The sequence below is a fragment of the Dysidea avara genome, chromosome 7 (assembly GCF_963678975.1).
Source record: "Dysidea avara chromosome 7, odDysAvar1.4, whole genome shotgun sequence".
NCBI classification, from domain to species: domain Eukaryota; kingdom Metazoa; phylum Porifera; class Demospongiae; order Dictyoceratida; family Dysideidae; genus Dysidea; species Dysidea avara.
Genome location: NC_089278.1, coordinates 29,658,203 through 29,802,381, shown reverse-complemented (window position 1 = coordinate 29,802,381; position 144,179 = coordinate 29,658,203). Strand labels below are relative to the sequence as shown.

Genomic DNA, 144,179 nt, shown 5'->3' with positions numbered 1-144,179 from the left:
ATTTCTGATTTTATCAGTAAATGTACAAATTATATATATATAATACATATATTTATTACAGAACTGTCCATGGTGGTTTCTGTGTAACTGAACACTCTTCAAGGCAACTTCTTCTAGCTGATCTCTCTACAGGGTGATTTGTTTGTAGCTGAACTATCAACAAGGTAACTTCTTCTAGCTGTTCTCTCTACAGGGTGATTTATTTGTAGCTGGATTCTGTACAGGTGATTTTTTTGCTGCTGAGCTCTTTACAAAATGGTTTCTTTGTAGCTGAACTCTCTACAAGGTAACTTCTTTTAACTGATCTCTCTACAGGGAGATTTGTTTGTAGCCGAACTCTCTACAGGTGATTTGTTTGCAGCTGAACTATCTAGATGATGGTTTCTTTGTAGCTGAACTCTCTACAAGGTAATTTCTTCTAGCTGAACTCTCTACATGGTGGTTTCTTTGTAGCTGAACTCTCTACAAGATAACTTCTTCTAACTGATCTTTCTACAGGGCAATTTGTTTGTGGCAGAATTTTCTACAGGGTGATTTCTTTGCAGCTGAACTCTCTACATGGTGGTTTCTTTTTACTGTAGCTGAACTCTCTACAAGGTAATTTCTTCTAGCTGATCTCTCTACAGGGAGATTTGATTGTAGCTGAACTCTCTACAGGTGATTTGTTTGCAGCTGAACTATCTAGATGATGGTTTCTTTGTAGCTGAACTCTCTACAAGGTAATTTCTTCTAGCTGAACTCTCTACATGGTGATTTCTTTGTAGCTGAACTCTCTACAAGATAACTTTTTTAAACTGATTTTTCTACAGGGCAATTTGTTTGTGGCAGAATTTTCTACAGGGTGATTTCTTTGCAGCTGAATTCTCTACATGGTGGTTTCTTTTTACTGTAGCTGAACTCTCTACAAGGTAATTTCTTCTAGCTGATCTCTCTACAGGGTGATTTGTTTGTAGCTGAATTCTATACAGGTGATTTGTTTGCAGCTGAGCTCTTTACAGAATGGTTTCTTTGTAGCTGAACTCTCTACAGGGAGATTTGTTTGCAGGTGAACTCTCTTCATGATGGTTTCTTTGTAGCTGAACTCTCTACAAGGTGACTTCTTCTAGCTGATCTTTCTACAGGGTGATTTGTTTGTAGCTGATCTTTCTACAGGGTGATTTGTTTGCATCTGAACTCTCTATATGGTGGTTTCTTTGTAGCTGAACTCTCTACAAGGTGACTTCTTCTAGCTGATCTCTCTACAGGGTGATTTGTTTGTAGCTGAACTCTCTTCATGATGGTTTCTTTGTAGCTGAACTCTCTACAAGGTAACTTCTTCTAACTGAACTCTCTACAGGGAGATTTGTTTGCAGCTGAACTCTCTTCATGATGGCTTCTTTGTAGCTGAACTCTCTACAAGGTAACTTCTTCTAGCTGATCTCTCTACAGGGAGATTTGTTTGTAGCTGAACTCTCTACAGGTGATTTGTTTGCAGCTGAACTATCTAGATGATGGTTTCTTTGTAGCTGAACTCTCTACAAGGTAATTTCTTCTAGCTGATCTCTCTACAGGGTGATTTGTTTGTAGCTGAATTCTATAAAGGTGATTTGTTTGCAGCTGAGCTCTTTACAGAATGGTTTCTTTGTAGCTGAACTCTCTACAAGGTGACTTCTTCTAACTGAACTCTCTACAGGGAGATTTGTTTGCAGCTGAACTCTCTTCATGATGGTTTCTTTGTAGCTGAACTCTCTACAAGGTGACTTCTTCTAGCTGATCTTTCTACAGGGTGATTTGTTTGTAGCTGATTTTTTTACAGGGTGATTTCTTTGCAGCTGAATTCTCTACATGGTGGTTTCTTTTTACTGTAGCTGAACTCTCTACAAGGTAATTTCTTCTAGCTGATCTCTCTACAGGGTGATTTGTTTGTAGCTGAATTCTATAAAGGTGATTTGTTTGCAGCTGAGCTCTTTACAGAATGGTTTCTTTGTAGCTGAACTCTCTACAAGGTAACTTCTTCTAACTGAACTCTCTACAGGGAGATTTGTTTGCAGGTGAACTCTCTTCATGATGGTTTCTTTGTAGCTGAACTCTCTACAAGGTGACTTCTTCTAGCTGATCTTTCTACAGGGTGATTTGTTTGTAGCTGATTTTTTTACAGGGTGATTTCTTTGCAGCTGAATTCTCTACATGGTGGTTTCTTTTTACTGTAGCTGAACTCTCTACAAGGTAATTTCTTCTAGCTGATCTCTCTACATGGTGATTTGTTTGTAGCTGAATTCTATACAGGTGATTTGTTTGCAGCTGAGCTCTTTACAGAATGGTTTCTTTGTAGCTGAACTCTCTACAAAGTAACTTCTTCTAACTGAACTCTCTACAGGGAGATTTGTTTGCAGCTGAACTCTCTTCATGATGGTTTCTTTGTAGCTGAACTCTCTACAAGGTGACTTCTTCTAGCTGATCTTTCTACAGGGTGATTTGTTTGTAGCTGATTTTTCTACAGGGTGATTTGTTTGCATCTGAACTCTCTATATGGTGGTTTCTTTGTAGCTGAACTCTCTACAAGGTGACTTCTTCTAGCTGATCTCTCTACAGGGTGATTTGTTTGTAGCTGAACTCTCTTCATGATGGTTTCTTTGTAGCTGAACTCTCTACAAGGTAACTTCTTCTAACTGAACTCTCTACAGGGAGATTTGTTTGCAGCTGAACTCTCTTCATGATGGTTTCTTTGTAGCTGAACTCTCTACAAGGTAACTTCTTCTAACTGATCTCTGTACAGGGAGATTTGTTTGTAGCTGAACTCTCTACAAGGTGATTTGTTTGCAGCTGAACTATCTAGATGATGGTTTCTTTGTAGCTGAACTCTCTACAAGGCAATTTCTTCTAGCTGATCTCTCTACAGGATGATTTGTTTGTAGCTGAATTCTATAAAGGTGATTTGTTTGCAGCTGAGCTCTTTACAGAATGGTTTCTTTGTAGCTGAACTCTCTACAAGGTAACTTCTTCTAACTGAACTCTCTAAAGGGAGATTTGTTTGCAGCTGAACTCTCTTCATGATGGTTTCTTTGTAGCTGAACTCTCTACAAGGTGACTTCTTCTAGCTGATCTTTCTACAGGGTGATTTGTTTGTAGCTGATTTTTCTACAGAGTGATTTGTTTGCATCTGAACTCTCTATATGGTGGTTTCTTTGTAGCTGAACTCTCTACAAGGTAACTTCTTCTAGCTGATCTCTCTACAGGGTGATTTGTTTGCAGCTGAGCTCTTTACAGAATGGTTTCTTTGTAGCTGAACTCTCTACAAGGTAACTTCTTCTAACTAAACTCTCTACAGGGAGATTTGTTTGCAGCTGAACTCTCTTCATGATGGTTTCTTCGTAGCTGAACTCTCTACAAGGTAACTTCTTCTAGCTGAACTCCCTACATGGTGGTTTCTTTGTAGCTGAACTCTCTACAAGGTGACTTCTTCTAGCTGATCTTTCTACAGGGTGATTTGTTTGTAGCTGAATTCTGTACAGGTGATTTGTTTGCAACTGAGCTCTGTACAGAATGGTTTCTTTGTAGCTAGAACTCTCTACAAGGTAGCTTCTTCTAGCTGATGTCTCCACAAGGTCACTAGTTTGTAGCTGAACTTTCTACATGGTGGTTTCTTTGTAACTGAACTCTCTACAAGGTAACTTCTTCTAGCTGATCTCTCTAGAGGGAGATTGGTTTGTAGCTGAACTCTCTACAGGTGATTTGTTTGTAGCTGAACTCTCCACATGATGGTTTCTTTGTAGCTGAACTCTCTACAAGGTGATTTGTTTGCAGCTGAACTCTCTACATTATGGTTTCTTTGTAGCTGAACTCTACAAGGTGATTTCTTCTAGCTGAATTATCTCTTTCTATAGTTGCATGAATTCCCTACAAGGTAACTTCTTCTAGCTGATCTCTCTACAGGGTGAATTGTTTGTGGCTGATCTCTCTACAGGGTGACTTGTTTGTAGCTGATCTCTATACAGGTTACTTGTTTCTAACTGATCTCTTGAATTCTCTTCGGGTGACTGCTCTATTAGGATGACTGCTCTATTAGGATGACTGCTCTATTAGAGTATCTCGATCTCGCACTTGCTACACCAAGCTGGATTTCGTGTTATAACTCCGTGGCTTTAAGTCTGATTCTTCTACACCATTGAAGAGCCTTTCTAAGATGATAACTCCATCTGTACAGCGATTTTCAAAGCATTACCCCAAGCGGTTTACCTGGTAGGCGTGGAAAGCAGTCGTTTTTTATTAGCTAATCTCGATTGCGTAATTGTTACACACTGTTGGTTTTTTCGTTGTATCTTCCTGGTTTTTAGCTCGATTTCTTTCAAACCACAATAGGGTTGAGGTTCAATAGTTAACCTATTCACCCACCGATTTTCAGCTTCTTCCCATACGCGGTTTACCCTGTAGGCGTGACAACATATTGGTGTTACTTTTCGTGAATAATCGCTCATAACTCTTTGCCTGTTTATCGTATTCCAGCCAAAGTTGGTACAGAGAAGCGCCTTTATACCCCCCTTCTGTGTGCCAACTTTCAAGGCGATCGGATATGGCGTTCGCGTTTTATAGCAATTTTTGTAAGTGTGCGAAAAGAGGAAGAAAAAAAAAACGAAGAAACTAAGCCAATTTTTGAAGTCGCATATCTCGGGAACACTTGAAGCGATGTCGTTCAAATTTAGAATGTGGAGTGCTGAAGGTGGAGGGAGTGTCCACAGCAAAAATCGTCTTGTTTCATCAAGGCAGCACAGAGCTACGGAGGTGCGAAAATTGCGTTTTCTTTCTTCCTGTCAATATACTCACGGGTGTTACGCGCCGGCTTCTTGGGCCGCACGACACACTACCGTGTGTCTTGATCAGCGGGCATGATAGTTATTTCTAAGTACCTAGCTCACACAAACATGTGTTAGGGCTGCTCCGCCATTTGCCGTAGGGGATAAAAGATGCCAAACTAGGCCGGATGGGAGTGTTGTGCTGTGATTTGTTCTTATCTATGTGTGAAAGGAAGTGGATTGAGTTTTTATACTTTCCAAAATATCTGGATCAAAGAAATAAATGGATTGAAGTGCTACATGTCAACAGAAAGGATTGGTAGCTAGCTACCCATGTAGTGAAGCATACGGTCATATGTAGCCAGTAAACATGCAGTCATTAATGGAGAAAAAGAGTAACTAACAACCAGTTTGCATCAAACTACGTCCTCTATCATCAAACGTGTTGACAGTACAATGAGAAAAAATGGAAGCTCGGCTAGTCGCAGATTTTCAAAAAAGAACAGGCTCCAGAAAATGAAGGATACTGGAACAGACCAAGATTCTGGCTGATAATTGAATAGCAAAAGGAAAAAGCAAAGGAGTGCAGAGTTTAGCAGAAGGAGCAAGAAAACTGGAAGAAAGAAGAACAGGTGGCAAAGATTAGAGGAGGAGAGCAAGAGACGTGAAGATGAGAGGGAGAGATTGTTAAGAGAAGAAGAAACAAGAGAAGGTGAACGAGCTAGAGTAAGAAAAATGTTGAGGTTAAATGAACTCAACAGATTATAACGAGCTGAAGAAATATTTAAATTAGACTACGATGAACTACTCCAGAAGTATAAGGCTATGAAAGAGCTTGAACTCCTGAGAACAAGAGAAGCCAAACTGAACATGAAGGTCAATTGGTTACAATCGGCTGACAGACAGAGTTTAGAAGACAACAATAAGCAGGTGAAGTTTTATACCGGGCTACCGTCTTTTGCAGTTTTGCTAGCTATATACCTGAATGCCATTTTTCTGGCTGTACCGTGTTTGATCGGCTCTTAATTACTTTGATGAAATTATGCTTAAATATTTCGCATCAAGATTTGGCATGACAAGGGCTCAAACTTGGTTGAACTATAGGAAGCATAACACATACAAATTTTTAATAGGCATCACTCAAAAGGCTGGGGCGGAAGGGTATCCGATGTACATTTGACTGAAAATTGTGCTCTGCTTTCAACATTGTTGCCTGGAGATGTCATCTTAGTGGATTGTGGCTTCACAATTGATCAGGCTGCACTGTGCAGATATCAAGATACATCCTTTACAAGATACATCCTTTACTAGGGGAAAAAAACAGTTAAGTTAGACTGATTTCCAGCTGTCTCGAGTTAGGATACATGTTGAGAGAGTTATTGGGCTGATGAGGCAAAAGTTTTCGATATTGCAATCAACTCTTTTTATTAATATGCTCAAAGGTGATGAAGGAGAACATATTTCCTATTGATAAAATAGGTGCGCTATGTATTGTTGTGACTCGGTAGTACACCTATCTTTTTATATAATGTACACTGTTAATATTTATGTTTAGTATGTGACATAATGTGCATTGTTGATAATTATTTATGTTATTGAAAGGTACATGTAAAATAATCAGTTTTCTTTGATTTCCTTGAGCTCCTTACCTTAGCTTGTGGCAGTCTGGACAATAATATTTTCCTTTTGGCCATCTTTTCCAATTATTTGTAAGCACGAAAATGAAACCATTTTATCACACAGTCTCTGCTATCACAGCAAATCATGTCATAATCTTCCCCTTTACTGCAATAGCAGTACCCTTGCTGGTCATTAGAATAGCATGGACATCATTGTTCCTAAAGCTAGCAGTGGCATCTCCCTCATCAACCTGAGAGTTAGTAGAATCTACTTCGCTTACATCAACGATTATTGAACTTGTACCATCTGCATCACTAATAGCTGTACTGCCTGACCAATGTAGTGGCATTATTGGTTCCTTCTAAACCACTTTCCCACTAATTCAGGCAATATGGCTAATTTAATAAATGGCTCGACATCACGTATAGTAGAGTCAATAAAATCAGAATCCAGTTCAACCTTCTGGTAAAATTATTTCATCTTCTTTCCTAGCTACATAATTGCAGTATTGTACATGACATAGTTTCATTTGCAGTTGGACTTGATAATAGTTCATGCATGTAATCTTCTTAAAGTGTTACTGTCATGTTCTGAGGAAAAGGAAGGATTATCAAGAATGGCCTCAGAGAATGCCTCATTTTTGCAAGAGAAAGGACACTTGATTTCTAAAACATGACACAATAGACTAGACCATCGGGTGAGGCACATGAATGGAAATTCTGGATCTAAAATAAGGCCACATTGTGTCACCATAAATTTTTCATGACAAGCTTGTGTATTTGTTTGTGTATGCTACCCTGGCAATATCTTCATGCTTGCACTCATACTGGCATGCAGAGGATGTAAACTTGGGATAGCATATAACTTTGATCAGAGAAACAGATGGTTGCTAGTGTGCAAGCCTTCATGCAACTTGGATACTGTTATCCTGCCTGCACTTTGGTCAAACCAAGCATGACATTTACTCTGATCTCTTGTATGCTCCTCCACCATGACTGCTTGGTTAATGTAAAAGATACAGGCCCATAAATATGCTCATATTTGGTCAAAAGGTCATTGTATGTCAGTTCTTGGCTCATGCAGGTCTGTTAAAGGTTTAGATAAAAAAAACCCGATTCTGTTTGTTGGACATACGAGTCATTATACTCTGCCATCAATCACAGCACAACTGCTTTTCCTAGCCCTTGAGATATTTCATTATGAAAGTGGCTAAATCAGAATCAGTAGACTTAGGAGTAGAAAACTTCTTACTTTTGTAGTGGGCTCTCCACAGCCTTCAGTGACAGCTTGCTTGCACTTATGCTTTGGTGTGGTGAAATCTATTTGCTGATTTCAGAAAAGGGGACACTTCAAAAAGTGACACTCTGTTTAGGTCATCATTATTATATTGGTTGTTTCCTGTCACCCAATGGAACAAAAATAATGTGGGCGGGCGGTGATTATTTATTATACACTCGATTCTTGATATTTCAGTTGCTGACTGCTCTATTAGAGTATCTCGATATTGAAGGCTGCCATGTTGCACGCAGGACTGTATCTTCCACCCTTCTGCTATGTTTCTAGGCACAGCTAATGCATTTACCTTAAAGCTTGATCAATCTGTGCCTTCTTCTATCATGAAACAGTGTATACAAGTGATCTATAAAGTATAATCAAATAATTAAATATGGTGCAACTACCTAAAAATTGATGCAGGTGGTGACGGGAAACAAGGAATTTAATGATGATGGCCTTAACTGAAACCCCATACCTTCAGGGTAAGGAAAAGCTTTGAGAATGTTTTACAAGTGCTGTAAACAAGAACTATGGATCTACTGACAGTGCAAACACTACAGGTATCACTCACCCATCCGTTTACACTGAACTCCTCTTGACTTTTAATAAGATTTTAGTTGCTCATGTGTATAAAGACTGGGCATCAGTTTGAGGTAGTTCTATGCATCTTCATACAGTACATCTGGACATTCATGCCCACTTAATAGCTAGCGTTTCAGTAGATGTTCCTCGCAACAAATCAGCTTCAGATATCGAGTAGCTAAACTTCTTGATCCTGGTTGCAAGTGCATCAGTTGGTGGTATGGAAGTGACTACCCCTTGGTGCTGTTAAACTGATACAGTACCCCTACAAATGGCAATGCGTGTCTTATATTTGTGAGAGCTAGGCGCTTAGAAATAATTACCACGTCTCCTGCATAAGCTCTATAGCAATACTAACAACAACCCGACTATGATAACAATACCTAACACAAATTATTTACCAACGCAAAATATATAATTCGCAATAATATATAGTTTATAAAATGAAACACTAAAATCATTAAATATACCAAATGATTTACTGAATACACCAAATAATTCATTGAACATATCAAATAATTCATTGCACATGCCAAATAATTCATTGCACATACTAAATAATTCATTGAACATATATTTTGAAACAGATGGCCTACCATACATTCACTGATGCATTAAATACTCTAATAGAGCAGTCAAGACACAATTTTACTTGGAGCATAATGGGACACAACTGGGCATAATAGGGGAAATTTTGGAGCATTGTTCAAAAGCATAACAGGACATTTCAAAAGCATAATAGGCTCGCTCAGGCCTAGTTTGTGAGTAGCCTCGCCCTCATCGTCCTCAAGTCTCTAATAGCATAGAAACCTTGTCGACCCATTCTAACTAATACTTAGAAATTACATCATACTGCACCATTACAACCCATTTGGGTACAATACCTGAACCTAAAACACAAATTACTTAATCTGCTTGTCCAGTGTTCACTACAAATTAATGCAGTGACTCATTCCCATATTGCACAACCTACCTGGACACAAGTTGTTGCATAGCGTAAATTATTACTCTCAGCTGCTTGTTTTCTTGTTCACTCTAGAAGTCAAATTTTTTAAAATTAAAATAAGGACAAACAGTTAGCTAATCTGTTAGTATATGAGAAAAAAAAGTGGGTAAAAAACCAGAAGCAAGCCTATGGCTGGCTTTGGGGCCATATGGAGCATAAAATCAACACAAAAACAACAAAGCTGTGAAAAAGGATGTGGCCTCCTTCACAAGCCTGGTAAGTTGTGAAATCAAAGGAAGCAACCAAGAAATAGCTGCAATGATGTTAATGCTAATAAACAAACATTCTTGGAGCTATTTCTTGGCAGCCACCTTTGATTTCACAACTTTGCTCACTCAGGCCTTTGAAAGCCACATCCTTTTTCACAGCTTGGCTGTTTTGTGTGGATATCACTTCGCTCAAGGGGTCAAGCACCACAGTACTTAATGATAAAGCTATGTACATAGAGATGCATAAGGAAAAACTTACAATTTATTTCGTCTGTAGTAATAAGCAATTAAAGTAATAACTCCACCAATAAAACCAATTATTCCACATATGGTCACCACAATTGGGAAGTAATCAAGAGAACTGTCGTCTATGGACAAGTAATTCTCACCACACACTGGAAAGCATCTTGAGTCACTTAAATGATCAAATCCAGGTGGGCAATTCTGATTTGGAGCCTTTGAGCATGTCAAATTCCCATCTCCAGAATAACTTGAAAAATTGACAACAGCTGTGTCACAAATGCTCTCCACTATCCTCCACTCAGAAGCACATTTGTTATCTCGAACTTCTTTACACTCTTCAGTCAGGTCTACTAAAAAACTATTACCATTACACAATAGAAGTGTTGCATTGCAGAAAAAAGAGAGTGTATTATCTGTCAAACACTGTGTAGAACTGTTCAAAAACGTTCCAATGAAATATACTAAGTGTAGGCCCAAAATTGTAGAATCAAATTCACAATCTTGATATTCTGTTTCATTTATTTCACAATCGCTTAATAACATAGTATTAGACATTTCTGTTTCCTGAATAGATACACATATATTAGCATAATATACTGGATTTCCACTAATCCAAATATCATTTTAAAAACCCTTCATATGTAATTTTGTATTACGGATGATAGTCAGCACTATACAGTGAATTTTGTATAAGTCTCTATAAAAACTATATGGTCAACCTGCAAAACACCACAGGCACTAGGAAGTTTAACCATTATGACATGCGCTGGATAGACATGCGCTGGATAGACATGCGCTGGATAGACATGCACTGGATAGACCTGTAATCTATATAACCCATGCGCAAACCCATTCACATGATCAAATTTGTCGGTAAAATTTAAGGCAACAAAAATTTTAAAGAAGGAAGATGAAGTTTCCCCACCCTCCCACCCATGAGTAAGAGTAATTATATTGGTAGATATGGTTAAAGTTACAAATCTCAACACATAATACAGATGTATGAACACCAGAGCTGTATATGTGTGCATGGTTTACAGTTATACAAAAGTGTTGGGTTTTTCTGTACACATGTAATAGTGCATGCAGGTATAGCATTGTACATGTATTATAAATACTAATTCCATACCTAATTCACTGCCCATACAAAACTCCCAATAACAGTAGTGAAATTTATCCCGTATTTTACTGGCAGCAGTGAAAAGTTGTAATTGCAATTTTATTGGCTAGAATTTATGTACTGTAGCTGTATTACATCAAGTAATGCAATCTGTGCCGGTTAGCAATGCTAGTTCAAAGGCTTTTAATATTCCAAAAGATTTCTTTTCTGACGAAATATCGCAGTTTTTTTAATGAGTGACTTAATTAGTACTGATGCTCAGAAGAACTTCTAAACATGGCACCTGAACTCGACACAAGCTCTAGTGTGTTCGCTTCAACAACAGAAAAGGAGATACAAGGTCTACTCAAGAAAAACAAGAATAGAACACCATAAAGTTAACAGCCATGTGGGTAAAGAAGTTCAAAAAGTGGAAGAAGGAAAAATGTATATCTGTAGATTTGCCAAACATTTCTGCGTTGATTTTGAATGTTGTTTTACAGCAGTATTTTGCACAATGAAAAGGGAGAAGAATACAAGCCTGACAGCTTAAGAACAATGCTTTCAGCAATGCACAGATAAAAGGTACTGGATACAATTACAACATTCTTACAACACCAGAATTTGCTAGTGCCAGGGAGGTACCTGTTGTAATAGAAAGGTTTTCACAGAGCAACTTTAATGACTGATTTCAAGCGGACTGACAAATTGTACAACATATGCTCTTTTATAGACTACAATTCTAGAAGTCTGGACCAGAATAAGAACAATAAACAACACAATAATTAGCTTTAGTCTAATTACACAATAATTAGTCAATTCAACAGTTAAAAGTCACTCCACAACAGTACTCAATGGAAAAGCTATTGCATTACGTGAAAGTGGAAAAGGAAGGCCGATTATGTGACTACTGAAGATGAACAAACCATGTGGAATAATGGTGTTCTTGGAAGCAGTACACCTCAAAGCTTAAATTATACTATGTTCTTTTTATTAAGCCAAAATTTTGGAACATGAGACTGTCAAGAGCATTACCAAATAAAAATCAAAGACCTAAAATTAATATATAACCCATATTCTGGAGAAGCTCTGTATCTTGAATGGGTGGAAGGCCCCACAAAAACAAGACAAGGAAGGTTAGTAAAACAGGAAAGATGTTCACCTCAGCGTATGTTTGCTATTGGAGGAGATAGGTGTCCAGTTGAGATACTTCAAAAGCTACTGAATAAGCAGCCGGAACAAATAAAATAAATAGCTTTATGAAGGACATGTCTAAACAGAGTGGACTTTCAAACAGTAACAAATCATAGTGTAAGAAAAACAATGATTCACAAATTACAGAAGGCAGGTTTCAGCAATAATAAAATTGCTTCAATCAGTGGTCACAAAAGTGAGTAGTCATTGAGATTACTCTGACATTGACATGAAGGATAATCGACAGATTAGTCATACTTTGAGCTACAACACAAGAAGTGACTGTCAGAAGCTTAGCAACCAAATACATTCTGATGCTGAATTTTGCTCAGTGCAATCCACATCACTTCCCTTATACAATTTTACAAATTGCACAGTACATATTACCAACAATCCAGCAATGCGTTTACCTTGGAAGAGGGCTAAGATTGGAGATACAAATTCTGAATGAATCTTATGTGAACAATATATATATTAATTGTATTACACTAGCTGGACTAGTATACATGTATAGTCAATGAACCTAATGTACAATAATGTTTATGCAATGAGTATGGTATTAACGTGGAATAGTATGTGTAGCAGTGAAATTTGGGGATAAATACCACTCTTGTTGTATTAGAAATGGTAAATTTCCAATACAACACTTGTGATATTTATCCCAAATTTCACTGCTACCCATGTTATTACTAGTACAAACATGGTAATATTGTGTACACACAGATGCACTCATTATATTGGCATATGTGTATAATCATTGTGATGCTCCAGATGTGTAAAATACTGTAAGCAGATGAATGTAACCATCTATACATAAGTGACACATAAGCATGATAAAAATGGTGAAGGTTGTGTATACATGTGGTGACATGTCATGCTACAACCGGTCCACCCAAAATCGGTCCCCCCAGACCAGTTGCAGCAACCACACTTGGTCCCCCCGGACTGCTTGCAGCACTGTAACTTGTCCCCCCTCGGACAACTTATGCCGCCACAGTTAGTCCCCCTCTACCACAAGTGGTCCCCCACTAGCTTTATCATAGAATCGATCATAGATCTTTGAGATTTGAGAATCCTATAGAGCTAGGCACAAAGTGCTCCACTGTGCCGTGGCCGACCTGGCTTCTTTTATGACCTTCCACTGACTGTGGCCTTACTAGTATGCATGCATGTTATACAAGATCGAGATACTCTAATCATAGATAATATACCTTAAGTATATATTATCTATGCTCTAATAGAGCAGTCGATCAATACTCTAATAGAACAGTCATCTAACATTTACAGTTGCATTGGTACATTTAGCCTAGCTGATAAGGATATCTTACAAATAAAATACATGCAATCTTATGTATACGGGTCATTCCATACCTAATCACATAGTGGTTTAATTTGTCATACATTAGTCCCAATAGTAGGAGTGTAATTAATCCCAAATCGTATGGCCTTGTTTCTGTAATTGCACTGTAAAGTAGCCAATAAAATAGCAGAATAACAGAAGCCTTTTAAGTGCAACAAGAAAATGATATAATGAATAGCCAATCAAATAAGCTGACAATAGAAGCCTTTTAAGTGCAACATATGTAGACATTTTGAGTAGCCAATCAGAATTGCTGACACGTGAAGCCTTTTAAGTGTAACAACAAATGATGTAATACAAAGAAGGATGATGCAATCACCTGGTAGAAGTTAATGGCCACATAGAACTGGATAGATGTGTACTACAAACCACGAAGGGTGGTTTTCCTCGTGCAATTTTGACTGTTACTCGTACAATTATTCCCTAATTGCACTCAAATGAATGCGATTACCTATACAAATCAACAAAAAAAAATCCGGATCCCTTTCGATTTTTGTTAAATTTGGCACAAAATGGCCATAACTTTGCTTGTAATTGACATAGGAACTTCTGGCTTAGAGTTTTGAAATCCTTATTAAATTCTCTTTCAGGTGATGTATAATGTTTTATAATTGCTCAAAGGTAAAGGTCACACCACAAAAATGTAGTGTTTTTCTTTGATCTTAATTTTCAAAAATATATTCTTTAATTAAATTTATTTTTGGTTTATATGTTGCTCTAATACCTATCATTCATCACTATGAGTTTAAAGTTGGGACCAATAGTAGATCATGAGTTATACGTAGGTGTTAATGTGTAGCCTTGAAATTACTGTTGTTTGTATGGTTCAAGTATGCAAAGATGCAATACCAATTGCAAGTAACTTTATATAATACTATGTCACAATCATTTTATACATTGTTGGTATGTAAGTAAAGTTAATTTGTTTATGTTTTGTAAGAAAACCCAGTAAAAGCTTATACATAAATACATGTACTCAAGTAATTTACCCCTTATCAAGCTTGTATATATTGTTTCTGATTATGACGCCAAGTCTATTATATAGTAGTGAAATATTGAACTTGTTGACATTTTCACTAGCTACAGTAACTGCTACTACTACTGTTAGCACTTAATGCTAATTGTTGATATGCAAGTACATATTTTGATACACAAATGTAGCTATAGTGGAAACTGTCTAAGCCAGTCAGGCCAATATTTTTTTGGCCTTAATATGCAGGTGGCTATTTATATAGTTTGATGTGTACAAATGTCTTACTATAGAACAATAGAAAGGTGGCCTTTCATTACAGGTGGCCAGTTCCACTGTAATTTACAAATAAAACATAATGTTGTGTAACTGCTTAACACAGGCATGAATGTTTCAACATTGTAATCTACTATAGAGCTTTTCTAACAAGTAGTAATGAATGACTGATGCAGTAGTAACAGTCTTTTCAACTTTTACCTTCAAAAATTCAATTGTGTACTGATATCAATGCATTAGATTTCATTTCATGTCAAAGTTACATGTGAATGATTGTAGAGACTGTCATGCAATATGCACCAGTTTCAGTCTCAACTTTTACTATAACACTCTGATTTAACTTTGAAGTTAATTGTCTTGACCCTTTCTTTAATCAATTGTTGATGTATTTCACTTAAAGCTATAGATACGCATCAGTGTGCAATTGCTGTAGTGAACCTTTGTACAATGTACTGTAATTTCTAAGGAACATTTCTATGATTCTATGATTCTCAATTATAGAATCAAATTATGAGCTATACATTGCTATTTTTATCATGATACAGTTGATGTATGGAGTTTAAGCCAGTTACCTTAGGGCCAAAATTTCTGGGTCTTAATGTGCAGGTAGCTGCTTAATACATTTGCATAAGTGTATAGCAACAATTTAAAATTGGCCATTATGGAGTGGTGGCCTTTCTAAACAGGTGGCCACTTTCCAATCTATTCCATCAAATTTTTGACAAGTAAGACAATACATAGAAGTGTACATTTTTCCAGCAAAGGCATTATTTATAGGTACAGACATATAAAGGTGGCCTTTATGTGGTCAGTAGTAGGCTTGCCCTTTCGAAGTATGATTCAAAATACAGTGGACCAACTTAAAATAGGGGCCAACTTAAAATAGAATATTTCTATTCTAATGCAACTATATGAAGCAGCTATCTAGGTATTATGAAGCTTGGATATCACTAAGACATGGCATTTCGATTCCATTTTACATGTATATATGTATGAATAACTGTGTCGTTTGCATCCATTATACACACGTATAAGATTGGAAACTATCATCATAATCTGTGGCTGAATATTATTATAAAGTAGGTAAAATTGAAATAATAGATTGGAATATACAGTAAATCCCTTATAAATATAGCTACCTCTATAATAAGACCACCTTGTTATAGTGGCCACCTCTATTTTATAGGATACTGAACTTATAGTAAAAACATATTCAGTAATTCCTTTATTAGGCAGCCTTATTATTGCTCCAACTTTCTTAGCTTTAAAAGTGGCTCTATTAGTATGGTTTCATTGTAGTGAGCCCTTGTCAATACAAACCCTAACCTATTTTAAAGCTTATAGAACTTTGCGTGGGCGAGATCAAAGGAAAAAGTGTACTTTAAATTTCATAAAGTACACTCTTTCAGCCGGCCAACTGTTTCATCGACCACAAAGAGTGCTTTATTGCACCGCAAAGAGTGCTTTATTCACAATAAAGCACTCTTTGCAGTGCAATAAAGCACTCTTTGTGGGCAATAAGCACAGTTGCCCACGTGCCTTAGTGTAGGCTAATAGCCTACGGGGCTCGCGCCAGTACAACTAATCACCCAAGCCGGTGAAGGCTGATAGCCTCGCCGCGCTGAGTGATCAATCACCCCCAGCAGATACGAATTCCACCACTGGATTGCTTTTATAGACATACCTAAATGCTTCGATGATGGGTGGGAGAAGGTAACGTTGCTGTTACGTTTGTTAATGTAAACGGACAAGTCCTGGAGATATCACGGAAATACTTCACCATGTGACTCACAATAGAATCGATTGGGGGTTGCGAGCAAAACCTGCCAAAAGACGCGATGAACATCTACTATGCCAAACTATGGTGAAATACGCGTGAGTTACTTTGTTAAACTAATTTTATGTGCGTTCAGGCTGCTAATAGTTCGTGCAACGCTTGTTAATTACGAGTCCTAGTGTATGGTGAAGCTACACGACTAGAAAGTTCCATAAATCATTTAAAGCATAGCCTTGCTCGTGCTATATGAAAAATAAAGTACGAGGCGCGCGGCCGACATGCTAATAAAGCACGAGGCGAACTTTAACATATACATAAAATGATTTTTGACATACTAATATAAGGTAACTTGCAATTGGTATTGGAAATTACACTGAAAATACCATACAAACAGCAGTGATTACAAGGCTACACATTAACACTAATAACTCATGATCAACTATTGGTCCCAACTTTAAACTCACAGTGATGAATGATAGGTATTAGAGCAACACGTAAACGAAAAATAAATTTAAGTAAAGAATACATATTTTTGAAAATTAAGATCAAAGGAAAAAGCTACAGTTTTGTGGTTTGACCTTTTCCTTTGAGCAATTGTAAAACATTATATATCACCTGAAAGCGAATTTAATACGGATTTCACAAATCTAAACCAAATGTTTCTACGTCAATCATAAGCAAAGTTATGGCCATTTTATCGAAGACATGTAAGCAAAATAAAATTTTCAATAGATCGAAACTTTGAGTGGTCATAACTTAAAGGGAGACTAATGAAATGAGCCAAATTTTTGTGTGAGAAAATTTCTTGAAAGGGTCCACGTTTGTGTCAAATTTCATGAAAATTGAAAGGGGTCCAGATTTTTTTTGTTGATTTGGTATAGAATGACCCATACCATTCTTTACGTCTATAATAATTATAGCTAAACTGCTCATGATTGTCACTTTAATGTCCTTATATGCAACTCTTGATCAATGTAGTCCACATAAAAAGCAGTACGATTTAAACCACTCTTAATCAAAATTTTTAGTCCTGTAAAAAGCTTTAGCTTCTGGGGGACACTGTAGCTAGCTAATACATACAGTTAAACTTGCAATGTAGCTTTATGCTGACAAGATAAATGACGTATAAACAAAACTTTAGCTGATACCATGCATTATTAGTAGCTAACTGTTAGTGTTCATAGTACTGAGGTTGATTGGCACAATCCACTGGCAGAGCAAGAGGCTACTGGAGGTTTATTGGCTGCATATAATGTACCCACATCCACGCATATACAGCTACAGTGCGATATGAAAAGTATAATGGCTTAATTCATATCACAAAAACACAATTAAAAGAGGTTTTTGAAAAAGCAATCCTATGCCGTTGACATCAGCCATGATTAAATTAGGAACTGGATTTCCCTACAAGTGTAGTAACACCTTCACTGATCTCATGCACAACACTATAAAATCCATGATGAGCTGATATTGTAGTCATAAAGTCACCAGGAAGGTCAGTACCATCTGAATCAATATGTGGCAGTTGTAAACTGGAACTGCAAAAGTGCAAATTAACAATAGTAATTTCACCTCCTATAATAAAAGTACCTGAGCTCTTTATAGCTACAGACCATATCCTTCACAGCCAATGCACAAGAAGAGGATGTCATCATTTTCAAGGATAAATGTTCATAAATACTTTCCGGCACCACTAGATTGTGGAACAGCCTGCATGCCTGATCAAATTATTAAATTAGAAAGCATATAAGATTTCAAAACTCTCTTAATGATTATGTAATCAATAAATAACTTAGTACTTAATTACTTACACTTAATAATATTATTTTATATTGCATGTATACTCTTTTAGAGTCCTGCAACTTTGAGTGGCCGTAATGGCAGTCTTTGCGATGAAATGTGTGTCAGTGCTTTTGTGAAATGTTGTTGTGAACATTTCCTATATAACCATGTGACACCCACGACCCAGTGTAAAATGATGAAAATATACAGTAACTTTAATAGCTGCATGGACATCAAGTAGAGCTTTCAGATTTGGCAATTATATCTAACTTGATTGGTAATCATTCCAACCTGCCGTAACATTGAGGGTGGTCTGGTCATAACACTGATGCTTTCACACATTCATGGATAAAACAGTGGATATTATAGAGAATCCACTAAATGCAAATTTTGCCAATGCTGGTATGAATCTCAACTACATGCAGGATTCAAGAAATGGAAAGCATGAAAGTACGTCACACTAACTCATTATCACAATAGTTTGAAATAGAAATAAAATAAAATTCCAATGCCACCTTTTTGTCCCAAAAATTTCTTGCACAACTCAATCAGCTTGTCTTTATCAGTGACCTCTACTGGCTCCACACACACAAGTCTGCTGACAGCTGCTAAGTAACATGACTGAGTATACAGTATAGTCTGCTGACAGCTGCTAAGTAACATGACTGAGTATACAGTATCTGCTGTAATTGTATGTCCTAAAATGTTAATCCTTACTGGTTGCCATAATTAGTTGTTCCAAGTGACTGAAAAGCACATCAAGTTAAATCAAAGTTAATAACAGGTTCTAAAATGGAGAATCTACATAGCTAACTGAACAAGATTTAATGATTTCTTCTTACGTATTTTCAACTAGCCTTAAGTTGTGTATGTTTATATATGCATTCTGCTTATGCTCATTTCCAGAAAGACATTTAGTAACTAGTTCCCAATCACTGTCCAAGCCACTATTGGTAGAACAGCTGTCTAACCCATACACTGTAAAAAATGAGCACAACAATATGCACACCATGTGCAAAAGTGTGTATATTGCACCATTTTTGGAGTGTCAGACACACTTCGACATACTTCGACTTCGAGTGTGTCAGACACACTTCGACTTCGAGTGTGTCTGACACATATACAGTATACTCCATGCAGCCTAAATCAGAGTATAGAGACTCAACTATGTTTTATTATAGAACTAAAGAAAGCTGGTCAATTATTCAGTTGGTGTGCCATGCCCTCTGGTAAGTGGAGATAGTAAATTGAGCATTACAAGTAACACCAAAGTGATGGATGTTCCTAGAAGCTTTATTTGTAGCCTCTTCCAGAGATGCATCTTAGTGCTACTAAATGTATTCTCAATGATTATGTTTCTGATTACAAAACTTGCCTTATTAAACTTAACCTACTACCATTAATGTACATTTATGATCAGTGTGACATTTTGCTTTCCATCAAATCACTTCAAATCCATCTGATTATTTCGATACCCAGAACTCCATCAAATTCTGCCATCATTCTACTACATGGGTCTTCTTCCTGTAACAAACTTGAACATGTTTTCACATTTATCTAATCAGCAAAGAAACTTCTACTTCAACAGACTTCCTCAAACTTTCAACAGCTTACCAGTAATTTACTTAACTCAACCTTTTGGTACCACTAACAGAGCTTATGACAAGGTCCGGACACTGGACAAAATCCGGTCAAATTGCATAGATGTCTGACCATATTGCAATTTGTCCAGACACTGTGTCCATCAAAGCACAAGGAAGGAGCCTAAGGGCTGAGCGGGCATGCATCAACAATAACAGTCACTTGGTTACCAGGAGATAGTATACATTCTTACAACCCAAGGGAGTGACCACAAATGTACCAATGCCAACCCTCTAGTGTACTGTAACCACATAACAGCTGCAGTAAGGCATGTGACATCTTACCACTATAATGTTCATTTGCTATGCTATAGTGGACATATTGGGCATTCATCTTCCACATGTCCAGTCAATTTTGGAAATGGTCCAGCCAATTCTGGTTTGCCAGGACATTGTGGCAGGACAACAGAGAAGTCTTATCATAAGCTCTACACTAAATTCAACTAACTAAATTCCTATACAACATTTTATGAGAAACTTCGATCCACCCATGGCCAACCAACATAGTTTTCATTTTACTTGTCTGCTCCAAACATCCCAAGCCACCCAATTTTGATACACTTATCAGCTAATTGTAATTAAATATAATAATAAGTACTTAATTTTAATGTTAAGGTAATGTATTATGGGGTCTGGTACTTACCAGATTACCTTTAGTGCAATTGTACACTAACTCACTTCTACTGTTGTAGCTACAACCATGTAGCTATACACCTGCAACATTGCACTGCAAAGCTTATAGTTGAATTGAATTATTATCCTGTCACACACTGCTGGCAACTGCATGTGGATGACTACATGACACTAAGACATGTCATAGTGATGACTGCCCTATTAGAGTATGTTTGTATTTTTGAAAGGGGGGACGAAAGGGACACGTGTCCACAACATGTTACACGGGAATGCGGCAATGTTCAATTAGAATTATGTTTAATAATAGGTCATGCATTACTCAAATTTCGCTTCATGACTCGTGTTTCGTGGAGGGCAGTGCGTTTTTTGATCAAGACGTTGAGCTAGTATGGACTGGGAAGCTGATAGTGGAGATTTCATTGGGGGGACCAGTTGCAGCAGGGCGGACCATCTGCAGCAACTTTACATGGTCTGGCCGGACTATTTGAGGCGCGGTAGTTGGTCCAGACGGACCACTTGTGGCGGGGGACCACCTGCAGCGTGACAGACACCTTAACTAATGCAGGTTACTTACATCAAGCAGGTTGTTGAAAGCTCTGAGTAGTAAAAAAGTGATACGAGGTCGGCTGACGTGTGGTTAAAAATCACAAAAATTTCAGGATTTCACTAGACTCAACAGCTATAGGTTTCCTCTGAATGCACAAGCAGTGACCTCTACTATTCTCCAAGTTAAAGTAAATGTTTTATGTTATCCTGTATGGCCCATGTTATTGCATGTACCATATGATTCTAGCCTCTCCCCTCCATCCTTTTAGCTATAAAAATAATGGGGGTAATAACAAACAGAAACACCATCTGCAGTATTGTCCAGGAAACATACTAACAAAATAGCTTTTTAAAAAAGTCTCCACAAGTATGTATGTTTACTGGTATGTAGTAGCTCTATGTAGATAATTTTCAGTCTAGACAATATTCAATAAGCAATGGCAAAAAAGACAATTTTATAATCCTCTTGTTTATTGTATCTATTCATCCCTCTCCTACATGGTAGTAGGAAGGCACTAAAGTGAATAAGTGTTGTTGGTGTGTATCCCTACTTGGTATAGTAGGTCTTTGTGCAGTGCTCTGGGTACATCGTCCCCATCCTTTCTGACATGACAGTAGGAAGATATGAAAGCACAGGTAACTACAAGAGTGGTTGTGTGGAGCCCCTACTTGGTATACAGTACAGCTCACGGGTAACGTCGCATGTACACGTATGACGCGCACTCAAGTGACCCGTGTGGATGCAGCAAGGCTACAGTAATGCTCCACGATAGCTAACTTTACTTGAGAGCGTCATGCAAGACCAGATAACAGGCCTCACCTATGGTCTTGGGAGGCGGCACTGGCTCAGTTCCACCAGCTGTGAAGTCTCCTATTGCAATGCCTGTGTTGTAGCTACCGAATACTTGGTAACTTAGCTACTGGCTTGACCTTGACTCTGTCACGGACTACAGTCATTGCTGTAGCTAGCAGTATAGCTACCGTAAACCTAGATGGATTGGTCGCCAAGTAATGCCACAGAACTCCAATTAGTACATTTTTCTAATTCGTATTTTCTTTATCTAGATAGTTAAAGGAATGGTCAACCGAAGTTTCAACTCTAGAAGCCAAGAAATTTTGAAGTTACAGTGCTACGAAGGGCCTACGAAGTGCTAACAGCAAAAAATCGATTTGTACAGTGACAATAAACTACAGACGTTTAATAAACGATCATAACATATGGATGCAGTCCTCTACCAAGATGCAACTTGCACCATCGAATTCTCCATGAACAAGCAAATCCATTGCTGGGTACGTTTTGTCTTCCAGGCATTTCCTACGTCCACGGGGGACTGGCGAAGGCAAACGAACATGAGAGAAAGCGATAGTGAACTGCTCGTCTAACGCAAGGCAGACTAACGCTAATATCTTCTGTCTCCTTGAGAGTACTGACACGAAACAAAGATTTTGGAACTCCTCTTGCTTTTGGGATCAGGATGCTGCCAAAGTTTTTGGTAGAGCTGTACCGATATGGAATTTTGGCATGTACCGATATCCGATATGGATACCACCAAAAGAAGCCGATAACCGATAGTCGATCCGATATTTGCATTACAAACAAAAGTCATAGTTAATCCGTTAATCCATGCAAAAGTGTGCAGTTACCTACTCTACAACAACATGTGGATATATTCATTGCTCACTCTATGCCTGCGGTAATAGTGGCTTGGGTTTCTATTGTGCAATCCAGACAATTAGGCACCCACAAACATTTTTATGCATACTCCCATGGAGCCTTGAACGGATATTTCTGCATTACTCCGCATTTTATTGGCTTGTGTGAAGGCTGGTACAGTAGGTTTTCTTGTGACTGTTTTTTATTACAAAGGTACTATATATAACTGCTTCATTTATTTAAGACTGATAAGCTTTCCACCAACAAACACTAGAATCGCGTGTATTTGTATGGCTTCTCGTAGCGTAGCGCTTGCTGTCCAGTGAACAATAAGTCACTGCTACTGAACAGCCACATGGATAACGTAAAAAACCAATATTATAATCCGTTTATGTACAAACTATTGCTGTATAAATATCGGTAGCGATATCGGTCCTCGTACTGTTCTGTACCGATGCCGATATTGGTAAAAATTGCCATATCGGTGGCCGATATTTTGGCCGATCCGATTATTGGTACAGCTCTAGTTTTTGGTGTTATCACTTTCTTTCATTGTGAAACAAGCGCTTTAGATTTTACGGATTTTCTTTCTTTTTCGTAAATATTCCACCCATTGCGTTCTGCGGGCCCAGGCGTGCGTTTATTGCAAGCATTCTACTGTATAATTAGCTAGCTAGGCTTGCACGAACATAATTATGGGACCGATCACAAATGTTTATGTGATTTAAGTGTTGTATGAAGTTACTAAACTCAGTAGCGAGTGTTCTCATGAGTGGCGAGTTTCTCGCGCAGCTAGTGCATATCCACGCGATATTCCACAGGTATTGTGCAGTACACTGCAAAAGAATGATCCCGCGAGAAGATGCGAGCATTACTCGCATGTGTATACTCGTGACGTTACCTTTGAGCTGTACTGTAGTAGGTGTTTCAGGTACATTGTCTTCTGTCCTCTCCTATGTGGTAGTAGGAAGGCTCTGCAGAGACAAATAAACTTGGTGCAGAGTTCCTTAATGGTAACGGGAGTTGTTCTGCAGTTGGTATATCGTCCGTTCCCCAATAGCAGGAATGAAACAGTATAATCAAGGTTCAATTAGGCAGCTGCATTCCCCTTAAGTTGGCCTATTTTTGGTATAAATGAAACATAAATCCCCAAAATAGCCCGTTTTGCACCTAAACATTATGTTACTTTCCTGCTGGGTAGGTAGTTTACCCCTGATTCAATAGGCCCCCTGCAGCTGGGAACCTCCTTGTACACCTACTAAACCACCACCCAATCACTGACTGGGCACTACCATCCTCCAGATTCTACCGTGTATCCAGGCACATGTGGTGGAGGAGGGCAAATCTAGGAGTAATAGTAATAATTTATGGAATTTTGGTTGATACATTGATAATCTATGGTAAATTTCCATTTCACGTACACGCCTTGGTGTACTATTATCATAGTACCTCTGGTGCTCATCACCCATACAATTTTTTTGCCCCATACATCACATAGTTTCTAATTTATGACTACTGTGACAAATGTTTCAAGACAATTAGGTTCACCTTAAATCACAAAATTGACCATAACTTTGTAGCTACCATGTTAATATCTTACAATAAAATTTTCGCTGAGTAAAGACTGTTGATTGACCTTTAAGTAATACATATACAGGATATTACCTCAATTAAAGTTTAAAGGTATACAATTGATTTCAAAAAAATGCCGTTTAAAATACTTTGTATTTTTTAGTTATTAATCCTGAAATGTAATCATTTTCTGTACAGGTGAACTTTGCTCTGAGGTGGTTTCCTTTCGGCGGACTGAAATACGCGTGTGGCAACTTTCCTCAGACTACCTTCCCCTTGAGGTTTTCAGGCGTTTAGCAACTGAAGAACAACGGTGCAGGCCTCGTACACTACCAGGAATAGCCTATCGCTTCAAGTTGAAAGGGGGCGCATCCCTTACATACGCTAACGAAAATGAAGAGCAGCTTTGAGGCTTTGTTGAGAGAATTTGTGGGAAAAAACACATTAGTCACACTATAAAACAGTTTAGAAGATACTTCTGTGCGTAATATGTTGGTAAAAGCGGTTTGTTTAACAAACGCTTCCTTAGCAGTGCATAGTAACGTAACTGAACAAATTACGAATATTTCATGATTTACGAAATACGAGAATTAGCTAATAATAGTATTGCACAACCCAAAACTAACCTATTGTAAAATAGTAATACATAGTTGGTTAATTCATAGTAGCATAATATTATACTGTCTACAGTTAATTCCAGATGAGTTAGCTAGCTGCATGGCGCCAGGTTTTTAGAAGTAGCACAACATCAACTTGTTTATTTTAAAAATTACTTAATGGAATTTTCTAGTGACTGACTGACTGAGTAAGTAACTGACTAGTGCCTTCAGACAAGCATAACTCAATAACGGCTAAAGTTACGGGCTGGATTTTTTCACTGTTCGATGTCGCTACGGCCTGAGAGATGCATTTTGGCATATCGCAGTACGTACAGTGCATTCTTCATGGACTTACCACTGTCCTACTTTGTGTGCCATCCATCTTTGCTGACAGTAAAAAGTGTCGAATTGGCGGTAGCACGTGATGGCTTCCCTTCGTAACAGAAATCATCCATAGTTTTCATAGTGACTATTGTGACTGCAGAGGTGCTTTTCGAACAGTTCTTGATCTGTATTGCTGTGTAACGGGTTGACAACAAAGCGTAATGAATACTTCAGTTTTCAGACAATAATTGATATAACTGGGGCACGTGGCACCATTTCTTTCTTTTGGTATGCGTGGATTGCAGAGGTGCTTTTCAAACAGCTCTTGATTCGAAATACTGTGTAACGGGTTGAACATAGCTGACAACAGATACTTCACTTCTCAGATGATAATTGATATAGATGGGGTACATGGCATCATTTCATATGCGGTATGCGTAGATTCACCAGTCATAATAATTATTTGCAAAAAAAGTTAACAAACAAGTACACTAAAAAAGTTTAGAATTTTCAACTAGAATGGGGACCATAGCACATCGATAAAAGTACTGAAACAAGCTGGAGTAGCGTACGATATTAAATCACAGTAAAACAAGTGTTATGCTCAAAATGCCGTAATAAAAATGCACAGTAGGGATATAACACTTCTTATTGTTTTACTGTGATTTAATATCGTACGCTACTCCAGCTAGTTTCAGTACTTTTTATCAATGTGCTATGGTCCCTACTCTAGTTGAAAATTCTAAGTTTTTCTGTGCACTTTAATATTAAATATGCTGTGGTATTCAGTGAATTTTGTTGCTATATGAGTGTACATTTTTAATAACCACTCCCAACTAGACAATGCCAGGTTATCTTATACAATGAGCTGTTCAAGTACATGCAGTGCACCTGTATTAGTGACCACCTGTATTGAATGACAAGACAAGTTATTGTGACGAGTTACCCCACTGTAGAGAGTTCAGCTACATTATAAGTTATCCAGTAGACAGTTCAACTATGTTATTATAAGTTTTCCTATAGGACGTTGAGCCAAATTACCAGTCACATAGGTTCAGCTATGTATCAAATCTCACTGCAGAGAGATCAGCTACATTACAAGTCACCCAGTAGAGAGTTCAGCTTCACCCTGTAGGAGAGTTCAGTTATGTCATTCACCCTATAGAGAGTTCAGCTGCAATACGAGTCACTCAGTAGAGATTTCAGCTACATTACAAGTCTCCCTGTAGAGCCTTTTGCTACATTACAAATCTCCTGGTATAGCTGGAATTCAGCTTGAACTCACCACTGGGTGACTTAATTGTAATGTTAACTGAACTCCTCTCTACAGGGAGACTTGTAATGCCTACTGGGTGCCTTGTAAACTGAATTCTATACTAGATTTATATATATTACAAGCCACCCAAAATAGGGTTCACTATGATTACAAACAAGTCACTCTGTAGTAGATCTGTGAAACAGGACAAAATGTTATAACCGTTTACTGGGCACATCATAACTACCGGTTATCCAGTTAACTGAACTTAAATGACTAATTTTTATGCTGGACTTAGCTTGTAAGCTTAAAATATATAGTGTAATAAGCAACAAAATTAATAAAGCTGAATCCTGTGATATCAATGTTGAAGTGTTACATTTTTGAGTGAAAATATTAGAGATCAGTTATCCAGTTTATGAGAAAAAGTAACTGGTAACTGAATTTATAAATATAACTGGTTGATTAATTGGTTAACTGGTTATGTTTCACAGCTCTATTCTGTAGACAGTTCCATAGGAGTCATATAACAAGCATTTTTTTAGTACTTGATAATATCAGGAGGTTATTGAGTCCAGAGATGATAAGCTTCCTGATACTGTTCCATCACAATTACTGTATAATTAACAACTAGTTAAATTCAAATCAAAAATAATTCTCTTTTCTCTTCTTCTTACAGTAAACAAGTAAAAGTCAATCTCCAAGCTGGCTTATGTCTGGTTTTAGGCATTTGCAAAAAAAGGGGCTATATCTATACCAAAAACAGCCTCATTGAGAAAAAAAAGTGGAACTGCCAAAATAGCTAGAGCGAAAAAAAAGTTGTGAAATCAAAGATGGCAACCAAGAAACAGCTGCTATGGTGTTAATGTAAATCATTTTACTGTTATGCAAGCAAAGGTGGCAGCCAGGAAATTGCTGTAATGATGCTAATGTCAATCATTATTCATGATTACTCGTCATTAAAAATGATTAACGTCTTATCACAATTGGCCGCCACTTTGATTTCACAACTTTTTTACCCTGGCTTTTTTGTGAGCCACACCCTTTTTCACAGAAAAGCTGTTTCTGATATACTGTAGGTATACATCCCAGTGAAGGCATACTTCAAAGAATTTATGGAGTTTAGTGCAGTAGTACTGTATAATAGAAATTTGAGCTTTCCTGGCCAAAAATATCATCCCAAAACAGCTTCACAATACCATCCTGGTGCATTGGCAGTATTGGTTAGTTATAACCAAACCCAAAACTGCCTTTAACATGACCCTAATTTGCTTCCAATAGATTGCTATGAATTGTATTCAATGAAATTTTCTACTGCCTTGCTCGATAATGGCTACAGCTACAAACTTGATTCTTTTTCACTGTTTGACATTACTTCAGCCTGACAGGTGCTTTTGCCATATTGCAGTACATGCAATGCACACATCATAGACTTACTCTTGCCTCTTTTGTGTTCCATTTCTTTTTGCTGACAGCCCAATGTGTTGATTCACGGTAGCACGAAGGATTCGTTATGTTTGTAAATGGGAATTGTCTGAATTTTCCATGGTGATTGCAAAGGTGCTTCTCCTACTGTCCTTCATTTGTAACACTGTGAAACAGGCTGAACACATAGCTGAAAATGAAGCATATGGCCACTTCACTTTCGAGTCAGTATATGATAGTTGGGGCAGATGTTCAGACAAAAAAAATTTTCTAGCACATCCTTTCTTTTGATGCAGTATGCACAGGTTTGCCAGTTATAATAATGTTACCAAAAAAAGTAAACAAACAAGTATACAGAAAAAATAAATAGGGATTTTAGAGATCATAGAGAAAAAAAGTAGGGAAACAAAGGAGGTTGCCTACACCTGTATCTGCAGCAAACAAAGCTATGTACAGTCCTATACACATGTGACAGTGGTACATGCAGAAAAGTACTTACATTGCATTTATTTCTAACCATACTTTCATATTCAATCGTAGTTAATTCCAAAGTAGGCCGATCTACATTGTACCAGACAATTGGAGTAACAAATAACAACAACATTATACAAATAATCACAGTGATAGTTGTTGCTAATCGCAACTTTAAAACAGTGGTGATGTTCTCAGGTGTAAAAACGTCAACTACAATACTTGCTAGAGAACCTCTATGCTGAGTATTCCCCGAAGTATCTATACTACTAGGTACTTGCAAGTAGTCAGTGTGTGATTCATTTCTCCCAGTACATCCTGAACTGGCTATATCACCATCACTATCTGCTTTATTGTCCATCTCCGTACTGTCCACCACAATCTTAACATCATTATCTATCTCTGAAGTATCAGTAGAGTATATCCCACTATCAACTGCTAGTGTACTCATGGCAAAGTGATCGAGGTTAGAAACTGCCAAACAAATAAACTATTATTCATGTGACCAGGCATGTGGGCACAAACTATACCTATATACTCACATAATTACAGAGCTGTGACCTGGACCAAGTACACAGTATATAACCTATAACTGATTTATTAACCAACAAATTGGCTTAATCCTTATTTTTTACATTTTTCAATGTAATTAACAGTCTTTTCATCAAATTAATCAATCAAACCTGCTGTTGGACATAAAATACTGGTTAAAAATGAGACAATAAACATCCTCCTCTGACTTTAGTGCACCCTTTATGACCAATTTTGTGGTCATGTGATCGAACCAACCAAGGGCAGAGTATGTATGACCAGTAAGGCCAGAGCCTCACCACTTTTTTTGCTGGAAATAAAAGAATATTTACCCCTACATTTGAATATCAAATCTACTACACTACATTTGTTAGGATGGGTATACATAAAACTGGACTGGTGTTTCAGAGGTGGAATGACACATAATATGCATGCACTTCTCATAAGTGCTCAGCTAAATGAACAAAGATATACTAATATTAGCAGAACTATTATATCATTAGAGCCTGCATCTCAATCTCGTTAAAACTGACCCCGTGCATTCTAGTGTAAAGGTAATGCAGTATATAGGCAGGCGCAAATCCAGACTTTCTAAAAGAGGTATTCCACTTTGGAACATGGTCATGATTCATTACCTTTAGTACAGCTCTACATAAAGCAGCAATATTTCATAGCAACAATTGCTCTTCAACAATGTGTTTCAATTATAAAATAGGTCTTTAGAAATTGCTGTTGTAGCATGTAAAACACCAACATGGTAGTTATTGACTTATTGTTAAAGGAACTTTTTGCAAATGAGGTAGTATAGTTTCAAATTATTTTGCAATAAAGAAAGGTAAAATTAGTGTTCTACCATCGTAAGCATTTGCAGTATGCATTTCTTTGACTAATAAACTGAATTAGGTTTACTGAATTTAAGAAAAATTATAGCTAAGGCTCTCACTTTGAACCCCTCTGGATCTGGCTATGTATGGGTATCTGTTTTGATTCAGAAAACTTAGACTGCCCAAATTAACGATTCCTTTCTCTACTCCTTGCAGAAACAATGGAAATGCTTATAGCACGAGTTCTGAATATAGCCCATCAGAACACGCTTGGTTCAATGACACTGGATACCCTGTTAGACATATTGTAGTACTAGCTATTTACCTGATTATCTACCATACAGTGTGGAGCTCCTTTATAAATTCAAATGATACAGACAGAGATTTGTAGTTTGTTTTTGTTAATTGCCACTCCCAGGTAAAAACAAACACAAAGCAATGGTCTTCTACATACTGTTTGCTCATTGGCAAACACACATATCCTGAAACCAGCTTGTTACACAACTTTTAGTTACCCACAGTCATGAATGTTGTTAAACACACCTGCTAATGAGATTGTTGAACAATCAAATAATGAATAAGCCATTCATAGTTTTGGTCAATGCTTGTCAGGCTTGCCTGATTTAAAATTTGATTGATGATGTTTAATTGTTACATAATTGAATAATCACTATGCTGTATAGCAGGAAAGTTTGGCAGGAGTAAACTTTGGCAAATTTCCATCATAGGATATTGGCACATTTTGGTGAATTTATTATTAGCTAATACAGATTTGCATTGGATAAACAATTAGTTTAGCAAAACACCACTCATTCACCTAGTTTGTAAAACTTTCTTTCTGCCAAACTTTCCTAGAGAAATTTCCTTTCCTTTTCTTGTCTGATGGATGAACTTTCCAATAACTCCTTTTGGGTGAGTGTTGAAACTTAGTCAGGTCATCTGGATTATCTAGTGTTGCTATGTACATAGAAAGTATAGTGTACGTGTATCTTATGTAGTTAGAATTTAGCGTAAATACTAGTTAAAACACCATCGTGTGTACAATAAGGTAACAAAAGCATGAGAGTGTAGACAAGAGACTAATATACGTAGCACAAGGCAAAGCAGCGTGCCATATTACAGACCAAGCCTGAGTGCATATTGTACAAGTATAGCAGTGTTTTAATTGGGTTAAAGTACTTTCGGGTTGTTTTTGCTTCGAGCATTCATTTTGTAGACTCAAACCCTATCAGTTTTCACCCATCAGACAATTGGTAAGTGTCATAGTAAAAGTGTTTGGTCTTAAAACAAACAGATAGTATCTTTTGACTATATACTTCTGACAATTTAAAATGTTACACACATGATCTGAATGGTCAGTGTGGTACCAGCTGTACTACTGCTGCTAGCTACCCAGAATGACTAACCATAATATTCTTTTGTAAACATTACTACTATATTATAACAGAGTTTTTTCTAGGATTGTGGTGGCTGTATTTCAAGAATTTAAAGCACAAACACATCAAACAATGAATTTTTTGGATGTGTATATAGTACTGGTATTCTCAAATTGTGATGGGAGAGTATAAACAGTGAATGGACTACTAGAATGGTGGAATACTGGAATGGTGATATGGGATTTTGTAAAGTTTAACATCAGTTTTTATATCTGAATAAGTACAACCCCCCCCCCCCCCCCTTAAAAGCAAATATTAAATAGGATTCCCCTTGAAGTCAGCTCTTTTAGCATAATTCGCCTCACTATATACAAAGTTTACCAATGTGATGTACTCTAAAGTCAGTTGCAAAAGCAGTTTATTGGGAATACCAAGAAGACTCCTGACTTAACCCTTGCTCCCAAATGATAAAAAAGTTAGCTAACTAGTTGACTACATGTATGCATTGTAAAAGTACATTCAATGTATAATGAAGTATTCATTTATTTGTTATCAACTTTACCAGTTATGCTATGGAGGGCAATCACAGAAGGCAGAGCTTGTACAAGGTGTTTACCACTAACCTATAGGAGCCTAAGTAAAAATCTTTGAGTAAAGTGAAACGGGACTATCTTGTAAGTGTTTACAATGAGCCTTTGCCACAATTATGTCAGAAACAAAAATTAAGCCAAAGTTTCAGTGTTGTGACAGTGCCACATTGCACACTGAACTGAACCTTCATTAAGACAGTTAGTTTCAGACAAGTAATAAAGCATTGAGTTATAAGTCATACAAGTGTTGTGGTGAGGAAAAGCATGCTAAAAGAGCTGACTTCAAGGGGAATACTATTTATTTGCTTACTTAAGGGAAGGAGTTGTACTTATTTAAATGCAAAAAAATGATATTGAACTTTAAAAATTTCCATTCCACCATTCCAGTATTCCACCATTCCAGTAGTCCATTCCACTGTTTATACACTCCCAATAGTGATGGCTACTTTGGCTACTACCAACCAGTACCCTGCTTTTAGCCCCTGAGTACTTAGCTACCCCCAAGTTTTGTTTTCAGATGCTCGAGCAACTATGCATGCAAAACTACACACAAGGCCACTAGCTAATCCATTGCAACAAGGAAAATAACAGTAAACAATGTATGACAATCCCTTGCCGTTGATTTCTTAACTCCTCGCACTACGTATCTAAGTGTGTATCACCAGAAGTGTCTACTTTCCCACCATTGCTAGTACACTTGGCTGTGCTGTGTATAGCCAGTCGGCACTACGTATGTATACTTGCAATGATGCAATAATGCTCAATAATCATGACTGTATTATAGTCATGATTACCACATTTACTTTAATTTTACCCACTGATTGCCAATCAGTGGTAATCCTTTTTGGTTTTGGCATTGATTCATGCCAAAACAGCCCCTTGATTGCTTGACTTCATTTTGATTCCGGTTGAAAATGTTTTATCAGCAACACAGAAGAAACCACCCCTTGACATCTGGTTAATGCTTTAATTATCCTATGGGCATATTGTAGCCAGTTAATAATAAATGAGAATTACTTTTGCTTGCCATAGAGAAAAGCATTGCTATGATAATGAAACTTCTCGGTCTTAGCTACCATTGACATGAAAGCAGTGCGTAACTCAGCATATCAAAACTACTCTGTACATTTTGTCAAATCACAACCAAAGCCTCAATGGTCAAATTTTTTTTTCACAGAATTCCAAGTTTTACCCTTAATTCTAAAGAATTAATCATTAAAAAGATGTAGTATCTACTTTATAATCCTTTTATTACCTCAGGATTGTCAAACAAGCTGATTAAAAAAACCTTGTCATTTCTTGTAATTCCCTTGCCCAATACAAAATACATGCTTTTTACAATATATTCAGAAAACACAAAAGTACAGGAATTAGCACCCATAATTTCTACAGCACATTATACAATGAAAGAAAGCCCATGAATTTCCCTATACAATGCCGCCCGTACTGGGGTTGTAACGTTACCTCAGTGTCACTTATTCATTGTTGATTACGGCATAATGCACACTCTCTATTGGAGAAACTGATTACGCGGGTGGACAAATCCCAAAAAGTACAGACTGTTACCCTCCACCAAATCCCCAAAACTTGGTATCATTGTATGCGTTGAAGCACGCTGATTAAGAATTCACCCGTATTGAGTGTTTAACTGGTAAATTTACAGAGAAGTACTCGAAAAGCCTTATTTTTCCAACATTTTTTTACGTACCTGATGATGCGTAATTCACCAGAACAAGGCTCTTTCTGCCCTTCCCGTTCATCTCAGAGCAAAATCTAATATACCACAGGACTCGCCTGCCATTAACAAATTCGATAAACCAAACAGTGTTTCCATATACTGAAGTATGCGGAAGTTATAGTGAAAAAAAAAGTGGTTTGTTTACGAGGTGTTGTAATTTTTACCGAAAATCGGGAAATGAGCAAAACCTTGCGGTATCCGGTAAATTTGACATTAGTTTTAATATGGTGTGAGTGGGGCGCATGACACGGTGTAGACACCACTATGTCATGCTCCCTACTCACACTACCAGAGAAGTATGCCATGAAACGTCTATGTTTTTTCCATGAAATGTTAAATCGCCCCTATGAAATGTACCATGAAAGTCAATTCATGGTATAGCATGGGTTGTTTCATGGGCCATGAAATGTGTCTCCAGATCAGATTTTCATGGTAAATTCATGGCATTGCAGAGATTTCATGGGTGCAGTATCCATGAAACGTTAAAATTCATGGGATAAACCATAGGTATTTTCATTGGTATTTCATGGTTATTTTCATGCACTGTATCTGGTAGTGTCAGTGTAGCTGCCACTGCGAGTATATGGCTATAGTCGCCAACACCTACGCAAAACCCTCAAAATTATGCACAAGAGTCAAAATAGTTGTAAATACAATAAAATAATGATAGCTATTTACAGTCAAGTTTTGCTTCTGCAGTCTCAGTACTGAGTTCGGATCTGCGTGACGCCGTGCGTGAGTGCTTAGCAGTTAATTAGCGCGATAGCACACTCAGCCTTTTGCCATCACGCTAACTGGTACGTTCTCACGCACGAGGTCACGCAGATTCGTACGTTGATGAAAACCTCAGTACTAGTACCCGGCCAGCACGATGACAAATTAAAACCACTTGAGTCAACATTAAGCCTCACATTAAGCACCCCCTTGAAACAGTACAAAAATCAATACAAATTATGTAGCACTTACCTGAACTGATTTTCTGTTCTCTTTCGGTTCACACGTTATTATCTAGATACGTAAATGGTAGTTATTATCAGATTCTATCTGGTTCGGGTGGGTTGCCTTTTTAGGTGGGGACTATTCTACGGAACGGAACGGAACGGAACGGAACGGAATGATGGACTAAACCACGGAACGGAACGCTTTCTCAAATTGAAGCTTGCAACTTACCATTGCCGAAACTTCCCTTATAAGTTAGCAGTGGCATCTCCAGTGGGTGATTAAACATAAGATAAAAAGAATTAACGGATCGATTGTGGGTTTTTGTTGGTTGTCATTAGTTACGAAGTATTATTGTGGGATGAGCTGTATCAGTGATGTTCATCCATACGGAAGGGAACTTTTTGGACTTTAGAAAACAGTCTGGGCCGGTCTTTCAAGTCATAAGTCAGTGTATAAATAAAGCAAGCAGGAAGATACTGGTAACAGGAAAGAGCCAGCTGAATTAAAACTTGAAGAATTTTGTGCAGTGTGTGAGGAGCAAATATTTTGGCAGACCGCAAGGAGGGTAGCTATATTCTGCAAACATCACTGAAGTGTATGCATGGAGTTATTTATATATTAACAGCTGGTGCAATGGACTAATGCCGTATTCAATAGTGAGCTGATTTTATCTGTTGCACAATTCAAGGATGTGTCTGACTGCTAGCCTTGAATCAGGCTAAATGCCAAAACTCCAAGATCAGCCAAATCTCTATTATAAGCCGCATGTGAAACCATGCCCGTAGCCACCAGGCAAACGTGATTTGGACCAGGATGTGTGTGTAATTTCAATGTATCTAGTCAGACCTGAAATGGAACACTCACATTAATTACATGCCACCTAAGAATCCTAGGATTTCTTAAGTGTAACATTTCACATGCTTCACTTCAAACAAAACAGGTTAAATTTGTTCGTCCATTTTCAAGTGATTCCCAGTCCAGCTGGTCCATGAAATTACAATGGGATCACATGTATTTGTTACAGTGCGGCTGTCCTGTGTTGGATCTACTCTAGAGTTGAGATTTTAAGGTAGACTCACTGCCAATGTACTGACACTAGTACTGTTGTAGCATGTTTAAGTGGAGGACAAATGAAATAGTAATGCTAGATTATTTATGTATACAAATTTTTCATAATTAAATTGATATCCCATTTTGATTTGTACTTCCACTTAGCAACATATTCAAGAACAAGAAGCTACCACACTTAATCTCCAACCACTGTCATTAATTAACCAAGATCTCACTAGTCTGTGATTCACCTTACTGTAGTGATTTTATTGATTCATCTGTATGTTTTCTTCATTTTCCTTTGAAGTTGTACCAAGAGTTCATAATAAGGTGGAGAGTGTCTAACTTGAATGCATTCACCAAACACCCTGCTTAAAGTAACACCTCGGCCTTATTTCAGAACAAAGACTTTACCTTCTTCAGCAACACTAATCAACAGTTTTCTATCCCCCAGTAAAGGTGTTGATTTGATGAAAGGTGAACTTTACGCAGGGTGTTTGTACAGGCCATACTGAGAGTTAGACACTCTCCCCCATACAAATCAGTATTACGAACTCTCGGTTGTACAGTATAGGTAAACAAAGATAACTTTCTCTCCCATCTTATTCTAGGATTTCTATTGACAAGGAAAATTCAATTATTTGTATACAGGCTCAAAATTGAGAAAATATAAAGAAAGTGAATTAATATTATACAGTCAGTTTGCTTTTGGATATTTAATGCCTCCAACCACAACAAAAATTCGATGAATCCATGCATCTCATCACTGGTCGTCTGAACATTCTGAAAGTGATACCTCACTCAATCAACCATATATTCTGTTTATTAGACTGAATAAAGTCATGATTACCTAAACAATCACTTAATTAATGTTTTATAATTATCCTATTCCATTTTTCCTGGAGGTTCCACTGATAAAATGCAATTTCAGCAATGATAGCAGCTTGGCAAGTTGATTCAGAAAGCATTCCATTCTGTAAAATAGACCCCATCCAGAATTCAACTCAGTACTCAGGCTGAGATATCTGACAATAGTCCACTACTCTGTAAATGAATCATTGATGTTCACACAATATAGCCTCCTTGAGGTATCTGAATGTTTGCTCCTCACACACTGCACAAAATTCCTTTAGATTCTGCTTAGACTGAGTTGATTCAGCTTGTCACCACTGGCACGATACTTTTTTCCTTTGTAGTGTAGCTATACACATACTGATTTATGCCGATTAGAAAGGCTGGGCCTCAGACTGTACATTCTAAAGTCAAGTAAGTAAAAATAACTCACATACTAGTAAAAAAAGTCATACATTAAGTTCCCTACTTGATATATCCGAAGATGAACACACTGAGTCAGCTATTCCCACAATTAGTACTTCGTTACTAATGACAACCAACAAGAACCCACAATCGATCCTTAAATTCGTTTTATCTTTCTTGGGGTACGTTTGATTACCTGCTGGAAGTGTCACTGATAACTTGTACAGCAATAGTAAGCTGCAAGCTTCAATCTGAGAAAGCATTCCGTTCCGCAATTTAGTCCATCATTCCGTTCCGTTCCGTTCCGTAGAATAGTCCCCACCGCCTTTTTAAGGCGTGGTCGTTTTACCGTAAATTTTCCACATACTTTCCGAGTTCGCTACGGCTAACACTACTAACTCGTTTATCCATGGTTTTCCTATGAACTCAAATTTAAGGGTTATTCATATTTATGACCCTATGAATACTTTCTGTTTCATAGACTATGAATTTTATGCACCCTATGAATTATATATGAATCATCCCATGAAAACACCATGACTTTAATATGAATTAGTATCCCATGACTCCCATATGAATTGACCATGAAACTACTACCATACTATGGATGAATATGTCATGAACACTCTATGAAGTGTACTATGAAATTTACATGAACGTCTCATGAATTTTACATGAATTAATTAATGAAATTTACATGAATATATTAATGAAATTTATATGAATTTAACAATGAAATTTTCATGAATATCTCATGAACTTATCAATGAAATTTACATGAACATCCTATGAGATACCATAAAAGTGTTCCAGATCTGATATCATGAAATAATGTCTATGCCGGACAGAAAATGCTATGTTAATCACAAAGCAGCAACTCCAAAACACCTACAAATTGAAGTTCAATGTAATTACAACTTATCATGAATTACAACAGTTGAAAGACATTATACCCATGTCCCATACTATGATAATGGACCACAGATCTGCCATTATGTATTGCTATTATGCACGTATCTTTATTTGAAAGATCTGGGATCACAGAGTAGCTAACAGCATATAAATATCTAAGTTTATTTGTACACATACTAAACAGTTTCTAACTTACACACCTTATACGTAAACAAAATGATGTGTAAATTCAAGACTGAAAACATTAAACACAGACGTACTGGTCCCATTTGTTAATACATATCTAAGTGTGCATGGGCAAAAAAGCAAAAAATAAATAAAACAGCTGAACACTCATCCAGGAGTACCTATAGCACCCACAAAAATAATTATTTGAGGGGCAGGTACCTGTAACCAGAGTAATGAATACAGCTAAGATGTGCTTAGTCTAGCATTTATCCAAAATTAAGCAGAGAAGAAGAGTACTACAGTATTAGCAATAAGCATTAAAATCCAACTCTGCTCCCAAAACGCTACTCAACAATTCATGACAGCGAACATTAGCCAGTTCCTCTACTTTAAAGATTATCAAACAAAATTTCTTGAGGGCACACAGGTGACTAAGTGAACATGCGTAGCTGATTAAGTTAACATGTCAGGTGACTAAGTAAGTTCATAAACTATAGGTTAATTTTAAAAAGATGCTGCAGTGACCACTGCACCAATACATCAAATAGATTTGAATGTGTATCGCTACTTTTTGCTATTGGAACCATCAAACACAGAATGGAACAATTTGTATTGATTCACCAAACACTCGACACTACTCAGGACATCATGTGTAATTAAATTGGTCTTTGATTCAGGAGTCAGAAGTATGGCAATACTGATAACTGAACACGTTTACTTTTCCAATTCTCTCCCTTGGTCTCACCGATGTTGCTGCACTAGCAACATGTAATAAAGCAATGTAGCACTTTCAAAGTGTTCTATGTAGCTCATTCGATCAGGTCTGTCCCATTCCTTAGTGGTAACCCTTGAAAGTTTGTAGCCTAGTGCATCTTAATAATATTTAAATAGGGTGCTAACTTAGTATTAGTAGACAACATTGCCGCCCTAGCAGTTAAGTAGCTGAAAACACTGATATAATGTAGCTATGCATGTTCAGTACCATACCATTTACATTCAGAAATGGACAAACACCTACTATAACTTCATGTACAACTTACTAGAGAAGGCAGGTGAAGGTTGCGACATGAGTGAAATGCCTAGCATCGCCTCCTTCACTCCAATTTAAGCTTCACCTTTCGCAAGGCTCCCATCTTTATAAACTGTATTAGCATTTCTCTTCCTTGTTTGCTAGTAGAACACTAATTGATAAACAAGCGTGGCTTGTTCCACACGCTAGTTCTTGTAACAAAACATCGCGCAATAATTAGCATTTCAGGTTAGTCTTGAGACAAACAGCCAGCAATTCCAGACAAAACAAAACCAGCCCCGAGAGTCAAATAGATTCCTTACTATAAACTACACGTTGTAAACTACTTCAATTACTCAACTAAAACTACTAGTACTTTCACCTTAACTTTCACTGTTGCTATGACTGACTGGTTAGGGGGCATCTCCAAACTGATTTTGGTATGCTTAACGTCATAATGACGTTAAGGGGGGAGGGGGGTTCAGCCCATGACGTTATTAATTTTTATTAAAGTAGTTATAGTGTAAACAGCTATAGAACAGAGAAAGTGACGTGATTAAACAGCTATACTGTTTGTAGACTATGTTTTTGGTAAAGAATATAACGTTTTGTGCTTCTATTGCCAATGCATTGTTTTCATAGTGTGACGTTAAGGAGGGGGGAGGGGGTCTGAAGTTAGCGTCATTATGACGTTAAGCGTACCAAAATCAGTTTGGAGATGCCCCCTTACTAAGCAGTACCGCGTGGTGTGCATCAATTAGAGTTACTAACAATTCATGTAGTTTTTGTAGACTGTACTCCACACAAGTTATATTCGTGATTATTTCATAGGTTGTACAGAATTTCATGGCATGGCAAATCATCAATGTGATGTAAATTATCTACTTGTGAAGTTCACGTGCATTTCATAGAGTGCCACCAAGAAGTGATAAAATTGTTTTCATAGGGTTTCCATGGCCATGTAGAATGGAAAATATTTTCATAGGTGACAAAGCAATTCATGCACTTTTCATAAGGAATGCAAGATCACTGATGTTTCCCTTGAGTGTAGAAATCCATTTGTATTTCATGGAGTAGCTATTGTAATAAATTCATGGGAATTTCCCAACACTATGAATATACCGTGAACCCTTTTCAGGGTAAATTCATGTGTAATTCATAAAATTCATAGATTATTCATGGTGGTTTCATGGCTAAAAAAGTTACTAGTGTAATGGAGAAAATGAACGTTTTGGTCAGTGTTTATTCTAGGGCTGTTAGGGGGAGAACCCCCCCCCCCCCTCCCCCTAAAATCTCAGACTCATCCTGTAAAGTTGTGAGTGACTACTACACTATACTTTGGTTAAGCTTGTTTTTAAAACGGCACACCAAAAATACTCTCAGATTCAATCTCAGAGTGGTTAAATATGTAAAATCTTCCCAGGTTAAAAATTATAGACACAACTTTAAAACGCTCTCAGATTCAGTATCAGATCAACTGATTTTTAAAAATCTGCTAAGATACATATACAACTAACAAAATTTTATGCATATAGTGATGGCTATTCGATATCCGAGAGCCCAAGTCTACCCAGTTTCTTCTATTACTAGCATGCTTAACTCTCAAAAGTGTCCTTAAATTCTTCTACTTTGAAATCACATGCACAGCTTACACAAATATCCTTCAGATTTAATCCCAGAAAGCCTGATCATACAATCTGCTGGCTTCACCCAATCACAAAAATCAAAATAAACACTCGTGACACTGCCTTAAATGACTAACGAGTGTTTGCATGGCAACTATTTCAAGTGTTTTACCAGCCTTCAGAACAGAAAGTATGTTATAGAGAAAGGTTCGAGGTATAACATATCCAGCGTGTAAGGTGAAGGCTGAACAAGAAGATGATTTTCTCTCAATTTAGGGTATTTGGAAAGCGACAAAACTCGTTGAAAACATTCTTTGTGAGACTTTGCTACTACTTAGAATGATAGACTGGATGATTTTAACTCACCTTAATGTCTTGTACCTTTGAAGAATCAAAAATGTTTGTCAAACTATTTTTACAAATGGGTTTTTTTGTTGACTTACCAACATTGGAATCATGCGCAAAACGGAGAGTCATGTTTGCTCGCGTTACACAAGGGACATGCCCTAAATAGGCAGCCCGTCTATATGTATGCATGGGCAATGAAAAGATGGAAAGTGAAGGGAGAATAGCTAATCTTTACTTAGAAGTACTAAGAGGGGTTCAAATTAGTGTTGTTCCAGTATCAGCTAGTTATTACAGTTCTAGTTCCAGTTGCAGAACCATAATCTTTAAAATTACAGTTCTAGTTCTAGTCCTGAACCACTAACATTTAGAATTACAGTTCCAGTTCTGGAACCATAATCTTTAGAATTATGGTTCTAGTTCCAGTTCTGGAACCACAATTTTTAGAATTACAGTTCTAGTTCCAGTTCAGGAGCCATGACATTTACTTGATATTCTAGAACAACACTTATTTTAACTTAAGTATTACCAAAAGCCCATAATGAAATATGGAGACTCACTATTAAGTTATATAAGCTAATATGCTACAGGTTTACTTGTTTCATATATGTAGCTAATACTGTATAGTATGTAGCTAATACTGTATAGTAGTTATCAGCATTATTACACTATCAACTATAACCCTAACACTCTATAGAGTGGTACTAAAAGACTTGTAGCTACATGTAATTATCAAACACTGAACCAGACATAACATGTGACTGAGCCAGCATTTTGCATTCTGTTCTAATATTATAGCCAATCAGTTGTTTCAAGCAGTGTTTTAGCACACTGATGTATACATGGTTGTAATACATACATCTTTTATGAAGTTATATACTACATTAAGTGCCTTTGTCTGCAGATAAATTCTGGTCTTATAAGAACGTAAAAAATCTCATTGGCAAAAGCTGTATGGTTATAACCAATTCCAGTTCCAGTACTTGATAAAATTTCTTTATAGTTCTAGTTCTAGTTCCAGTCTTGAAGAAAGTAAAATTATAGTTCTAGTTCCAGTTCCAGTCTTAAGAAAAGCAAAATTATTGTTCCAGTTCCAGTTCTAGTTCTAGAACTGGAACTGGAATAAAAAGGGCAGAAACTGGAATTATTTTAGTTCCAGTACTGAGAACTGGAACAACACTAGTTCAAATGATACTTTTGGAGTCAGACTTAATTAACCTAAAAATCGAAATATTCTAATAGAACAGTCAACTATACTCTAATAGAACATCCATCATAAATGTTTTTTTCAAAAAGTTGCCAGTGTTTTTTTGACTTGTGTGCACTGCTATTTTACCATTGCTCCAAACATCCGGCCATATTCTAATCACCTTCTGATAACAACTTCTGTCAAATGGTTTAATATTATAGTGGATATTTTCAGTTGTTGCTACGAACTTGATGCTTGGGTTGACATGCTTAAGTAAAACAGTTAATTTCTTAACATGTATACAGTTAACAAGGCTGTAGTGTCTGAGAACTGTTTGTTTTTGCTTTATCGGTACCAAAGTTCCATGCTGCATTTATCTGAATCTAGCATCAATTGAAGTTAATAAAATTTATTTAATGTCATACAGGGTTTGCACTCCCAAACCCCTTGAAACTCAACTTTATAAGCTCAAATGATACCGCAGCATTTATGCTGTCAAGTTATAAGGGGGTTAGTTGTAGGCCTGAGCCTATTATGCTTTTGAAATTACCTATTATGCTTTTGAGCATTGCTCCAGAATTTCCCCTATTATGCTCCAATTATGCCCAGTTGTGTTCCATTATGCTCCAAATATGCTCATATAAAATTGTGTCTTGACTGCTCTATTAGAGTACCAAATGCATCTGTGAATGTTCTATTAGAATATTTCATTATGCGGTGACTGTTCTATTAGAGTATATCGATCTTTAACTAATCTTTTTTTCACAACGTAGCTGCAAATCTGATTTTTACCATGTTTGCACACTATCCCATTCTGCATCATGCAAAATAGGCTGAGTTTCAGCTTCTCTGATAACCAATACGCAAAAATTTTGCCTATTATGCTGGCATTATGCTTTTGGCTACCTATTATGCCCCAAATTATGCTGGCATAATCGGCGCAGGCCTAGTTAGTTGTGGCCAAAAACTAGTTGTATATGTAAGTGACTTTGGACTCTGGATGTAAAAAATTAATATGGTGATGGGGCAATATAGTAGTAAAAAGTCAGATTGAAATAGCAACAGAACATGTACAGTCTGTGGCTATATATACTGCAAAGTTGAAGTAATTTTTGTATGTATTTTAAATCTCTACAATGACCTTAAGATCCAATCCTGTGTATTGTCTTCAACAATCCACTATTATGTATTGCCTTGTAATCCAGTAGCATTTAACGTGCAGTTCTGTTTTTCTAAAATTGCTTACAACTTGTATCCACAATCTTTCAGTACAATAGAGTATTTGGTTAAAAATAGCTTCCAGATACAATTACAATCTGGTGATAGCTATATTCCATAAATTTCCAGAGGAAGCATCACCCCAGAGTCCCCTAGCTGGAAAATTCTACGTATGCATACTCAACACACTGCATGGTGAGTATACTTGCCCTCTCAAGTCCTCTCTTCATTGTCACTGTTTGGACATTATAGTTTGACCCATGAGACTGTAAAACACACTTGCTATACCTTAAGCCAAGCAGTACACTAAATTTAGCGGCCTGGTTTACTGAAATTGTTTTCGTAAATGTGTGTGTGTGTGTGTGTTTGTGTGTGTGTATGTGTTTGTGTGTGTGTTTGTGTGTTTGTATGTGTGTGTGTGTTTGTGAATAAGAATTCACTGACTGTGCCTTTTCCCTGTAATTAATAATGTTGTGTGTATAGTGTGCTGGTGCACATGCATGTATGTAATAGTGTTTGTGAATATATGTATGCATGCACAGGAATAACGCACCTTGATTGCGGACAACGTACCAAGGGGATTAGACACCGCGTAGTGGGAGCAGACGGTTGAGATGCGGTTATCCGCGTAGGCGTACGCGGACTACTGTTAGTACCCCGTTTGGGACCACTTGTACGCGTCTCACCCGCGAAGAAATCCGTACGGTGCCATCAATAAACCGCCTAGTTCTCCGTCAGCACCTATCCGGCGTCCGCCAATGAGCCTAAAGGGTCACGCAGGATCCTACGCGCGGGCCGCTGTGTCCGATAATGAATTCAGTTTTTGTCACGTGAGAGCATAATTTAAAATGCATAAAATTCCACAATAAAAATAAAAATGTCTTGTTCATTCTTTTACACAACATTCTTAGCTCCATGCATTCCAACATTCCAGTTCTGTCAATAACAAAAGTAAGATGATGCAGCTACACACTACACATGTACCTTGAATAACTGTTCAAAGCAAAGCAAGTTCTACCTGAAGAAAAACATATATTACAGTGTATCACAAACTGCACATTACTATACACTAACCTAGCACATGCCAAAGTACCAGATGTGAACACTACTTGTGTGAATAGTTCTTTGTTGCAAACACGACAACACCTGGAAAAAGCCTATACATAATGGAAAGGAAATAGTTACGCACTATCAGCACGTACCATAGTCACGTGTTCATCAGCTACCATTGTTTACAAGTTGACTTTGACGTTAGCAGAAAGTGGAATATCCATTAGAAGTTTCTGGGTAAGGTAAAGAGTTTGTTTTGTGGTTGATGTCTGCCATCACGTGCCAGAGGGGTCATCATAGGGGTCATCATACTGCTACGATCAGCTTGCAACAATCTGGCTTCCAAAGACTGGCTTAATGCCATAGGATTCTGTTAACAGTCTCTGGTGTTTCAGTTATTGAGTACTTGACAGCTTATTGCAAGTAGTGGCAAGGAAATTCCATTGAGATGCTAATGCTGTAAAATATCTTGTAGGAAATCCTAAAAGATAAAGGCAAAATCATTTGATAGCACTGAACTACTGTTGGAAAGCTGGCTAGACAACTGGTACACAGAGAAACACATTAAATTATATCAAGCTATACTAAAACAAGTCTTACCATGAATTTGAATAGTAACTAAAATCCTTACGACAGCCAAACAGCCCATGGCACGATTGCATCCCAGCAACATAGCAGATATTGGGTTGAAATCATCCACTAAGGGCACGGTCCAATAAACTGCGACTACACTACAAAACAGCCATGGCTTACCAACCAAAACACAACTATACTTACCAAAGAGTACATACCATCACACAGCTTAGTGTTCTAACAGAAGAAAGCAGACTAGGACGGTAGTTCTCTCTACCCGGAATGTCTGTTATAATACATAAAACAGTTATTAAAAACAATACGTATTTCACCGTATCGATTGGCGAAAACAATCTGAGGTGTTTGACACGATGGTATCCTTCACATCTAGATCTGCTCAGTCAAGCGCCATTACGTCTCAGCTGCCAAGCACCCGAAAACCCCCCAAATTCCATGAAAGTATCGTCGCAATCATTGGTATTGAGTAGCGCCAATGTTGCGCCATGTTTAACCCTAGTTTTATTCAACAATCCGGCTGCGTTAGACTGCTTAGCGTCAGTATCCAATCACTTCCGTCAAAAAGAAACCGCACGTGATTTTGATGATCAAATATGGTTTGTTGTGCGCACGCCTCCACCAGTTAAAAGGTGCGCATCTGTTAAAATAATTCCAGAACAATCTTTAGACCTCGTGTGGTACCTATCATTCTGCTACTGTATTGTGTTCAAGTATTGGACGATAAACGGAAGAAACAACCGTCTCTTCGTTACCGACGTACTGAGCTAGCGGCTAACATGTAGCTATCCTCAGAGTGACTGACACATCCGACGAGATATCCTGTTAGATAGTATACTCTCCGTACCCTCACTAGAATAAAAAAAATGGTGAGCCGACCTGTATTTAAGTCTTTGGTGAACTCAAGAGGTGTAAACCTAACCCACATCGTAATTCCATATATGTATCTGTAAAGCAATGAAGAAAATAGGCCACTTCAAAGACGTTCTATGTTTGATAATCGCTGTCAATATACAAATTAACTTTGTACTCATGGTTTTTAGCTTTCAAGATATCTCATTTTATGTTATTACAATGCTCACAGTTTTATAAACTGCAAGCTTTAGCTCTGTACTCATGATTTTCAGCCATCAAGATGTCCCATCTTTTGTTGGCAAGTCCTGTCAAGATGTCCCATCTTTAGGCAGGAAAAATCAGTGAGCACGTAGCTGTTTATCAATATCAGTGTTATTACGGTGTTTTCAGTTTCAAAGCCGTACAAGCTTTGGCTGTGTACTCATAATTTTCAGCCATCAAGATGTCCCATCTTTTGTTGGCAAGTCTTGTCAAGATGTCCCATCTTTAGGCAGGAAAAATCAGTGGGTACGTAGCTGTTTATCAATATCAATGTTATTACAATGTTCGCAGTTGCAAAACGGTACAAGCTATAGCTCTGTACTCATGATTTTCAGCCATTGAGATGTCCCATCTTTTGTTGGCAAGTCCTGTCAAGATGTCCCATCTTTAGTCAGGAAAAATCAGTGGGTACATAGCTGTTTATCAATATCAGTGTTATTACGGTGTTCGCAGTTTCAAAGCCGTACAAGCTTTAGCGCTGTACTCATGATTTTCAGCCATCAAGATGTCCCATCTTTTTGTTGGCAAGTCCTGTCAAGATGTCCCATCTTTAGGCAGGAAAAATCAGTGGGTACGTAACTGTTTATCAATGTCAATGCATTACAATGTTCACAGTTTCAAAGCCATACAAGCTATAGCTCTGTACTCATGACTTTCAGCCATCAAGATGTTCCGTCTTTTGTTGGCAAGTCCTGTCAAGATGTCCCATTTTTAGGCAGGAAAAATCAGTGGGTACGTAGCTGTTTATCAATATCAGTGTTATTACGATGTTCGCAGTTGCAAAACGGTACAAGCTATAGCTCTGTACTCATGATTTTCAGCCATCAAGATGTCCCATCTTTTGTTGGCAAGTCCTGTCAAGATGTCCCATCTTTAGGCAGGAAAAATCAGTGAGCACGTAGCTGTTTATCAATATCAGTGTTATTACGGTGTTTTCAGTGTCAAAGCCGTACAAGCTTTGGCTGTGTACTCATGATTTTCAGCCATCAAGATGTCCCATCTTTTGTTGGCAAGTCTTGTCAAGATGTCCCATCTTTAGGCAGGAAAAATCAGTGGGTACGTAGCTGTTTATCAATATCAATGTTATTACAATGTTCGCAGTTGCAAAACGGTACAAGCTATAGCTCTGTACTCATGATTTTCAGCCATCAAGATGTCCCATCTTTTGTTGGCAAGTCCTGTCAAGATGTCCCATCTTTAGTCAGGAAAAATCAGTGGGTACATAGCTGTTTATCAATATCAGTGTTATTACGGTGTTCGCAGTTTCAAAGCCGTACAAGCTTTAGCTCTGTACTCATGATTTTCAGCCATCAAGATGTCCCATCTTTTGTTGGCAAGTCCTGTCAAGATGTCCCATCTTTAGGCAGGAAAAATCAGTGAGCACGTAGCTGTTTATCAATATCAGTGTTATTACGGTGTTTTCAGTGTCAAAGCCGTACAAGCTTTGGCTGTGTACTCATGATTTTCAGCCATCAAGATGTCCCATCTTTTGTTGGCAAGTCTTGTCAAGATGTCCCATCTTTAGGCAGGAAAAATCAGTGGGTACGTAGCTGTTTATCAATATCAATGTTATTACAATGTTCGCAGTTGCAAAACGGTACAAGCTATAGCTCTGTACTCATGATTTTCAGCCATCAAGATGTCCCATCTTTTGTTGGCAAGTCCTGTCAAGATGTCCCATCTTTAGTCAGGAAAAATCAGTGGGTACATAGCTGTTTATCAATATCAGTGTTATTACGGTGTTCGCAGTTTCAAAGCCGTACAAGCTTTAGCTCTGTACTCATGATTTTCAGCCATCAAGATGTCCCATCTTTTGTTGGCAAGTCCTGTCAAGATGTCCCATCTTTAGGCAGGAAAAATCAGTGAGCACGTAGCTGTTTATCAATATCAGTGTTATTACGGTGTTTTCAGTTTCAAAGCCGTAAAAGCTTTGGCTGTGTACTCATGATTTTCAGCCATCAAGATGTCCCATCTTTTGTTGGCAAGTCTTGTCAAGATGTCCCATCTTTAGGCAGGAAAAATCAGTGGGTACGTAGCTGTTTATCAATATCAATGTTATTACAATGTTCGCAGTTACAAAACGGTACAAGCTATAGCTCTGTACTCATGATTTTCAGCCATCGAGATGTCCCATCTTTTGTTGGCAAGTCCTATCAAGATGTCCCATCTTTTGTTGGCAAGTCCTATCAAGATGTCCCATCTTTAGTCAGGAAAAATCAGTGGGTACATAGCTGTTTATCAATATCAGTGTTATTACGGTGTTCGCAGTTTCAAAGCCGTACAAGCTTTAGCTCTGTACTCATGATTTTCAGCCATCAAGATGTCCCATCTTTTGTTGGCAAGTCCTGTCAAGATGTCCCATCTTTAGTCAGGAAAAATCAGTGGGTACATAGCTGTTTATCAATATCAGTGTTATTACGGTGTTCGCAGTTTCAAAGCCGTACAAGCTTTAGCTCTGTACTCATGATTTTCAGCCATCAAGATGTCCCATCTTTTGTTGGCAAGTCCTGTCAAGATGTCCCATCTTTAGGCAGGAAAAATCAGTGAGCACGTAGCTGTTTATCAATATCAGTGTTATTACGGTGTTTTCAGTTTCAAAGCCGTAAAAGCTTTGGCTGTGTACTCATGATTTTCAGCCATCAAGATGTCCCATCTTTTGTTGGCAAGTCTTGTCAAGATGTCCCATCTTTAGGCAGGAAAAATCAGTGGGTACGTAGCTGTTTATCAATATCAATGTTATTACAATGTTCGCAGTTACAAAACGGTACAAGCTATAGCTCTGTACTCATGATTTTCAGCCATCGAGATGTCCCATCTTTTGTTGGCAAGTCCTATCAAGATGTCCCATCTTTAGTCAGGAAAAATCAGTGGGTACATAGCTGTTTATCAATATCAGTGTTATTACGGTGTTCGCAGTTTCAAAGCCGTACAAGCTTTAGCTCTGTACTCATGATTTTCAGCCATCAAGATGTCCCATCTTTTGTTGGCAAGTCCTGTCAAGATGTCCCATCTTTAGGCAGGAAAAATTAGTGGGTACGTAACTGTTTATCAATATCAATGTTATTACGATGTTCGCAGTTGCAAAACAGTACAAGCTTTAGCTCTGTACTCATGATTTTCAGCCATCAAGATGTCCCATCTTTTGTTGGCAAGTCCTGTCAAGATGTCCCATCTTTAGACAGGAAAAATAAGTGGGTACGTAGCTGTTTATCAATATCAGTGTTATTACGGTGTTCGCAGTTTCAAAGCCGTACAAGCTTTAGCTCTGTACTCATGATTTTCAGCCATCAAGATGTCCCATCTTTTTGTTGGCAAGTCCTGTCAAGATGTCCCATCTTTAGGCAGGAAAAATCAGTGGGTACGTAGCTGTTTATCAATGTCAATGCATTACGATGTTCACAGTTTCAAAGCCGTACAAGCTATAGCTCTGTACTCATGATTTTCAGCCATCAAGATGTTCCATCTTTTGTTGGCAAGTCCTGTCAAGATGTCCCATTTTTAGGCAGGAAAAATCAGTGGGTACATAGCTGTTTATCAATATCAGTGTTATTACGATGTTCGCAGTTGCAAAACGGTACAAGCTATAGCTCTGTACTCATGATTTTCAGCCATCAAGATGTCCCATCTTTTGTTGGCAAGTCCTGTCAAGATGTCCCATCTTTAGTCAGGAAAAATCAGTGGGTACATAGCTGTTTATCAATATCAGTGTTATTACGGTGTTCGCAGTTTCAAAGCCGTACAAGCTTTAGCTCTGTACTCATGATTTTCAGCCATCAAGATGTCCCATCTTTTGTTGGCAAGTCCTGTCAAGATGTCCCATCTTTAGGCAGGAAAAATTAGTGGGTACGTAACTGTTTATCAATATCAGTGTTATTACGGTGTTTTCAGTTTCAAAGCCGTACAAGCTTTGGCTGTGTACTCATGATTTTCAGCCATCAAGATGTCCCATCTTTTGTTGGCAAGTCTTGTCAAGATGTCCCATCTTTAGGCAGGAAAAATCAGTGGGTACGTAACTGCTTATCAATATCAATGTTATTACGATGTTCGCAGTTGCAAAACGGTACAAGCTTTAGCTCTGTACTCATGATTTTCAGCCATCAAGATGTCCCATCTTTTGTTGGAATGTCCTGTCAAGATGTCCCATCTTTAGACAGGAAAAATCAGTGGGTACGCAGCTCACTGTTTGCAGCTTTGAAAACATGAAAGTTTTCAGAAATCTCAGCTATCAAGATTTCTCATAACTATTTTGTTGGTGTTTCCTGCCATATTCCTGGTGTGTGGGTGTGCGTCTGTGTGTGTGTAAGTACTTAGTTGATTTACCAAACTGGATTAACATGAGATAGGGTGATTGATCTTTACTACCCTAAACCGGAGGAGCTCATGGTTCGCCATGTGTCATAGCTCTACGACATTGCCTGCAGAACCAAACGGGGCACTGAAAATATCATCGTCCATATGGAGTCCTTTGACACTTTTAAGTGGGTATGCATAATGTTCGTAGCATTTGTTTATTAGTTACGAAAGCCAAACAAGTGTTGAGTAGGGTTCTGGTAACCATAATCTATGGTTCCCAGAGTCCTTTTAAAATAATTAAATTCAATAATTTTTAGCATCACAGTTGAATGGTTTGAACAATTTTGGAGACCATAAGATGTTTGATGTAGCATGACCAGCCTCCTCTGCAAGATGTTAGTTATATGTCCACTGATATTGATAATGAACAATTTCCTCTTTACTGTGCATTAATCAGATCAAATGCTTATAAGTATTCTTTAATGTTGTGACTGTGTAGCAAGATTTAAACTGCCCACTTGTCTGGCATGTGGAACTCCAAGCTTGTATTAGTGGCATAGTTAAAACTGTGAAATGGAGCTGAATTGTGGGATGGTATGCAGGGGTGGTGGGACAAGCCCACAGTAACTATATAATATGCTAACTATTATTCATATGTACTACCTGCTGAAAGTAAAGCAATTGTGTAACAATGATTGTATTGTAAAGCCGTGTCCGCCACATCATTCCTTCCAGCATGTGATTTGTCCATTATGTGTTTGTCAGGTTCGATAATTAATGAATTGTACATATACAACACTTATACAGATACAGCAGTGGTGCTTTGTGATATGCCGAGGATTTTGCTGAGTTGGACACATACGAGGATTTTGCTGAGTTGGACACATATGAGGATTTTTCCGAGTTGGACACATACGAGGATTTTGCTGAGTTGGACACATACGGCTATTGAAACTACTACATATTGAGTTGTTTGTTTCTGTTTGCAGGCTAAATGAACTGTCACAGTGAAATTATCATCGTAATAATTGTATATGTCACCTGTCTATGCACATACTGGTAGTGGTAAAGGTATGCAACTGGGCTAACAACTTTGCCATGTGATTGAAGCTAGCCTATAACCATGAGCTGCTGTCAAGTTGGACAGTACATACCATAAACACGAATGAAAGAAGTATAATAATTTATAATTGATTAATGCATGACAAACAATGTTCTGAGTGTCTTATTGAAGAAGGGGGATGTAGTATACTGTTACGAAGTTAGTTTAGTTACTTGGTCCATAAAGCCACACTTCCCATGATGTCATAGCTCGAATTCAAGTATTTGTTAATATGACAGCTTTTATGGTGAGTTCTACCAAACTTCAATGCACTATTCATGTCCCACTCCAGGTAGGGTGGGAAATACAGCAGATTTGACAAGGTCTAGTGTCAAATTTCCACTATATTCCCACCTCAAAAGGGGGTTTCTGAGGGGAATTAATTTATCAAAATGATTTTTGACCGCCACCATCAAAAGCCCCAGGATGTAGATGGTCAAATCCCCAGTAGGTGTATCGGGATTCTGGGGGTGGGGCTAGCTTAAAAAGTTGATGTAGGTATATTGTGCCATAATATGCCACAGAACTGCAGGTCTGACACTCTTGCAGCTAATGGTAACCGCACCCGCGGTACTTCCCACTAAACACGAGTGCTGGGGTATAATCTGTGGCGAGGAGGGGTCTCATGCTAGCTGATGCATCATGTGCAAAGTGTTTCCAGCACCGAGACACAGTGGTCGCCTGCTTTCAAGTGCCCAGGCGCCAGTTTCACCATTAATGCACTTGTCAATTTCATGCCCCATCCCCCCACCCCTGGGGGTGGTGGGGGAATACAGGGGATTTGACAAATCGTGGTGTCAAATTCCCCACTACTGGGGCAAAATCGGCCGTCAAATCCCCACTATGTCCCCACCCCCCAGTAGGGGATTTGACAACACCTCAAGGATAAACGCATATTTCATGCATGCGACTAAAAATTAACTTGGTATACACCTGTACATAGGCGGATCTGAGGGGGGGCCAAGGGGTGCTGTGCCCCCCCTGGCCCTTCTCTGGCCCCCCTTGGACCTACAGTACCATATGTATACCAGAAACTAGAATCATGCATTCACACTGCATTTAGAAGTATAGAAAGCCAATTGGCAAATAGAAGACAACGCTTATAAATGTGCCTAACATTTATAGTTAAACTGTACACTGTAAAGAAAGTGAGGCAAATAAATTTGAATTTTGTGCAAGGATCGAGATACTCTAATAGAGCAGTCACTACTCTAATAGAATAGTCGCAATTCTGATGTCATCAATTTACAAATTTTACAAATCGTAACAATGCTAGCTACTCCTTATTTTGATTTGGTATACACTTTACCATCAAACAGGTTATCTCAGATAGGCTAACCAATCTTTGTACGCATTGCAAATCATACACTTTTTAAGCTAAGCATTATCAAAAATGCTCTGAAATTCAAACCTGGGAGGTCTGATTTTTAAAATTTTCTCCAACTACAGTTTTACAAACTGTATGTCCATTGTTCATCCAGCTATATGCTGAATAAGGTTATGCAAATGAATATAACGTCATTAACTTGTGTTCTAGAATTTCCCCATAGCTCATAGTAGAATAAACACTGTTGTGCACTAAAACTTCTTGCCCCCCCTTGACAGTGTCTCCTAGATCCGCCTATGCACCTGTAGCTAGTAAAATTATAGTGAGTACGATTTAATTGTTTAGAAATGCAACTACCGAAAATCGGTCAGTGAATTGGAGAACTGTCAATTGCCCTAGGGGTGGGGACAAGAAGCAATGTCAAATCCCCACTTGGGGTGTGGGGACGCCCGGGGGTGGGGGGGTGGGGCTTGAAATTGACAAGTGCATAATACCTAAACTCCGGCATCGATACTCCCGATTTTTCTTATCAGTCATTCATTGGCCTCTATGTGTCCAGGCTCGTGATAAGCACCTCGTACAGGTTTTGCCTCCAATGTTCACCTTCCAGTACCTGACTGGTAAAGTGGACAGTAGTGAGTGCAGGCCTCAAGCTATAACGCGCATGGGCTATAATTCTGAATCTATGGTTTTAGCCCTATAGATACATCATTGTGGGAGCCTGTTGCTACTATATAATTATCTACCCGTTAGTTCCGTCTTGTCCGCGTTGTAGAATAAGTTGCTTTGCGGGTATAGGCGTTGTATCCGCGTAGTGGAGGAAGCCATTAGGCGGGCACCGCACGGGTTTACACCCGTATACAGTCCGCCAAGTGAAATGATCCGCGGACAGCGTCCATTCCGTATACAGTGCTAGTATCTCCTGTGATGTGTGTGTGGGTGGAGGGGGTCAGTCCTTAAAGGCGACTGTATATGTTAGCTGGTGCCTCTGCGTGGTGACCTCGAGCTCTGGGCAGTATTGGTCTTTACAAGCACTGCATGGCTAAAGCCAATTAGACTCTAAGGATCTGGTTTCTTGTGGTCACTTGAATCCTTGGAATTGTACCCTATACAAAAATTATTTTACAATAAAAAATTATGGTAATTGTAAACTTGCAATGAACACACAGTATGTACATATAGCCGTATTCTGGCCTGGATGAGGTGCACACTGTCTTTTTCACTGTTATGCTCTGCGACAGTGTACATCTGTGGTAGCAGGTCCATCTCACTTTGATCATTGATGTCTCTCCAGAGATGGGCCGCTTTGATGAGCACAGGGACTACTGAGTCCAACCTGTTTTATCCTCTAACAGTTGTCCAGCACATGGCAACTTGTGCTGGGGTCGTGGCAAGGGCAGACCATCTAGCCCGGGAAAAATAATACTGTATGTATGTATGTAGCTCAGATTGGTGTTACCAGTTTATGTTGAATAACTAGCTATTACTAATGCACCAATCAAATTTTTGCCTCATAATCATTTACCCCATGCAGTAGCATAATGAAAAAAATTTAGGCCCCACATATGGAGATTTAGGCAATGCTTGTAGCAAAGAATTGAGATATTCTAATGGAGAAAGAAAAGGATTAGACCTACAATTTTGCCCCAGGGTAGGGAATTGGATTTATAATTTGATTAAATTCCCCTCCTTGCCCTCACAGGGGTAGGTGGAGCAACATTTTGATAGGCACATAATTAGCATAACACTGAATAGGGTCTTTCTAGTATTTTCTTCATGCCATTTTTCATGCAGGAGCATGGAGAATACTGTGCATGCATGTGTACTGAAACCTCTCATTTTAGTTCTTCAACTCAAACATCATATTTATCATCATGCATCAACACTGAAATGCTATGGCACCTAGCTGTGAGAAAGCTAAAGCTTGTTTATCTTTCCATCATTTCAAAACTGTACCAAATTCAGACCATCAGTGACTCAATCTTCTGGCAACATGTACTTCAGGCATAAAGTGCCATAGGAGTCACAACAGCTAGGATCCTGAATTCCATTTGTAACTTTAAAACTTCCTCCTTGCGTATGCTTAAAACGTTTTATGTATGTACTGTAAGTGTTACTGTACAAATTTTCAAGGTATGTACTTTTTTTGCGGAAAGACATTGCAAAGTTTTTTAGGATCACTTGTTTTTCACTGAGGTTACCTATTAGATAGCACAGAGCAACCCTGTTAGTCATTAATTTTCAGGGATGAAAGTTTTGCAGAAAGCCAAGCAACCACAAAATTACATCCCTTGAAAAATGGTAGGCACATGCGTATCAGAAATTGGAATCAAACATGTACAGTGGAACTTCAATTATCCAAACTCCTTGGGACCAGCAGTGGTCCATAAGTCTGAAAAGTCTGTATCTCTGAAGCTGCATATAAATAACCTTAAAATAGCATGAAGAAACTTTAAAAATAATATCAGTATTTCACCTTCCCTCATAGAACAGTCACTACTCTAATAGAACAGTCACTTCCGTAGTTTGGTTAACCGAGAATCCGGATAAGTGGGGTCCGGAAAATTGAGGTTCCACTGTATTTACTTGGTCATTACCTTGCATAACACCATGTCATGGACCCCATATAAAATGCATTAGGCCACTCCAATTGGTAATTATGTTTCTGGTCCTTTGAAAATCAGTTTTAGGTGCGGGCGGGCGGAATTCAGCAACAAAGCAACAATGAAGTGACTGCTCAATTAGAGTATTTTTTGTGATTTACTGAATGTTCTATTAGGTAAATCGATCTGTACTATACACTCCGCCCATTTCTTGCAGGTTTTCACTGATAAAATACTTAGATAGTTAGATTTAGCATACTTGTTGCAGCCCAATATTTGTTTCTGAAATCCAGGTTATTCAAAAAGCTGATGCGGGCATTTTTCCCATGTATTTCTGAAATTTCACATTCTCCAAAAAAGGATGCGGGCGGTGGACCAGAAACATAATTACCAATTGGAGTGGCCTTACTGATAAAGCACACCCAGCTAGGATACTAAATTTCTTGAAGCGTATGTAATTTATCAAATTGTTCTCTGAAGGTCAACGATTTAGCATAATAAAATTGTTTGATTCAGTGTTGGGCGTAACGCGTTACGTAATATTATTACTTAATGCAGTAACGAAGTAATATAATGCATTACATTTCCAACGCTAGTAATATCTATAGGGTTGGCAATGAAAAAAATCAAACTTTGTAGTTTCTCCTCCAACTCTGGGTGATCAATCCTACCCAAGTCTACATCAAAACCGTAGTAAATCGGTGATTCCCCATGCTAATACGGTGATTCCCCATGCTGTTTCTGTAGCGCGAATTTGAATTTTTCGCGATTTTTCAATAAAAATGGGCAGCAGTATCAGCCAGGGGCGGATCTAGGATTTATAAAAGGGGTGGGGGGGGCTAACTCAAGGTACTAATCTCTTGGGTAGAGGTGTGTAAAGCACACTTCCCAGCATGCAAAGCATACTGGAAGTAGGGGGGGTCTGGGGGCATGCCCCCCCAGGAAATTTTTGAAAAATAGATGATAAAATACTGCAATTTGGAAACATTTCCACATAAAATTCATAATATTTTCTGCCTGTAGATATTTTATATACTGCCTTTAGATTATAGGTATGGCTCTCTAAAGCATTTTGCTAATCGAAAAGTTTGGGTAGGTATACAGACAACTAAGTACATGATACACCCCTCTCACAATTGCACAACACTGAATAGGTGCATGTTAGAATAATAATGTTGAACGTGGAAAATTTTGAAATTTGAACAATACAAGATTGATTCTGAGAGCATTTTCAATGGAAATTGTGTACCTGAATTAAGTATTGCCATAATATATATTAACTACACAAGCAGATGAATGAAGCCCTTTAAACAAACCAATGCACTTCATTGTATATAGGTGCAGGCAGATTTGGAAAAATTCCATAACAGAACCAACTACATGTTTCCAGTGAATGTTCTATTAGAGTAGTTAGCTGACTGCTCTATTAGAGTATCTCGATCTTGTACACCTCCAATGCTGATCTGGGTCCTTGTTGCATAAACTTTAGCATAAATCCACTGATAATACCTTGGAAAGATGTTTATAAGGTGGTTTAATGAGTATTTGTATTATTAGTGATCATATAATTATGCTAAGACAAAATTTCATTTTAATACTCAGCATATAGATCAAGTAAAGCCTAAATATGAAGGGGGGGGGCTTCAGCCCCCAAAGCCCCCCCCCCTCCCCTGGATCCGCCCCCGTCAGCGATCCTGTTTAGAGCGTTTCAATGTTTCCATGAGTGGTACATTACATGGTTGTTATTATACTATCAAAAACGGATGCGTATTCCTGGTGAAACAGATACTGCGAGTTTCTAAATCATAGTGTGAGCGAGGGCATCACTTTGCGTTGGCACGTAAACACTGTAAATCTCTACTTAACAAGGTCCAAAAAGGTGCCTGGGAGTTAGTAAACTAACCTTTGGACTTCGTTAAGTGAGTGCAAAATGCACTGTGCAGTGGAATCTGTCTTAGTAGCCACTTGTAGCTATAGAAGGCCACTTTAGTATACATATAAAGTCCAAATAATATAGTAAGGCTATATCTATGCCATTTAAATGAGGACTCACAACCATCTTTAATGCAACAATCCAGTTTCTATCTAATTGATTTACTCCTCATAAGTTTGGATTTTAATCATGCAGGTAGATCAACTATAGAGAGAGAAACCATCATTATAATGATGAACAAATTAAATGTACGTAAATTAAATTGCATGTGAGGCCTCGGACAACATGCGACCACAAAGTGAATCACCACAACAGAATCACACTGTGGGAATGGCAAGGCAAAAAAAAAGAAAAAAAGTAGCTATTACAATACAAAAATGAAGAATAAAAGAGCCTATCATTAGTTTGTGTACCACTCCTTACAGTTTCTTGCCAGAAATATCCTCTGAGAAGCAGAAATACTGGCAAAGGCAGCATCATCCAACCAATTCTTGACAGCAGACTTTGGAGAATCAATATCGGGGTGAAAAAACTTTAAAAGATTGAGTAAATTCTTGATAGAGGAAACTTTATAGTGGCCATGTTATTTCAATAGTGTCATAATGTTATTATTATACAGCAACTTCTGCTATTTATCATTGAAACATAACAATCGAACAGGGGATCTGATTCTGCATGATGTTATACATATTTGAACTTTAAGAAAGTGTTTGACCATGTTAACCCCTATTGCATAAAATAAAATCTTATATGGGATTGCTGGAACATAGCTATGTTCAAATGGTTTGTAGCATATTTGTTTACTACCATAAATATGTCTGCATTAACAACACCTATACTATGGGCTCCTCCCTGTTTTATCAGGTGTTCCACAGGAGAGTATATTGGGCCCATTATTCCTTGTTCTTTTTGTTAATGTATAGTGATCTACCAAAGTACCTTCGGTTTTGTCTATACCAATGATGTACACTGGGGGACTTAAAATTTGTGCAGACAGTGCAGTGGTATCCAATTCTGTGCAGCGATGTGGAAAAAATGCAAACTAGAGACTAGTGCAAACTGAAACCACGTCTGTGAGTAAGTGAGCAACTTCAGCAATTGTGTTTCTTATACATGCTGTTGAATGCCATGCAATGCTGATTTGTGACAAGCACACCAGTAAGTTAGAAGTTTCTTTTCACATTCTTGCTGTAGCAAAATCCATACTCCACCTCTAGCTCCAGTATTGACACTTTAACCATCTGTTGCAATAAAACATGTTTTTTCTTTGCATCTTCTTCCCACCAATACCCTAAATTACTGAATGCATTCTTTACTGCTCCTACAACACTCCTGGCACCTTGTTCTGCAGGTTTTTCGGTTGACACAAATGCTGTGACTAAATCATCTTTAGTAATCTAAATCCACCCCAAAAACACCTTCGCTGTAAAAAAGGCGCGCCCAAGAAACTACAAGTACCTGGAACCCAATGTAAAAAAAACAAAAAGAAAACAGCTCAGCTGAAGTGAAAAGTAACTGGTAAATTAAAGACCTGATATCTGAAGCGGCCAAGAATACAATTACTAAAGTTTAATCCATGCAAGAACACCTTGGCTATAAAACAGGTGTGTACATGAAAGTAACTGGCAACTGAAATGGCTGATATCTGAAGCGGCCAAGAATGAATGGTCGTATACAACTAATTCAAAAATTTAACACTGAACCTTTATAATTCTGCTGTTTTCTATATTCACTCTTGCTGCATCGTAAAGTAATTTCTTTTAACTCTAATTGGCTGGTAATTTGGCCGCCTTTTTTAATAGTCAGTATAATAGAGCAAAAAAAGGCGGCCAAATTACCAGCCAATTAGAGTTAAAAGAAATTACTTTACGATGCAGCAAGAGTGAATATAGAACACAGCAGAATTATAAAGGTTCAGTGTTAAATTTTTGAATTAGTTGTATATGACCATTCATTCTTGGCCGCTTCAGATATCAGCCATTTCAGTTGCCAGTTACTTTCATGTACACACCTGTTTTATAGCCAAGGTGTTCTTGCATGGATTAAACTTTAGTAATTGTATTCTTGGCCGCTTCAGATATCAGCTCTTTAAGTTACCAGTTACTTTTCACTTCAGCTGAGCTGTTTTCTTTTTGTTTTTTTTACATTGGGTTCCAGGTACTTGTAGTTTCTTGGGCGCGCCTTTTTTACAGCGAAGGTGTTTTTGGGGTGGATATCACTCATTTTTGTCAGTGATAGACTCTACATTTGGTTTAAAAGGTAATTTTTTTTGGAAATGAGCAATTAACATTAATGCAGAATATTATCTTGGAGAGTCAGTAAAATCCATACATAATAATGATTGTTTCATAACACCGTAAATTCGGAAGTATGAATTTACGGTGTAGTATGACTGTTCTATTAGAGTAAATCTATCTTTACTGCCTGCATGTGACGAATATATCTCATATCTGTGCATGTTAAATGCTTCAGACACCTAATTAAACTTGCAAGTGACTAATTAGTTTACAGTTGCTACACAGCTATAAATACATTTGTAATTGTTATCACCATAATCATTTATCATGTTATAACCATTTTTTATTATTTTGGTCACAACTTCAGGATTAGAGCAGCAGAGAAAGGAATAGAGGACTCAACCATCAAGACTTGTATTTGGGAGATGGAACAGTATTGCGATGGACAATGCCGGTACTAACCCCTCAAGGGTGTTGCAGTACAGTATAGATGCAAGACCAGACCTCGATAGTCATCTTTTGACTGTGGTTACAACTTCAGGATTGGAGCAGCAGAGAAAGGAATAGAGGACTCAATCATCAAGACTCGGGGAGATGGAATAGTATTGCCAAGGATAATGCCAGCACTAACCCCTCAAGGTTGCCACAATGCAGTATCGATATAACCACTCCAACCAGTGCATAAGACCAGAGCCTCGATCATCACCTTTTGACTGAAATTTTTATACTTGATGAAGCAATTAAAACAAAAAAGTTGTAGTACTTATACTTTCCTGAGGGAGCATGCCCCCAGAGTCCCAGACTCCCTTGCCTGTTCAGCAGAATAATAGGATTGAGCCTTACTACCACTTTCACCTTTATTCTTGGCCCGGATGTACATATCGGCAACATAATACAGTAGCCGTAGATAATGCCCCTAGGCAGAGCTATAGGGGTGGGAATTTTTCCCTACTATCACACTATCACAGTAGTTCTTCTCGCAGTTCTTTGCCTGGCCATCATCAACTACTGTCAAAACATTAGTGTCGTCCCCCAGACCCTTCCTCAAGCATACTTACCACACAAAAATAACTTAGTTTAGCAGTGCACAAACAATTATTGACAGCATATGTACACTTACCACATTGTTGAACCATGTATACCACCAGAATCCACCGGATTGACAACTAACACATGATCTATTTAGGGGAAATCTCGTGGAAAGTCCCTAATTACCTTAAGCGGACACTCGTGATACGTGGTTTTAAATTGAATGGTTTAAGAATGTAACTAGATGGTGAGGCGTACTTTAATCGGCTCGACTTTAATGAGAAACTCGAGCCCCTCGTGAGAAACTACATTGCTTGAGCAACGCTTGAAGAAGTAAGAGTCAAGAATACTGATCGAGGTACTCTATGATATATGCCGGTCTTGAATGCTAACGAAACGAGGAGTGAAGTTTGTGCAACGTGTCACATCGCCACACACTGATTCACCGTGTTTGTGCGATAGGGTTTATGGACCTGTCCACCAGATGCTGAAAGGAAATTCATTCCACCACATGTTGAAAGGAAATTCATTCCAACTTGTGAAGTTAGTGATATACTCATTGTTGGGGTCCACGGGGACATCGATGATCATTTACCAGTCAGCTGTAAGTAATGTCACAACAGAAGGAAAGGAACCATTTCCATACCCCGGCTATGGCATACTGATTTTACTGGTCAGTTTATGTACACTCAACCACAGATCGAAATGTAGAACTTTGGTTGCAGGTGGAAAATAAACACCTTTTTACTCAGTTACAAGAGATTCACCCAGCTGGGATAAAATGTTGAAGTGAATGTCATTAGTACTAACTTGTTCATCAGGTATTGGACAATTCCAAGTGTCTAGATTATGCAGTTGTCCTCTTGTTCAAGTTTACACGTTTAGGCAAGTTCCACAACATCCTATAATCTATTACTATATCAGTGTGGAATAATGCTTATATAATATTTTTCATATTCCAGGCTTTAGGTGTATTGTATTTAACACCTGCTTGTTGGTTTTTGCAGGCCATCTGGTCATACTGGTTTATCCACTAGCAGTTGAATGTGATCATGGTACATATGTAAGTTGAGACCATGCAAGAACAAAGATAGAGGTGTCATGAATTTCAGGTCAGTTAACGTTCAGAGGAATTGTATTATTGCAATTGTTCTTTTTGTAGTTATCAATTATCAGTGACCAGTTTGTGATAGCGTACTTTTGTTTGACCAATGACCTAATGTTCTGGTTTACATGCTTACCCAACAGTTATGTTACTCATTTAACCTGCATATGGGATATATATTTTTTAGTTCATTTTGATTATCCATCCTTTATTGGTACAGCCTGGCATATTGATTTTTTGCACATTCTCTTTTTAATTCAGTGCCTGCTGGATTGCTTCGTCAGATATCGAAACAGGTGTCTTTGTTGTTGCGACCGATGTTCCAGGTCAGTTTGCATGTGTGTTTAATTTAAGGTTGACTTCAGTACCTACTTATTCTTTTACAGGTCTTGGTATCGAGTGTCATGAATTTCAGGTCAGTTGACGTACAGAAGAATTGTATTATTGCAATTGTTGTTTTTGTAGTTATCAATTATCACTGTATACTAGTGATGTGAATTTGCAGGTCAGTCTACTCAGATGTATCGGGTATAGTGTTGATGGGTTCAAACAAATATCCAGTGTAGACTGTAGTGGCATCAAGGGTGTTAATTTCTAGGTCAGTTTACATGTTGTGATGTTAGTGATTTTTTCCTAGTACCCAGATGTTAAGTGTATTGTATTTAATGCTTAGCTACCTGTTATGTTTTTAAATTATGGTATATCAGTGTAGACGGTACAACAGTAAGCCTTCTGTGTTGTAGTAACTATTTGTTTCATAATTATGCTGTTGTCCTGGAATGGCACAATTTTTGGGCAACCAGTGTGAAGTCCAGTGGTACAAACATTGTATTATGACCAAATTGTGATAGTGTACTTTTGTTTGACTAATGTCCTAATGTTCAGGTTTGACATGCTTACCCAACAGTTATGTTATTCATTCACTTAGCCTGGGATATAATTTTTGTTCATTTTGATTATCCATACTATTATTGATACAGCCCGGCATATTGATTTTTTATACATTCCCTTTTAATTCAGTGCCTGCTGGATTGTGTCATCAGATATCGAAAAAAAGTGTTTTTGGTGTTGCGACCAATGTTCCAGGTCAGTTGCATGAGTGTTTAATTTAAGGTTAACTTCAGTGCCTGCTTATTCTTTTACAGGTCTCAGTATCGTCATGCTGACATACAAGAAATCATCATTATTGTTGGAACTATTTTTAGTCAAGTCTTGATGTGATGTTGATTAACGTTGTTACACATTGTTGTATGTTTACCATATGGCAAGAAATTTTCATGGCCATCATGAAATTTGAATATTGTGTAAGTTGTGTGGAACAACCCCAACTCATACATGGTCACTGGCAAACCACGAACCACATTCGAGCCACAACACCACCAACCACATTCGAGCCATCCATTACAAAATTTTGTTGCACCATTTGTGTGTGCATAATACTTAATGAAAGCCACAACACAAGCTACATGGTAAACACTACATAGAGGTGGTAACCCCTAAAGGCTTGTTACCTTTTGTATTCACCTTATCGGCCTTTGTGGTTAATCTATTAAAAATTTTATTTAAATAGAGAATTGAAGAGTATGCTTAAAGCACCTTCGCTAGTGATTTTGTTCTTCACACCATAAGACAACTGGCGATTTATAAACGCTCGCATGGGGTATGGCACTAAATGGAATTTAAAAGATTTCTGCTTAAAACGCCATCCCTAGGGAAGGGTTTTACTCTTTTCACCACCTTTCATAACCCTTACGTAATATTAAGCTCAAAAGCATCCAGACTTCCTACTGTAGTTGTTGCTCTCTCTCTTCGACTTTAGGGCACGCATCTAGTAATTGCCGCGAGTAGTCGACTTTGGGGGATGCGTCCAGTAGTTGCCGCGAGTAGTAGACTTTAGGGGAAGCGTCCAGTAGTTGCCACGAGAAGTAGACTTTAGGGGAAGCGTCTAGTAGTGTTAGCGTTAGGGTTACGGTAGCACACTGGCCCATCACACTGGGATCCTGGGTTCAATCCTTCTTCAATACTGCACTTTTTTTTTCGTCTTTTTGGTTCACCGTTTTTTGTCTAAGTTCTGTAGGGCTATGAAATAGGGTGAAAGGAGTGATACCCCCCTAGGGAACTTACGGTTCAGCACGTTGTCACAACTTGTTTATCAGGCATTAGAGTTTGTGTCCACGTTGTGCCTTTAAAAGTTAGGCTGTTGATATTTAGCCCGTCACCGATTTTTTCTAAGTTCTAAAAATGTGATACCAAAAGGTTCAAGAAACGAAGAAAAAAAAGTGTGGTGCAGCCGGGAATCGAACCTAGGTACCCAGGTTTCAGAGGCCTACGCTCTAGCCACTGTACACCGGTGCTTACTGGCTACTCCTCTTGTTTTTGTACTATTTAAATGTTACACATATAAAATACTATATAGTAACCATATACCAGTGAAGAAGAAACCAAGGCTGAACCCGCGCCTACCCCTAACGCTAACCTGACGTTTGCCTGCTAAGCATAATGAGGGCTTTCACTGCTTCGCTCGCTCCAACCCTAGCTCGCCTCGAACTCACCCAAAAACTTACCTTCATACAACTAGTGTGTTTGATACTGGAGTTATGGGGACGTTTATACAACAATGACCGGCTAAATAAATATCAAAACCGTGACCGGTGACCGGCTAAATATCCACTTCGTAAAAGTTATTGTAGGGATTAGAGGTTTGATTGAAGAAAATACGCGTATAGGCAAACCAGGATTGGATAATGTCAGTGCTAGATGGACTATACAAACACGACTATGTTGACTGGTATAACGTGACAGTAGTTGTAACATAAGGTAGAGAAATAAAGTGAAATACGCCTATTTTTTATTTTGCGATGGTTACTTTTTTATTTTAGCGAGGTCACAAGAAAACTATGATGATGATGATGACGACTCCTAAAGATTTTTTTATCGCGTAACGCAATACAAATCTATTGAGAGATGTTGCATAATCTAGGACTAATATTGTGAAACCGGCCCTACACGTAAATAACTCACAGTAGTGGCCGCGCGTCTTTTAATTGGGCGTGCGCTTTGTAGTTTCTTGGCCGCGCGACTCACTACCGTGAGTCTTGATCACAGCTACAGCTTTGTTCTCTGTTTGATATGCATTGACAGCAATTAGCTGTCTGTCAAGTCGATTACCTCATTGATTGATGAATGACTATGAAAGTTACCAATGACTAAGTATATAGTTAAATACTGCATGCTTAATGAATAATTGTAGTGATAATTGTCAACTACGTACAGTTGTACCTGAGCAAGATCTTGTTATGGCCCAACTTTCAATTCAAAGTTAAAGAAAGATATTCTAGCAATGTACGTGATGATGCACTGAGTTAGTGTACTGTGATCAGGGACAATATTATGGTCTGAATTCTCAGTCCTTTTATGCATATCCTGTACCAGCAGTATCACTAGTACCAGCAGTATCAGTAGTACCAGAGTTCCACCAGTACCAGCAGTACCAGTATAGTACTAGCAGTACCACTAGTACCAGCAGTACCAGTAATACCAGCAGTACCAGCAATACCATGAGTACCACCAGTACCAGCAGTTCCACAAGTACCAGCAGTATCAGCAGTACCACCAGTATCAGCAGTACCACCAGTACCAGCAGTACCAACTAGTACTAGCAGTACCACTAGTACCAGCAGTACCACTAGTACCACTAGTACCAGCAGTACCACTAGTACCAACAGTACCAATAGTATAAGCAGTACCAGAAGTACCACTAGTACCAATAGTACCAGCAGTACCACTAGTACCAGCCGTATACTTCTAGTGTCATAATAATGATGGTTGCTTTATATAGTATTTATATATTTCATGAAATATAGTACCTATTATTTTGTGACTTTTATATGCAGAAGGAGCCAAAAGAACTAAACTAATAGTTTTCTTTTATTCGTAAAAATCGATTGCGTAATTGTGACACAGGTTGGGTTTTGTGTCATATCTCCATGGTCTTTATCTCGATTCTTTTCAAACCACAAAAAGGCACTCCTACGATGGTTACTCCATCTACATAGCAATTGTCAGCTCATTCCTTCAAGGGGTTTACCCTGTGGGCGCGACAGACCTTAGACCTTATTTTACGCAAATAATCGATCATAACTCCGTGAATATTCATCGGATTCCTACCAAAGTTGGTACTGAGATCCGCCTTAATGAGCCCTTCAAGTGTGCCAATTTTCAGCCCGATTGGAGCACGCATTCGTGTTTTATGGCGGAGTTTTTATTTTTATTTATTTATTTATTATTTTTATTTTGTATATATATTTTTTAACCCGGGCTTGATGGGCTGCCCTTTCCTACCACCCCCAGCACAGATTGCAAGTGTTGGCCAACTGAACAAAATTAAGCAGACAAATGGGATTCCACAGTCACTAAGTCCACTGACTGTGGAGTCCTGGTGTAAACACCAATGGAAGACCGTGCCCCACGAATACACTGAATTGCCGAGTGCAACAACGAAAAGCTCAGGCAACAACGCATCCAACCCAGAACCACAGAATAATCATCTCCCCACTTTTTGGCCAGAAGAGAAGCAAGTCGCTTATAAAAAACAGTAGCCTCATGGGCTAAACCGCCAGTGGCAGCCAAAACAATTGGAGTGAAAGTGGCATGCTCCACTTCTCGAACCCGCTGACCATAAGCACGATGCTTAATCTTTTCATGCTTCCTAAAGGTGGACGACATTTTGCGAAGTGTGCGAAACGAAGTAGAAGAAGAAAAAAATGAAGAAATTAAGGCAAAATTTTGTTCGCTCGTATCTCGGAAATGGCTGGAGCGATTTTCTTCAAATTTGGTATGTAGACTCTGCTAACTGGCCGGCACTTCTCTAGCAAATTTGGTTCCAATCGAATTAGGGAACATAGAGCTACGTAGGTGTGAAAATTGTGTTTTCTTTCTTCCTGTTAATATACTCATGGTGTGGCGCGCTGGCTTCTCGGGCCGCACGACACACTATCGTGTGTCTTGATGACAATTTACCACACAGGTGTAAACTGTATGTAGTCTCATACCTGTCCTATTGCATGCTGGTACATGTGCAGAGTTTTGCATCAGGCAAAAGAATAAAGCATCATTAGTGATGCACCGATTAATTGGTGAATACTCAGACATCGGTGTATCGGCCACATTTCTGCATTATACTTTTAGCTGATTACTTAGCCAATTAATTTTACAGACCCGGATAATACTATTTTTCCTAACAATGTGTGTTTTAAAATCACAATTTTACCTAATATAAATGGAATTGTGGTAAACATAAATATCGGATCAGTCATCAGTATCGGCCACTATATATGTCAATTTCAGTATCAGCTAATTGACAAAATCTCTTATCAGTGCATCACTAAGCATCATATTGTTTCTTTGAATGCTGCTCTATGGTCCACACTATGGATGGTAACAGTAAACAACTACAGTCCATACTAGCAGTATATCATTACCACAATGGGACTGATCAATGTAGATACTTAACATACCACAATCTACAAACAACCTATAGTTTTCTACATGAGATTATAACTAACTGATAATGAAATGAATTTGTACTGGTACCTGCCATGTGTTTTAGGATTCTTCAGTAGATAAACAACCCTGAAGGAATGATGTAATAATCACCAAGGTGGAGCCAAGGTGATTGAGGGGTGTCTATCCACTGAAGAATCCTAACAATGCATGTCTTAGTAATTTAGACAATGGCCTGTGTTTATAGCTGAAAGAAAGCAATTTGTTTGTCATGTTTGTGGCTATAGGTGTTCATCCAGTAAGAAACTAAATAAAAGCCCTGCATACTTTGCAATTATCAAAGCATTCTACACATGCCATTGTCTAATAACTCAAATCAATCCTGTTACAAGTAGGTAAACAGTGATAGCTTTTTACTAGCAATGTATTTTGCCAAAGAATAGAGCTATACCAATACTACACCTGTGTCGGTACCAATATCACAAAGTCTAGCCTGACAATGTTTTGTAAACAACAGCTGCTAAAGGTGGCTGTGTAATTGTTTACAAGCAGTTAAAATTTCAGTTACAGCTCAGTAGTATCGGCAATAAATATCACACATCAAATTGGCCATAAAATGTGGTATCATTACAATTGAATTGAATTTGGTTTTAAACTCCTATATTCGGTATAGCCGTTCTTCCATATAGGAGGAGTATACACAGTACATACATACATAGCTACATATACATAATATACATATGCAGCACTTACAACCGTAGGCCTAGCAAAGAACAGTTGCTATTTAATGTGTGTATTTTCACACAATAGTGACTAATGCTCTTTTAATAATATTAATGCATTTATTACATATTGATATAATGACAACAGTAATATTAGTAGCCCACTATTAAAACACCAGAATCTGCAAGGTGTCTAATGTTTCATCATTGCAAAGACTAGCCTTCTATTGGAGTTCATTATTAAAGGATGCACCACACCAGCAAGGAGCTAAATACTTAACTGGAAATTGAAACTGTGTGAAACTTGCTTTGGGTGTTTATGCCACAGAACATTACACTAGTTGCATCTGATCTCACAGCAGTCACTACAGTACACCAATTCACTTTCTCTGCTACAGCTAATGCATTCTTTATCCAGGTCTACAAAGTTTATAATGCAAATTAGCTTTAGACAACTGTGTAATCACTAAAAAGCACCTTGTATATTGGTTTTTTTGCCTCCAGCTTCACACACAGCATGAAGCGTTGCATCAAAAATGACGCATGCGCACAATTATTTGTTCTATTTAAAGATCGCCTTAGTTGCTAAACTCTTTTTATTGCAATAGAATGAAAGTGCTATCTGGAGGAAGCAGTTAAAGAAAGGCTACTACGAATCATTATTCATTGATGTATGGTGGCGCCCGCCCCTCAACAGCACATTTGTGAATGCATCAAGTAAAAATCAGAATTAATGTACGTTTTAAAAATCCCGAGAAACAAGCGTTTAAACTTTCATACCATTTCTGTCTTCTTTTAGCCATCATAACTAACCCCTACTTCAAGCTAGCAATCGTCCATTTGAACCATTCTATACTACGTTCACTGACGATAAATTTTAAGTAGTCACGTGATGTACAAGGTAAAATGCCTAAAATGTGAAAGGAAAGATGAAGAGTTATTAAGGAAGTTTACTTAGATGGAAGAGCAAGATATCCTCAATGGTGGAAACCTTCTTTGGAAAAGGAACTTAGAGGACCATTTGAACCATTATCTATAGTCACATGTTGAATGTGAGGAAAAAGTGTGGAACAATCGGTGATTCCAGATTCAGCTACAAACAATTATTGCCGTGTACTTCATCTAAGATCCTTGACTGAAACAAAGATCCAACACCTTAAACAGATGTACAAAGGCTTCATTCCAAGCGACAGAGACCCAAACTTTTTGAGACTATATACCATCAGACAGTATCGCATACTAGTGATTGTAACTTGATTTATTCACTTTATAATAATTCATTACTACGTATCATGAAATGTGCATACAGTTCAAATTTTACTTGATACTGTATAAACCTTATATTGAAACAGCATCAAATATTGATGTGAGATAGTTCATGTACAGTACATTGATATTGTGAGAAAAAAAAATGAACCGTGTATAAATTCTGATTTTTACTTGATGCTTTCACATTTGTGGTGAGCAGTGAAAGCATGATGAAACAGTAGAATACGGATACTTACAGGTACAGTTATGTAATATTAGGTAGGCATCTCGTGATTAGTAAGGATAGTCACATGAAGTCTTTGTTTTTAATTGCTTGGCGTAAAATCTTCCCTTTATAGTGTACTTCCCTACCTTCACAATGCGTTTTATGCCAGTGACAGTGGCGTAAAAGCTTGTCATTAAGTACTTAATGACAAGCTTGGCGTAAAATCTTTTCTTTAGGGTTAAAGAAATGATTGGTGTAAAATATTGTCTTTAGGCATAAAGACAATATTTGTCATTATACGCCAATGTATGTATGACCAGAAATACGAAGTTTCGAATTCAAACTGCCCTACCACCCAGGGAAAGAGAAGCCAACTATTCCTCATGGTGTTTCGATACGGTTGGGTGCATAGTCTCTCTATGCTGTTAGCTTGGAAAAGATCTGAGACTTCTCACCATCTGGGTGACGAGCGTCAAAATTTTCTGCAGCATCAAAGAATTATGTCGCGCTTTCTATCCATTTCCAGAGGCGTAGCTTAGGGGGGGGGCAAGGGGGCAAATGCCCCCCCAGCACTAAATAACTTTTTAAAAACCTTCGTCACAAGTTTACCAGTATTAAACCGACACGCAAATGCCTGTAAATTATGTACACTACTACACGGTATCTGTCATGCGACAATTGGTCCCCCCAAAATCAGTCCCCCGGACTAGTTAAAGCCGCGCTATATGGTCCCCCCGGACCACTTGAGACACTTCAACTTGTCCCCCCCGGACAACCTAGAGCGCCACGGTTGGTCCCCCTCTGCTACAAGTGGTCCCCCACGCTGAATATGATCCAGGCGCGGCAAGCAACACGGCCGGATCAGTTTCTTCGTACAGCTTGTTTTTAAACTATAAAGCTACAGTGCCAGTGATCGGGTATGAGGCTACAGGCTGTGCCTTGTATGCTCGGCTAGGCCTGTGCTTCGTGGATTCTCAGCCATGATGCCGGTGATCAGTCTATGTCAGCGGCGGAGGAAGTAGTTGATATGAGGGGGGGCTGGGACTTATTTCTATAGTTTAGTAAGGTGAGACCAAAAAAAAAAAAAAAAAAAAGTCGCATCCAACTGACAAGAGCTTTCCACCTCACCAGCTACCATTTCTAGCTGATAAACTACACAAAAATCCTTTCATAGCTCGCTACACACTGACTACTTTATTAGATTGACTGCTATATTAGAGTATCTCGATCTTTATCACGGTTTTCAGCCCCACTCCAAGAAACATAATTTCGGTGTGATATCATTCTGAGGGGGGCTAAGCCCCCCCTCAGCAGACCGAGGGGGGGCTTTAGCCCCCTAGCCCCCCCCCTTTCCGCCGCCTATGGTCTATGTTGTCAATTCACTACTAATGTATTCACTGACATGCATCATGCCAGGCTATATAGCTAGCCATAAAAGCGATGCAGCTAGCATAATTAATGTATGCCATGAAATAGCTAACTAGTTACCAAAGTTTGCCAATATACATCAACAATTGTTACAGTCATTAGCTAATGTGTAAAGTCTTTACGTTGTTTGACACAATCAATACAGTTAAATTCATAAGAGGGTGCTGAAGGGTCATCCACAGTTTCTCCTGAGCAGATTACATGCACCCACGCATTACAGTTACCACACTGGATCTACATACACAATAAATATACATAAAGTTCTCACATGAATAATATATGTGTATAGCATACCCAGCGATCAGTATAATCTTCATGCTGAAAACTTTCTTCAGATCGTCCATGTTGTGTCCCTCATGCGTATTTTGCCCATACGCGTATGGGATATCCCATACGCGTATACTTGTACGGGGTGCCTGTACGTGTATGGGATGCCCATACGCATATGGGACGATGTTTTGAAATAGGTTCCATCTTACTATGCACGCCTAGATCTTGTCCAAATAGCTTTGTTGCACTACAAAATCACTGTTATCTAGCTGTAACTGAATGAATTGGCTAGACGATAAATGATTTTAGAGGCGCTTAATTCGCTATCGACAGCTTCAATGGGTTGACATGGCGTGGAGAGAAAAATGACTTATAGTTTTACTGGAACTTGCATGAAGGTGTAGTACACAGTCTATTGTATGTGAATAAAACAGTAAAGCTAGCTATAGCATGATATCAAGTTTAATATAATATTTATTCTTAATGCAAAACTAACTTATAGATAAAGCAGCTGGTATCCTGAATCCTGATTTGAACTATCAGCACTTAGAAGAGTTAAAATTGCAAAGGTGCAACAAATGCAGGAGTGTGTAGCTAATGTATATAGCTAGCTATTCTGGAACATGTGGGGGACACCCCGAAAGGTGTACTGGGAACATCCTTTTTAACAGTGTGGGTCATAAACAACATTATAACTAGAGAAAATTACTTCATTGCATGGGGCAATTAAGTAATATGTAGCATCACCGATAGCAACTGCTGAGCAACAATACCTCAAGGAGCCATCCAAGCAGGAAGTGAAGTGGCTATCCAGTCAACAATCGAACATGCTCCTAGCAACCACTCACCCATGTGGCCTTTGCCACACATGCATAGGGCCGGGGCTGATCCAGGGAGTGGATGGGGTGGCTAGGCACCCACCTTGCTTGGCCTGTGAATTGCATAGGCATGCCTTTACTTCCTGCCAAAAAATAATAAAATACTGTGGCTATGCATTTACATACTAGTTTCATACCATTGACAGCATGTAGAGGAGAAGTGAGTCTATATAGCATAGGCAGTTGGTAGTAAGAATAGTTAAACAAATCCTAGACTTAAAAGATTTTCTTCTATAGTTTTAATCTCAGGAAGGTAGATATTCAAAAATTGGGAAGAATGCCCTTTTATTCCTAGCAGGGCATGCTGTGCAGTATGCTAGCCTACAGTGTACTAAGAGTACACTGTGACTCATCATGTGTTTATCTAGACTGTAAGTCGTACACCAGCCATGGATATGGTCAGTAGCTATCACCACCCTCATTATCTGATACATTGATCATGCTCGAGTCCTACTAAAACTCACTTTCATTTTGTCCATGTATATATTATGTATAGAAGAAGAAACCATCATTAATAATTGTTGAGAAAACACGAATGACTGATTACAAACAAATTATATTATATTGTGTACAAGAGAATGTGTCCTCGGACAACATGCGACCACATGTCTGACCAACAGTGGACAGCAGTGGGCATGGCAAGGAAAAAAATTAAATTACAAAACTAAAGTTACAGGTTATATTATATACAGAATTAAAAGCAGTCTGGGTTGATTATATATTTTATGTAGATTCTACACTTCTATTCTCTCAGCTTGAACTTGGACCAGCCACCTCCCTTCATAATATTATGAACTCTTGATAATATATATTTCTGTATCAGTGCCTGATACATGCTCTCTCTATAATTTTAACACCTCTCTTTTGATCTCTTTGCTGCTCACTTTACTGAGCTTATTTGCCGCCACAAGTGCTGATGCATGCAATCCTATAGTGTTTGCTAGCAGTATAGTTTATGACCTGAGAGTATCACCTGAGAGTATCGAGTCCCGCTTGAATGCCGTGATGGATGATAAAATTTCCGTGGAAAGGGTTCGGAGAGAATTTAACGAGTTCCTAGCTAGCCAGGCCGCGAAACGTTCTAATTCTTTGTTTAACCGTGAGAAATTCGATTTAATCAAGGCTACCTTGCTTGAAGGTAGCTAAGCGGCTGTGTAGTATAGGCTGTAGTTCAATGTTCCTCTTTCGTTCGTACATTAGACCACTCTGGTCACGGAGCTGAAGATGGCTCGGAAGATGGTGGTGATTCCAAGGACGATTACGAAATTAAACCAAGATTTAGGCAGTACGTCAAGGAGAAGCAGTTTGAACTGAAAGATTTTCCGCAGATTGGATTAAATAATGCTGTGATCGTTCATACAAAGAGCAAGAGCATGGTGAGTTTAACGTGGCCGCGCGCTCCTTCAACACCGCGCATGTCGGTGGCATTAACTATGGAGTATGCATGGGTACTTGACAGTCTGTCTCAATATTATACCCTGTTGCAATTGGAGAAATAAGTTTTTAACGCAAAATATATCAGACCCTTTCAATATGTGAGTGGCTAAATCTTTTTAATATATATTATGTAGCTGCCTATAAAATTTGGAGATATATAGCTATAGCTATTTTCACATGTATGCATGTCTCATTAATATATATAGGTTCCGGCCAATTCTCTGTTTGAAGGCTATAGAAGAGTAGTAACAACAGATGATATATTTGATATCATCCAGTCTGTTCATGAGAAAGGCACGGCACACTCGGGTGTTAGGAAGACTTATTCAGTGGTATGCATAATAGTATAATATAATTATATGAGTGTTATTAATAAATCAGCTAGCATTAATGCATTAACTATGTACACTCCCTAGCTGCTATTGTCATTATTGCATTATTAAAAATGCACATTTTCACTGTATATGTAAGCGGTATAAGCACTGCCACACAATAATTTTCATTCTTTCGCCTGAAGATTTCGTCAAACTACGAAGGGATAACACGAACTTGTGTAGAGGAATATTGCAGACTGTGCCTCACTTGCTCTTGTAAGAAGCCTCAATTAACAAAAGCTCCTTTGAAACCCATCATTTCAAAGAGATTCCATGTTCGTGGACAGGTAAATAATATTGCTTTTATATTCCATTTATGCAGGAATAACATAATAAGTGTATTATATATATATACTTCATATTGTAGATTGATTTGATTGACATGTCAAGCATTCCAGACAGCAACAACAGATGGATTGGTCATTACAAAGATCACTTTAGCAAGTTTTCCATTCTATGGGCACAATCTAGGAAGTGTGCTGCAGAAACTGTTTTGTGCTTGCAACGATATGTTTTCGCATACCTTGGGGTACCTAAGATACTCCAATCTGATCATGGTCGAGAATTCAACAATGAGGTTGGAAAGACAACTGTCTAGGTGCATGCTGTATTTTATGCATTCCTTTATAGCTTTTTGAGACGATTGTTCATGAGTGGAGTCAAGAGACAATTTTAATTCGAGGTAGACCAAGGCACCCCCAATCAAATGGGTGTGTTGAAAAAGCTAACGGAGTGGTGAAACACATGCTCACTTCACTCATGGCTGACATGAAGACAACAGAATGGGTTCAGTTTCTTCCCAGAGTTCAATGTAAGTTTTATTTAAAACAGGTGCTATTGATGCCAATTATTGTATATAATTTTGTTTTTCCAGTTACAATCAATAAGCAACCACATGCGACCATTAAAACATCACCATACCAAGTGGTGTTTGGTCTAGATCCATCTTCTGAACCCGTGAAAGGAATGTGTTTGGCAGAAGAAGAGACCATTATTATGGATCCTCCATCCTCCCACAGAAACTGATGATTTGACAGAGCTAGGTAACACAGATTCTTACTCTGATCCGGTGACCAAGGCTACGCAACCTGAAGTGGCCAAGGCCAGAACCTGTGTTGGTGACACAGAGTTCAGACAGCAGACACCTATCATTCCAGCAGGTATAAGGGGAATGATTTAAAATTGCCATTGCAGCTGCTTTGTTTGTTATTAATGCAGAAAATGAAGACAGGCACCATGAAGTTAGACAGTTTGCAAAGAAAAACATTGCAAATTCAGCTGCTAAAATGAAGAAACTTTATGATAACAGCAAAAGAATCAAGGCTGTAAAATTTAAAATTGGGGATGGTGTGACTGTAAGGATTCCACGACATGACAGAGGTGTAGGTGATTTGAGAAGAATACCAGGAGTTGTGGTTGCAAAACAACATGGGTCTTACAAAATAAGAACCGAGTATGGACTTTTGAAAGGAAGATGTCGAACTGACCAGCTTCAGAAGTGCTTTCATGCAACAGTACAAACCACTGGGTGGGAAGATGATCCCAGAATAGCACTGCGATCGGCTGCAAAAAAATTCAATCGAAGGAAAACTGATGTTTCACACTGCAATTGCAAATCTGGTTGTGTAAATGGCAAATGTGTATGTTTCAAAAGCAAAGTAAAATGCACAACATATTGCCACAAAGGGACAAGATGCAAGAATTCAGTCATCGGTATGAATAGTAGTTATTTTGTGTAGTATAATATAATTATATTCCACTTTGACAGCAGATGATTCTAGCATTGATGATAGTTGCCCATTGAACACTGAGACCGGTGAACAAGCTAATGAGAATCGTACAGGAAGCACCTCAGTGAAGACAAAACAAATTGGCAGTGATAGCTTTCCAGTGAAGAGGGAACAGGTTGACCTAGAGCCATCATACAGCAATGCTCGGGATGGATGTGAGCACATATGCATACAATAACTATCATGCCAGACATGATATTACAGCTACATATAGTTACAATAGAACCTGTCTCTAAAAATAACTTTGTAATAAGGACAAAAAATATTAGCCCCATGAGTTCTGGTCCACATAAAAATTAATACGTGACCCAGTCTGACAAAATCAGTGTATATCCCGAAAATACACATGTTTACTGAATCTTGTCTATCTCCATCACTGTATTTGACCTAGAATAATTCTGTAAACTTCATTAAAATTGTAGCAATTTTTACATAAGTGGTTAAACGTTTATGTGGATGCTAGCTATAATCATGGACAAAGTAATGTAGCTTCAAGCATTTAAAAGTAGGTCAAATTTTGACAGGCTATAAGAGACTGATTTTGTCAGCCCAGGTCACATATTGGTCAAACTCTTGGTTCCAAATGGTAGAGGGTACACTGCATGTACTATGTTGAAGTGAGATGCATTGAAACATCTGCATGGACATGCACACAAAATATCTTTAATGCTCCCCCTACATAGCATATTTGTCATGGATATGTCTAAGTAAATGTACATGCACGGGTAGATCATCGGTATAAGATGAATTGGTACAACAGGTAGTTCTGGGGTCCAGGGAGTAGAAGAAGAAGAAGCCAGTAGTATGTCAGTAGAAGAAACCAGCCCTAAGCTTGAAGGTAAGAAATAAATTCAATCATGTAGGTGTGTGTTAATCTGCATGGATTATACATTTTAGGGGGTCATGAAATTTTCAGCAATGAAGATATTCCACCAGGGAACAGCTTTCAGTTTGACAAAATCGTGAAACTTAGCAAGAAGATGAAAACTATTATACAGAACCATCCATCGTTTTTGTTTAAGCCATGTGGGCCTGCCCATGAATACATATCTAACAGTCTCAAAACCAACTTACCAGCTGCATTTCTGCACAGCTATGTTGTGGATAACTATGAAGACCAGAAATGTTTGAAGGATCTTTGCTATGCTCACAAGGAACCAGTTCCAATCACAATTGTGCAAAAGTTTACCAACAAAATGTATGATTTGAAGGATGATGTAGAGACAAACAAACAAACAGCCGACTTATTGAATCAAGAAGAGCCTACAATGGCTAATGTACTTATTGACTATTTCCACTTGCACAAATCCCGTAAGGATATTTTGTAGGCTGTAACTACTTTTCTCTATCTACACTTTTCATTCATTCATTTTCATCTTTATTTCGCAGGAGGGGTAGTTCATCAGTATTGTCCTAATTCATCAGATGAAGAAGTTGATGAAAATGATTATCAAACCGAAGGTTTTGTGCCCGGTATATCATCTGTCTGCATAATATTGCTATCATGCAGGCCGATTAATGAGAATCAGAAACAAAATCCAGATGCTTTTTGAAGCGAAGTTTGGTAGTTACAAAGTTTACGACGAGGGAATTCTGTCACTGATCGACACCAATGGATGGGTTACTGATGAAGTACGTGCTTGTAAACTTTATGCAAGCAAGCATATATGTATATATGTTGTATATAGGTGATAGCATCTTATCTACTATACATGATCCGTGCCAACAAAAAGGTTAGAGATAATACATAGAAAAGTCTAGTGCATATGAATGTATGCATTATGTGCATGCTCACTTCCAAACACAGGAAGAAGAAATATTTATCATGGACGTGTCTGCAGTGAATGACATTTGTAATGGGACGTATATCCTTAAGAAGAAAGTTTTAAGCAATGTATGAGTTGGTACTTTACGAGGACTTACAGACACCTGTATACATATATTTTTGCAGGTTGATTTGTCTCATTACAATGCCCTCATTGGACCTTACTGCTACCAGAAGATGCACTGGATATTGGTGGTCAGACATATTTGTACATTTATATCTTTATAGCTACTATTTCTTTAGATCGTCGAACCGAAGAATGGAAAGGTTCTCTACATTGACCCAAAGAAGTATGAAGAAAGAGATCATAGACTAATACAAAGGATAAGAAAAAACTGGAAGTTAGTACAGTTAATATTTTGCATACATAGTTAGTTAAGTATGTATACACATTAATTTGCATATCAACAGGAACACATTCTTTGAACTCCCTGGCTATTTGCATATAATTCTCTTGCAGCGCTTACAGCACCTATCAATATTGTGGTGGATATTGGCCAAAGAAGTATGTATGGGAAGTCGTTACGCCTCCACACAGTATACAGGAAGACAATTCGTCTTGTGGAGTTTATGTTATGAAGGTATGGCCTTAAGTATATTCTGCAACACAACATAAAAAATTTCTAAAATAGTTTGCTGAACAATATTTAAGACATTTACCAATGAACATCCATGCTGGAACAGTTCACGATTTAAGAATAGAGATGGCAAAAGAAATACTTAACAATTCAGGTAAACAAGCAGTTGTAAGGTACTTATGAGTGTTGTTAGCAATCTATTTGTTTGCAGAACCCATAGAAGAGCATTGCAGGACCTGCTCATTCACTGCTACTAAAGCACAGGATTGGGTAAGTGTTGTTTGCTCTTTGTTTCATTGACTATCAGCTGAATATATACGTAGATTGGCTGTAGAACATGTGAATCGTGGTACCACCTGAATTGTGTCAACAGGCACATTAGCATTAAGTTGAATCCAGAGGATATACCTATAGTTAACTTTATTGGACCATGCTGTTCTACTGGTGCAACCTATGTAATTGACTTTATGTAATCATGGTTAAATATTAATGTATGGCATATTATAATTTATAAAATTGTGTTTGGCCCCCAGCGAACATGCATGGTATAGAGCTAGCACTGCTACTGCTTAGTGCAGAGTAGATATTATGATTATGTGATCCTATGTCAGAAAATCAGTCGATTTTTAGTAGTTTTATATACCGTTAAGTGGATGTGTAAACTTCAGTCTCACTTACGCTTGCGTTAACTAGTTGAAATGAATCTCTTGGACTGAACTCTGTGTTAGTGCATGGGTATTATGTTAGCTGTGCTGTTTGCTTTTGTTTGTAAAGCTTTACAGTGACCAGCTGCACTGAAGGTCTGACAGCACTATTATGTTATAAGTATGTAGTCTTAGTCCATGTCTAATTTATATGCATTAATTTATGACCTGGCTTGTTATAGCTAATAATAATTATATTGATTCATGGAATTGCAGCTTTCAATCGATTTTAATGATTTACCCGGTACTGCATGTTGTGCTATATATGCACGAAGTGCATGTAGCTATTTATACTAACTTACCATAGTTCTGCTTACACAATAATTCACATTAATTTCTACCCAGCATGCATTTGACCACTGGTATATGTCCAGTCACATAATAGAATAGCTAGATATTTATGGTGTGCTATATAAATAATTTGCTATTTATCTATTATACTGGACAGGCAGACTGACATGCCCATCGCTACTCCATTAAGAACAATTAGTAATTATAGATTATAGAATTAATACTCAAATTGAGTTTGTACATTGCAAATAAATAAATAAGTAAATATTTTACTGGACAGGCAGAATGATGCCTGATTTGTTCAAGGGACTCGTGACTAGCTAGCCCAAAAGGTTGCTAGACTACTCAAGAAGTTCATCCGATTTAATCAACATATGCATGCTCCACATGATTTGAATGGTGAAGGCCAGATATATGATACATGCAGCACATAGCAGCTTATAGCATGGAGAAGAAATGTGCGCGAAGTACTATGAGGCAAACAAATAGCTAGCTAGCTAGCTACAAATAAGCGCGACAGCAGTGTGCTAGCTATGTAATTTCTACATAGTATATGCCAGTAGGTAGTACAGCCAAAACAAAGGTATATTTAATGAAACTGAACTGCAAAAGCTACGTATTTGTAAACCCAGTTGAATCTATGCAAGCAATGCTAAGCGCCTCAGAATTAAATTATATCGTCCCGTACGCGTACGGGGCCCTATACGCGTACGGGATGCCCATACACGTATGGGACAGGGAAAATGCCCATACGCGTACGGGATATCCCATACGCGTATGGGACAAAATACGCGTACGGGATGCAACATCCACACATGATGCAGCGCTCAGTCATGTCAACTGAATTTGAAACACACGTATATATGCACACTTTAACGCAGAGCAAATTACTTGAATTGGTGAGGAGTGCTGTGCCTATATCTATTCTGGCTTTCTTCATATTCATTTGCAAAATGGCGTCTTCGTCGATACGGTTAAAATTTAACAATTGTTCAGCAATCTGTGTATAATACACAAACTTTATAGCCTTAGCTACAAAAGCGAGATGTTATACCTTTAAACTCAAAACACCACAGTTGAAGCTGTCTCCTGGCTTTTGCACACCTTTCTTGAGCTGAATGAGCTCAAACTTGTCCAATGAGACGTTGTCTTGACCAACGCAGTTATATCTCATAGCAAAGAACCTTCTGTGGAGCATATAAAACTAGGTGTAAAAGTGCATTGCATCAATTTAGTTCACAGTGATGCACTGTATAATTATGTTAACAGTCAATGTTACAGTATTGAACATACTTCAAACCTGTGTATGCTCCACGTATGGCTCGCGATGGTCCAAGAGGATCGATGTAGTAAAACTTTTTTTCTTCCATGTTGATTGCCTACAGAGCAGCACAACAAGTGTATTGGTATCACCCTATGCAAATTGCTTACAATCAATATCCAGTGGTTTTCTCCACGATTGTATATTCCAACAATAAACACTTTGGTGCTTAGCGTCTCCTATAGTATGAATAAACTAACTCCTCCACGTAGCATTTGTGATCTTACCTTGCTTAAAAGGTGCGATGATTTCCCAGATTTTGAGCGATTAACCCAGGCAGTGATGGTTTGTGACAAGACAGCAAAACTGTCATTCCTCAATTCAACTAGCATGCGTAAATATCCATTCACTATCTATAACATTAATTTTAGTGCATCAAATTTAGAGGTATATAATACAACGCACTGACCTCATCATTTAACCAGTTATTTCCTTTCAAGTTGTGAAAGCTACCTTGATGTATAGCCAAATGTCCAAACCTAGCTTTAATTACATAGCACGGCTTTCTTTTCCAGATAGCTATTAGCTGATCCTGTATGTATATATATGAGTCATATGTACCACAGCACAAAAACATACATAGGCTGTAAGTGGTATGATGCTTCCATTGTTGGCTCCGGCTGTATTAATCATTCCTGTTACTGCTGTAGACATTGTAGCTGTTACGTTAGGTGTGGCTGTTATCTTGGATTCCACTGTCTCTGTTGTTGTCGCAATCATAGGTGCTACCACTGATGGTTCCGCTATTGTAGGAGGCTTTGTTACGGTGTTTTTCTGAAACTCCTCACATCTCTGTGTAATGGTAAGCACACAATAATTACAATAGCTGTCAAGGAATTATCACAACAAAATACAACCTTTATAAGCTTGCGACGTCGTCTCAATGGCTTAACTGAATTCGTATCAGGACTATCAGAGAAATTCAGCTTTCTCTTGGTAACAATGTGCTTTGGTGGTGAGAATATCATATCAACAACCCTCTTTCCTATTGGAACTGTTGTGATGTTTTTCCAGCTATCACAATTTACCTTTATCAGATGTAGGCGTTATTTTAAATTCATTGTGTTCCAGTTTTTGGCTGTAAATAGGTGATAGCGCAGGTGCACTAAAACTGCCAAACTCTGGGACGTAGCCTCCTGCTTGTTTGGGGGAACTGTAAACCAATGGGCAATTCTGAAAATAGACATTAGTAAGATATGTGAAGAACGAATTGGAGGAACCTCTAACCACATTAATAGCAACTGATACATTGTGCCCTTGCTCCTTATTCATTCGTACTAGATCTTTATAGTGAGTGATATCTTCCTCATCCAATCGTGATATCAAACTGGGATAGCTGGGTTCCTATTACATGTACTCATATAGAATTCCACGTGGGTGTATATAGTATGCTACAGTAGCTATGTAACCAGCAAATCAGTGAGCTTATTAAAACTACTCAAAGTATGTATGCTGGCTGCACTACAACCATAGTTACCATGCTTGGCAATAAGCCTATACATTACTTACTTTGTCACTCATGATGCTGCTAGGATCATAAGAAATGGACTTTCTTGAAGAAGAGTCACTCTGATCATGAGATGTACGAGCATGTAGGAGCACTGATATGTTGCCATCATCCATTTGGTCCAAAATTTTGGTCTTAGTATCTTCATCACACTGAGATGTCAAGATGGGATCCTATAACATGTACATGATATAAATATTACAGTATAGTATCAAATAATCTTACTTTATCACTTTTGGTGGCACTAGGTTCATGTGAGATAATGGACACTGTTGGGTTGTGAGATTTTGAAGTATGTGTACAAGTATTGTGAGTAACAACTGATGTGTTGTCCTCCTCTATTTGGTCAGTCTTGATATTGTCATCATACTGGGATATCGAGTTGCATGGTTCCTATGTATTGCAAGATAATATTACATCAATTAACATGCAGTTATAAGTTCTTACTTTGTCGCTCACACTGGCACTAGGATCATGTGAAATGGATCCTTTTCCACTTCTGACAGATGTGTTGCCACTATTATCACTTTCTTCATGAGATGTTGAGATACAACCAGTTGCCTATACAATTATAACTTACATAAACACACACCTGTGTGCCGCACATACATGCATATACCTTCTTGGGTGGATAGAACAATTTGAAATGTGTACCATGGACTTTTAAAGTCTGTTTAATGTCATTGGTGTTTAGGATCTGAAAAATTCCTTTACCAACAGACTTCACAACTTTATAAGGACCCTGCCACTTATAATCCATTTTTCCACCAGCCCGCTTTTTCCTCTTCATATCTTTTCTAAGAACCAATGCTCCAACTTTGAATGTAGCTGGGTTATGGTGCTTCCTGTCATACACTTGTTTTTGACGCTTTTGAGCAGTGAGTATGTTCTCCTTCACAATTTGTGCTACTTTTGTTTGATGAATGAAATGTTGTTCTATAACTTCATCATTATGATCCAAGTGCTGTACGATATCTTCTTCTTTGGGATATTGAATTTCAACAGGTAACAGAGCTTGTCGTCCAAACATCACAGCAAAAGGGCAATATTTTGATGACTCGTGTTTAGAAGTATTGTAAGCAAAAACACAGGTGTCTAAATAATCTTCCCAGAGTTCCTTTTTCTCATTAACAAACTTTACCAGCATATTCTGGATGGTCTGGTTAAAATGCTCAACCAAGCCGTTTGCCTACAACAGACACATAATACAGTTGTATCTACTTAAAGTGCATAAGGTAAATATGCATATTATAGCACTATGCATTTCTTTACCATGCAACTATTAATGTTGATTAGTTACAACATAGCATATAATATAGGATAGTAGAGTAGTAGTTACCTGAGGATGGTAAGGGGTAGTCAAACGGTGGTCAATTTTCATCATCTTCATCAATTTCTTGTCAAGGCGATTGTTAAATTCACTTCCTTGATCAGAAGTAATTACTCTTGGTAATCCAAACTGTATGAATAACTGTAAAGTATGTAATATGCAAGTAAATAACATGGTACACTTTGAATTGCATGGTTCTGGTGGCTGCTTGGGTTATAATGACTACTTCATTCTGTTAGTATTTAATTACATTTTTGCAGCACACTATAATACATTGCTTTGTCTTGGGTGTGTGTGTGTGTGTGTGTGTGTGTGCGTGTGTGTGTTCATGTATATGTGTGAACTTTTCCGAATGTATTAGTAGATTTTATTTTGCATTGTTTTATTGTTACTGCATGGAAACAGAATTAGATGCAACATACAAAAGTATTCTTTAAGTCAATTTGGACACCTGTGGATGTTATTAACTGCATTCACAGTTTCACATTAATGACAAACATTCAAAGTACATGTATTACTTCTGCACGGTTATTCTGTATTCCGTAATCTCCCAAATATTGTGCAGTTGTTTTACATACTCCTACATACAATAAGCAATCAAGTTGAAATTTTCAGCACCTAGCTGCTTCTCTACCATCTCTATCTAGCTACTTTTCTACCATCCAGTAACCAAGTCAAAATATTTTGGTGATCATAGCATAGGATTGTGATAGGCTTAATTATAAAGGATCCTTTATGATGAAGCTATGACAAAATTAATAAGTTTCAGCAGCCGCGTGAAAGGATAGGAATACTAAAGCTAATCTATTGACATCCAAGTAAGCAAGATTCACATCTTGCTAAGATAAGTGATTTAGCCAAAGGTTTTCATACAGCTATACAAAATGTTTCAATTAGACGTAGAAAATGAATACTGGAATTGGTATGCTGGGAGAATACGGGTTAAACGGCCCACATAACTGGCTATACAACTCTTTTCCGACCCATATTATATAGCTGCTTTAACAAACATATACTGTAGTTCTGTATTAGTCTATACGTCCAAGTGTTTGCAAACTTTAAGTAAATATGTGCATTATACACACAACATATATATATATATATATATACCTTAAACAAAGCACTAAACACGGTTGAGGATTCCTTATTGCTGCAAGCAAATGCCTGCACAAACTTGCTAAAGTAGTCTGCTACTGTCAGAATATAGCAATTTCCTTGAGTGGACTTGTGCTTTAGTGGTCCGACAAAGTCTATTCCAATGTGGTACCAAGTTGCTACAACTGGAATAGGGTTAAGTTCTGGTACCCCTGTGTCCATTTTCTTTGTCATCCGTTGGCACACATCACATTCCTTCACCTTAGATGTATAGAAAAATGTGATGATGCAAGTTTATTACTGATGAAATATTTTGCATCTTGTGCAAAGGCATTATGTATACGTGCATGGTAAACCATTGTTCTTTACAACCTGAAAGCATATAAAATTAATAGAGTTTTGCAGTACAGTTCTATAGCAACTCCAACATGTTGATTGATATAATTGGGTCATTTTTCATTTATGTAGCTATTTAGAAAACAGAATACTGCAGTTGCAAGTGGTATAGAAGCATGTAAGCAGGGTAAATTTTCAACATAATCATAATTATTATATATGTCTACAACATTATCATAAAGTAAAACTGACAAGACCAAAAAGATGTAACAGGGGCATCATACTGCAATAAGCAACCAAATTACATAGCTGTTTGGTATACGTATTGTGAAAGCTGAGTATTAGTCTGCTATTCTAAATTGCAAGGCATCAACTGCATGATATACTTCCGCATATATGTATACCCCCAAGGTATAGCTGTATAGGTATGTACTTACAAATGCTTTTACATCCTTTCCTACTCCTTGCCACATGTAGCGTTCTATAATCCTTGCCTGTGTCTTCTTTGTCCCCATGTGACCTGATGTAGGGTGTACATGACAACCTCGCAATATCCGCTCTTTCTCTTTCGGGTCTAGTATGTATCTGACCTATACAAACCATACACTTGTATTACCAGTCACATACACTGCATTATAGTATGCTGAGTCAGCAGCTATATATGGCCCTACAGCTCTATACAACTTAGAATTAGAAAGTCAATAGGGTCTTGAACTAAAAGAGAAATTATCACACCAAGCAATTTGTCCATGTAGACAACAGCAGGCCATGCAAACTAGGTGGCTACCAAGTACCGGAACCATAACACCCTGAACGAAAAGAACTTCTTATTTCAGTGGAAACTGAATCAGTTCTGTTTCATTTACCAGAGGTTGCACTATATGTATGTTTTGCATTGATTTTGCAAAAGTTCAGAAATACTCTATAGCAGCCAGCCACTCCAACAGAACAGTGACAATTTTGTTTATTCAGCTGTGCATAGCAATTCACTAAAATGGTCCAAAACTTTATTTCAGTTGACCCACCCTGTTTAAGTGAAAAGTTTGGAAGCCATATAGTCACTACTGCAAAAGTTTATTCCTGACTCATAGGTTTGCTTTCTGTACTCAGGGTTACTGTGATTAAACAAATAATAAATATGGCAGGGAGACAGAAACATAACTATATGTTTAAGTTTTCATAGTACAATTATCTGGAAGCTAGCCAGATGTAATAAATAACAGAAAGGAACCATGGGACACGTGGTAGACTGTAAATACAATGGCTTATACGTTGGCAGCTGCATTCGCAGTTTCTAAGTGTGACTGCTCTATTAGAGCAACTGACTGTTCTATTAGAGTAAGTGGCTGAGCCACTTTCTTTCTACAATTATAGAAAGTAAGCCCGACTCGGGGAGTCTATGCCACGGCCTCCTAATGCTGGCTTCTCCACCTCCGTCCTATGCATACATGATGCATTATAATAGTAAATCTTTACCTTGGTCTTGTCCTGTTTGGTGTACAGAAGCGCTCCATCTTCTAAAGTGTACCTCATTGCCTTTCTTCTAATACACCTCTTCTCGTTCTTTGTACACTCTTGTCTGTACCTCTGCTCTTGAAGATACAGTAAAACATCCTCGTGCAGTTGTCTCTCAATCTCTCCACGACTATCTTCCGACTCCGTACATTGGCTGCTGCTACTGTGACCAGCAGGGTTAGCGGAGCCATCCGCCATCATCCTTAAACTGAACTGTTACAAATACTGCTCTAAGCGTCCTTAAAGTGCGAGTTAAAGTGACGAGCCCTCAGCCGAATCAGTACAGCTATAAACTTGAATCAAGTAAAGTCACGCCAACAGTCGAGGACAACAGTCGCTGTTCAGCAACTGACACGTGTTTAGACTGTAGATCAACCGTATAAATATAAAATATGGCTGAGTCGACAGCTGCCAGTCACCTTTGAACTCCTTTCGACACGATCATCAAAGGCAGCGGTGTGCCGGAAAGCTACTGATACAGTCGATTGCAGAATTCTTGAAAAATTAATTCCGTACCGTGAATATTTCCGTAGGTCACGTGCATGCACGAGTGTCGTTGTCGGAGTAATGGATCCTCGGACAGATTCCAATTACATGGGGATATATTACCATTGTAACGGTTCATTTTCTCAGACTAGCATTTCCACGACTGGAGAATCAACCAGTGAAGTCTCAAGTGAAAGCGGCAAGGTATTGAGAACATTTTTGGCGGCATAACTGGCGCGCAATGTGACAAGTTTATCACTTTCAATAGGTGCAAGTGGAAAGTAACAACGGTTCACCTATGCCAATATTAAGTGACGAAGAGGATGATTGTGAGACAGTTGATACGTGCTATTCAGTGAAATTGATCAACCCTAACCGAAAGTCAGAATACCGGGTTGAAAAGTGGCGGACACATGTTAAGTTCAAGACTCCTGAGCAACTGACCATGAAGCTTAAAGAGTCATACATCGAGTTAAGTGCCTGTGATGAGGTACAGGTGGGGTATATGGAACCTGGACATGGATACAAGGGTAAACAGCGTTGGATTACCTGTTGTGAAGATTTACAAGATATGTATGAAGCTTACAGCACGAAAAAAGAGATTCTTCTTTGGTGCTTTCTGCCTGGTAAGGGAGGAGCAGTCAGTAAGAAGCGCAGCAATGATACTGCTGGTCATGCCGATGAAAAACGTACAAAGTGTACCACCGAGATAGAAGGTAAAATAGATGAGGCCAAGGAAATATTGTTGAAGTTGAAAGATAAGCATGGGAAGAAGTACACAGCAGAGCAGTACCATGCTTGGGCACAATTAATACAGATTGGGAAGCAGAGCTCGTATGATGAACCCCCAGATTACCCATTTTTTAGAGGTAAAAAGAAGAAAGATAATGAAAGAGTGTCTGAGAGTACATCAAGTAACTCAGTTCTGACCAATTCTACTACTAATGCCACTTCTGTTCCTACTGTGGTTGGCATATCACCAGGGAAGAGAATCAATCTTCGTACTGAGTGTATTCAGCAACTCCAGCAACTAGGGGAGCTGCTTGATAAAGGTAATATCACATCTGACCAGTATGAAAGGTTGCAGGAAACAATTCTAAGTGATATCTACAAGTTTTGATGTGCATGTGTCCACATATACTGTGTTTATATTTAGGCTATCTCTTATCAGTTAGTTAGATTTGTGATACTTATTCAGCATACATTGAGCAAGACATGTATACTTATAATGTATTTGTTCATATAACTACTATGAGTAACCACAGTCATCAATCCAAGAACACGCTAAATCAGCTGTAATGCTATGTAAGGCTGACTTTATTACAGGTGTTTTATCTGGTATTGCTTGCACTAAACTTTCATGTCTCTTCAAATAGTACTTCACATAACTGAAAGCTTCTTCTACTGGATTGTAATCGGGGCTGTATGGAGGAAGAAACATCACAAGTATCCCAGTTGTCTGAAACAAACTGATGACCTCTTGTACATGGTGAATGGAGCAATTGTCCATAATTACAATGGATTTTGGATTTGAACCATTGAATGGGTGCATGTTAGGAATAAGGCTCCCCCTTGCAAAATCAAAAAGTGTTCGCATTTGTTGTACCCTTCATGACTTCAGCAGCAACCAACCCATCTGTAGAAAGGGCAGCTATAGCAGATATCCTTTCACCACGGCAAAGTAATTGACGACACCTTGGTCTTTCACCTTTAATTGCATACCCATACTTTCTCAAATAGGTGCGGTTATCTGAGCCTGTTTCATCCAACCATACAAATTGTTCCCTTTTGTATAGCATAGTGGTTGCCATAAATTTGCCCCTTAACAATGTGGATTGCTGGAGTGCAATTTGCTGAAGCTTCTTACGAGTAAATCCGTGTCTTCTCAACAATCTACAAATGGTACTCTTAGAAACCTGTACTCCTGATGCATCTTGAATTTTCCGACACAGCTCAAACAAGTATATGCCTGGATGCTCGAGCACATATCCTATCACATACAATTCTAATTGCATATCCATTTGTCTTGTATGAAGCCTTGGTTTGCAACGTGACTTAGGGTCAACTGCATTTGTTTCCTTGAAGAGTTTGTAAACTCTACATACAGTGCTGATGGACACATCTAATCTTTCTGCTATTTCCACGAACAACAATCCTTTCGAGAGGCGTTGCCACACAATTCGCCAACGAATATCTTCGATTCACTATAAGGTGCTGTGCGTACACAGTTCGCTGAAAGGGACATAGCTAGCTGATATCCCTCGTGATATCCTATGTTCAAATAGCTAGTCGCGCGTTTTTTCGACTTCACGTGACCTACGGAAATATTCACGGTACGGAATTGATTTTTCAAGAATTCTGCAATCGACTGTAACATCCACATAACTGAGTTTTCCGGTAACGAACAAGTAACCCATATCTAACCGGCCTCTATACAGCTGTTTCATTGGGGGGACCAATTGAAGCAGGGCGGACCACTTGACGCAACTTCACATGGTCCGGCCGGACAGCCTGAAGTGCGCTAGTTGGTCCGGCCGGACCACTTGGGGCGGGGTACCATCTGTAGCGTGACATATCACCAGGGGTTGCTAGTGAATGCGCACACACAACATTCAACTCGCTCGTGAATCCATCGAACGAAAATATTAGTAAATATTAGAGACATACTTCTATATTTAGCGTGATAGAACATTTTTGAATCTAAAAAGAGTGACCCGCTTCTCCTCGGCAGGAGTCACAACTCACAAGTAACAAAGGAGACCAGATGACGCTATGAACCTACTGCCTACGAGGTGATAAAGTGTTAGCTAAATAAATGTACCATTATCGAGTCGATCACACTGGACCTTTGTACGTACGGCAGTGCAGTCTGTTTTTACTTTGTCAGTCAGTCAGGTGGATCAGTCAAGCTTACAAGTTCTACTAGCATGCAAGACAGGTGGGATTTCGTGCAATACATGGCATTTGAATTTCGCCGAGTGAAGTGAGTGAATACGTCATCCTGTCAGCAGTGTGCTAGGACTGCAGCACAGGCTGTGGCTAACGTTTGTATTTGCACTAAAGTATTAGCTCTACCGGACTGTGGATGAATCTGTTGGAGTACAGTTGTGGCACGTGCGATGATGCTCGACGAATGTAGCTACCTCGATTGGAAGCAGTCAGTACTGAAGTAGTTATAATAAGAAATCAGCTGCCACTTTAGTAAATTTCCCTTCAGCTAATTAGCTACTGCTGTAAAAGCATGCAACGTGCAAAGCCAATTCCTATTATACGTAGTAGCTACATGAATGTGCTATACTGTAGCTGAGCTGCAGTCTGCATGCAACAATGTGTAGTTTGATGTTGCGTGTCTACTATATGTGTAGTATCTTAGAGTCTAGACAGCCTTAAAGTACGTTATTAAAAGAAGCTTGGTAGCAACTTCAACAAGTCTAGTACCACAAATTGCCATTACTCAGGGGCACCTACCACTACCGTAACTCCATCCTTTCAACCAGCATTTTACTTGTGTAAACTTTTGTACCCTCCACCTTGGAACAATCTGTCATGCAGAGCCATTAGTAATGATTAACTAGTTAATGAATACATAGAGCATTTATCCCATTTTTATGGAGCTAACACAGTCATATTTGTATAATTATCTGTGTTGTTACACTCCTTGTGAGATTTTACACAGTATTAATAATTACACTCTAGGTTATATCACAGTACCTGAAGTTACTGAAGGAAGAAGCTAGCAAAGTTAGTATCTAATGTGTATGCCATGCGATCCAAAATTTTGGTGGGATAAAAATTTGGCGAGTTTGGCAAAAGCTTTCAATTTCCCAAAATACTTTTGCCAATATTAGCTAAGATAATGCAACATGACCCAAGCATTCACCACTTTATTATCTACCAAATTCCTTCACGAGTGAAAATGCCAAAATTTTGTCCCATTAAAATTTCTGTTTTGTCTGGTTCAAGCATTAAGTGTGCATCCTTTGCAGAAGGGCAAACACTGTGAGGTATACTGTCAACCTTCACCTTAGGAAAATTAGAATGAGAAGGAGCAAAGTCTTTAGAACGCTGGTTTAAAAAGGTATTTTTATGCTTTATTCACATTCATATATAATGTATTACAGATGAGAAATCTTCTAGAATGTGACTTGGTACTGATTCCACTAAATGTGAAAGCATGTCATTGGGCTTTAATGGTATGTACAAATAAATAATGTATACTATAAGGCTACATAAATGTAATTTTTTAGTCTCTCATCATTGCCTGCATCATATTTTTCATAGCCGCATCAACATTAATTTTTTTGCTCTCGTGCTGTGATATTTGTTCATATTCTGAGTCATCTACTCTAGCTGACTTATGTACAGATTATTCTTCTGGACAACATGACGGTAGTCAACCTCTATCAGAATAGTATACCAATCCAACAGTGAAATGCCTGGCTGGCAAGGATAGAAAAGAGCTAATACTATGTACTGTTTACAACATGTGTAACGTCACAACTTGTAACTGGTTTTATTACTTTTTAACTTTTTCTAGTAAACACAGTTCATTCAGATTTAAAAAAAATTGATTAAATATTTGAAATACCCACCCACAAACTTTAAATTTTGGATGCGTTAACTAACAATTAACTTTATGTGGCCAGCTATAATCGGTTACCTTTACAGGTTGTTGTACCGTCTATGAAAGTAATGACATATTATGATTCAATCTGGAGATCGGCTGATGAACTATTCAATAAATGCCGGTAGGTACATTACCATACATACATGTGATTGTAAGTAAGCTTAATTGCTAGCAGTAATAGTGGACCATTTTCCATGCTAATAATCTAAAAGTATCATTTACCAGTGCTTCATTGCAAATTCAGAATTCTATAGAAATTAGCTTGCTTTAACTATCATTTACTCATATCTTAAACTACAGGAATATTTTAGAGGCATCTCAAGCCACAGTTGATGATGTTACAATAGAGTGGGACAGTTGGAATTTCTTTGTTGCTCAGGTGATGCAAATTATTCATATGTGCTATATACATTCATATGCGCAATCACAGGACATTCCATCACAAACTTCGAATGATGATCGTGGGGTATTTATGCTTTCTTATGCAAGGTGCTTGGTTTTTAACAAAAGCTTTTGCTTTACACAGGCATGTGTCCTATAAAAGGCTCTTATAATTACTGTTTACTGCAGCAGCAGCTATACGTTTCGAATACAAATCATGCAATTCAATTGTTTGAAAAACAAGAAATATTGAAAAGTGAAAAATTCATAATAAATTGAATCAAAAGCAAGAAATTTAAGAAATCCTTATTAATTATTGTCACCTATATTTCTCTCCATCATAACAAAAACTAATAATGTTAAACTCAACATATTTTGCTTACTGATCTCATTTTTTGTGACCAAAATATTTATTTATGAAATGTTAAACTATTTTTGTGCTGCATTAGTTTCATAAGTACCGATTTCTTTCTAATATAGTTTTGTAATTCCTGTTCTATGCTATTTGTAGAATGACATGAAAGAAATCCGCTATACCACGGCTGTAGAATTACAACAAAATTCATTGCTCAACCAAAAAGGATCTGTCTTTTTTGATGGCAATGATGCCATAACAAGCGAATGTGATGTTACTGATGTTCCACCTGATGAAGACTTAAACATCTCTACCCCTTCCAATTTGTCACCTGTGGACTCAGATTTGCTTTTATTTACACAGGTAATTTTAATTTTTGTAACTGTGTACATGTATGTATACGTAGGTAAACCACTTAGACAGTCTGCACTTACAGTATTTGACTTAGATTATATTACCCAACTAACTATATATCGAGGTAAAACTGCCTAAGATGTTTCTGGTGTGTCTATGCATGTGGTAAGCTCACAGAAAAGTTCAAGTACTGTCTATAGCTATAGTTTCAAAAGAATTTATCCCTACTCCATAGCAATATAACAAATAGTGAAAAAATGTTACACTGGTATTTATGATTAAAGGGTGAAGCACTGGCAAGTGAAGAGATTGGTTGCTTTGTTTCGAATCCGCACCACATTAAATGTGAAAAGCCAAGCATGGATCTTTCTAACCAACCATATGAAGAGTTAGATGCATCAATGGAGAACTCTTTGACTATAACCGATAAACAAAGTAAATTTGATGTTGTCACACGAAGTTACAGGTACAACAGCAAACCAATTTGCTGGGATCACTGCACGAAAAGTAAGATGTCCTGCTTGTGTCAGCATGTAGGAAATTTTTTTAATGATTTCCTTTAGAATTTCCTATTTGAATTATCATGCAGGAAATGTTTTTGAAAATTTTCTGTACAATTTCTTGTTAGTGTCACATTGCAGTAAATTGTTTTAACATTTACAAGAAATGTAGATAAAATCAGTATTAAGATTTTCACCACATTCATGACTAGTGAAAATGCAGCTGTAAACTGATCAAATGGATACTGCAGGTTTCTTGTGTTTAGCTCAGTGTAATACTGAGCCAAAACTTGGTTCTCAATACAACATAGGCTTTCAACATCATATAACAGAGTGTCTCTACAACAATGTGTAACACTGTAACCCATATTATACTGCTGCAATAACATTTTAGTGGTATATGAATTGTTATACTAAGGAAGCTCTATTTTACTTTTAAAATTAACTTTATGTGATGCCAGAATTGTATCTAAATCAACTACACCATATTTCTCAGTGACTTACCGTGCTACAGAAAAAAGAAGCTATGGCATACAGTGATGATACTCAACCCTTTAGGGCTTTCAACATGACAATGTAAACAGTCAACACACGGAGCTAGATAGTTATGTATTGTATGCCAAGGTAAATATTGCATGAATTTATGGCCTTAATTGTGTATTACACTTTGTGTCTTTGTACAATATAGATGTTAGAATTTGTCATGAATAGTGACAGACAGCTAGGGAGTATGGCATTGTGACAAAGTGTTTATTTTAGTAAATATCTAGCGATGGCTTTACTTACTGTTTCAGCGGTTCACCATCTTCATGCTATGTACTTTAATGTATACTACAATGATATACCTGGACTTGTGGAAAGGTACTGATTACTACGATAAAATAACCTGCACTTGGTTGCCAGGAGATAAAAAAGAAATAGTGCATTTCATGAATATAATAATAAAGGAAATGTAAGTGGCTATGAATATTATACATGTACACCATAAAAATTTCTCCTAGTGTATATATAAGGAATGGGAATATATGCCTTTACAGTTATGTGGGTGATTATGTGTAACATAGCTACAGTGCAGTGACTAAGTTGATACCATCCTAGCATTCCCGGTTATCGCTCAGGTGACATATTATTGTAATGTTGCTTTACATTAATTTTATAACTGAAGCAAGCTATCAACTTAGCTATGATGATATCACATCATTTTACATATAGCTAGTTTCTGTGTACATTAGCTACATCGTACTGTCTACATTACCTGATACATGATGCACGCAAGTCTACATTGACAATATACAATATGGCTAATCTCAACTCTTTGGTCAGTCATGGACAACGTTAACACAGTATACTGTAATGTTGTGGCCTCCCCTAGTCTCTGTTGAGGCTCCACAGCCAACTGTGGTATAGTCTCTCCCGCAATCCTATAGTGGATGGTTGCAATTGTCAAACCAACAGGTGTTAGTCTTTGTGTCACTGCCACTGGGAACTTTCTGACAAGTGTATGTAATGCATAACAATAAATTACTGATTTTTGATTGTATATGTGTACTATCAATAGTTCATAATAAAGAAGTCTTATAGTATGGACTCTTGGTACAAGAGGTTATTGGTAGAACTTTATTGCAGGAAAAAACACTAATGACACTTAGATGGTTTATTAATTGCAATGTTGGTTTACAGTTAAATGGCTTCTATCAGTGCAAGAATTATGATGTTGTAAGAAACAAAATGTTTGGATTACAGCACTCTCATATGGTGGTCTAAAGCTAGTATCACATTAGTTCACAGATTTACTATACAGATTTGGAGACCTGTATGCCTTAATAACATTATGAGACCAACTAGATGTGATCATCATTCACATGTAACTAGTAGCTAGTAATGTGCAAGGACTTGCATGAGGAATAAAGTTCTCCTAAAATTAGCTATTTGCTAAGAAACTGCATGAGTGAGAAGGGTGGTGGCAGCTAATTGGTCATATTCATAGAGTTGAAGAATTACACATAACTTTATTTTTAAATGTTTTGGTAGACCTTTTGGTTAAATACCTCTTAGCACTAGTTAGCAGCAATGTGTGAACAAAATTCTATCATGTCAGCAAGGTAAGAGTTTAATCTCAGAGGCCCGTAAGATGGAATGCAATCCATCTATGTACATGTGTCCTGCTTAACTGTGTTACCTGATCCTGCATGGTGGTAGCTGCAGCTTTATGTGTTTAAAGTGCCAAGTGTTCACAATTTTTTCACAGCAATATGTGAAACACATTGCTCTTCAAAGCAGGCAGTGAAGTGTAGCTTAGTAATCTACTCTATGAATTTCCATACTGGGCATCCGCCACAGCCTGTTAACATTATTTCATTAGTGGCTATATCCATTTAGTGGCTTGAAGTAACAGCTGTTAGTGTCTTGGTGTCGCCTATGCTTGGAAGGACTTATACACTTTGCTATTCATTCATGTAAGCATGGCCTGTAGACATTTTGCATCACAAAAAAACTTCTATAGCTGCTAACAGTCTGTCACTATCAAATGTATGAATTTTAGTAGGCACAATCAAAGTTTGGTAATTGTAAGGTTTCAGCCAGGGTTGACGCTCAGTTGCTGTTGTTGCTTCCTGGAGCAATAAAGGTTACTCACATTGCTCCGGTTTACCCAGTTGTTAAATAGGGACCTTTCTTAAATGGTGACTTTTTTGGTAGACCTACTTTTAAATGCTTTTGGTTGAATACATATTAAACTATAACATTACTTTGTTCCGTTGTAAATGAATTTCTAGTCACCTGTTAGCAACTATTGTGTGCACTATAATACATATCTACATGTCAGGAACATGCATTAAGCATGTAGCAAAGTAAGTTTCAATCACAGAGGCTCTTAAGATGGAATGCAATCCATGTATGCACATGTGTCCTGCTAATGGTGGTAGCTAGCTTTTTCTATATTAAAACTAACTTAAAAGTGCCAAGTGTTCACAATAATCGCCACAGTGATGCGTGAAGCATATTGAGCAAAAGCTCTTCGAAGCAGGCAGTGATTACTTTATAGATGACTGCAAGTGCAAGCTACCCTGACATAGGGAACTTTGCAGAAAGACATATAGGAAGAGCTGCATTTGTAGCAATTGTGAGGTAAGAAGATGTGGCTAATTCATGATTCGTTATTAATTTGTTATCTATCATTGCATGGCAGTGGGATCTGCCATCAACATCACCTAGCTACGTAAAGTTGTCAAAGGAAGTTACAAAGTAGTTACTGATGCTTTCAAAACTTGGACTGCTGATGATGTCTTGTGGTAGTACTGTAGATGAAATCATATAGTAAGTTCTGCTATAGTTCTTGGAAATGAGTATTTTGTGGTCTATTGAAGTTAGGCAGTGGAGAAACCTGTGATCATGGCTGGATCTTGTGAAAGCTATGAATGACACTGTACAAGGAATAGTATACATTAATTCAAGGTTTGTCACTGAAAAAATTGCCATAGCAATATTTTTATTGTAACAACATTTTTACAGATGCTACCTATATATAACTAGTGATGAAACAGATTATGAGAAGAAAGCTGCACTCAACGGACAGAAGTAAAAGAGCAAATCTACATTAATTTTAGTGATGTAACATCCCTCAGAAAAAAAAGATTCCTGAAGGTGTCAAGAATTTCAATTTGTGAACTGAAAATTATAGTTGCTGTACAAATGATGTGCTTTTTTACTTATTAATGAAATACGTATTGTGGGTAGTAAATGCAACACAGGAGCGAGACATTGCTAGCTATATTACTAGCACAGTATAAAGCAGATGCACAATATAGAAAATGTTGATTTCAGCTACAGGATTTTTTACATCCTCTATGCATTTCACAGTGTTAAATGTACATTTCTTCACTGCCTCGTTTCCAGCACCATTCTAGATGCAGTAAATCTTTCTCTATCCTCTGTAGGAAACTTTATTGAAATCTACTGATGTTCTAAGTATGAAATGTGACTGAAATGACAAATTTCATGCACATTTTATACTCGTTACCTACAAGCGGACATGGAACTTTTCGCCCAGCTAGTGGATAATCTTCCAGATGCACTTCAGTCTGTTATGCCTACAGATGAAATGTACACCTACGTTGTTGAGGAGTTCAATGAGCTTCCAAAAGAAGAATATCCAGATTTGAGATTTACAGCTACCATAAGAATTAACCTTAACAATGATGAAGAGGCAAAGAAGTGGATTGGGAAAATGTGCAATCATAGCAAATGCACATATCGAGTTACCAGAACATACAAGCCATCCTTAAAGCGAATACTGTGGCGTACTGATATGCACTGCCAACATCAGAGAAAGCCTCTCTCCATAAAACAATCAGCTGCTAAAGCGGTATGTAAAAAAACCTTGAATCCATTGATGGAAGATGTACAACAAAAGAAAACCGGGTGTCCATCATCTCTTGTTCTTAAAATTAAAAATCCTACAAAAAAGGAACTCCATAGTCAACAAGCCAACTTCTGTTCCTCTCATAAAGGCACCTTCAGTTTAACTTTACTCACAATCATTTTCTACACTCAGCTCACACACTAGGCTTTAGACCTATTTCTGCTGAAACAAAAGAAAGGTATGTTAAACTGTTTTTGGCAGGTCACAGTGCAGCAAGTGCCCACCATTACTATGAAAACATTTTAATGGATGAAGTTGATGACAATCTTCAAACAAAGCTGGCTGATTGTTCAACTAATCCTAAAGTTCACGACGTTAGTCGTCTTTACCAACAGTGGCGTTCTACAGTGTACGGACCAATGGACAATGGACCACAACTTTTCACTACTTTAGAAGCAGAAGTCAATGATTACAATGATAAATACAGCTGTCAAGGTGGGAAAGCACTCCTTCAGAAATTTGAAAGGTTTGGGGATAGCTCTGAAGTATCAGATGAGGACAGTGACATTGAAAATTGTGTTTCTCCCCCTAAAAGCAAAAGAAGAAAAATGGCTAATGGTAAACCTTTAGTATTGGTAGCTTGTACACCCCTCATGTCACGTGTGCATGAGATAATTCAACAATCTGGGGAGATGATATTCTGTGATTCTACTTCATGTTTGGAAAAATACAATTGTTCTCTCTTCATTTTGTCAACCAGTAGTCCAGCTGGAGGACTGCCACTGGCTGTAGCAATCACCTCAGATGAAAAACAGGACACAATTCAAAGAGCCATGCAAATGATCAAGGAAGTTGTGCCAGTGAATGCATTCTATGGGAATTAAGATGGTCCATCTGTTATCATGACTGATGATAGTGTAGCAGAGCGTAATGCCCTTAAAAATGTCTGGCCAGGAGCTACATTACTAATTTGCATTTTTCATTTTTTACAGAGCTGTTGGACATGGTTGTACGATGGGAAAAACAAAATACGCCACCACCACCGAAAGGAGTTAATCACTCAAGTTAAAGAAATGGTATATGCCAAGTCAGCATCACAGCTAGATGAATTATACAAGAAGTTCAACCAGAATGAACTAGTACGTCAGTATCCAAAGTTTCGGAGCTATATAGAAAAGTGGTGGCAGAAACGAATGGAGTGGGCACTGTGCTACCGAAAATCACTGTTGGTTAGAGGTAACCATACCAACAATATTGCAGAGGCTGGAATACGCATTGTGAAAGAGATTATATTTGGCAGGGTTAACGCCTATAATCTTGTTCAGATGTTTCAGTTTGTCACAGATGCTATGGAAGTGTACTACAAGAGGAGATTGTTGAGTGTGGCGCATAACCGTTTTGATCATTACATAGCATCTAAATACAAAGGGTTGAAAGCCACCATGATTCCGGCAAACAAGATCATCAAGCAAGACAATTCAGATGTACTGTTTGTAGTGACCAGCAAATCTGATCCTGATGTACAATACAATGTTGATATGGATCTATGTACCTGTTCATGCCCACAAGGTATGGATGGATCTCCTTGTGTACATCAAGCAGCAATAGTTAAACAACATCACTCAGTTTCTTTGAATTTTGTTCCTACTGTTAATCCTTCAGTCCGCAGAAACTTTGCAATACTTGCATTGGGTGATGATACTGAAAAAGACATCTCTTTTTACTCATCTCTACATCAACAAATGTATGGTGCACCAGATCAAGAAGTAACGAATCCCAAACCAGATGAGCCAGATTTTTCAAAGAACTGCTGGGACCTTATTAGAGCAGGAGCACAAGACGAGCCAATAGAAACAGTGTACGATGATGCTACCAAGGATGAAGAGAAAAGGTCACAGTTATTCAGTTCAATTGACCACATTGCTGAAGCTTTAAAGCATGGTCTTTGTGTTGATGATCCTCAACTGAACAGTGGAATCGAAAAGTTTCTAAGCTGTTTATCTTCTTTTCCATCCAAAGCTCGACTAGCATCTGCTTTACATAGTTTTGGATCTGAAAAGGATGGATTTTCCAAGTCTATGAAATCTGGTTTGATTCGAAAAGGAAAAATTATTAAAGTACAAGCCACAGTACAGCTACAGGTAGACGGAAGTTTGGTACAAAAGGCAGGGGTCCAGCCCAACAAGGACGTCCACGCACCAAAAAAGTAGCAGAAGCTCGCAAGCAAGCAAAGCGTTACACATTAAAAGTTTGATGTAAAAATCAAACAATACAAAAAAGGTCACATTCTCTATCCAAGAATATCAATTTAAGTAAGCAGAATGCTGGAAAATGGTGAAACTACTAACTTTAGAGATCATTGTATACATGACTTTTTCATAGTTGATACTGTACACCAATGGTAAACAATTTGTTGAATATACATAATATCGGGCATGGGCAGATTTTAATTGCGGGCATAATTTAATATAACACAGGTTACTCAATAATACTTACACACTATAGTGACCACAAAACATAAAAAAAACATCTCAAAGTGTACTTCCATCTGTGACAATGACAATAGCTTTTACAGATGTGACATTTAGTTTTAATATGTGTGTACAGTAAAGCATAAAAACACCTTTGAAGTCGGAATTCTAAGGACTTTGCTCTTTCTCGTCCCAGTTTGAAGCTTCAGTGACAGTACCTCACAGTGTTTGCCCTTCTGCAAAGGATGCACACTTTAATGTTTTGGTAGCTTCTGCTTACAGTAACTTCAGGTACCATGATATTACCTAAGGTAGATACACAATAATTGTTACATGTACCTATAGCACTTTCTTGTAGCTACTAATACAGAAATTGGCTAATTAGCTTTTACATTAGCTGAAGGGGCTTTCCCTGGGAAATTTACTAAAGTGGCAGCTGATTTCTTATTATAACTGAAGGGTTGTCCCAATAGTACAAAATGGAGCTGACGTTAAAGTCTGTGGCCGTTTAATAACCTATTATTACTATTAGTACTGTGGCGGCATTTACTGTAGCCGCTTTGATAAGTTGTCAAATTTCCCGCTGCCTAGTAAACATTGAACTTACGTTATCGCAAAGTTCTCCAGAGCACATCATCGCTGCTATTCCATCATCCACGATTCGATAGTCCATCCTGTGCATGTAGACTGAAAGGGGCCAAGTTCACAGTTTGGTTCCGGAGTACACGTGCCTGAACAGAATTTACGGAAAATTACTGGTGCTATAAATTTTCTAAGTCATAACCTCGTTCAAAAAAAAAATCGCCCGGTCCGTAAAATAGACACCACCTTGAAATGACGCATGAAAATTTTGATGTTCTTCACCCAGATGGTGAGAAGTCTCAGATCCTTTCCAGACTAACAGCATAGACAGACTATGCATCCAACCTTATCACATCATTATGAGGAAGAGTTGGCTTTTCTTATTTTGGCTGGTAGGGTAGTTTGAATTTGAAAATTCGTGTTTTGTTTTCTGCTTTTTGAGAGAAAGCAACCCTGTGCCGGTAACCCAGTGAATCATTTGCTTATTACTGTGCGTACTTTTTAACTACATTAACTCTAGATAATGCCTATCTAAGCAGCAAGTTCTATCCTGTTCTTTGTGTGGAGCATGAAATTTTAAAAATAATTTTTGCATCTCACGAAATACTAAAATCGATAGTTCTGTGAAGACAACAATCGTGCCTCCGGTTTCATGGTGGATCTAGCAATGGGATACTACAATGAACGCCCCGACTAGACATTGGGTGACCTGCAGTTCGAATCCTGGGGCTGGAGGGATTTTTTTCCTTACTTTGGCCCATTTTCTGTTACGCCTTTTCAGTTAGTCAGTAAGTCAAGTCATTAGGTCTAAGTCCCTGAAATTACGTTAGGTAATCCTAAGGCTGCAGCACATGTTGCTGTCAGACCTTCAGTGCTGGTCACTGCAAAGTGCTAATAATAACAATAATCCCACAATGGTAGGGGGATTGATATGTGAAAGTTGATTTTTCGGATTGCGGCCAATGAAAACATTGGGTGAAATATTTGCGTATTATTGAAAAAATTCCGTAAATTTTTTGAACGCCTGTTTCTTAGTGAAGGAAGACACTAACAATAAAAATCTGGATATCAAGACACACGGTAGTCTGTCGTGCGGCCCAAGAAGCCGGCGCGCAACACCCGTGAGTATATTGACAGGAAGGAAGAAAACGCAATTTTCCGCACCTCCGTAGTCTCTCGTAGCCAGACCGCTTTTTTCAACCTATTCTCGTACTTATTTTGACCATATGGTTCAATAGTGAAAAGTGGCTTATTTTGAACTATACGGTCGAAGTGTCTGGTGGGAAGTATACAGGGAACTAGGGGGCAAGCATTAGTCGGGGATTTCTCTGTAAACTGATACCATGTCCATGCAAACTCGAGTCTGTCGCGGGTTGGTTGCAGCTGCCGGGTTGACTACTCAGTTGATGCACACCATCAATATCGTTTCGATTGTTGCTGTTTTCAGGTATCCAGTTTCACGCAGAAATGTGAGTGCCATTTTGTAACTATGAGTCCCATATTGTAGAATTAACCTGGGAGACACACTTGGTTAATGTGTAGTGCATGGCACTGGAGGTGACGCAAGGGATAAATACGTGTGGATACACTTTACCTAGTACCCCATAACCCCATCCTCTCAGCAGTTATGAATTATTTGTTCGCCCTCCAGTGCTTAACTGGTAAAGTTGATAGTAATAAATAAAAGCTATTAAATCATTACAGGGAAGGTTTTTGATATGCATCAGTATTGCGTTTTGTTTAAGGTGATTTAAAGAAACCAGCTACATAGACCCGAAGCTGTGTAGCCAGAGGAGGGGGTATGACACGTGAGCGTATGGGATTTATACAGAGTAATTAAAAAGCAACTTTAGAAGGGTTTCAATAAAAACTCGGTGCCAATCGACATCTTTTCCTGTGTGTAAATGAATGATACGGTGAATCCTGGTGGTTTGATGTCAACATACAAGATGATTGGAGGCACTGTCACATGGTGAAGAGCTTACCACACAAAACGGAGGGTAAATGGCAAAAATGGAATACCATAGCACTGGAAATTGTATTCGAGGTCTCCATAACCCGATAAAGTCAGATTAAGTATCAGTTTTAAAACTCAAAATATGCAATTAACACATTCTTTTTGATGGCACTTAATGAGTGTCGTATCTCCTCTGCTGTGTAGCTAGGCCGTCATTATTTAATTTCTTGTTTCTCATCACCACCTGCATCAATTTTTAAGTAGCCATACCAAATTTTGATTATTTGAACTTTAATGATCACATGGCTGTACTATTTTCATGCATGTGAAAAAGTTTGCTACAATATAGACGTCGTTTTGTTTCATCTGAGTTTTGCGGTCATCTCTATTCACTGGGCTGGGTTTATGCACATTCTGTGGCTAAAATTTGAGTCTTGCTAGTCAAGGACCTGCAGCCCACTGCTAAATGCTGTCTTTTAATAATTTTGCTGTGATTTATTATGCCCTTCATTAGGCCACATAAGGTTAGTTGTTAGTTTCTCATCCACCTGACCACCAAAATTTGACACGGGCACGTGGGTTTTAAAATTAATTATTATATGTACTGTAAAACATAATAAAAATATCCAAGCCTATACTAGCACCTAGTCCTGGGTGATATAGCTGACATACGATATATCACGACATATTTTTTTATATCGTGATACAATAGCTAGAAATTATATCACGATATAGCGCACATGATCTAAGCAGTACAACGTGAGCTCATAAGATGGTGTCTCCAGTTTTGCCATTACTCCTGCTGCACCTGGGGCATTGTTGGGTATTTTGAAAGCACTATCTAACTTAGATCTGTGTACAGTGCTTGGGACATGTAGGAAGCAGTATCAGTGAGAAGAATAGTTCAAAGAGCCACTGTGATTAACCAGCACCAATTTTCAGCTACTTGGAATTTGTAAAGATCGAACTACTCTAATAGTCAGTGCGATACTCTAATAAAGCAGTAAGTAGAATATACTAATTATATTACTTGGTCTAAGTTATCTTGCTATTAAAAAAGAAAGGAGAAAAAGATTGTGTATGTAAAAAAGCCATTTCAAAGCACCTGTGCATGCATTTTTTTTTAAATTCCCTGGGGGAGCATGCCCCTCCTAGCTTGCATGTGCTTTGCATATGTAGTTATTGTAAACTGATAAACTCTAATTTAAATATCATAATAGATCAAGATGATGAAGGTATTGCAGATTAAGTTGTAGGTGAACTGGAAGACTAAGTATTGTAACTTGTCAGCATGCAAATCAACATTCCTTTTAATTATCATTTTAACTAGCTGCATAAGTGCATATGTGACCAGATTTTACAGAACCGAACCAAATCGCACATCAGGCAAAATCAAACTAACACCACCAGTGGATAGCTACACTATCGTACTACAAGTTTTGACCCTCAGCACTACTCAAACTACACGAGGCTGGTTTTAATAGACGTCTTTTCTGGGTGGTGTGGAGTGCCCAAATGGCGGTTTCAGGCCTTGTGAAGGACCTGGCTTGGCAAGAATCAGTGGTTTACTGGTGGACAGCCTTATAATGTTGGCCAGACGTGTTCTCTGTAGATTTTGCTACATATCAGCCACTAAGGAGCCAGCACAGCCCTGTAATCTCGTGTCTGGACTCCAATCGTGGTCTGCCTCCATTTTGAGGCCTATCTTTTGCCCTCCCCGCCACCCCCCAGCGTCCACCCCTTTGTGAGCACTCGTGATACTACTTCGCTCGTCTAACTGCTCAGATTTTCTATCTTATTTGGCGGGAAACTGTACAAGCAGCTCCAAGTACTGGAAGTGGCTTGAAAGGTAACAGATTGATGCATCTTTTGTGTAAATTTCATACGCGTGCTTGCTATCCTTGGAGAGTTATGCTGGCTTCAATTCTTTAAAACCGTTTATCTCGAAACTTCTAATGTGCGATTTGGATCGTTTTTCCAAAATCCAGTCACATATGATGTATTAGCTAATAAATGATCTTATTCCTGTGTTTTGTGTACAGTGTAGTAGTACATACTTGAAAACCATCTGAAAAAAAAATAAACATCAATTTGAAATATTGGTATATATCGTGACATATATTCATATCATGAATAAATTTTGCCATGACATATGACATAAGAAAAATCTATATCGCCCAGCACTACTAGCACCTAACACTTATACAACTACAAACACGAATTAGCTCTTTTCTGTCCTTGCCAGCCTGGAATTTCACTGTCGCAGTGGTGCGGTACTGTGCAGAGAAAGGATCACTATCGTTCAGTCGTCTAGCAGAATAACTTGTCACATACAAGTCAAGACTGGATCGCTCTGGAATACCACGATTTTAAAACTCTTGTTGAACATTTGATTTCCACTGAAACAAATTCCATAGTAGCAAAAAGCATGTGTAGCTTGTGATTCGGGATCACATGTGAGAGAAATTAGTGTTGATGTGGCTATGAAAATTTGATGGTGGTGGGGATGAGAAACTAACAATTAACTTTATGTGAGTAATGCTGTTGGGAGCAATAGTTACCAGCGCAGTTGATGATATTCTTCAAGATGTCCTTAGTATGAGCTCAGGAATTGAATTATATAGTTTTGCATGGCCAGGCTTGTATTTCAAATCAGGGACTCACTGATTATAAGCACTTGCTGACAAAGTTTCTAATCAGTAAGCCCTTCTCCAGAAGCAGAGGGAAGACTACGTTGCTCTTTGATAAGGATATCGTCAACTGGCAAGTCAATCGCTGGTTAACCATTGGTACTATACATTCCCTACAGTCTTACTTTACATCAGGATGCTTCATCGCAAAACTTCGATTGAATTCAGAATTCGCACTAATTGAATTCTAAATTTAATTAGAACGTTCACCCTGCCAACGTCTGCCATTGAATTAACCAGAAGGTAATTATCAATTTTAAAATGACATGCCTAAATTTCTCTGATTTCCTTCTACTATAGCTCATTGGAATTGTGTACTTTCCAAATCTGATCTAGATTCTGAGGTATCTATCATGTGTCATGAATTATTATGCTATTTATTAGATGACCCTTAAACACCCAATACAAACTGTATGGGAGAAATTTGGAGCACTGGGTTGGACTAGACCATTTAGATGCATCTATTTTTTTAATGAATTGGGCTTCTAGCTTCATTGTACTCGGGGAGAGTTTCTCTATATATATCACACCCAGAAAATTACTTGTTGGACACTAGTTAGGCTATACAGAATGAATAATCTCATTTTAATAGTATTTCAGTAGCAAATCCATGCATGCCTGGAGTGGTTGTCAATGTTGCCATGAACATACTATTGCAAATTTCCACAATTTTTTTGTATGACAGAGGGAGGCACACCCAGTGGTAAGATAAAAGTGTCCTATAGGTCATCTCCTTTCAAGATTGAGATACTATAACAGAGCAGTGTCATACCGAAATAAAGCAGTCAAGTGTATAATCACCTATCAATATTATGTCCCACTCACGATCCCTCTGAGGGGGATTTTGAACTGGATTCAAGTGGTTGCGTGCTGCAAGAATTAGAGGATAGTAAGAGTATCTCTAGTATGGTGTTTTAATTCTAATGGTACAGTACGAATTGAAACCAAGGTGAGGTGTGGTGAATATATGCATTCAAGAAATCTGCTACTGTATACCGAGCTACACAACATTACTTGAAAGTTTTATGCGTAGCGCTATACACTTGTTTGGATTTTGCATAGCTAAAACTTAAAGTAAGATGGGGATTCATACTGCAGACCTTGTCTATATCCTTTTGATACTGGCATTTTGTACAGACAGCACCAGGTTTGGCTTTGAAGTATTGTATCCCATGGTGCTGCCATTGTACAGAATAGTCAGAATTACCAAAAACAATTGTCATAACTGTGTGTATCACAAGTAATCTACATAGCAAGATAAAGCACTGTTTGGTTGTGGCAGAATGACTCATTGAGGCATGAAAATAGTGGTTCTTGTCAGTGGCGGATCTAGAAACTTTCAGAGGGGGTTTCCATTTTATACAGATGTCTCCACACTTTTAAAACTGAGACCAAAAAAATATAAAAAAATATTTATTTTATTTATAATACTTTTTGAAGCAGGAGAACCTGCATCAAAGGTCTGTGGGCAACCTGTGCCCACAGCCAGAAATGTACAGCTATACATTAATTGCATTACAATTACTTATTACTTAACTATGTATAGTAACTATGTACTTATTACGAATTTGTAGTTCAGTGTCATTAAAGAGGGAGAAAATTGATGGAGATTGGTTGTCTTGAGCATCGGTGGCATGGACATAAGAAATGGACTTTAAAAGGTCTCAACAATTTGCAGGTATTCTAAGCTTTCTGAGGCTGAAGATCGATCGACTTATCAGCACTCAACAACCCCTTCCCTGGATCCACCACTAATACCGTATCTCCCACCCGTCCACTCATTAATTAGATGTGGCGTGCGCATATTTTCAAAGGGGGTTTCCGTGGAAACCTTGAAAACCCCCTAAATCCACCACTGCTTGTACAAAGTCTATGGATGCAATCCAATAATTTATATTACCTACATGGTGTTTTTCAGTCTGTGTTGCTACATAGAAGAAGCCAAATGTCATGGCTTTTGCATCAGATAAGTAGGGATATCAACACCCTAAGAAACAATGAGCAATTGTTACTGTTCCCCCATACAAGAATACAATAATATTGAACAGCAAAGAGTTTTTCTTGCAGCTTGAGGATTAAGGGTAAATATGTTGCCAATTTATCAAGTATACATCCTTTTGTACATATACATATACTGTACACTGCACTAAGTGGAGTTTAATATTTTTGAGTAGTCAAGTCATCCACTTTGTACCTTCACTTCTTGCCCACTTTTGTTAAACTCATGGTAGGCCAACAGAAATTATATGTCCAACAGTTATACTGGGAATTATGTAGGACAAGAGAGGATATGTATATGTGATACAAGCATTGTACATATAGGCACTTGTCAGGCAGAAGTGACCTCTAACCAGAACTGCATGTGCGGTGCCACCTAAACTTTGCGTATCACGATACCATAGTTAGGGTATCACGATATACTTTAAATGTTGATGTATTATGTGTTATGGTCTACACCACTTAAATCATTTATTAATTATTTAATATCAATTTACCAATACAGTGGACACAGCACAAAAGGCAAGCCTGTACAAGGTGCGATCCAACAGAAAGTACACTACAAAGAATAAAAACAATTAACATATAGCAAAATAAAGACAACAAAGTAAAATGAAAACAGACACAAATTTTACAGCTACAAAAGAAACAATAAAGCAAACTAGACACAACCTTAATGTTCATTTAATATAACAAAGTTTACTGTAGGGTGCACTATGAAAAGCCGTACAATGATCGTTAGTTAGTACCAAAGGTACTTTGTTCCACAAAAACATTTAAATGGACAAGTACCGTGTGTTGATAGTTGAAGATGGTGGTATAAATAAGTGTTTGGTGATGACTGCTACTTAAGCATTTGGTGATAGCTCCTCATATTTTACTACTCAAAAAGCTTGTAAATAAATACAGGGAGTGGACACTGATGCATGTTATTTCCATGATCATTCTAGTTACAAAATTTAATGTGGTAAAATTATAGAAAAATCAATTAATAGTGACTAAAATTATTTACCTACTTTTTGGGACTGGTTGTAGCTACATAAACAGATTCACAATGTAAACAAAACTATACCATGATGTTCCATGTGGTGAGTAGCCTTATCACTATAAATACGACTATAAAGTTAATGTGTAGGATTTCTGACTTTGGAGAGGTGCACTAATGGAGAAGTTGTGTAGTTAAGATGCCAAGGAGTTCACATGAGCTCACATGGATAACCACTGTCTCCCCTTGGCACGCATAATACCTCTATTGTTGTGCAATATACATATACGTATTTGTGCATAATGTAAATTGTTTATCATTAATTTTGTGGTCGCACTTACATGAAGCATTGATTCAATTGATATGCTATATGTATGTAGTTATGGCTGAGAATGCTGATATCACCTTGACTGAAATTGCTGAAGAAGTTTTAGTTCCTTCATGTTCTAGCAAGATGTTCGTGAATTAGTACAGTCATTGTGTGAGTCAACCTCACACTAATTGCAACAAAAGCAAACTCAACAGATTTTGTTTCCTTATTATGTCCTCAATGACAGAAAAAAAAGTCCTAAGGAATCCTCGTGGGGGAACAGTGTGAAAATCACTGAATTAAAAATTCACTTTTTTGCTCTTTAATAGCTTAATGTATCACGGTGTTTATAGTCATATCTCAGCTAGGATACTACTTATATCAAAACTTATACCATTAAAAAGCCCTCGCAATGATGAATCTTTTGGTACTATAATTATCACTTTAGAAAAATGTGTTAACGAGTTATAATCAAATATAATTAATAATACACAGGTGATATCAAAGAGACTGTTGCAAATGCCCTTGTATGACTACTCAATTCCCTTGCAGTTACCACGAGCAGGAGCGCACTCAATGTTGTGCTTCTTGCATGAGCATCTCACTGTGTACTGCAGTCTGGCAGTTGTGGCACAAACTCCTCTTTACACTTCTACCATTGCCACTCTCTGCATGGGATGAAGTTCTGCGGCTGATTCTTTCCATTCTTGAGCTTGAAGGTATGTGCAAAGGACGTGGTACTTTGCTGCTGCTGTAGTTGGTGATAAAGATTGTAGTTTTACGTGGGATGTTTTTGAAACCACCTTTTCACAAAACTGTTTATGTCAGAGGGAATCTAGTGTGACAGTTAGCATTCCATTGTAGAGAGCTTTCTCTCCTGCATCTATCTCATCATTTGTGGAGGCTGAATCAGAATGGAACACTTTTGCCTACTCACGGAACACACTGCTTGCTTTGAACTTGCTAAGGGATGTCCCCTTTCCAATCCCATAGAGATGTTATGTTGTGTCACACCCAAGAATAGCATGGATGAAGAGGATGTTGTAGCAGATGTCTTGACCAAGCTTTTCTTTTGTGGCTCTGATGTTCCAGACGTGAAGCTTTTGTGTTTTCTTTACCTCAGGACAAAAGAAGAGGTCATGGCAGTCAAGACTTGCATGGTTGCAGAGCAGAACAATGAGGTCAGTGTCTTCACCAACTAGCATAGTGGTATTGGTACATGGTAGTAGATTGAACAGTCTTCTGAACGATCAAGAGATCAGCTTCTCCTGGTGGCTGGTGCATGGTAAGTTTGGCAGTCCAGTTCTGTGCTCAGCATGAAAATAAATTGCTGCTTATTCTTTCGGTTGACCAAAAACTGGTCCTTCTTCATTGTGATGGTCATGTTAGCAGCACTGCACTAAGCTTTCCTTTTGACTATCTTTGTGCTCATATTTTCATAGCTATCAAATACAACTATAGCGTACTTGTACTTTCCTGCTACATTTTCTGTGTATTGGTGATAGATGTCTCCATATGTAGAACTGCAACACCATGCATGGGATGCGCCCCGCCATCCAGGACATACTGAATGCCATCATCTGTGATATCTGGTAGGACACCACTTTCACAAATCTTCTATATTGTATCAGCAAGTGCTGGCTTGTCTGCTTCATGGAGCGAAAGAGGAATCAAAGAGAGCATGAAGTATGAGCTGCACAGCACAGCTCATACTTCAGTATGAGCTGAGCTGTGCAAATATGAGTTGTGCAGATCATGCTTGAGTTAGCCTTCAAGCATGAGCTGCACAGCTTATGCTTGAAGGCTAACTCCAGATCATCTGATGATTGCATGACAGTAGTAAGTCTCTGAAAGAGAAGCAGTGGATCAACCTGAATCCCTCCGAAAATGACCAAAGATGACCAAAAATTCCTCAAAAGATGACTGAAGTACAGGTCTGCCATTGCTTGATGTGCTTGGCATTGGCTCCTCTTGGTTGGCGTCTTTTGCTATTTGATGTGGGTTACAGTATTTGCTGCAACATTGCTGATATATGAATGCTGTCGTTCCTGGAAATATATACTGACCTGAATGATGGTTGAACTACCCTTTGCTGTTAGAGTAGAAGAAGGGACACCTGTGTCTGTAGAAGTCTTGCAGATGGCACACAATACAAGTTGTACATCCTTGCCGAAAGAAGAATTGAGAATATTTGAGCTGGAACGCTGAATGGTCAACTCACCTTTATCTAAAGGTCCTTGGTTCATTCCCGGGGTTTCAGCACCTAATGTCAAGGTTGACAAACTGGTTCAAGCTTTGTTCAGTTATTTAGTAAGTACTCTTCTCTTGTTATCACCAGCATTAAAAAAACCATGTACAGTATTTTGCCTTACATGTAAATACCATACAATGTTGGGCCTGATCATTCTCATTGGTAGATGTGATATTTCACTCATCCACAACTTAACCTTTCTCCTGCTGGTTGAAAACTCTCAAACTCACTTTATTACTCTGTATGCATGCAAAATCATCCATAAAGGCATTACTACAGTAGTTACAGTTGTAAAACATGCACAACGAGTAAGCAAATCCAGGATATATTTGATTACAACTCGTTAACACATTTTCCTAAGGTGATAATTTTAGTACCAAAAGATTCGTCTTTGCAAGAGCATTTTAATGGTATAATAAACTTTGATATAAGTGGTATACTAGCTGAGATATGACCATAAACACCGTAAAAATATCAAACCATTAAGGAGCACAAAATGGGCTTTATTTCGGTGATTTTCACACTGTTCTCCCATGAGGATTCCTTAGGACTTTTTTTCTGTCATTTAGGACATAATAAGGAAACAAAATCTGTTGAGTTTGCTTTTGTTGCAGTTAGTGTGAGGGTGACCCAATATTCTTGGTAAAATGCCTGTACTAAATGCCTAGTGCTCAATAATATCTCTTACACATGATTTACCAGTCAATATGCTACATGGTTAATGTTGATACTCAATATTAAGCAGGTTGGCATACATTAGGCCATACCTATTTAAAATCTTATGTTGTGCGGGTCCAACCGACTGTATAATTATTTCTTCAAAAGTACTATTGAAAATCATGTGTGGATATCAACATTGTGGGCATGTGTGGTTAGAAGCATTATAAGATCATTGCAGATCATGTAATGCTCAAAATGCTACAGGGAAGCTCAACCAGGGAGCCTAATGGTATAAAAGTAGATTTTAACTACACCTATTGTCTAGTATGAAATTTATCTCAATTTTCATTAATCTGACCTACCTACTATAGCCAAACTTAAAATAGTTTTTCCCACACAACATAGATATGGGCGAAGTGTATTGAAAGCTTATACTGGTAGGCCAAAGGTCAGACTATTTTACTTTGGTCAGTCATCATGCAAGTGTCAAATTTAATGATATGGTATTATTTTGAGCTCTGGACCATTTGTATGTCTGTCATATCTGTATGCACAATTCTTGGATGCTCTATATTTGACATAATATTATGTAGTTGTATGCCTCAAATGTAGAACTTAGTACGTAATGATCTATAGTACGCCATGGTGAAGTTGTATGCAGTCTTGAGCTGACTGCAGCTACATTATGTAAATTGATTAACTACAATTACAATATACACATAGAGATACTGAAGAAGTGCACAAGTTGCAGTAAAGAGGTGTATGTAGGCACGAGGAATTGTACTTGTGGTCTGGCGTTTCCTAAAAAGTCCAATCTAAAGCAACTGGTGAAGACTGTAAAAAATTGCCACAAGCAATGGAAAATATTACAGACAAAGGTATTTTGGCACATTTGTAAAAGTAATAATGGATATTACTCCATCAGGTTCATACTCTACACAAGTCATTTGACATAGATATAGTTGTGCTCATGCACAAAAAGAATGAGTCTCGCCACACATACTATGATGTGGCAACAGAAGGAGCAGGTGATGCATTTCTCAAAAGGTTTGAGGAGATGAAAGGGTATAAATATTGGAGGAATTTTGTGGAGGCTTATGAAAGTAAGTAGTTGTATAAATGATATGTGCGTATGCCATCCTTCGTGTTAATTTGCAAGAATAGGCTTACAGTATGGGCATATTTCCATCTTTAGAATATGACACCATGCAAAACATTTGAAATACATAGGTGTATAACTGATGTATTATTATGATATACACCAAGGATACACATGTGTGGCACATCTGTTATACACCATGGTTGTACCTGTATATAGATACCATTTACACTACTATGTATAATATATGAGTATAATTGACTTATACACTACTGGTTAACCACGTGTATAACCTCTGTTTACATAAGTATAATATGTGCATATGTAAGAAATACATATTTGATATACTCACCAATGTATAATTGTGGTGTAACTCAATGTAGTATATCTGATGTGAATATCTTTACTATTATAAAATTAGAGGTTTCATATTAAAAAAATTAAAATTGTACAACATTGAGTAAACAACATGAAATGTGTCCAGTAGTGTTCACTTTGATAAAAGTAGCAGGTACATCATTCTTCTTCTATATAGGTCTCATCATCAAACGACGTCTACAGACAAAAGAAATCACTTAACAATGATTCAAATGCTCTTTTGTGGCCTTACCAATGAAACGAAGCTGATAAATTCACCAGATGTACATGTGTGGACATAATTCTTCTTCCTAGTTCACATCTCCTAAACGGGCGTCTGTATTTAGCGGATCACGGATCGGCGGATCACGTGATATGCATGCTCAACTCGATTTTGAGCACTGGGAAATATTTATACCCTAGTGTAACATACAGCATACTGTAGAATTTATATTTTATCCACAGGTAGGAAGCCTGAAGAGATTTCAATCGATACTATATAACTATAATAATTAGAGCGCGCGCGTATTAAAAATTTAACACACGTACAGAGTAAGATTATTTTAATTCACCTTAAAACTGAATCACTGATGTATTCTTTACACCAACACAATACTCAATAGACTAGCTCTGTATTGCAAAAACAAACGACAAAGGATACACGCCAACATATTAGAAGCCTATTCACACGTGAGTGCGCTAGCGTATCCTTTGACCTTTGTAATCTGACAGAGAATAATAGCAGCATTAGAATAATCACAGAAAATAATTTTTAAGCAACCAAAGTATTTAATTGGTTGACAGTAATAGAAAAAAGCTGTAATACTTACAAATTCTAAAATTAATTCATGTTAAAAACATTGTGTGATCTGTTTTACCTGTTATTTACTGCATAATCTGACATATTGTATAATGTCAGATTACAGAGGTGACTTGATAATCCAACAACTTCCTTTATTCAGCAAAATCTATGGCTCCCATTGAGCGTCGCATTAGAGAGGTTTGACTGTATACTGTAAAACAATGATTGTACAAACTGTTTGCTCATGGCTAAAATGACAGCTAACAAGTATGTGCAATATGTTTCTGTAAAATTAATTATTGTGTACAGCCTACTTTGTGTCTGGTAACTTTTCAGGTGTGATATGTGTAGAGCAACCCTCTATGAGCACAATGATCTAATTCATGGAAATTTTGGCACCACAATGACCCAACCAACCTGGTGTAACAAATTTTGTATTGCGAAATGCAATAAAAGACATATCTCATGACACATGATAGATACCTCAGATTTTGTATGAAAAGTAGTGCATGGCAATTTAAATGAGCTATAGAAGAAGGAAATTGGAAAAATTTTAGTGCATCGATTTTTTAAATTCCACGTAGGGCTACTACAGTAACTGAGTGTCATATGTTTGTACGGGTATGTGTGAAGGTCATCCTAGTTGATTACAGTGTTTATAGGGATTAGTGTGCTGCAAGGATTCCATGTATATATGTATTCCTATTCATAGTGTGGGTGGCTACTGAAAGTTTTATGGTGTGTACTCCTGTTTCTACAGTACCTACACGATGTGATGGAGAAGGCTACACTGCAGGAGAAAACTGTGGTCTCCCCTGGAACTTACATCAGTGATCAAGCTTATCCTTTTTATGAACGAGATAAGTGAGCCTACATGTGTGTATAGGTAGGCTACAGTACATTACACATGCACACACACATATGCATAATAAATAGGGACCTGCCGATTATGCTCATAATTTTACCTATTATGCTATGCTGCACTGCTCAAAAATTCACCTATTATGCTTAAATTAATGCTCAATATTTACCTATTATGCTCGATTATGCTCAATGTTCATGCCTTAGTTCATATGCTTTGCTACTAGTTTAACACTATATAGAAAGAAAAAAATGAGTGGCTGGAACACAAATAATAAATTCTTGCTGCATGCCTGCATGTAAGAGACAAGATCGATATACTCTAATAGAACAGTCAGTTTGCTGATTGTTCTATTAGAGTTACTGACTGCTCTATTAGAGTATATCGATCTTATTTTGCAATTGTCATTTTCCCAGCAAGAGTTTACACTATCGTACAAATATTTAACTTATTATGCTGGCATTGTGCTCAATGCTTTTAGGTACCTATTATGCTCAAAATTATGCTAGCATAATTGGCAGGTCCCTAATAATAAATATTAATGCTACACAGTACACACATGCAAATGCACACACACATATGCATAATAAATATTAATGCTACACAGCACACACACACACACACACACACACACACACACACACACACACACACACACACACTGTTTTTACACTATGATGACTAAAATACTTGAATTTGGCATTTTCTGGTTATACCCTGGTGGCTAAATGAAACCAGACCAGTGAGTGATATGAGATCAGCCATAATTTGAGGCAATTATGATAAATTACTGAAATTCCTCTATAATTCATCCTCAGAGGATCTACGAAATTTTCTTGGAGGAAGCAACAGCAGCCTGTATGTACCTCATAGATTGTCAAGTTTCACTTTGTCATGCTTCACGTTCCAGTGGTGGTCTGGTAAAATGGCAATCATTGCCTGTTCATGACTGTACACAAACAAAGAATGTTGGGTGTAATCACATACATATAGTTAAAGAATCTGTGAATAATTCTACACTGTGTGTAGTAAGTGACCAATCTACAATGAATCATTTTTATTATAGACTAAAGTCTCCATCACACTATACGAAAGTATGCAGCTTACTTTTTGGTCTCTTGTATGACTTAACTGAAATCATACCCATAGTGCTAAACATTATAGAGTTATGAAGGCGTCAGCAGAAAATTTGGCTAAATAGAAAATTCCATAGAAATGAGTTTGATCTGGGATGTGGTCGTGCCTACCCAGTGAATCAGCATTTGAGACAATTATGATAAATTACTGAAATTTCTCTATAATTCATCCTCAGAGGATCTACGAAATTTTCTTGGAGGAAGCAACAGCAGCCTGTATGTACCTCATAGATTGTCAAGTTTCACTTTGTCATGCTTCACGTTCCAGTGGTGGTCTGCTAAAATGGCAATCATTGCTGTAAACTGGCATTACAATGGATGTTCATGACTGTACACAAACAAAGAATGTTGGGTGTAATCACATACATATAGTTAAAGAATCTGTGAATAATTCTGCACTGTGCGTAGTAAGTGACCAATCTACAATGAATCATTTTTATTATAGACTAAAGTCTCCATCACACTATACGAAAGTATGCAGCTTACTTTTTGGTCTCTTGTATGACTTAACTGAAATCATACCCATGGTGCTAAACATTATAGAGTTATGAAGGCATCAGCAGAAAATTTGGCTAAATAGAAAATTCCATAGAAACGAGTTTGGTCTGGGATGTGCAGACATGCGGTCGCGCCTACCCAGTGAATCAGCACTGCGGTGCACCATTACTCATGGAAAACAACAGCACTTGCATGTGTCCAGCTCATTAAAATTTTCATTAGAGATAGGTACTATAACCAATCATATCAAAGAGGTGAGCATATGTTCGCTTCCAGTGGTTTTACATGTTTCTCTACGCCTGAATAGTCCGTACTAAATGTATATTATAAGGCCTACTTGTTCTTTCAGTGTGTGCTATCAAATGTTTGGGTAGCTGGCCTTTGTAACAAAATTTATTAAGGAAGAACAAGTAGCCAGGTGACTAGTGTTACTACAGGTGACTATATTAATATCACAGTCTTCGCCAAATGTATGTATGCATGTTGCTAGCTACCACTGTGGCTTACATACTGTTCCTAAAAGTTAAATTGACTACCTACCTTATATAGGACTTAATAATAATTTTCAAGTACAGATCCTCCTAATACTTTGTGTATGATATGACGATGAAGCCAATGTTCCCGGTACTGCTGCAGTATAAATGTGGTGTACGACATTACCCAAAAGCATAGATGTTATGTACGCCAACAGTCATGTTCCACCAACAACTGTTAAGTATGCCTAAATACTGTATAATTAAAAAAGCATCGATGAAATGACAACAAATGCTCGAAATTTTTGAGAGATGAAATTCTTGCAAATTTGTGAATATTGACAGTTTTCTATATAATATTATATTGATGAAATCATTGAGGTTATTATAGTGATTACCTTAGTGAAGTAATGTATAATGATACTCTCTAGATTTTTGTTAATTTAAAGTCATGTTTTACACAGTTTTGCAAAGTTTTGTCCCTCATAACTTATAGCCTGTGTGCACTTACTACTGATATTCTTAGTATGGTAGATTCAACCAGTAAAGTGTGCCAGATTCACTCAATAGGGAGTACTCGAGTTGTACGATGACCTTTGTGCACTAACAACCGATATCCTTGACAGATTCGGTCAGCAAAGAGTACTGAAGTTATAATGACAGACAATCGGTAAGTATGATCATGGCCTTTGCATACTAATAACAGCTTATATTCTTGACAGATTCATTCAGCAAAGTATACTCAAGTTGTTCAATAGACAATAATGACCATGGTCTTTGTATGATGGACAACTTGCAATAGCCTTTTGTGCACTAACAATCAATATCATTTGGCCATCAAGGAGTACCCAAGTTTACGGCAGACAACTGCTAAGTATGACCACGGCCTTTGTATAATAATGACCGATATCCTTGGCAGATTCACTCAACAGAGAGTACCCATGTGTACGATGGACGGCTGGTAGGTTTTCACTAGCATTTGTTCACTAACAACTGATATCCTTTGCAGATTCAGTCAGCGAAGAGAACTGAAGCTGTACGACATACAACTGGTAAGTACTGTATGTCTGAGCATTTACAACTTTACAACTGTTCTTTTGCAGTTTCTTTCAGTCAGTTATAAAGTTGTACCATAAATTTTATACTGGTAATTGTAGCCTATGTGCTCTTGAAAATAACTATGTCTTGGCAGATGCAGCCTGGTGAAAATAGTACTACATGTATGGCTTGAATTGATGTACAGCAACCACCAACTGGGTCAGGCCTGGTGTAGATGAAGAAAAGCCACCGTGACAGGGAACATCTTAATGTTTTTTTTCTATACAAATGTAATTCTACATAAAGGCAAGCTTAGATTAATGCCACTTGGGATGACAATGGAGCTGTTGTTGTGTGTGTTACAGTTTATTGAATTACATTTTTATACATAAATTCTTTAAAAATAGCACAGAGTACATAAGAATTTAATAATAAGTTAGCTGTATGTACTGTGCCCACGTAACCATGCCAACAAGCTGTGGTAAGCTATACTACATTGTGTATATCTATTACATATGTACACATGATGTATACACACCAGTGTATAGCAACCAATTTGTGATACACAGGATATACAATTATAGTATATCATATTCATACATACCTGTGTAAATTGAATGCATAATTGAGTTATGCCTACTAGTGTACACCTGAGCATATCAAACTTTTTGCACGGTGTGATGCACTGCTACCTACAGCACCTATTTATCATATGTTCTATTTAACACTCTGTGTACCCTGTGTCTTTGAAATTAAGGTAAAGCCAATAATTTATGCATATGGCAAAATTGAAAATTGCTCTCACCATGTGTGTGTGTGCGCATCCGTGCGTGAGTGCGTGTGTGTGTGCAGAGTTGTATACATTCAGCAAAAAATACTGCTAATAGTAACATTTAAGGTTACTCTGAGAACAGAGATTGGACCTTATCATTATTTTGGGCCCTTTCAAAGCATCAACTGTACTGATAGTTAAACACAGCCTTGAGCGATTTGCACAATAAATAGAATTCTTGATGTAACTGGTCACAGACACTGTTAAACGAATGATGGTAACAATTCTATCCAGCTAATTCATTTATATTAACACCTACTATTCCTCTGAGAACTAACAAAAATTGCCGAATTGTGGATGGGTAACTAGATAAAGTATATTGTCAGTTTGACATTATTGCACAGAATCTTTGAGCATGACAAGCCCACTGACAATTGTTACCATGGAATGGATATGGTCATAGGAGATTGTCAGAGAGGGCCATAGCCCCTGATAAATACATATGACTTGCAATACTCCTACAGCATCTAAGCAGACCCTCTGTAAATTTGACACTGTATATTGTGCCTCCCAGTACTTCAGCACTTAAATTGCTGCTAATTAAACGGTTTGCACATGCAATCATGCTTGCTCTCAAAATTTTATGGTGAGTGAATACAAGGTAATTTATGATTTGTGTAGGTGGCCAGGACTTAACAATGCAGGATGCCATAGCAACAGCCGGTACGTATTAATGCTGTTCTTTGATAATTTTATATGCTGTGTTTAGTTGGTCAGAACGTAGCAGGGCAAGATGCCTTGACAACAACTTGTATGTATTAATGCTATCCTCTAATAATTTTATAAACTGTGTTTAGTTGGTCCATAGATAATATATACCTCCGGACACATTATCTATGGTTGGTCAGAACATAGCAGGGCAAGATGCCATGGCAACAACTGGTACGTATTAATGCTATTCTCTAATAATTTTATATGCTGTGTTTAGTTGGTCAGAACGTAGCAGGGCAAGATGCCATGGCAACAACCGGTACGTATTAATGCTATTCTCTAATAATTTTATATGCTGTGTTTAGTTGGTCAGAACGTAGCAGGGCAAGATGCCATGGTAACAACCGGTACGTATTAATGCTATTCTCTAATAATTTTATATGCTGTGTTTAGTTGGTCAGAACGTAGCAGGGCAAGATGCCATGGCAACAACCGGTACGTATTAATGCTATTCTCTAATAATTTTATATGCTGTGTTTAGTTGGTCAGAACGTAGCAGGGCAAGATGCCATGGCAACAACCGGTACGTATTAATGCTATTCTCTAATAATTTTATATGCTGTGTTTAGTTGGTCAGAACGTAGCAGGGCAAGATGCCATGGTAACAACCGGTACGTATTAATGCTATTCTCTAATAATTTTATATGCTGTGTTTAGTTGGTCAGAACGTAGCAGGGCAAGATGCCATGGCAACAACCGGTACGTATTAATGCTATTCTCTAATAATTTTATATGCTGTGTTTAGTTGGTCAGAACGTAGCAGGGCAAGATGCCATGGCAACAACCGGTACGTATTAATGCTATTCTCTAATAATTTTATATGCTGTGTTTAGTTGGTCAGAACGTAGCAGGGCAAGATGCCATGGCAACAACCGGTACGTATTAATGCTATTCTCTAATAATTTTATATGCTGTGTTTAGTTGGTCAGAACGTAGCAGGGCAGGCAACTCGTACGTATTAATGCCATTCTCTAATAATTTTATATGCTGTGTTAAGTTGGTCAGAAAGTAGCAACACAGGATGCCATGGCAACAACTGGTATGTTTTGTGTATTGGTTAGTTGAATAGTGCAACTGTGACTCTATGTATAAGTTGCAACTAAAAAATAATGATATTAAAAGCAGCTCTATCAACTTTTTTTTTTCAGGTGTTAAAAGGAAACGAAGAACTCGCTGCAGGCAATGTGCTGGTTGCAAAGCTAGTAGCTGTGGTATATATGTAAATTCTGTAGCAATCCACTGTTGAAGAAAACATGTGTAAAAAGAATATGTTTGAGTCTTGGTTAGGTTTCTTCAGGTTATGTAACTCATAAGTGTTGTTTTTAACTGAGCTTAAAAATGTTGTATTACATACAGGACATGCCTGATTTATTGTATGCTGCATAGCTTTATTATGCTCAGTTATAATTATAGCAGAAGTATATACAACTCATGGGATACCAATGGTTGTTATTCCTAACACTTGTATGCACATTATGGTTTTGTAATTCTTGCCAAGAGCAGACTTACTGTAACTTGTCTATTTTGTGTGATTTTATACATCCTTAATAATATAATATGCTTAAACTGAAGACAAGCTTAAGCCGACTGCTTCCACCTAGGTGTACATATAGGGATTGTAATGACTATTCTGTGTCTGGTCTGCAGTCAGTGTTTATTTGTCTTGGTATGAAGGGAAGCTTTGCTATCCATGAAACTATGTGTGAATGTTAAAATTGATATAGTAATTTATTTCCTAATGTTTGTAGCTATATCTGGTGGTGCTGGTGAAGGTAAACAAAAGGTCTAGTGCATATACTGATAAAAGTTATGTCATAATGTCAATACTCCATGCACGTTACGTGTACTCTTCTGTGTCACTGTTACTATCACTACTGCTACTACTGCAATCACTCTCAGACTGTGCTGCCATGTCATCTTCATCATCATGTATATCCCCATGGCCAGTAGTGCCGATATAATCAAGGTCATGATCAGTGGTGTTGAATAACTAACTCTATGGCATCCGAGAGACGTCCAGCTGTCTCTGCCTTTGCTTGATTCAGTATTGCCAGGGTTCCTCTTAAATGTTGACATCTGTCACTAACCCAGGATTGTGCAGCTGTATCTGGGTTTTCTGTGATGACCTGGAATTGTGTTGGATCACATAAGCATGAGCCATGATATAATATAAGGTACACAATGTACTAAAATCTTAAAATAAAGTATTATTGATGAAGTATACAAACAGATTTATATAGTCACATTTGTTTTATGAAATAATTTATATCAAAGATGTAATTTGTTATAATTATGTCCTAAACTAGAAGCTACCTGGTGTGAAATAAGATAAAGGATTTCAAGAGTGCACAATAATATGACAGGGGGGGTTAAATAATAGTCATATGGATACAATGAACGAATGTGGAGTCTACAGAACTTATAAACCCGAAGGCCTGAGGCTGTAGCAGCAATGGTGCTACTAAGGGCCAGAGGTTTATTATGTAGACTCCACATTGTATCCGTATAACTAATGTAGACTCTTCATGTTACACACTATATACCTCTCTATAGAGCAAAAATAAGTTTTTGATAGCTCAAGCTAATTTGTCAGTTGGGTAAAGAGTCACCATAGCAACCATCAGTTTGCATGTGAAAAATTTAGGTTCGTAATTGGCACAAATGCTGGCATTTTTTTCATTGGGTAAAGTTATAGTGATTGGTTATGAGGCTGGTAACTATAGGAACTCATGGGAAAACATGGAAATAAACTTTAATGACTTTTAATTGACATTTAGTCAAGTTGTTTAGTTTAATCAAATGAGGATATGCCCAAGTTAGCAGTCACGTCTATCAAGTGAGTAGTAGTGATAACTGGATGCCAAGTAAGTTAGTTATGCAGACTGTGCCTGAAGGTGTGGGGTATAAGTAAACATAGTGGGGTATAGGAGATTTATTGACCACCAAAAACAGCCTAAATAGAGTCGATATATAACTGAACAGGCATAGTATACAGGTAAAATCATACACTGTGCTGGCCTCCTAATTGTTAAAATCAACACATTGATCAGTTGGGAAAGGCCGTGCAATGCCAAAAAGTTATATGGACCGTGTACGCACCTATACAAATATATACATAAAATAATTGATTTTCTCCTATAGCCACCAGCATGCCAAAAATGGTAGAATGATTAACTACACGGTACCAAAAAACAAACTAGATACAACAGATCCATATTATTCCTAGACATATACCAACTCAACAGTACAATGACATAGCTGTCACATTTTATGAACGTACATTACTTCTGTCTTCTGTTTGTGTTGTTATCAAGTCACTTAATTCATCTTCAATCTCTACAGAGAGAGAACAGACAACATGTGAGAGTAACATTCTAACAACATGGTTGGCATGCAGGTATCTGGAGTCATAAATGGCAGGAAAGAGCAGCAAGGTTGAATAGCCATTAATTCAAAGCATAGGACTATACCAAGGAGTGTCTACTTAAGCTGACTATCAGCACATTAAGGCATGTGAGTTGACAACCACTAAGGCTGTACATATATGAAAATGCAAGCAATAGAAATAAGCTCCAAATGCATTCTCACCATTTCACATACAACAATATCAGTAGTACAGATTAATATAACTCTTAGTAATAAGTTTGCATGCATATAATGTATATAATACTTTTAACATCTTCAGATAAATTTCTTAACAATTGGCTGAAGAAAACTACGCATTTCAGTTGTCAATAGGTGCTGTTCTTCTTTCCACCTGTAGCTTTCATTAAAACGTTCAACTAATTCCAATTTTAATTGGATATCTGCACTGCGACGCTGACCTAGCATGTACACAGCATCACTAAGTCTTCGTATTAATCATGGAAACACGTGCACCTTGAATATTATCTTACCTGTTAACTTGGACCAAGGGAAGTCCCCCTCCATAACAACTTCAACAGAAGCAGGATGAAATCCCTCAATGAAAATCCCAGGGCATTATATTCAGTAATACAAGTAGACAATTTCCTCTTTTCTGATGATACAGATCTCCGTAAATTTGTTCTTTGCTTGCTAGATGCTTTAATACAGCAAGCAATAATAGGTGTACACACAAAGAAAAGCCTACTTGCCACACTCTTGATTGAAGATAACTTTCGTTTGATACTTAAATAATACAGCTCCATTCTTCCCTGTAGATCTTGTAACTTTCTTTGTATTGCCAACTTTTTTCCTTGATGTAAGCAATCTTTTCTATTATTCCCATCACTGATTTGTAGTTTGCTTTCTAAAGCCTGCAGCTTTGTCAAATTCTCAGCTGATTTCGACATAATACTATTGGCTTCTTTGTATAAATGTTGTGTTCCTGTAGTACATGTGCAATACACATAATATTACATTTGCAGCAAGTGGCATATCTAGGGTGAGCCTATATATAGGGCCTAAACTCTGGTGCCCTATCTTCTCTATGCAACATGGAGCTATGCTCAGTCAATTTATCAGAGCAGTACTTGTCATCGTGCATTATGGATTTGAAGTGAAGAAGAACCAAACAATTTATAGAACACTAAATCAGTTTATGTTTTTTATAAGTGCTTTAATTTTCCATTTTGAATGATAAATTTTTGGCAGCAAGCAGTGATCAACAAAACCAATGTCTACAGTAGATATGCCACATTTGTGCATGGATTAGTGTGCATACCAGGGTTTTATCAGCACTATGATAGCAATTACATTCTGTGGTTTACCAAATATTATACTCTCCACTGAAGAATTATTATCATTGTACTGACTCAGCTGGCTAGCTAATTCAAGACTTTTCCACAGTAAAAAGTAGGCTTCTCTATCATCATCAGGATTATGATCTTCAGAATTAATTTCCCCTGTATATATTATCATACAAGAAAAATGCATCATAACTGTTGCTATACCGGACTGTTGGCATGGCAATGTGTAAATCTATACCACGTATTCACATACAAAAGAAATAGTGTATTTAAGCAAGTTGCTGCATAAAACCAGTGAATTTCTGTGTAAAAAGTTTCCATCAAGATTTTATGGCACATACTATTAATATGTACATCATTTTAAGAATACTAACTGTTACAACTAACTTTTAGCAGCAGCTACTATTTCCTGTTTATACAATTCTAAGATAGCTTGTGGGAGCCCAATTACATTCATCTGTCCCTCCACTGCAAGAAGCTTTTCTTGGCACTAATATACAGTACAAATGAACATTGAACACATTTTAATGTGTCATGCATGCATGGACCTTTCGAAGACGGTGCACTAATGTTCTTGGAAGAGGTCGGATTTTACGGTCATTCCAAAATATAACTGCTTCAGTCAAAAACTCCTCTCGTCCTAAACATATAATTTAAACATAATAACTGTATGCCCTCACTAACAGTGTAATCTTACTATAAGCTAGCATATTCCTTGTTGGAAATGCCCACTGGGACAAATAGCTAAACAATAGCTCCATATCTTCTCCAGAGCCACTACCTGCACCATCTTGCCAGCGTCCTCCCCACAAGATCTTGAGTTTTGAAGTTGACAACATATAACTACTTGGGTATGACAATTGCTAATCACCTGACAATGCCATGAGTGGGCTTTCAAATGCATTATGGGAAGACAAGGCTTCATGTCCAAGGCTTCAGGACAGTCAAAGTTGACCCTTTCACTCCATGGAAAGTACTGGCACACAACATCTTGCCACATAAATTTCACATTTCTTTCACACAATTCTCCCGTGTGCAAAAAGTGAGTGTAGCCAAATCTGCACCTCCAAGTGTGTAGTGATGTACATAAGGTATACGAAACAACTTACAGTTCACCACGAAACATGTTCACTACCTTTAGAGCTAATGTATGATGACAGCCAGCAACCACTAAACCAGTTTCATCAAGATTCCTCATGGTTTTAGATGTTGCTTTGGCAGCTTTCCACCTAGTTGTTCCACACATTCCTGTTGCCTACAGTAATATCTTGATTAACTTAACAACTACTATGTACTCTTCGTGCATGCTTTTTTAATGTTAACAATATATATGTATATCTAATATATAAATCATGGCTACGGGTTGTATTCTGCATATATACAAAGTGAGTCCAAGGTTAGAAGAAGTTTACCCACTGCAAAAGCGGGGGATTTATCAGTGGTAAATTTCTAATGACCGGTTGTATATCTGTGGAATATTAGTCTCCCTAACATACATATATGGGGAAACCACATGGGTGTCACATCTCATGAATTGAGCATGCCATCGTCTTGAAACTAGGAGTGGTCACTTCAGAAATTAAAATTTGTACTTACAAATAAAGGCAATATGGATAATATCATGGGGTTCACCTATTTGTTACAAAACATATCATACAGTACGATGGTACTGTATAGCAGGGACCAAAAAAGAGTGGGCGTGGCCCATGCAGAAACATCTACCTCACTTTTCTCAGGAAATGATGAGTCAGTATTGGTTAGGCAAAACTAAACCCAAGCAAGCCTTCAGATTCACCCAAAATGCTTTCAACAAGTTGCTATGGAATTATAAAAAAAAAGATTTATTCAACAGAATTTTCATTTTCTAATGACTGAGTAACTGACTGATGCCTTAAGACAAGTGCCTTCAGACAACCATAACTTGATAACGGCTAAGGCTACTGGCTTGATTTTTTTCATCGTTTAATGTTGCTTCAGCCCGAGAGGTGCTTTTTGCCTACAGCAGCAGCTACTGTTCATGTATCATGGACTTATTACTGAGCTCACCTTATGTGAAAACATTACAATACACGTGCAATGTACAGTCTCTCAAGTTGAATGTCAGTTCGAGTGTCAAGTTGAAGTTGACTATTCAGGTTAACTAGGTGTAACACGTGAAAGCAATATTGTAGTAACTTTCTGTGGCATGCAAGTTGGAAAGGCGTAAGCAAAGATATACATGACTACACATGTAAAGTATTTCTAAACACACATTTTGCTCACAGTGCTGATAAATATTCTGCATTGGATGTTAGTTATAGTACTAAGTGTTTTACTGTGATTTAATGTCGTTACTCAGTACATTTTATTGACATGCTATGGTCCCTACTCTAACTGAAAATTTCAATGTCTTTTTTGTACTTGTTTTTTTGTTGTAAAATATTGTAAAACAATTTTTTTTTTGTAAAATATTGTGAAATATTTTTTTGTCCTTGTCATATTTATCCTTCCTGTCTGAGAGATTTATTAGTTTCGTGATTTGTTTAATTCCTTCCTCCTATTCCGTCTTGCTCTTATCCTTGGAAGGCATTGTCACATACCTGACTTGGATGAAAACTATCTCGGAGAAAACAAAAACAACAGTAACAGAATTTTTAATATCAATTTTTTTGTGTATTTGTTTTTATAATTACCTACAAAATATTAACAGGAAAATACCATGCATAGAAGGTACAAGCATGCATGTATATATTGCATGGAGTCATACAATAGCTTACGGTATCATCCCTGTATCCAACTTGCTGCAAATGTGCATCTACTTCTTCATTCTTGCAAATAAACAAATCTTTATAGTACAAAGTCCGAATACCTCTACATAAAACACACATACGTATATATTACGTATATTAGATACAACAACCAAAATGAATTACAGTCCCACCAAGCACGTTTGTTTAAAGCATACTTACCTAGGAACTTTGCTGAATCTATAAAGTTTTCTGTTTCCATCAACATGCATGGAATGGTGGTCTTCGAAGCATGCTGGACATTGAAGAAGCGGATGTTTCTTCAGCTTCAAAATATCCAGCCTCATGTATCTATACTCCTCAAATGACTTCATAAAAGTTGTTTGATTTATAACAGGAACCTGGATGATATTCAGTAAAAAATGCTATACATTATATACTACCATACTAACTCTTGCATTGTCAGCAGAAATTTTTTCCAAAGTGCGAATAAATCCTCCAGTTGATAAACTGGGAATGAACTTATGAAGAGTGTCGAAAAACTCAAGTAGATCTTGTGAAAACATATAAGCAATATCACGGGAAACATTACCAGGCCAGTATCCAGCTGACACTACAGATGAAAGTCTGTCATCGTAGTGGTAGTTGCAATTGTTGCAAACGATTTGAGAGTCGTCTAAATCATACCGCCCTGAAAAAATGGACATGTGTAATCATATAGTGACAAAGACAAATTTACTAGTTAACAGATACTGCATGCGTAGTCCATTTAAAATTGTACAGCCAAAATAGCAGCACTACAACACACATTTCAGTAACAAAAATTGCGTGCCTTTGCAAGTGACTATAATGACTTTTTTGTTTAAAGACACTCTCTTCAATGTGCCACCTTTTGCACAATTCTTGCACCTCCAGACTGCTGGTAGTGCCCAATATCACTCTGTAGAATAATGTACACATGAGTAACGTGCATCAATGTTAGTGACACATAACTACGTACTATACATATACATTACAGTTGTACTTGAGTTAAGTGCTGTGACAAAGAGATCATTTAAGCATAATTAAATAAAGTCAGTGAAAACAGTTTCATGACACATTGAAATTTCAAGGCTCCAAAAGATCAAACTATTAGTGAAGCTCTAACAAATAAATCAATGAATAATAGATGGACCTGTATGGAAAGGGAGCACCATGAATGGTGAAATCTTCGCATTAAAATTCTGCCATTTGCACAAACAATTTTAACAGTACTATCAAAGTACTGCACACAAAATTATGTTTGCTAGCACAATATAGGACATATATATATGTACCACTCTGCATGGGCAATTCAAAGGCGCCACGAGTGCCAGATTTGTACATGGCACTGTTGCAGACCGCAACAAGTGCATTATAAGTTTTAATAGTGCATATACAGGTATTGCACTGGCTGCTGTTTTGTGCAGCGTTGCACAAGTGCCGGTGGCTGAGACCACTACAACTCATCTAATAAGTGGAAAGATGCCTCAGTTCACTCAAATTCTTTTATAGCCTAACATGTAAGAGTTGATTGTGGGGCTGTAACGTCATTGAACGTCCACCAGATGACATTGAAATGTCACCATTCTGAAGACCAAGATCGATATTGGCATTCTAGCTACTTTATAAAAGAAATGTAGCCATACAGCAATGCCTTTTTCTCCTAGTAGGTGAGTAGTACATAACAAATTGCACTTGTGCTCTGCTTGTACATATGCAAGCCTGACTTCCCTCAGGCTCGTACGTTTATATCAAGCAGAGCATTTGTGCATGTTGTATAATAAATACGTACAATACAAATGATGTGATGCACATTACTATACCAATTGTCTTAGTTTGCATCATGTGGTCTACTGTAATTGTAGGTGGGATTGACTCAAAATGGCTATCACGCCATGCTTTTCTGTCATGAAAGGGTGAAACCTCATGCAGTCTACCATCACAAGCTTGGCATAGTACTCCCATAGGAGTACACTCAGAACACCGAATGAATCCAGTGCTTCCACAAAAAAAGCTTCCACAAAAAGTGCATTCCTATACATTAAGATATTTGTACCAATTTATATGTTTACTACTGTACTTACATTATTATGTGGAATGCTTTGGTTAGAAATAACAGCGTCCAGCAATACATTTCTCGTCTCATCCCAACTCTCACTGTGAAAAAGGTGGGATATAAGATGGTATTTCCCGTTGGTTATTGAATACAAATAAGCCTTAATATAAACCCTGTATTATACTCATGTTATACTTTAGTATAATGTGTACTATACTATTACATACATGGTTTCAGTTTATTTACCACATTACCTGAAATAGCTTATATCGAATATAATACCCACACTATACCATCACATATGTGACCAGATTTTACAGAACCGATCCAAATCGCACATCAGGCAAAATCAAACTAACACCACCAGTGGATAGCTACACTATCGTACTACAAGTTTTGACCCTCAGCACTACTCAAACTACACGAGGCTGGTTTTTACACACGTCTTTTCTGGGTGGTGTAGAGTGCTCAAATGGCGGTTTCAGGCCTTGTGAAGGACCTGGCTTGGCAAGAGTCAGTGGTTTACTGGTGGACAGCCTTATAATGTTGGCCATACGTGTTCTCTGTTGATTTTGCTACATATCAGCCACTAAGGAGCCAGCACAGCCCTGTAATCTCGTGTCTGGACTCCAATCGTGGTCTGCCTCCATTTTGAGGTCTATCTTTTGCCCTCCCCGCCACCCCCAGCCTCCACCCCTTTGTGAGCACTCGTGATACTACTTCGCTCGTCCAACTGCTCAGATTTTCTATCTTATTTGGCGGGAAACTGTACAAGCAGCTACAAGTACTGGAAGTGGCTTGAAAGGTAACAGATTGATGCATCTTTTGTGTAAATTTCATACGCGTGCTTGCTATCCTTGGTGAGTTATGCTGGCTTCAATTCTTTAAAACCGTTTATCTCGGAACTTCTAATGTGCGATTTGGATCGTTTTTCCAAAATCCAGTCACATATATGGTTTCAGTATGTTTAACACATTAACTAAAGCCTTACATGAGATTGTTAGTATAACACAGGATTTATATTAAGGCTTTTTTGTATTCAATAAGCCACTGGAAATACCATCTTATATCCCTCTTTTTTCAGTGTCTCCTCTTGTCTACTTATGCGAGATTGCCACTCTGATGGTCTATCTCTATTGAATCTCATGTTTTGTTGATGAGCTCTTAGCTCACTTCTAAGTTGATCACAAATCAAAGTTAGATTTAATGTAGCAGCATCACCTAAGTGCATAAATAACAAGTTTGATGCAGACCAACAACATAATTATTTGAAAGTAGTATATATGTGCTGTGATGAGTCATACTGATAAACAATTAAGTGCTGGCATTATTTAGTGGATATACAGTGATGATTTACATATTTACATGGATTCTTGTACACACTAATAGTTGCTGCGATTGAAATTTGAAATTAGGCCAAGCACATGACACGACATACATGACAAAATGTCCTTTTTCAAACTGTTTATGATTGTTGCAATTTGTGGTGTTTTGTAATAATTGTGCTTGATTAGTATTATATTATGTATCCTTTGAATTGACATTGTACGGTAATGGAAAAAATTTGTCACAGGTAAGTACAGTTTATACAATCTGTTTACATAACTACTCATAGGTATATGCATCTATCAGATATCCACACTGTTATTAATGACTAAACTTCAAAGAAAAGAAAAGCCAACAGCAGTCACAAAACACAGCTATTACTGCCCAGCAAACCTGCACAGGGATGTCTGTGCACCACCGTAGGGCTTAAGTCTGTGCATGCTTTTGGGGCAGGACTAGTGACCAGCAGGAGGATTCACCAGATATCATTCACTATCGTCCAGGTATCATTCACCATCGTCAAGGTGTCATTCACCATCGTCAAGGTGTCATTCACTATCATCCAGGTATCATTCACTATCGTCCAGGTATCATTCACTATCGTCCAGGTATCGTTCACTATCGTCCAGGTATCATTCACTATCATCCAGGTATCATTCACTATCGTCCAGGTATCATTCACCATCGTCAAGGTATCATTCACTATCGTCCAGGTATCATTCACCATCGTCAAGGTGTCATTCACTATCATCCAGGTATCATTCACTATCGTCGAGGTATCATTCACCATCGTCAAGGTATCATTCACTATCGTCCAGGTATCATTCACCATTGTCAAGGTGTCATTCACTATCATCCAGGTATCATTCACTATCGTCGAGGTATCATTCACCATCGTCAAGGTATCATTCACTATCGTCCAGGTATCATTCACCATCGTCAAGGTGTCATTCACTATCATCCAGGTATCATTCACTATCGTCCAGGTATCGTTCACTATCGTCCAGGTATCGTTCACTATCGTCCAGGTATCATTCACTATCGTCCAGGTATCGTTCACTATCGTCCAGGTATCATTCACTATCATCCAGGTATCATTTACTATTTCCAGGTATTATTCACTATCGACCAGGTATCATTCACTATCGACCAGGTATCATTCACTATCGACCAGGTATCATTCACTATTGACCAGGTATCATTTACTATCTTTTAGGGTTCAGGTATGTATCATTTACTCAAAGTTGCTTCCCCCTTGGGCACCAGGTTCCCATTATACAGCTGGGTAAACTTCCAAGCACACTATATGCAGGACATTAAGTCAAGAAAAGTACATGGTACACAGTAGTATCATAATTAAACACTTTGTAAATATACTTATAACTGCATGAACTCATATGACAGCATTGTCTATATACCTGACTCTCCATCAACATCATTCATAGGATCTCCAAATTGGTCGCTCTGTTCATAATCATGGTCAATGGTTATGTGTACACAAATAACACTCATGCATGAAGTACAGTTAAAGTGCAATAATTATACAATGTGATTGCACCCACCTATTCAGAAACTTGTTCATTCTCTGCACTTGCACTTTGCACACCATTAACTGTTGTATAACATTCAGTTAAATTGCACCCATGTACACACAATACAATTATACATATGAAATATCTTGTTAATTTAGCTTTGCACACAAGCCTTTGTGTACTGATGGTTAACATTATTCACAATGAGATTTATCTTTAAGATAATCAAAGTTATGTGTGACGTACCCTATTTTGCAAAAATCATGTATTTTTTTTACCAGCAGTTATAACCACCAACCTTTATTTGAGGGTCAGCAGCATAGCCAGGCCTTTATGCTCACCAGGACTAACCTGTCACACCTGAATCTAACTTGTGCAATACAGTGGTAGCTCTCTACACCCAGCGAAATACGAAGCATGAGCTATCTAGGGGGGTCTGGGGGGCATGCCTCCCATCAGGAAATTTTGAGATTTTAGGTGTAATTTGCATTAAAAATTACTCACTTGGGAGGGCATTTTGCAGCTGCCACTGCTAGTCATGCTGTTTGCCAGATTGACACATTCATTACTATATAACTTCATTATTGGCGCTTTTCCTTCTTTTGTTCTGGCAGTCAAAAGGGGTTTGCTGACCTACAGCTAACGTTTAGCTGGACGATTCACGTTTTGACATTATCAACTCACATGAATATATAGTTGTAATTTACGATAGTGGGTTTAATTTACGTAAGCCCCACAGGTGGACCCAACGAAATGAGCTGCAATGGAGTACAAGTAACAACTGGGAGTGTAAGTACTGTCTGTGTGTGTAGTGTGGTTTGTTGACTTCTGTTCAGAGTTCCTTAAACTTTACTAGGGCTTTGTCCTCAGTTACCAGGGCTTTATGTTCACCTTACCAGAGCTTAAGCCCGTGTCAGCCCGGATGTAGCTACGCCTCTGCTCTGTTGAAGGTATTTGATTAAAATTTTCACTGACGATAAACTTTATGGCTGTACAGAGTTTTTGTGAACCATGAATTAACTGCCTGGCTTCCTAGAAGTGCTGTATACACTAGAAAAAGGCCATATGCTTGTGACTAACTTCTTCATATCATTCCAAATAGCATGCAATCACTGCATGATGTGAGCCATTTGGAAATTATTATTTCTTGAAATAATTATTTCTTAATGGGTGTTGCTGTATCACATTATGGCATAAGTAGGGTGTTGGTAAGGTGGTAGGATTTAAAGTGGATTTAGTGTTATTATGGTAAATGCTTCATATCATACATGCAAATTATTGAGAGATATGACTATATAGGCTCTATGCTTCAATAATAGAGTGAAAATAAATTCACTACCAGAGAAGTATGCCATGAAACATCTATGGTTTTTTCATGAAATGTTAAATCTCCCCTATGAAATGTACCATGAAAGTCAATTCATGGTATACAATGGGTTGTTTCATGGGCCATGAAATGCGTTTCCAGATCAGATTATCATGGTACTTTCATGGCGTTGCAGAGATTTCATGGGTGCAGTACCCATGAAATGTTAAAATTCATGGGATAAACCATAGGTATTTTCATGGGTATTTCATGGTTATTTTCATGGCAATTTCATGTACTGTATCTGGTAGTGAAATGATCGTCACAACACATAAAACTGCAAATTCCTTATCTTTCTTGGTCTGTGAAAAGTTTGTTTGCATAATTATAGTAAAAACATTGGAACATACTTTGAATACACTAAGCCACAATGGCAAATATCACATTTTCATTTTTCCAGGCAATCACTCCAGCGCTTTGTCGCAGCCAGCTGAACACATTAGGGTTTAACATGCCTATTGGACTATTTTTCCAGAAGGCAGAATTGTCAAAAGGCAGACCTGTCAAAAAGTATAAGCCAGATATGGTGTATAGCCACATGCAGAGTTGGGGTCGTTACTCTAAAAATGTAACTCGTTACATATTACTCGTTATTTCTACTCAATGTAACTCGCTACAGTTACATATTACTTACAGAAAAAAGTAACAAGTTAGATATTACTCATTATTCTGAGGGCAGTAACTATAATATTATTACATATTACATTTGTTCACTACACGAGTGAGACACGTTTTTCTGGTGTAAGTTCAGCCTCAAAAACATACTTTGTTGTAGTATCGTGGCCTCATAGGTACTCCCTATACACTATTACTCTTTTTCATGCCTGAAATGCTGTCTCCAGTGCTGTCTGGACCCAAAATGCAGCCAATCACGAGCTGGATACGATGTGCATTAAAGAGAAGTAACGCGTTACAATTTCCGGATGTAATATCCGTTACATATTACCCATTACTTCATCATGTAATGTGTTATATTACACGTTACTGCAAAACTAATATTATTACGTAACGCGTTACAAATGTAACTCGTTACCCCCAACTCTGGCCACGTGATGGTGGTGCTATTTTAAAACTTGCTCATAGACCAAAATAATCAAAATAAGGTCACACAATTGTTTGCATTATATAATCCATATACCACTTACAATTGTCTCGGTGCCTATTTTCCACTGGCTTTCTTTTACGTGGCCTTTTCCTTGACAATGTTATTCTTTCTCCAGTGGCAGCATCATATCTGACTTCAAAGGTTGAACAGACTCTTTGCTTAGGAAGATTATTTCTTTTGATAGATGCTTCAAACTGTGCATGAAGAGCCTCTACATCCTCCTGACCAGTGTCAGAAATTGGTGTAGATGTTCTCTTGGATGTCATTGAAACAACTGTATAAAAACAATGTCATTCACCTTAAAACTGACTAAACATCTTAAAACTGACTAAAATAGCTTCATTTTACGGTATATAGTTGCATAAATGGTTTTCATACTTGCAACTTTGTGTATGATCAAAGTACATCAAGGGTAAAAACCTTTTGGTTATTTTAAAAATTTGGTGTTACTGTCGAGTAAAAGCAAAACAGTGAACATAAAAATCACATTTTTTTTTGTTAAAATGAGAAACTTATGTCTATATTTATGGTGAAATGTACCGTATGATACAAATTTTTGGCGGGAGAACGTTTTGGCGAATTTGGCAAAATTATTTCAATTCGCCAAAAATTTGTGTCCAAATGTTTAGCCAATTGTAAAAGAGTGTTATATACAACACGAGTATTTGCCAAAAATCAACTCACATAAATTAACAAAGATTTCTCCCGCCAAAATTTTGCATTGCATGAAATTCATTACATGTAGCCATCCAATTTATGCTCGAATGCTTACAGAAGCTCTACCAGCCAGTAAGGATATTTTCTCCTACAAATTTCATCTAGAGAGTGCCTTTATTATCATAAGGTACCCATGTGGTACCAAATGGATATTACTTTTTATTTATTAAGATTTTCCAGCACAAACACTGAAGTTCCAGTTCCTGTGAATGAGTTTCTAATTATTCATCTTGTAAAGGAAAGTACGTATATAGCTAAGTTGAACAGTACAGGTCTATATAGTTATTTGATGCCATATATGTAGGCCTACTAAGTAATAATGTGTCTATCCAAGTTTTGTTGAACTTAGAGGGAAAGGATCAGTATTCTAAGCCTAATTCCCATACCCTGGGGCAGAATTGTTAGGACGAAGTGAGACGGGTATGGTATCCTGACCTACTAGTTTCCTAGTCAATGTGAGTGCTGTCCACAAGACAGTTGGACCGTATAGTTCAAAATAAGTCCCTTTTCATTAGTATTCATGTGGTCAAAGTAAATATGAGAATATGTTGAATAAAGCTAAATTTGATGGCAGGCATTGGAAGGGTGAACACTCAAATTGATTTCTGACATCTTGACATGTACCTGGCCATTAATCCTTGAGACAATAGTATAAAGCATGTGTTGAATTAGCTATAGTTAGCAAAATTCAAATGTTACAATACAAGGATGATGTCTCAATGTAGCAAACTTCTTCATGTGCATGAAAATACGTAGTACATCCATGTGATCATTAAAAATTCAAATAATCAAAATTTGGTATGGCTATCTAAAAATTGATGCAGGTGGTGATGAGAAACAAGAAATTAAATAATGACGGCCTAGCTACACAGCTTAGGATCTATGTAGCTGGTTTCTTTAAGGTTACGGTATAGTCACGGGCAATCGTTCAAAATTTTGAATGCCTATCAATACTTTTTGAGAAGCCCATAAAACCAGTCTAGCAGCGTAAAGTTTTAAATGAAGGTGAAGCCCTTCATATTTAATGTTTTTATGTAGCTACAGTGTAGTTTGAGGCAGGTGGAACACTACAATTTGTTGTAGTAACACAAGTAAGCCAGCCCATACATTGCTCAGCTCCAGCTGTCACTACTATGTTTTTCCGCCGCCAAATACAGCAAAAGCTGTAGGTTCTATTGGCTTTTCTGGGGCATAGTGATATTGTATATTAAATTTATTAGGTCCTGTGGAAGCGTTTTTGGCGTGTTTCTTCCCAGTGACTCAGATACATGCCTTCAAATAGCTTGTTTCACTCGAAAAAACTACTAAAAGTTCAATAAAACGTCTATACAACCAGTAACTTAAAAAATCGCTTCCACAGGACCTAGATATTTAAATTGTTTAGCCACTTGTGTTGAAATTATAAGGATTCAGTAATCTGGTAGTCTGGTTTTTGGCGGCGCGCTCTATTGTAGACCACACACCCAAGAACAGTCGTTGTTCTGTAGTAAAAACAAACAAGCACAATTAGTTGTATTGCTAACACAACACAGTTGTTGAAATTATTTATCCCTGCTTGGTTTAAAGCAGGTTTTGTAATTTGTTCCGCCCACGCATTTTAAACTATTTCGTAACCTTAAACAAAACGCAATACTGATACGTATCAAAAACCTTCCCTGTAATGATTTAATAGATTATATTGTGACATTCATAACTGCTCAGAGGATGGGGTTATGGGGTACTAGGTAAAGTATATCCACACGTATTTATCCCTTGCGTCACCTCCAGTGCCATGCACTACACATTAACCAAGTGTGTCTCCCAGGCTAATTCTACAATATGGGACTCATAGTTACAAAATGGCACTCACATTTCTGCGTGAAACTGGATTCCTGAAAGCAGCAACAATCGAAATGATATTGATGGTGTGCATTAACTGAGTAGTCAACCCGGCAGCTGCAACCAACCCGCGACAGACTCCAGTTTGCATGGTATCAGTATACAGAGAAATCCCCGACTAATGCTTGCCCCCTAGTTCCCTGTATACTTCCCACCAGACACTTCGACCGTATATATCAAAATAAGCCACTTTTCACTATAGACTCTTTCCAAAAGTACGTCATTGCTATGGCAACACCTTTCCGCCATTTTGAATGGGGCCACGGTAAATAATCTCGATTGCGCTCCATTGAAATCTGGTGTTAGCAGCAGCTTGAACAGAGCCGTATTGTTGAGGGACAACCCATCAATACCTTTGGGGTGGCAGAATCAGTGTTTCTGGTTAAAGGCAGCTGGTTATCATGGCTGAACAAGGCATGAGACATCGACAGCAGTCAACAACAGTAATTGCTTTGTCAGAGGTTTTGTCAGCCCATACAATCAAGTTTGCATGATCAGCTGCCGCTACAGTCACTATTATCAGTACAAGAGTCAGTGAGGAGTATAAATGGTTAATATAATTCACTTGGGTCTTCTTATACTGTTTCAGCTAGGTACTGATATACAAGTAGCTACCATAGTGATGTGGTTATTGAATATATAGTCAAAATGCAAAATTTTAATTCACATGTATGTACTCATTTCAGAAGTATTATAAGGGGTGTGCAACAACAGTTTCAGAATCAACAAACTTTGTACTTTTAACAATTGTTTGTTTTTATCTGCTTTACCAGTTAGGCACTGGAGGCAAAGCCTGTACGAGGTGTTTACCATGAGACAGGGAACCTAGACGAAAATTGTTGACTAATGTGAAACGGGACAAATACATAGAAGAGGTTTTAAAAAAATCTATCCCTATAGCCTGACTTTGATCTGCAGGCCACTCGGATACTGGCCAAGTGCCACACTCCACTGGACAATTGTTGAAGCGGAAGTACAACCTATTACAATGGTACCAATCACCTAAAAAATGTTTGCCAGTACTCCCATTTGTACATACACACATTTAAACCCTCAAGAAATTAGGATACCCCTCTACTAAAAATACCTTTCCATGGTCCCATTTGTATTCTGTTCAGTTCATCCCAAGGTGTTCATGCGATCACACCTAGTACTTCATATGAAAAGAATTGCGGCCAATGAGATCCAAGTATTTTCACTGTATAGTACAACATTCACATGTGACTGCTAGATACGTGTCAGATTAAAATGTGTGCTATACAACTATCAAATACTACACTTTACAAATCTGCTACAAGTATATAATGTTGGTCATACTGATTCATGCAAGCTCCCTGATTATCAACAGTAAGTCATATTATCAAAGAATATAATACCAGTGGAGTGTTTTCTCATCAAAATGTTTTTAAGGTCTATATGAAGGATGACATCACTGGATATCTCTTTGGATTAAACTTAACACTGAGTAACATAATTATATGGTTAGAATTTGTGCAATGCGGGTATCCATTCTGAGAGAGAAAAGATATCTAAACTAATCAGTCTAATCGGACTTTATGTCTGTAGCACTAGTAACTGAGTCTAGTTAGTCAGCCACCGCTGTGCTGGAAGATACATACTAACGTATGAAACTTTCACAAACATACATTACTGTATGTATAACGATGTCACATAAGGTGATCATGCCACATTATATAAGCTACGTACATGGAAATGTGATTTACCAGTTCTGTATGTGTTCTTACAAATGCACAGTTAACCACTGCACACTAGTTACAATACCTTAGTTACTTAACAAGCCATATTATCTGAAATGATGTACCCACGATACTGTTTGCTGAGGCAGCAGTTTCACCTCAAATGATGTTGTCTTTGTCTCAAAAATCAAGACACACGGTAGTGTGTCGTGCGGCCCAAGAAGCCGGCGCGTAACACCCGTGAGTATATTGACAGGAAGAAAGAAAACGCAATTTTCGCACCTCCGTAGCTCTGTGCTTCCTTAATGAAACAAGACGATTTTTGCTGTGGACATTCCCTCCAACTGCAGCACTCCACATTCCAAATTTGAGCGAAATCGCTTCTCGCGTTCCCGAGATATGCGACTTCAAAAATTGGCTCAGTTTCTTCGGTTTTTTTTTCTTCTTATTTTTCTTTTTCTTGTCGCACACTTACAAAAACTGCTATAAAACGCGAACGCGTTATCCGATTGCCTTAAAATTTGGCACACAGAAGGGGAATATAAAGGCGCATCTCGGTACCAACATTGGCTGGAATACGATAAACAGGCAAAGATTTATGAGCGATTATTAACGAAAAATAACACCAATATGTTGTCACGCCTACAGGGTAAACCGCGTATGGGAAGAAGCTGAAAATCGGTGGGTGAATAGGTTAACTATTGAACCTCAAACCTTTTGTGGTTTGAAAGAAATCGAGCTAAAAACCAGGAAGATACAACGAAAAAACCAACAGTGTGTAACAATTACGCAATCGAGATCAGCTAATAAAAAAACGACTGCTTGCCACGCCTACCAGATAAACCGCTTAGGGTAATGCTTTGAAAATCGTTGTACAGATGGAGTAATCATCTTAGAAAGGCTCATCAATGGTGTAGAAGAATCAGACTTAAAGCCACGGAGTTATAACACGAAATCCAACTTGGTGCGGCAAGTGCGAGATCGAGATACTCTAATAGAGCAGTCATCCTAATAGAGCAGTCACCCTGAAGAGAATTCAAGAGATCAGCTAGAAATAAGAAACCTGTATAGACATCAGCTACACACAGGTCACCCTGTAGAGAGATCAGCTAGAAGAAGTTACCTTGTAGGGAGTTCATGCAACTATGGAAAGAGATAGTTCAGCTAGAAAAAATCACCTTGTAGAGTTCAGCTACAAAGAAACCAACCATGTAGAGAGTTCAGCTACAAACAAATCGCCCTGTGGAGAGATCAATAGAAGAAGTTACCTTGCAAAGAGTTCAGCTACAAAGAAACCATCATGTAGAGAGTTCAGATACAAACAAATCTCCCTGTAGAGAGATTAGCTAGAAGAAGTTACCTTGTAGAGAGTTCAGCTACTGTAACAAAGAAACCATCATGTAGAGAGTTCAGCTACAAACAAATCTCCCTGTAGAGAGATCAGCTAGAAGAAGTTACCTTGTAGAGAGTTCGGTTTCAAACAAATCACACTGTAGAAAGATCAGCTAGAAGAGGTCACCTTGTAGAGAGTTCAGTTACAAAAAAACCACCATGTAGAGAGCTCAGCTACAAACTAGTGACCTTGTAGAGACATCAGCTAGAAGAAGGTACCTTGTAGAGAGTTCAGCTACAAAGAAACCATTCTTTAAAGAGCTCAGCTGCAAACAAATCACCTGTAAAGAATTCAGCTACAAATAAATCACCCTGTAGAAAGATGAGCTACAAAAAGTTACCTTGTAGAGAGTTCAGTTACAAAGAAACCACCATGTAGAGAATTCAGCTACAAACTAGTGACCCTGTAAAGACATCAGCTAGAAGAAGTTACCTTGAGAGAGTTCAGCTACAAAGAAACCATTATTTAAAGAGCTCAGCTGCAAACAAATCACCTATACAGAATTCAGCTACAAACAAATCACCATGTAGAGAGATCAGCTAGAAGAAGTTAACTTGTAGAGAGTTCAGCTACAAAGAAACCATCATTTAGAGAGTTCAGCTTCAAACAAATCACCTGTAGAGAGTTCAGCTACAAACAAATCTCCCTGTAGAGAGATCAGCTAGAAGAAGTTACCTTGTAGAGAGTGAAGCTACAAACAAATCACCCTATTGAAAGATCAGCTAGAAGAAATCACCCTGAATAAAATTCTGCCACGAACAAATTGCCCTGTAGAAAGATCAGTTAGAAGAAGTTACCTTGTAGAGAGTTCAGCTATAAAGAAACCATTCTGTAAAGAGCTCAGCTGCAAACAAATCACCTGTACAGAATTCAGCTACAAACAAATCACCCTGTAGAGAGATCAGCTAGAAGAAATTACTTTGTAGAGAGTTCAGCTACAAAGAAACCACCGTGTAGAGAGTTCAGCTGCAAACAAATCACCCTGTAGAAATACAGCCACAAACAAATTGCCCTGTAGAAAGATCAGTTAGAAGAAGTTACCTTTTAGAGAGTTCAGCTACAAAGAAACCACCCTGTAGAGAGATCAGCTAGAAGAAGTTACCTTGTAGATCGTTCAGCTACAAACAAATCACCCTGTAGAGAGATCAGCTAGAAGAAGTTACCTTGTAGAGAGTTCAGCTACAAAGAAACCACCATGTAGAGAGTTCAGCTGCAAAGAAATCACCCTGTAGAAAATTCTGCCAAAAACAAATTGCCCTGTAGAAAGATCAGTTAGAAGAAGTTACCTTTTAGAGAGTTCAGCTACAAAGAAACCATTCTGTAAAGAGCTCAGCTGCAAACAAATCACCTGTACAGAATTCATCTACAAACAAATCACCCTGTAGAGAGATCAGCTAGAAGAAGTTAACTTGTAGAGAGTTCAGCTACAAAGAAACCATCATTTAGAGAGTTCAGCTTCAAACAAATCACCTGTAGAGAGTTCAGCTACAAACAAATCACCCTGTAGAGAGATCAGCTAGAAGAAGTTACCTTGTAGAGAGTGAAGCTACAAACAAATCACCCTATTGAAAGATCAGCTAGAAGAAATCACCCTGAATAAAATTCTGCCACGAACAAATTGCCCTGTAGAAAGATCAGTTAGAAGAAGTTACCTTGTAGAGAGTTCAGCTATAAAGAAACCATTCTGTAAAGAGCTCAGCTACAAACAAATCACCTGTACAGAATTCAGCTACAAACAAATCACCCTGTAGAGAGATCAGCTAGAAGAAATTACTTTGTAGAGAGTTCAGCTACAAAGAAACCACCGTGTAGAGAGTTCAGCTGCAAACAAATCACCCTGTAGAAATACAGCCACAAACAAATTGCCCTGTAGAAAGATCAGTTAGAAGAAGTTACCTTTTAGAGAGTTCAGCTACAAAGAAACCACCCTGTAGAGAGATCAGCTAGAAGAAGTTACCTTGTAGATCGTTCAGCTACAAACAAATCACCCTGTAGAGAGATCAGCTAGAAGAAGTTACCTTGTAGAGAGTTCAGCTACAAAGAAACCACCATGTAGAGAGTTCAGCTGCAAAGAAATCACCCTGTAGAAAATTCTGCCAAAAACAAATTGCCCTGTAGAAAGATCAGTTAGAAGAAGTTACCTTTTAGAGAGTTCAGCTACAAAGAAACCATTCTGTAAAGAGCTCAGCTGCAAACAAATCACCTGTACAGAATTCATCTACAAACAAATCACCCTGTAGAGAGATCAGCTAGAAGAAGTTAACTTGTAGAGAGTTCAGCTACAAAGAAACCATCATTTAGAGAGTTCAGCTTCAAACAAATCACCTGTAGAGAGTTCAGCTACAAACAAATCACCCTGTAGAGAGATCAGCTAGAAGAAGTTACCTTGTAGAGAGTGAAGCTACAAACAAATCACCCTATTGAAAGATCAGCTAGAAGAAGTCAACTTGTAGAAGTCAACTTGTAGAAAGTTCAGTTACAAAGAAACCACCATGTAGAGAGTTCAGCTACAAACTAGCCACCTTGTAGAGACATCAGCTAGAAAAGTTACCTTGTAGAGAGTTCAGCTACAAAGAAACCATTCTGTAAAGAGCTCAGCTGCAAACAAATCACCTGTACAGAATTCAGCTACAAACAAATCACCCTGTAGAGAGATCAGCTAGAAGAAATTACCTTGTAGATAGTTCGGCTACAAACAAATCTCCCTATAGAGAGATCAGCTAGAAGAAATTACCTTGTAGAGAGTTCAGCTACAAAGAAACCATTCTGTAAAGAGCTCAGCTGCAAAAAAAATCACCTGTACAGAATTCAGCTACAAACAAATCACCCTGTAGAGAGATCAGCTAGAAGATATTACCTTGTAGATAGTTCAGCTACAAACAAATCACCCTGTAGAAAGATCAGTTAGAAGAAGTTACCTTTTAGAGAGTTCAGCTACAAAGAAACCATTTTGTAAAGAGCTCAGCTGCAAACAAATCACCTGTACAGAATTCAGCTACAAACAAATCACCCTGTAGAGAGATCAGCTAGAAGAAATTACCTTGTAGATAGTTCAGCTACAAACAAATCACGCTGTAGAAAGATCAGTTAGAAGAAGTTACTTTGTAGAGAGTTCAGCTACAAAGAAACCATTTTGTAAAGAGCTCAGCTGCAAACACATCGCCTGTACAGAATTCAGCTACGAACAAATCACCCTGTAGAGAGATCAGCTAGAAGAAGTTACCTTGTAGATAGTTCAGCTACAAACAAATCTCCCTGTAGAGAGATCAGCTAGAAGAAATTGCCTTGTAGAGAGTTCAGCTACAAAGAAACCATCATGTGGAGAGTTCAGCTGCAAAGAAATCACCACTGCCCAAATTTCAAGGCAATAGCTCTTTCCAATCTGAAGTTATCAATTGTCAAAGTTGGCAAATTGGATGTGTGTGGAAGGCTCCTTTTTGCAAATCCGGTCACATATGTATTATATATATAATTTGTACATTTACTGATAAAATATTTAAAGTATATCTACTTCATCTTTACTTCTTCCTGTAGTAAAGAAAAAAAACATAGGTTAAAAAAGTCCCAAAGCTGGCCATAGGCTGGCTTTGGGGTATACAAATGCAAAAAGAAATGAAATCTAATCCAAAACAGCCAAGCTGTAAAAAAGTGTGCGGCCCTCAGAAAGGCTATGGTGAAAAAAGATGTGAAATCCAAGGTGGCGGCCAAGAAATGGCTGTGATGGTAGGTTAATGGTAAAAATTTTAATAACGACAATTCAGGTGAATTTTTGTGCCGCTTCACAAAATTTACCTGAATTGTCATTATTAAAATTTTTACCATTAACCTACCATCACAGCCATTTCTTGGCCGCCACCTTGGATTTCACATCTTTTTTCACCATAGCCTTTCTGAGGGCCGCACACTTTTTTTACAGCTTGGCTGTTTTGGATTAGATTCAGTTTACAGCACAACTCAGTATCTGTCTTATCAGGAGCTCCCGGTCTCCGTCCCTACTGATCCTTTAATAGTAAGATCAGATGCCATTGGGTTGCACTGAATTGATCTGCCAGATTGAAACTTCACAAAAAGTAGTATCTATGGTCTGTACATGCCTCTCCTTGTCCTTACTCACAATGATTGTCACGAGTAACAATTTATGCTCATAACAAAGCCATGGGGAGTGGAAATTTGACTGAAATTATACTTGCTAGAATCCGAGAATCATGGCCATCGTCTTAAATTTCGTCAGAAGCATCCGTGGTTCCCTTTTCCTACTTCTTTTCTTTAAAATACACGAAACAACCTCACTGCAAAGACTGAATACGCCGGAGAATACGCCATGCGCATGGCATAGTAGCCCCATCCAAAATGGCGGCCGAAAAGTGGGCGTGGTTTTGGAAAGAGTCTATTGAACCATATGGTCAAAATAAGTACGAGAATAGGTTGCTTTTTTCCCTTTTTTGAGTGATGGTCGGCGGAAGTTTTTTCCGCCAATCATCACTCAAGAAAGGAAAAAAATCGGTCTGGCCACGCGAGACTACTTCGTAGCTCGGTGCTGCCTTGATCAAACAAGACGATTTTTGTTGTGGACATGCCTTCCAACTTCAGCACTACACATTCCAAATTTGAGCGAAAGCGCTTCAAACGTTCCCGAGATATGCGACTTCAAAAATTGGCTTAGTTTCTTCGTTTTTTCCGAGGTTTTTTCTTCCTCTTGTCGCACACTTACAAAAAGTGCTATAAAACGCGAACGCCATATCCGCTTGCCTTGAAATTTGGCACACAGAAAGGGGGGTATAAAGGCGCATCTCGGTACCAACTTTGGCTGGAATACGATAAACAGGCAAAGAGTTATGAGCGATTATTCACGAAAAATAACACCACTATGTTGTCACGCCTACAGGGTAAACCGCGTATGGGAAGAAGCTGAAAATCGGTGGGTGAATAGGTTAACCATTGAACCTTAAACCTTTTGTGGTTTGAAAGAAATCGAGCTAAAAACCAGGAAGATACAACGAAAAAACCAACACCCGGCAGTGTGTAACAATTAGTACTATACGCAATCGAGATTAGCTAATAAA

General features: G+C 37.9%; 9 protein-coding genes and 7 long non-coding RNA genes across 38 annotated transcripts in view; 9 read left to right on the top strand and 7 right to left on the bottom strand.

Annotated features, from left to right (window-relative positions):
* The window catches only part of LOC136260891 (uncharacterized), a 61,093-nt gene extending 26,628 nt beyond the window's left edge, over positions 1-34,465 (bottom strand). The window contains exons 1-4 of one of the 2 annotated variants that reach the window (XM_066054795.1): positions 34,307-34,436; positions 30,454-30,593; positions 28,310-28,755; positions 9,721-10,268 (exon numbers count right to left, since the gene is read on the bottom strand). In XM_066054795.1, coding sequence (XP_065910867.1) covers positions 9,721-10,268; positions 28,310-28,732 — 971 coding nt within the window. In that variant the 5' untranslated portion in view covers positions 28,733-28,755; positions 30,454-30,593; positions 34,307-34,436. Of the gene's footprint in view, positions 1-9,720; positions 10,269-28,309; positions 28,756-30,453; positions 30,594-34,306 lie in introns of both variants that reach the window. The other variant, XM_066054794.1, reaches the window with a different exon arrangement.
* A 1,495-nt stretch (positions 34,466-35,960) lies between these two features.
* Positions 35,961-36,933, bottom strand: LOC136260890 (uncharacterized). Its single transcript, XR_010703750.1, has 2 exons — positions 36,654-36,933; positions 35,961-36,588 (listed from the first exon to the last, which is right to left on the bottom strand). It is a non-coding gene; the product is annotated as an uncharacterized lncRNA (long non-coding RNA).
* A 379-nt stretch (positions 36,934-37,312) lies between these two features.
* LOC136260439 (uncharacterized) lies at positions 37,313-45,954 on the bottom strand. 3 transcript variants are annotated; one of them, XR_010703539.1, is made up of 8 exons: positions 45,011-45,954; positions 44,883-44,964; positions 44,706-44,836; positions 44,258-44,586; positions 44,130-44,212; positions 44,040-44,073; positions 43,609-43,991; positions 37,313-37,477 (listed from the first exon to the last, which is right to left on the bottom strand). It is a non-coding gene; the product is annotated as an uncharacterized lncRNA (long non-coding RNA). The 3 variants fall into 3 exon arrangements; XR_010703537.1 differs by having other exon boundaries at positions 37,315-37,477; positions 44,130-44,201; positions 45,011-45,953; XR_010703538.1 differs by having other exon boundaries at positions 37,315-37,477; positions 43,629-43,991; positions 44,130-44,201; positions 45,011-45,953.
* Positions 45,303-51,176, top strand: LOC136260440 (uncharacterized). The gene is made up of 3 exons (XR_010703540.1): positions 45,303-45,562; positions 50,153-50,291; positions 50,910-51,176. It is a non-coding gene; the product is annotated as an uncharacterized lncRNA (long non-coding RNA).
* A 7,954-nt stretch (positions 51,177-59,130) lies between these two features.
* LOC136261454 (uncharacterized) lies at positions 59,131-62,973 on the top strand. 5 transcript variants are annotated; one of them, XR_010703907.1, is made up of 6 exons: positions 59,131-60,741; positions 60,796-61,445; positions 61,700-61,764; positions 61,825-62,036; positions 62,459-62,524; positions 62,584-62,973. It is a non-coding gene; the product is annotated as an uncharacterized lncRNA (long non-coding RNA). The 5 variants fall into 5 exon arrangements; XR_010703906.1 differs by having other exon boundaries at positions 59,136-61,006; positions 61,059-61,445; positions 62,584-62,970; XR_010703909.1 differs by having other exon boundaries at positions 59,144-61,154; positions 61,341-61,445; positions 62,584-62,965.
* A 9,744-nt stretch (positions 62,974-72,717) lies between these two features.
* On the top strand, positions 72,718-74,549 carry LOC136261156 (KRAB-A domain-containing protein 2-like). The gene is made up of 7 exons (XM_066055128.1): positions 72,718-72,850; positions 72,913-73,088; positions 73,356-73,481; positions 73,667-73,810; positions 73,891-74,100; positions 74,154-74,334; positions 74,398-74,549. The coding sequence occupies exons 1-7, from the start codon at positions 72,718-72,720 to the stop codon at positions 74,547-74,549; spliced, it is 1,122 nt and encodes a 373-aa protein (XP_065911200.1).
* On the top strand, positions 73,290-78,236 carry LOC136261984 (uncharacterized). Of its 3 annotated transcripts, none has more exons than XM_066056094.1 (19): positions 73,290-73,481; positions 73,667-73,810; positions 73,891-74,100; positions 74,154-74,334; positions 74,398-74,683; positions 74,742-75,236; positions 75,295-75,468; positions 76,074-76,151; positions 76,211-76,624; positions 76,703-76,774; positions 76,824-76,945; positions 77,002-77,046; positions 77,121-77,207; positions 77,265-77,333; positions 77,382-77,479; positions 77,599-77,719; positions 77,771-77,870; positions 77,928-77,986; positions 78,040-78,236. In XM_066056094.1, exons 6-19 carry the CDS (start codon positions 74,810-74,812, stop codon positions 78,187-78,189), a joined length of 2,016 nt encoding a protein of 671 aa, XP_065912166.1. In that variant the 5' UTR covers positions 73,290-73,481; positions 73,667-73,810; positions 73,891-74,100; positions 74,154-74,334; positions 74,398-74,683; positions 74,742-74,809; the 3' UTR covers positions 78,190-78,236. The 3 variants fall into 3 exon arrangements, with proteins under 3 accessions (XP_065912166.1, XP_065912164.1, XP_065912165.1); XM_066056092.1 differs by having other exon boundaries at positions 73,291-73,481; positions 75,292-75,468; XM_066056093.1 differs by lacking the exon at positions 73,667-73,810 and having other exon boundaries at positions 73,291-73,481; positions 75,292-75,468.
* A 1,175-nt stretch (positions 78,237-79,411) lies between these two features.
* Positions 79,412-80,545, bottom strand: LOC136261154 (uncharacterized). The gene is made up of 7 exons (XM_066055127.1): positions 80,442-80,545; positions 80,260-80,385; positions 80,143-80,211; positions 80,005-80,090; positions 79,766-79,898; positions 79,603-79,711; positions 79,412-79,551 (listed from the first exon to the last, which is right to left on the bottom strand). The coding sequence occupies exons 2-7, from the start codon at positions 80,362-80,364 to the stop codon at positions 79,412-79,414; spliced, it is 642 nt and encodes a 213-aa protein (XP_065911199.1). The 5' UTR covers positions 80,365-80,385; positions 80,442-80,545.
* A 9-nt stretch (positions 80,546-80,554) lies between these two features.
* On the bottom strand, positions 80,555-86,135 carry LOC136261153 (uncharacterized). Its single transcript, XM_066055126.1, has 12 exons — positions 85,777-86,135; positions 84,738-84,890; positions 83,980-84,225; positions 82,879-83,010; positions 82,159-82,728; positions 81,987-82,100; positions 81,765-81,932; positions 81,542-81,712; positions 81,260-81,376; positions 81,061-81,205; positions 80,890-81,017; positions 80,555-80,824 (listed from the first exon to the last, which is right to left on the bottom strand). Exons 1-12 carry the CDS (start codon positions 86,014-86,016, stop codon positions 80,555-80,557), a joined length of 2,454 nt encoding a protein of 817 aa, XP_065911198.1. The 5' UTR covers positions 86,017-86,135.
* Positions 86,136-86,375: 240 nt separating this feature from the next.
* LOC136262058 (uncharacterized) lies at positions 86,376-87,565 on the top strand. Its single transcript, XM_066056198.1, has 2 exons — positions 86,376-86,505; positions 86,570-87,565. Exons 1-2 carry the CDS (start codon positions 86,383-86,385, stop codon positions 87,419-87,421), a joined length of 975 nt encoding a protein of 324 aa, XP_065912270.1. The 5' UTR covers positions 86,376-86,382; the 3' UTR covers positions 87,422-87,565.
* Positions 87,566-87,881: 316 nt separating this feature from the next.
* Positions 87,882-88,322, bottom strand: LOC136261152 (uncharacterized). The gene has a single exon (XM_066055125.1). The coding sequence runs from the start codon at positions 88,320-88,322 to the stop codon at positions 87,882-87,884; it is 441 nt and encodes a 146-aa protein (XP_065911197.1).
* Positions 88,323-88,980: 658 nt separating this feature from the next.
* Positions 88,981-93,718, top strand: LOC136261970 (uncharacterized). Its single transcript, XM_066056069.1, has 10 exons — positions 88,981-89,093; positions 89,998-90,042; positions 90,288-90,379; positions 90,423-90,494; positions 90,970-91,049; positions 91,229-91,307; positions 91,821-92,027; positions 92,303-92,525; positions 93,015-93,142; positions 93,207-93,718. Exons 4-9 carry the CDS (start codon positions 90,423-90,425, stop codon positions 93,056-93,058), a joined length of 705 nt encoding a protein of 234 aa, XP_065912141.1. The 5' UTR covers positions 88,981-89,093; positions 89,998-90,042; positions 90,288-90,379; the 3' UTR covers positions 93,059-93,142; positions 93,207-93,718.
* Positions 93,719-95,524: 1,806 nt separating this feature from the next.
* Positions 95,525-96,257, top strand: LOC136261402 (uncharacterized). The gene is made up of 4 exons (XR_010703884.1): positions 95,525-95,644; positions 95,706-95,833; positions 95,884-95,971; positions 96,029-96,257. It is a non-coding gene; the product is annotated as an uncharacterized lncRNA (long non-coding RNA).
* Positions 96,258-101,166: 4,909 nt separating this feature from the next.
* LOC136259982 (uncharacterized) lies at positions 101,167-117,453 on the top strand. 4 transcript variants are annotated; one of them, XR_010703402.1, is made up of 7 exons: positions 101,167-101,400; positions 111,506-111,660; positions 111,708-113,904; positions 116,544-116,679; positions 116,732-116,970; positions 117,019-117,061; positions 117,202-117,453. It is a non-coding gene; the product is annotated as an uncharacterized lncRNA (long non-coding RNA). The 4 variants fall into 4 exon arrangements; XR_010703400.1 differs by having other exon boundaries at positions 116,536-116,679; XR_010703403.1 differs by having other exon boundaries at positions 111,708-113,926.
* A 1,973-nt stretch (positions 117,454-119,426) lies between these two features.
* Positions 119,427-120,147, top strand: LOC136259981 (uncharacterized). The gene is made up of 3 exons (XR_010703399.1): positions 119,427-119,465; positions 119,512-119,629; positions 119,739-120,147. It is a non-coding gene; the product is annotated as an uncharacterized lncRNA (long non-coding RNA).
* Positions 120,148-120,374: 227 nt separating this feature from the next.
* LOC136259979 (uncharacterized) lies at positions 120,375-136,531 on the bottom strand. 11 transcript variants are annotated; one of them, XM_066053562.1, is made up of 22 exons: positions 135,998-136,512; positions 133,472-133,705; positions 130,991-131,040; positions 130,847-130,892; positions 129,094-129,323; positions 128,131-128,203; positions 127,870-128,080; positions 126,858-126,965; positions 126,478-126,716; positions 126,248-126,426; positions 126,056-126,149; positions 124,409-124,554; positions 124,171-124,357; positions 123,997-124,114; positions 123,848-123,939; positions 123,687-123,789; positions 123,321-123,455; positions 122,702-122,938; positions 122,487-122,653; positions 122,261-122,414; positions 121,871-121,926; positions 120,375-120,716 (listed from the first exon to the last, which is right to left on the bottom strand). In XM_066053562.1, exons 9-19 carry the CDS (start codon positions 126,589-126,591, stop codon positions 122,490-122,492), a joined length of 1,569 nt encoding a protein of 522 aa, XP_065909634.1. In that variant the 5' UTR covers positions 126,592-126,716; positions 126,858-126,965; positions 127,870-128,080; positions 128,131-128,203; positions 129,094-129,323; positions 130,847-130,892; positions 130,991-131,040; positions 133,472-133,705; positions 135,998-136,512; the 3' UTR covers positions 120,375-120,716; positions 121,871-121,926; positions 122,261-122,414; positions 122,487-122,489. The 11 variants fall into 11 exon arrangements, with proteins under 11 accessions (XP_065909634.1, XP_065909633.1, XP_065909636.1 ...); XM_066053561.1 differs by having other exon boundaries at positions 129,163-129,323; XM_066053564.1 differs by having other exon boundaries at positions 129,094-129,277.
* Between the last annotated feature and the right edge of the window lie 7,648 nt (positions 136,532-144,179).

Bases quoted from the DNA above. Each gene is read 5' to 3' on its own strand.
- LOC136261156 (XM_066055128.1), top strand. From the start codon at position 72,718: ATGGATGATAAAATTTCCGTGGAAAGGGTTCGGAGAGAATTTAACGAG. The intron at 72,851-72,912 runs GTAGCTAAGCGG...TTCGTACATTAG, and splicing joins CAAGGCTACCTTGCTTGAAG to ACCACTCTGGTCACGGAGCT. The intron at 73,482-73,666 runs GTATGCATAATA...TTTCGCCTGAAG, and splicing joins TTAGGAAGACTTATTCAGTG to ATTTCGTCAAACTACGAAGG.
- LOC136261152 (XM_066055125.1), bottom strand. From the start codon at position 88,322: ATGGATATGCAATTAGAATTGTATGTGATAGGATATGTGCTCGAGCAT.
- LOC136259979 (XM_066053570.1), bottom strand. From the start codon at position 126,591: ATGTTTTCACAAGATCTACTTGAGTTTTTCGACACTCTTCATAAGTTC. The intron at 126,150-126,247 runs GTAAGTATGCTT...TGTTTTATGTAG, and splicing joins AGATTCAGCAAAGTTCCTAG to AGGTATTCGGACTTTGTACT. The intron at 123,790-123,847 runs GTCCATGCATGC...ACTGTATATTAG, and splicing joins TAGTGCACCGTCTTCGAAAG to TGCCAAGAAAAGCTTCTTGC.
- LOC136261154 (XM_066055127.1), bottom strand. From the start codon at position 80,364: ATGCTAGTTGAATTGAGGAATGACAGTTTTGCTGTCTTGTCACAAACC. The intron at 80,212-80,259 runs GTAAGATCACAA...TTCATACTATAG, and splicing joins CATCGCACCTTTTAAGCAAG to GAGACGCTAAGCACCAAAGT. The intron at 79,552-79,602 runs GTAATTTGCTCT...TTTCAAATTCAG, and splicing joins AGCACTCCTCACCAATTCAA to TTGACATGACTGAGCGCTGC.
- LOC136261984 (XM_066056093.1), top strand. From the start codon at position 74,810: ATGAAGAAACTTTATGATAACAGCAAAAGAATCAAGGCTGTAAAATTT. The intron at 76,152-76,210 runs GTAAGAAATAAA...TATACATTTTAG, and splicing joins AACCAGCCCTAAGCTTGAAG to GGGGTCATGAAATTTTCAGC. The intron at 77,208-77,264 runs GTATGAGTTGGT...ATATTTTTGCAG, and splicing joins AGAAGAAAGTTTTAAGCAAT to GTTGATTTGTCTCATTACAA.
- LOC136261970 (XM_066056069.1), top strand. From the start codon at position 90,423: ATGAGAAATCTTCTAGAATGTGACTTGGTACTGATTCCACTAAATGTG. The intron at 90,495-90,969 runs GTATGTACAAAT...TTACCTTTACAG, and splicing joins CATGTCATTGGGCTTTAATG to GTTGTTGTACCGTCTATGAA. The intron at 92,028-92,302 runs GTAATTTTAATT...TTATGATTAAAG, and splicing joins ATTTGCTTTTATTTACACAG to GGTGAAGCACTGGCAAGTGA.
- LOC136262058 (XM_066056198.1), top strand. From the start codon at position 86,383: ATGGATCCTCGGACAGATTCCAATTACATGGGGATATATTACCATTGT. The intron at 86,506-86,569 runs GTATTGAGAACA...CACTTTCAATAG, and splicing joins TCTCAAGTGAAAGCGGCAAG to GTGCAAGTGGAAAGTAACAA.
- LOC136261153 (XM_066055126.1), bottom strand. From the start codon at position 86,016: ATGATGGCGGATGGCTCCGCTAACCCTGCTGGTCACAGTAGCAGCAGC. The intron at 82,729-82,878 runs GTAACTACTACT...TGTCTGTTGTAG, and splicing joins CTACCCCTTACCATCCTCAG to GCAAACGGCTTGGTTGAGCA. The intron at 81,377-81,541 runs GTAAGTAATGTA...TACATGTAATAG, and splicing joins GCAGCATCATGAGTGACAAA to GAACCCAGCTATCCCAGTTT.